The 144,179-nt window shown below is 43.4% G+C and overlaps 1 protein-coding gene across 1 annotated transcript; it reads left to right on the top strand.

Moving 5' to 3' along the window:
• Positions 1-45,512: 45,512 nt before the first annotated feature.
• LOC126252272 (uncharacterized) lies at positions 45,513-99,274 on the top strand. Its single transcript, XM_049953144.1, has 4 exons — positions 45,513-45,679; positions 83,450-83,795; positions 84,702-84,901; positions 98,938-99,274. The coding sequence occupies exons 1-4, from the start codon at positions 45,513-45,515 to the stop codon at positions 99,272-99,274; spliced, it is 1,050 nt and encodes a 349-aa protein (XP_049809101.1).
• The last annotated feature ends 44,905 nt before the right edge of the window (positions 99,275-144,179 follow it).

Raw genomic sequence — 144,179 nt, 5'->3', positions numbered from 1 at the left:
ACTACCTTCCTCCGATCCATTATGAAGTCCCAAGCGAGTATCTGCAATGCGTGGATGACTGCTAGGAAAGCTTGTACAGTGTAGTACTGTGTTTTTATTGGTATGGGTGACAGGAAGGCGTCGGTAGATAGCCTATCCCTCTCGAATAGCACCAACGGGTCCTCCGAGCAAACGTCGCCAAGTGACATGGATCATAAGCAGTGTAGTATGCAGTTGTTTCGTGAAACACTGCGAAGAGGTCTAGAATTTAATCCAAGACATCAGCGCGGAGACTGTTTATCAGAAACTTTACGCCACCAGCTGTCCTTTCCCTGCCGGCAAAATAATCGCAGTGAAATTTGTCCCTCACTAGGATTATAACTTACTTACCTCGGAGTCGAGAAACCGACAAGTACAATTTTAGCCAAGATGTGACTGACTTAATTTTTTGTGAGTTTCATCTATTTCTTACAGAAATGGGTTGCACAGGCATCATATAACCAGAAAAAGCAAGTTTTCTGTTTAAAATCTAATTTTTGTGTGATTATGAGGGTGTCCTACAAGTAGGACGTCTGTCATATAAGTAGTAAGTTTATCACGTGCACTATTACAATTATGTTATTTGTGGCACATACACAGTGAAATCTGTCATTTCAAACTTAACTTCAGTAGGCAGTATATCAAAGAAATATTGAAGCAGTCAGTTCGTATGATATGTTATGAAAAACTTTATATACAAACAAACATCGCACACCTTGTCGTGGTTTTTGTGTGGCAGAGCCTGCAGCGAGTCGGTTTGTCTTGGCCAGTCACCCCATGATTTGTTGTGTCATATCTGGACTATTGATGCTTCGTCTTTAATGGTCTCCCTTTAGACTTACGTACTTGTGCATTTGTTTCCAGGACGGAAGTTACAGTACAGCGACTAAATTCAGGGCGATTCAGTTTCTCATAGACTTCAAGCCTACATAATACACATGCACTTTGTTCCGTTGCATCAGTTCAGTTCGCTGTCTATTTGATGGACGCCCTGTAGAGGCTGATCAACTCCATTCATGTTTTCATTGTCACTTGGGATTGTTTCATAGCTACCCTTTCCTTCTCAGTCTGCGAAATTCATTTGACTATGTGTATTGGCTTTATAGGTGTAGAGTTAGAAGCTATTGTGACCACACTACTGTCATTCCATTTTGCATCTACTATATTGCTAGACTTCCCACTTCTGAAATCAATGGTTCACCAAGGGGTTTCTTTATCTTCTTACTGTCCAGTAGGGGTCATTTTCAGACTCGCTTTTTTAAATTGTCAAATGTAACTTGGATTCCTCTATCACGTAATTTGGGCAAGAAGTAATTGTCAAAAGACAGGTGATAACAGAATTTCCCCAAACTCTATAACACATCAGCATACTGAAGGACGACACCTGCTCATCTGCCCAAGTGTTTTAATTCTCTGGTAGACCAGTACTCGAACATTTGTAAGGATCCATCCATACAATGTATCCAGTCTTTGTAGCTCCTTTCAAAACTTCATAGGCGTACCATATTGGCCTTTTTCTAATGAGCTGTTTGCTCCTATGTTTACGGGAGTAAGGCACCATTGCTAGATCAACGCTACGTTTTTCTTCATGGGATGCAGTTTCCTGGATTCTTGTCAGATAACTTCCTCACCTCAGCGTACCTGTCTGACTTATTATTATACTGCCATTGCAACATAATTCTAAGCTGGACATTATGAATTTGAATCTGCAATGGAAAAGAGGCACAGGATCAAAACTATTATCGGCATCTGGTCTTTTTTCTTAGTACGTGATGCAACTCGGTACTCCAATATATCCACTAAGTAAAATTACTGCCGTAACCTATCTCATTTCCGTTGAATTCCCATCGCCCATTCTATCACTTTTTGCAACATATTGGTTTGTGAATATAACAATGATGTCAGTAATATTATATAAAAAAAAGGACCAAAATATATGTGATGGGCTCCTATTGGTGGGAAAATGTTATTGTCGAGAGCAGTCGTTAGCGCACCTTGTAAGATCTTGTAAGATCACGCTTCTCCCATTGATGCACGTTCTTCCTTTTTGTATCATCACTGAGTTGATGGTTTGAGACACAACATCGTTCTTACAGGAAGTCTGTAAAAACAAGTTTATACATGTTGGCCACTGATGAATCATAGTCTCAAGCTGGTGCACTGAAGGCCCGAAACTGGTAGCCATATAATAAATAACATCGGAAGCACTGCTGTATGTGTTCCATTTTATTACATTTTTGTCCCGTCTGCCGTCCCCTACCCCAACCATCTCTCCTCGTGCTCCCAGCCTTGCAGTTTGTTCACTTTCAATAACAAGTTCTATTTCCTCTTCCAGATTTCTGTTGACTTCCAGGTAAATTATCTAAATCTGAAATATTGTAATTGTTTGATCCTAATATCACAAACGTTAACGGAGTGCTGCTGCTGGTGGTGGTGGTGGTGGTGGGGGGGGGGGGTTAGAGAGGTTGTGGGAGTTTGGAGAAAGGCTGTTAGTTAAATCTGACTGCTACCATCCACAATGTCGTCATTGTATTAATCATTTTCAAGTATTCTGAGAGCGTGATCGAGACTGAAACCCCTATATAAAAGAAATAATAATAAATTACGATTAGTTGTAAATGAATACCCCTTTGTGAATGACACACTAAACTAAGTACAGCACTACGCACTGAGGTGAGAAAAATGCCATACCTAATAAAGTCGTGTCGGACCCCCTTTTTCCCGGTGTAGTGCAGCAACTCGACGTGACATGGACTCAACAAATCATCAGAAATCCCTGCAGGAATACTGACCCATTTTCTCTCTATAGCCGTCCACAATTACGAAAGTGTTGCCGATGAAGAATTTTGTGTAAGAACTGACCTCTGGATTATGTGCAATAATCGTTCGGTAGGACTGACGTCGGGTTTCTGGGTGGCCAAAGCATTCGCTCAATTGTCGGGAATGTCCTCCAAACCAATCGAGAACAATTGTGGACCAGTGACATGCACATTATCATCCATACAAATTCCGTCGTTATTTGGTAACAGGAAGGTAATGAATGGATGCATGGTCTCCGAGTAATCGAACATAACCATTTATGGTCAGTGGTCGGTTCAGTTGGACCAGAGGACCCAGTTCATTCCATGTAAACACAGCCCATACCATTATGGAGCCACCACCAGTTTGCACACTTTCTTCTTGACCGCTTGGATCCATGACGTCGTGAGTTCTACGCCACACTCGAATGCTGCCATCAGCTCTTACAAACTGAAATCGGGACTCATCTCGCCAGACCACGGTTTTACAGTCGTCTAGTGCCCAAAATATATGGTGACGAGCCCAGGAAGTCCACTGTAAGCGATGTCGTGCTGTTAGCAAAGGCGCACGCTCCGTAGTCTACTGCCATACCCCATTAACACCACATTCAGCCGCACCGTCCTAGTGGATACGTTCGTCGTATATCCCCCATTTACGTCTGCGGATATTTCACGTCGTGTTCTTGTCTGTTATCACAGACAACCCTAAGAAAACGCCACTGCCCTCGGTCGTTAAGTGTATACCGTCGGCCACTGCACTCTCCATGGTGAGAGATAATGACTGAAATTTGGTATCTCGGCACCCGCTGTCTAGGGATGCCGTCACGGTAGCTCAGCATGTTCAGTCGGAGGACTGGTTTCCCTCTGTAATAATAAAAAAAAAACTGAGTAAAAGGAGTCAACGATAAACTTGAACGGATGTCATGTAATCAAAACGTACTCAGTTCCGGGTTAGAAACTCACCACCAGTTAAATTTTTTTTAATAACGAGACATCTGGCATAAGAAGTCACTCTCGTACTGCCAACAGTGCCGTCAAAGAGGGCGGAGGAGTGGACAGAGGTTGAGGGCACTCTCTAGTCCGAGAGGTGGAAAAGTTCCCCTAAAGGCGGAAGAATCAGCGATGGTCAACGGCATAACGATGGAGAAGGCAATGGAATCCGCTGCATTAAAGACACATAACGTTTATCCACAGGACGTATGGCCTGTAACTGAAAAAGTGTCATGATGATCTCTCCATTGGCAAAAGATTCCGAAATGATTCCCCGCTCGGATCTTCGGGAGGGAATTACCACAGGGGAGGTTACCAAGAGCAAAGATGGAATAGCCAATGAAAGGATTACGTTCTGCGAGTCTGGGCGTGGAATGCCAGAAACTTGAACGTGGCAGGGATGCTAAAAAACCTGAAAAGGGAAACACAGAGGCTCAATCTATATATAGTACGGGTCAGTGAAGTGAAAAGGAAATCAGACAAGGTTTTCTGGTAAGATGAGGGTAGGATAATATCAACAGCAGTAGAAAATGGTATAATGAGAGTAGGATTTGTTACGAATAGGAAGGTAGGATAGAGAGTGTGTTACAGTGAACAGTTCAGTGATAGGGTTGTTCTTGTCAGGATCGACAGCAAACCAACACTGACAAAAATTGCTCTGGTATGAAGGGTGTACGCAAAGTGCGGGAATACTTTCAATTATTTATTGCACAAGAACCAAACATTGTACAGATATCATACATATGTCATTTTGAAGAGAAACCCTGAAAGCTTATTTCACGTATACCGCCACAGCGTAGTTTGGTAATTTGCCGATAGCCAGCGCTAGTCGCAAACACGGAGCTGCCCCATCAATGGATTGGCCGTGCTGCAGAAGGGGAGAGTTGTTTCACGAAATGACCTCCCTTATCATCAGATCTCATTCCATGTGACATTTTTCTTTGGGGACACTTTAAAAATCTGGTGTATGTACCGCCTCTACCACGTGATGTAGCACAGCTCGGGAGAGAATGCGGGAAGCGACTGCCACAGTCGACGATGCCATGCTGGGACGGGTATGGCAAGAAATAGATTACCATAATGCGGTCTGCCGGGTCAATCCTGGTTCGCATATCAAATGTTTGTAAAAAAAACTTTCACAGTGTCTTTTGCAATGCAATATGTATGACATCTGTACAATGTTTAGTTCTTGTGCAATAAATAATTTGAAGCTGTTCCCAGACTTTATGTGCAACCTCTATATAACGACATCGCAAGCTGAAGATCAAGAGGTGGAGAAAGTATATGAGGATATTGAGGGGATAATACAGTACATAATGGGAGATGAAAATCTAATAGTCATGGGGGGGCTGGAATGCAGTTGTAAGGGAATGAGTGGTGGAAAGGGTTACAGGAGGTAATGGGCTCGGGGCAAAGAATGAGACGGGAGAAAGACCAATTGGGTTCTCTAATAAATTTCAGCTAGTGATAGCGAATACTCGTTTCGAGAATCACAAGAGGAGGAGATATACTTGGAAAAGACATGGTGATACAGGAAGATTTCAGGTATATTACATCATGGCCAGATAGAGGTTCCGAAATCAGAGCCGGCCGGAGTGGCCGAGCGGTTCTAGGCGCTACAGTCTGGAACCGCGCGACCGCTACGGTCGCAGGTTCGAATCCTGCCTCGGGTATGGATGTGTGTGATGTCCTTAGGTTAGTTAGGTTAAAGTAGTTCTAAGTTCTTGGGGGCTGAAGACCTCAGAAGTTACGTCTCATAGTGCTCAGAGCCGAAATCAGATACTGGATTGTAAGGCGTACCAACGAGCAGATATATACTCACATGAAAATGTAATAGTGATGAAGAGTAGGCTGAAATTCAGGCCTTAAGAGGGCAACACATGTACTGTCAAAACGAGGTTCATTTATCCTAAATGTTTAAATATTTTTAACTCTTTTTAATAGACAAAAGCTGTTAAATACGCTAAGTTTAGTGAGTGTTTATTTTCCTTTCTTGACAATGTTCTTTTAACTAAGAAATTTTACATTGTCATTCGACCTATAACCCATTGGTTAGTAACGACATAATTCCGTCAGAAGTAGGCGGAGCCTCCATTATACAGGGTGTTACAAAAAGGTATGGACAAACTTTCAGGAAACATTCCTCACACACAAATAAAGAAGAGATGTTATGTGCACATGTGTCCGGAAACACTTAATTTCCATGTTAGAGCTCATTTTAGTTTCTTCCGCCTACGCTCAATGGAGCACATTATCATGATTTCATACGGGATACTCTATCTGTTCTTCTAGAACATGTGTCTTTACAAGTACGACACAACATGTGGTTCATGCACGATGGAGCTCCTGTACATTTCAGTCGAAGTGTTCGTACGCTTGTCAACAACAGATTCGGTGACAGATGGATTGGTAGAGGCGGACCAATTCCATGGCCTACACGCTCTCCTGACCTCAACCCTCTTGACTTTCATTTATGGGGGCATTTGAAAGCTCTTGTCTACGCAACCCCGGTACCAAATGTAGAGACTCTTCGTGCTCGTATTGTGGACGGCTGTGATACAATACGCCATTCTCCAGGGCTGCATCAGCGCATCAGGGATTCCATGCGACGGAGGGTGGATGCATGTATCCTCGCTGACGGAGGAAATTTTGAACATTTCCTGTAACAAAGTGTTTGAAGTCACGCTGGTACGTTCCGTTGCTGTGTGTTTCCGTACCATGATTAATGTGATTTGAAGAGAAGTAATAAAATGAGGTCTAACATGGAAAGTAAGCGTTTCCGGACACATGTCCACATAACATATTTTCTTTCTTTGTGTGTGAGGAATGTTTCCTAAAAGTTTGGTCGTACCTTTTTGTAACACCCTGTATACAGTAAGACGTGCACTGGTTTCCCCAGTAGTGATTCTCCAGCAGAAGGAGGTCCTTATTAATTGGTAATTCATCATTTTATAGCTTTATAACTTAATGTATTTTCTTTAATGTATGTACCCCTCTAATTAAAGCCTTTTATACGACTTGTAGGTCTGAAGATGACCAGAGTAGTGGTCGAAACTGGTCACCGTAATAAATAAATTGTGATCAAGACTGTTTTTGATAGTAAATATCTGTAACACTTTCATCACTGTTCTCTCCCACAATGTCTTCAAAAGTAATGAAATTCAAGAGATTAGTCAGGAAAAATCAATAAGCAAAGAAGTGGGATACAGACGTACTAAAGGATGACGAGACGCTCTTGACGTTTTGTAAGGCTGTAGATACAGCAATAAGGAATAGCTCAGTAGCCAGTACCGTTGAAGAAGAATGGACATCTTTAAAAGGGACAATCACAGAAATTGGAAAGAAAAACGTAGGTACAGGGAAAGTAACTGCGAAGAAACCATGGGTAACAGATGGAATGCTTCAGCTCATTGAAAGAAGAAGTCAAAAAATTTTCAGTGAAGTTCAGGAATACAGAAATACAAGTAGTTAAGGAACGAAATGAAAAGGAAATGCTGGGAAGCTACGGTGAAATGGCTGCAGGAAAGATGTGAAGAAATCGGAAATGAAATGATTGTCGGGAGGAGTGACTAAGCATACAGCAATGCCAAAATAACCTTCGGTGAAATTAAAAGCAAGGCTGGTAACCTTAAGAGTGCGACGGGAATTCCACTGTTAAATGCAGAGAAGAGAACGGATAGGTGGGAAGAGTACACTAAAGGCCTATATGAGGGAATGACTTGTCTAATGTGATAGAAGTAGAAACAGGACTAGCTTTAGAAGAGAGAGGGGATCCAGTATTAGAATCGAAATTTAAGAGAGCTTTGGAGGACTTAAGACCAAACAACGCAGAACGGATAAATAACATTCAGTCAGAATTCCTAGATCACTGGGGTGGTGTGTGTAATATATGAGTCTGGGGACATACCATCTGACTTTTGGAAAAATATCATCCACAATTCCGAAGACTGCAAGAGATGGTAAGTGTGAGAATTATCGCACAATCAGCTTAACTGCTCATGCATACAAGTTGCTGACAAGAATAATATACAGAAGAATGGGAAAGAAACTTCAGGACATGTTAGATGACGATCAGTTTGCTTTATGAAAGGTAAAGGCACCAGAGAGGCAATTCTGACGTTGCGGTTGATAATGGAAGCAAGACTAAAGAAGAATCGAGACACATTCATAGGATTTGTCGCCCTGGAAAAAGCATCAACAATGTAAATGGTGCAAGACGTTCGAAAATCTGAGAAAATTAGGGGTAATCTGTATGGAGACACGGGTAATATACAATAAGTAGAAGAGCCAAGAGGGAATAATAGGAGTGGACGACGAAGAACGAAGTACTCGGATTAGAAAGGGTGTAAGAAAGAGATGTAGTCTTTCGCCCCTACTGTTCAGTCTATACATTGAGGAGGCAATGATGGAAATAGAAGAAAGCTTCAAGAGTGAAATTATAATTCAAGACGAATGCATATCAAAGATACGATTCGCTGATGACATTCCTATTTTGAGTGAAAGTGAATAAGAACAACATGATCTGATCAATCGGATGAACAGTCTAATGATTACAGAATATGGATTGAGAATAAATCGAAGGAAGACGAAATTAATGAGAAGTAGCAAAAATGAGAACAGCGGATTTATTGATACGAAGTAGATGAAGTTAAACAGTTCTGCTACCTAGGCAGCAACATAACCAATGACTAACGGAACAAGGAGGGCACCAAGAAATAGATTATCACCGGAAGAAAGGGCATTCCTTGCCGAGAGAAGTCTCCTAGTATGAAACTTAGGCCTTAATTTGAGGAATAAATTGCTGAGAATGTACGTTTGGAGCACAGCATTGTGTGGTAGTGAAACATGGACTGCAGGAAAACCGGAACAGAAGCGATATAGTGCTATAGAGAAATGTTGTAGGTTAGGTGGACTGATAAGGTAAGGAATGAGGACACTTAGCACAGAATGGAAGATGAAAGGAATGTGTGAAAATCACTTAAAAGGAGAAGGGACAGGATGATAGGATATCTGTTAAGGCATCATAGAATAATTTCCATGGTACTAGAGGAAGCGATAGAGGGCAAAAACTGTACGGGCAGACAGAGATTGGAATACATCTAGCAAATAATTGAGGACGCAGACTGAAAGTGATACTCTGAGATGAAGAGGTTGGCCCAGGAGAGGAATTCGTGGCAGGCCGTATCAAACCAGTCATAAGACTGATGATATGAAAAAAAGCACTGTAAATCTCTTATCATTGAATTCTCTAACGCTTTCCGAAATGGAATGTCCCAAGCGTTTAGTTCCAACTACTCCACAATCAGAATCTGTTAATTCCAGTGGTGCGATTATAACCGCGTCGAAAGCTTTGTATATGAATCACCTGACTAAAAATGACGGTTCTACCAGTGAACAATTTTTTTATACCTTGTGTACGGGATACTACCACCGTATGATTATGTACATATCGCTATCCCATGACTTTTGACACTTGAGTGTATAACATTGAATACTGTGGATCTTTGTTGATGTTTTACCAGTTTTACACCAAAAAATAAAGAAACTGCCTTGTTTTTAATTTGGGTATATAAAACAGTTACAAATAAATGTAACGTATATCACAAAAACTTTCACGCACAAGGAAATAAAGTTCTGTAATTCTTCCAAGCACAAGAACAGTAACACAACTTTCCAGTCACAATAAAACTCTGTACAACAATAATCTGAAGGCTGACTCTAATCGAACTTATAACAATGGCTTACAGTAGGTACCAATTGCTAATCACATAATCATCTCATACAGTAGAGGTCTGAAGATAATGATGTGTATCGCGCTGCCTATAGAACATCAATTTTACGTGGCTTAATGCTGGAACACCGTCTTTGATCCGTGTGTAATATAAGGATTATATTAAAATGAGTATTTGCATAGGCAGAGCTGCAGTAATATTGACACAAACACCTATCTCTAAAAGCTGTTGGTTGCGGTGAGACGAAGTTATCGTCAATATTCACTCATAAAAGTAATTTCTCCATCAGGGCCCTCTTCAGTCGTATTTACGAACTAATTGCGTGCAATTGATACATTCACTAACACAATGTGCCGCTTTGTTTATTGGATATCTAGGGAGCTCATATTACTAGCAGGTACCTACGATTCCACCCCTACGTCAGTTAAAAGCTGGCTAGTTGAAAGACAGGCGCAAAAAGACAAAGGAAATAGTTGTTTTGTAGGATAAAAAAACATCATCTTTTGGCCGATATACGACAACTCAACAACAGTTTTAATGTACATTTAAATCCTCACAGGTCTTTTATGGATCGATATCCACCGGCAGCTGTTGGAATAGACTCGTTAGGGTACTCTCTGCAACTATACCAATCGCTTGGCGCGGTACGACCATCCGTTTCAAATAAGTTAATACAACAACAAATCTTGGACTAACCCTCGACCTGGAACTAATACGGAAACTTTACGTACTAACCATGCAAGAGAGAGCCCAGAGGAGACTAAACCTACTGAAAATGCTAATTGGTCGAACTTGGGGATTATACCTTTCCATTATTCTCCACACCTACAAAGTCCTGATTCGTCTCATCGCCTGAAATGAAAATATTAAGTGGACTTTCACTCATTCAGTTCTATTAGTCGCTCGAAATCTTCGAACACCATCCGCACCCATTTACATCCCACACATGGATCCTCTACCATCTCATCGATTTCTCATCCCTTCTTCCCCACACCGAACGCCTCTGCATGTCCTATAGCACTCGCAAACCAGATTCCAATGATCCCATTGTATCCCCTCTGAAATTCAAATCTGGTGTGCTGCCGAATCTTTATAAACACATCCCTCTTCCCCTACACATACACACACGCTCCATGTTCTAGCCCAATGCAACTTCAACCAACTTCCTTTCACGGACAATAGGTCCACCGTGATATTTATCCCTTCTACCAACTTTAATTTCTCTCCGTCCATCCCCCTCCATATCAGGAACGTGTTTTCTTTTCCCTCTCCATTCCTCCCCATCACTTGCCTCTTGATACAACCGTCCTACCCATGAACCGAAGTCTTCCTCGACCCCTGTCTTTCCACCTTCTGTCTTCCAACTATTCACTCCAACAACTACCTTCATTTCCATAGCTTCCTACCTAACAGGCGTTAATATTTTTCCACTCACAGACCTCAAGCCTATTCGTCCAGATTTTGAGTGGAAGCTTAATCTTTCTGCTGTGTGTTTTTTTAAATGTATATATTTTCGTTTTTTAGCTGCTAGGCATATGATATTTACATAAAACATTCTCGGTATTCTTGCCACGTCAATTCTGGATAAAATCTCGAGCTTTCGACGATTACCTCCATCGTCATCGTCAGGAGCTGACTGCTGCTGCTCTCATCTTTTACTTTCCCCTCTTTGGGGAAGTGTGAGTGGGAGTTTGTAGCCTTTCGGCTTTTACTCCCCTGTGTACTTGTGTGTGTGATTATGTCTGTACTTTTTGGTGTCTGTGAAATGTGATGATTGTTCTGTGTGTGTCTGGTACTTGCCTGAGGTTTGCCGAGATAATTATAGTTATTTGGGTAGGAGCAGGATTTGGGATTGGATATTGGGATTTTCTCTTCGACTTAGTCGTCGAAGATCGTCATGGGGCGATTGTGCTTATCGCGGGACATGTCATACCGACCTAGGGAGTGGATGAGGGCGTTTCCTGACCTGGAAGAACCTTCATAGAAGGCCCTTGCCAGGTCTTGAAAACGTTCTCTCAGCAGTGGGATTTCAGCAGCGGCGTGCAAATTGTCAATGGGGAATCCAAGAGGTAAACGCAGTGCCCTCCTGAGGGCGCGGTTCTGCAGCCTCTGGAGTTTATCCAGGTGCTGCTTCGCCGCGTATCCCCAGACACGACACGCGTATTCCATGACTGGCCGGATCACGGCCTGGTATGCGTTCACTCCTACTGAGCAGGGAAGGGAGCTGGATGAGTTGAGGATTGGGTACAGGATGGACATTCTGGCGCAGACCTTCCTGTGGACCTCGTCTATGTTGGGTTTCCACGTAAGACGAGAGTCCAAGGTTGCGCCAGGGGAGTTGGGTTCCGTTTAGGTGAAGGTGGAGGGGGGGGGGGGGGGCGTTGAGGAGGTTCGCGCCTTCCGAGCCTACGTGTAATCAGCATAGCCTGCGTCTTTTCGGAGTTGATGGTGATTCGCCAGCGACGGGCCCAAGTTTCTGTGTCATCTAAAACCCTTTGTAGCCTACCGATGACCAGGTCCTTGTTCGCATTTCTTGTGTAGAAGGCTGTATCGTCAGCGTACTGTGCAGTGTGCACCAGGGGGGGCCGTTGGTGTGTCCGCCCCAGGACCGATCCCTGTGGTACCCCAGCACGAATACGCCTTTTGGTGGAGGTGGCTGTTTCTACTTTGACAGAGAGTTTTATTCGAGAGATAGCTTTTGATCTGCTTAACTATGCTCCCGGGGAACCCTTGTGTGTACAACTTGTAGAGTAGCCCTCTATTCCATACTGAGTCAAAGGCTTTGGCTACTTCTAGTAGCACTATCCCGCAGTAGCCACTGTGGTTGAAGCCCTCTGTGGCTGCTTCAACCACTCTCGTGATCTGTTGTGGGGCAGAGTGGTTCTGCCGGAATCCGAATTGGAAATCCGGCAGAAGTTGCTCTCTGGTAATATGTTCCTGTATGGGTCTTAGCAGGAGGCGCTCATAGATCTTGCTGAGAGTTGGCAAGAGGCTAATCGGCCTGTAGTGCTTCGGGAATAGAGGGTCTTACCCTGGTTTGTGTGTCGCGACCACTTCCGCGTGTTTCCAGCAACCTGGGAACTCGCGGGAACGAGTAATCTCGTTGAAGACGTTCGCGAGGTGTTCGATCGCCGTGGGTGGGAGGTTTTTGACCAACTGATTGGCGACACTGTCATGTCCTGGCGCCTTTTTGGAGGGGAGAGACCTAATTACTTTTGCCACGTCTTCAGGGGCATAGACTGTGGGTTCGTCTTCTGGGTCCTCCTCAGCATTGAGGAAGACAGCCAGTTGACTACGGACCGCTCTTTGATGCTCATCATCCTGGGGTTCTGCCGCTTGGAACTGCTTCTCGAAAGTGTCGGCGAGGGTGTTGGCCTTTTCACGTTGGCTGTAGGCCAGACCCCGCTCGCCGTGCAGTGGCGGCATCCTAGCGCGTCTTTTTGTGAATTGTTTGGTTGCTTGCCAAAGTGTGTGATCGTCTACTTTGAGGGCTGTGAGGCGGTTTTGCCATTGCTGGTTTCTGTGCTCATTGAGCGCTACCTTCAACTCTCTCTGTAGACGATTGAGCAGCCTCCTTGTGGGCTGATTTCTGGTTATCTTCCACTCTTTTGCCACTCTGTTCTTATGTCGAATTTGAGCTAGCAAGTGTTCCGGGAGCGGTATTTGCGGCGGCGGGCCATCCCTTTGTGGAGGGGTGGCCTCTTCTGCTGCCTGCAAGATGGTACCTGTTAGGTCTTGTAGCGCTGGTTCTACTGTTTCGGCTGTAGGTGGCGGAGCGCGAGCGATATCAGAGGCGACAGTTTTTCGGTATCGCTCTCAGTTTGTACGTTTGTAAGACGTCTGGTACCGTGGGAGTGCTACCCATTCTCCCACGTCGACTAGAATCACTGGGTTGTGGTCGGAGGACATTCTGTTGATTGTCCTCGCGGTCACAAACCCCGTAATCCTCCTGGTGAGAGCTATATCCAACACGTCGGGCCTGCCTCCATTTTTTGGAAAATGTGTGGGCTCGACTGGACCCCATGTTTCGAAGTGGTGGTTACGCGCTAGTTGTTGCAATCTGGCGCCTGCTCTGGAGGTTACTCTAGAATTCCAATTAAGATGTTTGGCATTGAAGTCGCCCCCTATTATGAGTTTGCCTTCAATTTACCCTAGAGCAGCTATGTCTCCCTCATCTATCTGGTCTTGTGGGGGTCGGTAGATTGCAACGATTGTTGGGGGTCCGGTGGCAGTGGCTACTTCCACCGCCACTGCTTCGATTTTATTGGTAGCTGGTAAGAATACCTGGTGGTGGGGGATCCCTCTTTTTATGTATATGGCCATTCCTCCGCTTTGGGTTGGCCTGGCTTTGCGGTAGCTAACGTAGTTGGGAACTGTCGCTTTTATTCCCGGTTTTAGGTGGGTTTCCCCATCATGCATATGTCAATGGAGAACTCCTTCATGAGTGCTCTGAACTCGACCTCTTGATTAACAATGCCGTCTGCGTTAAAGACGCACATTGTCAGGCCTTGGATGTTTGATGGGGTTTTGAAACTACTGAGGAAGTCGCAGAGGGGAGCGACTGCTGGACTGCTGCCTGAAGGGCAAGGAGGATCTGTGTCTTCTGCTTCTGGGCTTCCCTGAGTTCCTTCATCATTTCCATGACGAGGTTCATGGTCTGCACCATAACGCCTAACAACGGATCAGTGGGGGGGGGGGGGGGGACTGTGTGTGGGGTCCCTAGAGCTTCCTCTGTCCTGGTGGACCTGGTTGTTGTTGTTGTGTGTTTTCCGGTGTTGTTCTTGTGACTGTGATTGGTGTTGTGGTGACAGGGCCACGCTTTCAAGGGTTCTCGGAGGAGAAAACATTTCTGCGTATGTTGCCCTAGGTGTGTCCATTCTTGGTTTTATCCAGGCCTTGTCTGTGTGTGTTATTGTATTTTGTTTTCTTGTGTGACTGGTTGGGTTTGTCGAGTTTTGTTTACGTGTGTGGGGGGTGACCTTTGCGCCCTTTGACTACTGCGAGTGTCTTTGGTGGACCTCACAACCTTGGTAACCCACTGTGTGGTTTTTGCCACACAGCGCGCACCTTACTTGTGGGTCCGTGTGTTTTAGTGTGCATGTCCTAGTGTCGTGGGCCTCAGCGCACTTCCTGCATCTCACTGGCATGGTGCAGTGTGCAGCGATGTGGTTTAGGCCCTGACACCTGAAGCACTGCACCGTCTTGTTTTTACGGCACAGCGGCTCCGTGGTGACAGGCACAGCCAGGACCGTCTTAATCTCCCTCTTGTTTTGTGGTATGTCAGGGAGTGTTACCTGGTACAGCGGCCACTTGCTGTCTATGCTGCCCATCTGCTTGACCACCTTGACGACGTACCCCTGGGCAGTCAAGTCTGTTTTGATTGCCTGCGGGGACAGTCGTCTTGGAAGGTCTCTAATAACTATGTTTTTGTTTCGTGTCTTTGTTGTGGGGAATGTGTAGTGAGGTATGTTTTTTGTGTTGAATAGTGTTTTGACTGTGTTGTAGTGTTCCCGTGTGTGTACTGTGACTTTTATTTTGTCTCCACCGGCGGGTTTTGCCTGAAAACTGCCTCTCCCGATTTCTGTCTTGAGCAAGTCGAAGAGCTCCTCGTAGTTTTGAGGAAACTCTGCGACAATCGGGGGGAGGTGGTGGGTGACGTGTTTTTGTGTGTCTGTTGTGTCGCGTTTTGTCTCCGGTTCATCAGCCACCGCCTGAAATCTGTTCGGGGTGGGTTCCACTCCCCGGGCCGCCGGTAGCCTCGGCTGGCGAAAGGTCTTTTTCGCCAGCACGAACCGTCCGAGTCCTGTCCGGTTACGCGGTTCCCTTCCAGGTCAGTCGATTCCTGATCCCCTCCCAGAGCGACAACAGGTGCTGTCGAGGGCGCAGGTTCCTCAGAGGGTGAGGGAGTGGTTGGAGCAGGGGTGGTGGTGTGGTTTTTGCTCTTTATGTGCCTCTCCTTTCGGTCCTTCCTTGAACGTCACTGCTTGGATGAGGTGGACTTGTGTGGGGGGGATTTTAGGTATTTGGATCGGGTGGAGGGCTGGGTCGAGGTGGTGGGTTTGGGGAGGATTGCGGTCGGCTGACGGGTCGTCTGCTTGCCTTTGTTCAGGGAAGCAATGTATTTGGAAAGGTTGTTGGTGGCGTTAGCAAGCAGGAGCGGACTTAGGAGAGGAAAAGGAGGGATGGGATTACAAGTACTGACGATGTATGAGGTTGTTGCTGTTCTGTGTAGGATGACATTATTTGCTGTGTTATTTGCCATGTCCGGAGCGGAGAGGGGGGGCGCTGCCAGGGGGGTGCCAGTTACAGCCTTCGTTGACACCGTTAGGTTTCCCGCCTGCATTGCTGGCCCTACTGTATTCGTGGACGCGGAGGTCTGGACGGCGGCGGCGGAAACCTTTTCTGCGGTTCCACGGCCGGCTTCCAGGTCCTGGCCCACAATTTCCCTACTCTTGGGGGGAAGCAGAGCCTGGCTCTGCGGCAGCTGGGGTGCTCGAGACGGCCGACGACGCGGCCCGCGGCAACAACATGACGCGCTTTTCGTCGACAGCGGTTGGCCGCTTCGACCCCAAAGCACCACTGGAGCTCGACATCCCGCAAAACGAAAAGAAACACAATTCTGCTGTCGGGCGTCGCAAAGCAATGAATCCTGCCCGCCGTTGCTTGCTGCAGACCAGTACGCGAGTTACCGCCAATGCTTTAATAAAAGCAGAGCCGAATAAACTCCTGTTTTGTCACCCGTTCAAGCGGGGGCCTATGGCTGACAGTAAGCGAGTAAGAGCAGCGATGCTCAACCCTTGACTGCCACTCAGCGAGTGGGAGCTGACTGTCTTCACTGCTGCTGTAGTGGCCTCCATATAGCCCGAAGACGGCTTCTGATTGGTCGGCTTATATTGGTCGGCGATTACGTACTGCTGTCGCAGACGGTGTCACTGTGTGCGCCGGTGGCGCCACCGCTTCCGTTTGAACGTAAACATTGGAAGGAACGTCTCTGCTGCTTCTCCGCATCAAGCGCTCGTTTCCGTGCACAGCTCAGATGGTATCCGCTATCGCGGTTAAAGTTCTTTTGGCTCATTCTTATTTCAACAGCTTCCTTAATAACAGAATCCCAGTACGTGGAGGCATGGGGCAGAATTTTAGTTTCATCGAACAATATTTTATGTTTGTTCGTGAGGCTTTGCTCCGCAATTGCCGATTTCTCCAGTTCTCTATTTTTAATATGGCGTTGGTGTTCTGCACAGCGGTCGGAAACGGTACGAATCGTCTGACCTATATAATTGCTTCCGCACTCACAGGGTATATTATAAACTCCAGGGATCCTGAGGCCGAGATTGTCCTTAACAGGGTGCATCATCTCCTTAATTTTCTTAGGACGAAAAATCGGTCTTATACCTCGTCTACGCAGAACTCTTCCTATTTTGCTGGAAATCGCGCCACAAAAAGAAAGAACCGCAATCGGTGTTTCATCCTGTGCGGTTGCACCATTTTCACGTTTCCTTCTTTTGGAGAACGCTGCCTTTATATCACGTGCACCATAGCCATTATTTCGGAACACGTTCTTCAGATGGTTAATCTCGGACCTTAAGTGGTCCTCGTCAGAAACAGTTTTGGCTCTGTATACCAAAGTGTTCAAAACGGCTCTCTTCTGAGCAGAATGATGGAAACTCTGAGCATTCAGGTATAAATCGGTATGCGTCGGCTTACGGTATACAGAGTGGCCAAGACGCCCGTCCGCCTGTCGTTGTACTAAAACGTCTAAGAAAGGCAGTCTACCTTCTTTCTCCATGTCGACAATGAACTGGATGTTCAAATGTATGCTGTTCATGTGTTCCATGAATTGTTCGAGAGCTTCTGCGCCGTGTGGCCAGATCATACATGTATCGTCAACGTAACGAATAAGGATGGACGGAGGGGAGCCGAATTTAATGCACGTTCTTCAAAATTCTCCATAAAAAAATAGCTAGTGATGGAGACAACGGAGAGACCATCGCCATACCGTCTGTCATTTCATAAAATTTTATTACCATACAAGAAGTAGGTGGTCGTCATCACGTGCCGGAACAAATTTATAGTTTCAGGAGGAAAAAGATCCGCCAGCATATTCAAAATGTCCTCCACAGGAACTTTTGTGAACAGTGATACCACATCCAGTCTGACTAAAATGTCATTTGGACCAACTCTAATCTCTTTGATTTTCTCAATGAACATCTGGGAGTTTTTGATGTGATGTTCACACCGGCCAACTATAGGAGTCATCTACTTTGTTAGGTATTTGGCCAGCTTATAAGTAGGAGAATCAATTGCACTGACAATAGGTCTCATGGGAACATTGTCCTTGTGGATCTTCGGTAGTCCGTACAACCTAGGAAAAACTTCGTTCCCATATAATATTTAATTTACGAAAGGAAAACAGTATTCATCTTTTTTCGTAGACGACTATAAAATTTATCCTATTTATTGCTTTTAAAACCATGTATAAAGTTTTTCCTTAATAACATTTTTTTCTCATCTTTGTTTTATTTATAAGAAACGTCTTTGTTAAAGAGTGGAATATCGACTGCTGACAGCCCACTCCCTCGTCAATAAGGCGCTAGCAGAACGAAATAAGAATAAAAAACTCGTGCCTGTTGTGATTTATTGACTACCTGCTCTCCACAGACATCCTTACAAATTGAATAAACTAGAGAGAAATACAAATAATACGCGACCTGTGACGTGTATCTGGAGAAAAGTAAAAAGGTAGTGTCTGCTGTATTTCCTAAAGCAAGCATTTTGTCTAGAATAGATGGGTACATAGCTGACGAATCAACAGGCTGTACATAAATCACAGGGCCGTAAGGGTTCAGTCAGGTGTAACTGGCAACAGATGCGTCAGCTCCTGGCGGTGTCGCCAGAAGCCGTTCGGGAGTATGCAGGACCGGGAGCGCCCCGTCAGCACCTTGTTACTGCGGCGCTCGTGGCGGCTGGCGGCTAGCGGCTGGAGGCGCCCACTCGGCCTCGTGGCGCCGCGGCGCCGCGCGTGGGCGTGACGCCACCGCCGCCGCCGCCGCCCCCGCCGCCGCGATCTGCTGACGCGTGCGGCACTCCTCCGCCCCCGCGGCCGCCTCCACGAGGCGTCACCGGCGCGAGCGGGCGCGCGGCGACGGCCCAGTCGATGGCGCTCTGCTTATGTATGTCGATCCTACTCCCGGGGGGCGCGGGGCGGTGAGTCAACACTTGTCTGACTGTAGGAGGCGGGAGGCGGAGATGGGGCGGCGGAGAAAGGCCGGGTTGAAGCGAGCATCGTGTGCGCTTCTGTCGAAAATCGAGATCGCCAAACCTCCCGCTGCGGCAAGCCTTTCATTGCTGATACGCCCGTGCCGTATGAAGATCCATAACAGGATCATTATGTTTTTTTCACGTCATCTATCACATTAAAAGTGCATGAGAGAAGCGCAAGTGTCTGTTCTAGGGTGAAAAGAACTTTTCTCTTATTTTCGCTGATCACTGTGTACACCAGGTCCTAAAAAAGTACACTTACTTTTTACGAAGTTCTATAATCGATTATAAAACACCTACGTCACTAGAGGGGTTAAATCGTCTTGCAACGAAAACGACTATTTCCTTTCTTTTCGTAAGCCGGAGTGGTCGAGCGGTTCTAGGTGCTACAGTCTGGAACCGCGAGACCGCTACGGTCGCAGGTTCGAATCCTGCCTCGGGCATGGATGTGTGTGATGTCCTTAGGTTAGTTAGGTTTAAGTAGTTTTAAGTTCTAGGGGACAGATGACCACAGAAGTTAAGTCCCATAGTGCTCAGAGCCATTTGAACCATTTTTGAACCTTTCTTTTCCTTTTTTCCGTCTGTCCTTCAGTTACCCAGATTATAGATAAGGAAAGGGTGATATCGTAGGCCCGAGCTGATAGGACAGTATCTAGCAATATCTTATCAGAAAACGAGTTGGCGAAACCGCCCACTACGTCAAGCTCGTCACTGCTGAAGCATCCCGTGTCATATCACAGATCCGCAAGTGGAGGATAATGTTTGTTTCAAAATCTTGAACACGGTAGCAGTCAACAACTGTCGAATTATACTTATAATGGAAATCATAAAGCCAAGCAGTCGCACGTCAATGTGTTATTCAAACCTTTACCTACATTTCGACAGATAAAATCCTGTCTTCCTTAGAAGTAGTAATAACAGTTAATAAGTAGGATATATTACAACCAGTACACGGAATCCATACACTGAAAAGCTAAGAAACTGTCTAATATCGTGTTGGGCACCGACGAGTACGCAGAAGTGCCGCAACACGACATGGCATGTACTCGACCAATGACTGAAGTATTGCTGGATGGAACTGACACCATCAATCGTGCAGGGCTGTCGATAAATCCATAAGACTACGAGGGGGCGGAGATTTCTTCTGAACATCAAGTTGCAAGGCACTCCAGATATGCTCAATAATAGGGAGTTTGGTGGCCAGCGAAAGCGTTTAAACTCAGAAGAGTGTTCCTGGAGCCACTATGGATTCTGGACGAATAGGTTGTCGCATTGTTGTGCTGGAATTGCCCAAGTCCGTCAGAAAGCACAATGGACATGAATGATGCAAGTTATCAGACAGGATCCTTAGAAGCTTACGTAACTGGCACCTGCCAGAGTCGTATCTGGATGTATAGAGGTTCCATACCACTCCAGCTGCACACGCCCCAAACCGTTACAGAGTCTCCACGAGCTTGAACAGTCCCCTGCTGACGTGCAGGGTCCATGGATTCATGAGGTTGTCTCCATACCCGTAAACGTCGATCCGCTCGATACAATTAGAAACGAGATTGATCCGGCCAGGCAACATCTTTCCAGTCATCGAAAGTCCAATGTCGGTTTTGACTGGCCCAGGCGAGGCATAAAGCCTTGTGTCTTGGATTCGTCAAGGGTAGACGAGTGGGCCTTTGGCTCCGAAAGCCCTTATCGATCATGTTTCGTGGAATGGTTCGCACGCTGAAGCGTTTTGATGGCCCGGCCCTAAAATCTGTAGTAATTAGCGGGAGAGTTGCACTTCTTTCAGGTTGAACGATTCTCTTCAGTCGCGCCCGGGTTCCCGGGTTCGATTCCCGGTGGGGTCAGGGATTTTCTCTGCCTCGTGATGACTGGGTGTTGTGTGATGTCCTTAGGTTAGTTAGGTTTAAGTAGTTCTAAGTTGTAGGGGACTGATGACCATAGATGTTAAGTCCCATAGTGCTCAGAGCCATTTGAACCATTTGATTCTCTTCAGTCGTCGTTTGTCCCGTTCTTACAGGATCTTATTACTACCGCCGTAATGTCGGAGATTCCTGATATTCACGGTACACTCGTGAAATGGTTGTACGATGAAAATCCCCATTTTATCGCTGCCTCGGAGATGTAGTGTCCCATTGCTCGGCCTGCCGGAGTGGCCATGCGGTTCTAGGCGCTACAGTCTGGAGCCGAACGACCACTACGGTCATAGGTTCGAATGCTCCCTGAGGCATGGATGTGTGTGATGTCCTTAGGGTAGTTAGGTTTAATTAGTTCTAAGTTCTAGGCGACTGATGACCTCAGAAGTTAAGACGCATAGCGCTCAGAGCCATTTTTTTGAACCCATTGCTCGTGCGCCGACTATAACACCACATTCAAAGTCACTTAAATCTCGATGTAGTAGTAGCAACCGATCTAACAACTGCGCCAGACACTTGTTGCCTTATATAGGCTTTGCCGGCCGCAGCGCCGTATTCTGCCAGTTTGCACATCTCTGTATTTGAATACATATGCTGAAACGCGTATGTATTCATTACCAGCGATGGTGAGGCGTGACAGAATCTCTGACCAGAGAGTTGTTTATCGTTGCTAGTCTGCGCTTGACTGCGCGAGAGTTCAGTTGCGAGTTGTACTCAGTCGGAAGTTGGAGTCGGCGGGCGTCGACATGGGTCTCTGGTCAAGGTTCGGGACGAGGTATATTGTTAAATAAGGTAATGAAGCAGCATTGCGCACATCTGATAATGTAATGTATGTTAATTGTAATTAATTTGTTCAAGAAATGCCCCAATAATAATTTTGTTTTCAAAGCAATCGTTTAAAAAAAAAAAAGAATCATTCCAATTGAAACAATATTTCCTATGCTTTTCCTCCCTGAATCAATTTATCAGATTAATTATTGCACAGGGCCTAAGGTCAGCGATGCTGCCCTATTATTGTGGGTTTAAGGATTAATCTTCATTTCTCAATTTTTGTGTCGAGTTTACATTTGGGTCATTATTACTCTACAATTTTTGTGGGGACCAAACATTTGGCTTGTTTTCATTATCATAGACTTTTCTTTTATTTCTGCTGGGAGGTTACGTTTAGCACGATGTCCATTAACATTTAAATATATTCATTAAAATTTGCGGGAGGTTACGATGACTATACCAGTTTCTTTGGCGCTTAAGTGTAGAACAGCAAAGAGAAACATCACAATTACATACAGTAGAAATACAAAACAAACTTTGTCACATATTGCGTAAAAAGAGAAATGAAGTCATATTGCTTAAACAACAATAAAATGATGCATATAAATGCTATGACATAACCATTTATCTTAGTCAACAGTAAAAATAATCCAGGTAAAATCTAAGGGAGAAGTGCATCATAGACAGACAAACAGACAACTAACAGGACAGGAGGAACAAGTCGGCAAGGAACTTAGCACAGATGGTGCCCACATAAGAAGCGGTGCCAACCACAAAACACATCTGATATGTTAATGAAATTACATTAAAAACATTATAGGAACGGTAACAACAAAAATTACGAAAAAAGCAAGTAAATCCTTTTAAATAGAAAACAAAACTACGGCCCACGTTCAAGTAGTATAATGATAGATGGCGCCTTTGGGAAAAGTAACAGTTCGAAACAGCACGGAAACCCGATAGAGCTGCCACGTCAGTTTAAGAACAGGCCGAAAGCCAGCAAAAAAGTTTATATTTTTAAGCTATTATTGAGCATTAACAATAAAGTTTCCGTAACTGAAATCATGCTTAAGAATTTGAAATTCCTCCAGCGAGTCCAATCTTCTCTTCCTTGTGGAAAATAGCTGTGTCCTCCAGTTTAGTAGGGGGGTGTTCACATCTACATCTACATCTACATCTATACTCCGCGAGCCACCTTACGGTGTGTGGCGGAGGGTACTTATTGTACCACTATCTGATCCCCCCTTCCCTGTTCCATTCACGAATTGTGCGTGGGAAGAACGACTGCTTGTAAGTCTCCGTATTTGCTCTAATTTCTCGGATCTTTTCGTTGTGATCATTACGCGAGATATATGTGGGCGGTAGTAATATGTTGCCCATCTCTTCCCGGAATGTGCTCTCTCGTAATTTCGATAATAAACCTCTCCGTATTGCGTAACGCCTTCCTTGAAGTGTCCGCCACTGGAGCTTGTTCAGCATCTCCGTAACGCTCTCGCGCTGACTAAATGTCCCCATGACGAATCGCGCTGCTTTTCGCTGGATCATGTCTATCTCTTCTATTAATCCAACCTGGTAAGGGTCCCATACTGATGAGCAATACTCAAGAATCGGACGAACAAGCGTTTTGTAAGCTACTTCTTTTTTTAGAATTCTTCCTATGAATCTCAACCTGGCGCCTGCTTTTCCCACTATTTGTTTTATGTGATCATTCCACTTCAGATCGCTCCGGATAGTAACTCCTAAGTATTTTACGGTCGGTACCGCTTCCAATGATTTACCACCTATGGCATAATCGTACTGGAATGTATGAAATGCTTGTCGTAAATAGAACCATGAACGTTACCACTTCCTTTACCCATTAAATGTTCTTTGAATCGAGCTTCCTCTGACCTCTCATATTAAAACAGGTAAAATGGTTACTCTTCATTTTATAGACGCCAGAATGAGAATACGCTTTAAGGCGTGGATTAAATTTTTCCCAAAACAGTTGTCGAAAAGGAAACAACGGTATATATCTTAATAAGAAGGCGGCTTATCTTATACCAAATCTTTCCTAGAAACGGTATGGAAAATAAATTCCCTTCTTTCGAGTTTGTAATCTCCTAAAGTTGAATATTTTTCACGGTTTAATATCCAATATGCGGTCTGCTAACGACGGTTCTTAGTCGTAATTGCTGGCTGTCATTTTAATAAGATTTATTTCTTCCAGAAAACTCTCCGGGGAAAACGTAGTAACCAAAGCACCATATTAGAATGGAAAAAGGCCGATTTGTGTGCTTGGGGATGAGCAGTATCAACCGGGATGATGTTACGTGAAAAACAAAATGCTTACGAAGGATTATGAAGTAAATTTTATCATTTTTTATACCCAAAGTAAGGTCAAAGATATTCAACTAATTATTTTCGTTCTACACTTCTCGAATGAACACTATTTTCTCATGAAGCTGATTGAAGGTGTAAAACATTTTATCGAATTCTTCATAAGTATCTTAGAATAAAGAATTAAATTTTCAATCAGCATAGAGGCTAATGCTACTTTTTAGCTCAGGATTACTCTTGAAGAAATCTTCTTTGAGGGAGGTTGATGAAAATGTCAGCTAAAGCGGCATTTACGGGCTATCCATGGCCAATCCAAAATGCTGCATCTATAAGTTGTTGTTAAACATAAAGTAATTGTGCTTAAGCGCAATTCGAAGTAACGATATAAGTTCAGTAATTTCAGGAACTGTTAGCGTTTTGCGAAGAAGCAAATTATTTTCAACAATCTGCAAAGTAGTATCAACCGAGACATTGGCATAGAAGCTAGCTTCACCTACAGAAAAACACACTATAGTTTTCAATTTGTTAATCAAACCTACCGAGTTTTTAATGGATAAACTCTTTTCAAACACATATTCTAGGATTTTTATGTAGAAACGTGGCTAACTTACGTGAAGCACCGCCAGTACTGTCGACAATTGGACGGATTGGGTGTCCATCTTCATGAACCTCAGATTGGTTCCTCATAACAGGTGGTTGGGATTCATATTTACGTTTTGTTATGGAACTCACCGACAGTTTTTTTAGTATTTTGTAAACCGTTTTTAATTTCTTTTGTAAACTGTCAGTCGTGTCCGCGTCAGTGTCTACTATGTTATTTTCCTCTAAAAGTCCGTTACTTCTAGCCCTATATTCACTCTTACGAGTAACTGTTACAGTCCTTTCTTTATTTGATTTATTTACTAAAGCATTGTTGTTCTTAAGTTTGCGATTTATACTGCTAGTTACCGCCTCCTCTACAGTGAGCGCGCTCTCGTTGGACGAACATTCATTTCCCAGCATACTGTAGCTCTAATGCACAATTGTAACCTGTTGAGATTTCTCTATTTTTTCAAAACCAATTTTAGGACCTACAATAAAGTTTCCAATAGCACTGTTATCAGTAATTGTAGGCTCCACATGTTTGTGACCTTTACATAAAATATATTTTTGCTCCTGCGTACAGTTAATATCAGTCTTATTTACCACCGTCATTTGTGCTCTGGCTGATTACTAGCAATAGTTATTATATGGATAATTTTACTGTTGGCAAGCCCCATGACTTCGTTTCTCTTTTCACACAGTATGTGACACGTAAATTTGCTTTACGTTTCTACTGTACGTAATTTTGATGTCTCTTTTTTCTACCCATATGACTTCCATTTGCTGGCTATTTGTAGCCGTTATTATTTCTTCTGAGGAAGACAGGTTTATAGCTGTCGAAACCTAGGTAAAGGTTTGAATACACGTTTGATTTGAAACTAGTTGGCTATAAGATTCCGATTGTGTGCATTTTTGTTTCACTTTGAGTTACCGCATTAAAAGTGCTTGAGAGAAGAGCAAGAGTCTGTTCGAAAAGAACATTTCTCGTCTTGGCACTCATCTCTGTGTTAACTTACCTTTTACTCTGTGTTAACTTACCTTTTACGTAGTCTCATTTTCGATTATGAAGCACCTTATCACAAGTGGGTTAACTCAGAACAGGTTCTCGTGGTCGTGCGGTAGCGTTCTCGCTTCCCACGCCCGGGTTCCCGGGTTCGATTCCCGGCGGGGTCAGGGATTTTCTCTGCCTCGTGATGGCTGGGTGCTGTGTGCTGTTCTTAGGTTAGTTAGGTTTAAGTAGTTCTAAGTTGTAGGGGACTGATGACCATAGATGTTAAGTCCCATAGTGCTCAGAGCCATTTTTTCAGAACAGGTTCCAGTTGCAATTTTCCTATCTGACGCCTCCCAGGAGTGAAAAAAAAATTGAATTTCAAAATTTCATATACTTACTGATCGAATTAATAATTTAAAATGCTGCCACAATTTGCTCATTAAGAGGTATAGTACATGTTATTATAGTTATTACACTTAGATTATCATGATTAATGGCGTAAACGACATATAGTTGAAAACGAAATGAAATGATCGAATGGCATTGTTGGTCAGGACGTCCAAGTCGGATTCGGCCGCCAAGTGCTAGTCTTACTTCAGTCGACGCCTCCTTGGACGACTTGCGCGCTGATGATGAGGATGAAATGATGATAGGCATAACACAACACCCAGTCCCCGAGCGGAGAAAATCTCCAACCCGGCTGGGAATCGAACCCGGGCCAAGTGCATCGGAGGCAAGCACGTTACCACCCAGCTAGGCAGGCGTACGACAAATAGTTGAAAGTACACGATACAAAGGAAAAAAATGAGTCAAATGAAAACCTTAAACTAGTAACAACAAATCGAAATTTCGCGCCGTTATCCTTTAAGTTGGTAAGCGTGCTACAAACAGTGTGCAGAATTGCCTGTAGGTGACAGCATAGTGCAGATGCACACATACCGTCGCAGTATCAGTATAAAGATGGCTGTCCCACTTGCGACTTGCACCAGGGAAGAACAGCGTTCTGTTATTCGGTTTTTGCGTAGAGAAGGTGTGAAACCTATTGAAGTCCATAGACGAATGAAGGTTCAGTACGGTGATGCATGTTTGTCACAGCAGCAAGTCTACGAATGGAGTAGGAAGTTCGCCAATGGTGTGATTTCAGTGGAAGATGATCCTCGTCCAGGTCAGGCACAACGAGTTGTGACTCCACAGAACATTGCAGCAGTTGAAGCCATAGTGAAGGAAAACAGCCGAGTGACACTGAATGACACTGCATCATGTTTACAGATTAGTCATGGGTCAGCACACCACATTGTGCATGATGTGCTCCAGTTTCACAAAGTGTCAGCAAGATGGGTGCCACGGCAGCTGACTCCTGAAATGAGAGAATGACGTGTTGCTGCTTGTGAATAACTTCTTCGGAGCTTTGAACGAGAAGGTGAAGGCTTCCTTGCAAGAATCGTTAATGGAAACTAAAACTCGGTTGACTTCCACCAACCGGAAACGAAGAGAGCAAGCAAGGAATGGCGCCATTCCTCGTCACCAAAACCAAAGAAGTTTCGAACAGAACCATCGGCAGGGAAGGTTATGCTGACTCTCTTTTGGGACAAAAAGGGCGTCACTTTGGAGCATTACATGCCTAGAGGGACCACTGTCACCAGTGCATCATGTGCAAATCTCCTAAAAAATTATCTGCGGCCTGCAATCAAATCAAAGCTGTCAGCAGGTGTCCTTTTGCAACGTGACAATGCAAGGTCCCACACTTCCCGCACAACAGACCGGCATTTTAAGTGTCTTCTTCATCCACCATACTCACCAGACCTTGCCCCAAGTGATTTCCATATGTTTGGACCACTCAAAGACGCAATGGCAGGAAAGAAGTTCCGTTCTGATGAAGAGGTACGCCACGCGGTGTACGAGTGGTTGCGCAGACTACCAAAAGAACTTTGGTCTAAAGGAATTTATGCACTTTGTAAGAGCTGGAGGACTTGCATTGAGCGTGGGGGAGATTATGTTGAAAAGTGATACAGCCTTGTACCACTTCCGCACAATAAATACTATTTAAAAAAAAATATTTAAAGTTTTCGTTTGACTCAACGTCGTAAATTTTCAGAAATAATTTTTTTTATTCTAAATTTTGCCGACGAAATTCCTCAGTCCATAAAACATTAAAAGAGGAAAGTAAAACAATCTTATGGGGGTTTTCTGTATAAACAGACTGAAAAAGTCAAAACATACTGTTTATATAAGTAGTAATAGTATTTTTACTTTTACAAACAAATAAGGTATTTGTAAAAGATTTTGGGGCAACGGTCTTGCCGCGGTGGATACACCGGTTTCCGTAAGATCACCGAAGTTAAGCGCTGGCGGGCGTGGCCGGCACTTGGATGGGTGACCATCCAGGCCGCCATGCGTTGTTGCTATTTTTCGGGGAGCACTCAGCCTCGTGATGCCGACTGAGGAGCTACTCGACCGAATAGTAGCGGATCCGGTCAAAGAAAACCATCATCACGGCCGGGAGAGCGGTGTGCTGACCACACGCCCCTCCTATCCGCATCCTCGGCTGCAGATGACACGGCTGTCGGATGGTTTCGATGGGCCACTTGTGGCTTGAAGGTGGAGTGCTATAGTGCTTAAGGAATCTGGAATGCAGCAAAAAACTACAATGCTCTGCATGTTTTCTTACCTATTGAAATCAAGTAACAAACACATTGGTACAAACAATTTCACTCTAGAATTATAAATATTTGGAAATATTTAGGTAGAAAGGAGTGAATAGAACTTTGTAAGTTGGACGGGCTCATAATTCAGACATTCGAGAAGAGTTTTGATTTGGTAGCTTTTGCGCACACACTTTTTACACGTACGTGACTTTTTATTCCGCTTTTGTTTTTTGCAAGAAACATGAATTAGACAATGCTTTCTGTTTCCACGTTGACCAGCACCGGTACCGAGTGCCTGCAAGGGAGATTGGCTGCTCTCTGCTGTTTGTAGAGGTCAGCAAGCTCATCTGCTGCTCTGAGGATAAAGTCTCGCAGTGAAATATTCTTAGTGGTAATAAACTTAAAAATCTTTGTGAATATTCATTATGGCAAGGTCAAGAATGTTCTAGAAGACATGTACAGGCCATCGGTGGATGCCAACTCAGACACTGAAGAGTCTAGTCATTTGGTCAACTGCATCGACTCCAGCCTTAGTTTCATTGTAAAACTTCAATTTGTAGAGGTTTGTTCTCAGTACTTTCATTGACATGACATCCAGCATGTTACTCACAAGGGAACCTCCCCATCGCACCCCCCTTAGATTTAGTTATAAGTTGGCCAGTGGATAGGCCTTGAAAAACTGAACACAGATCAATCGAGAAAACAGGAAGAAGTTGTGTGGAACTATGAAAAAATAAGCAAAATATACAAACTGAGTAGTCCATGGGCAAGATATGCAACATAAAGGAGAATATGAGCGCAGGAGCGCCGTGGTCCCGTGGTTAACGTGAGCAGCTGCGAAATGAGAGGTCCTTGGTTCAAGTCCTCCTTTGAGTGAAAAGTTTAATTTTTTATTTTCAGACAATTATTATCTGTCCGTTTATTTCTTTATTTTCGCGGACTATATTTGCTGGATTCATATTGCCCACGGAATACATCTCACGTATTTAATGCACTCTCGTCCAAAGTAGCGAACAGTCAACTGCCAGCCAGGGAGCCTCGTTAGCAGGAATACTCTCTCTTCCGTGCGCTGTAGTCGACTGACATCGTGTGTTTCGATGTTTGTTTAGGTGTAGCGTCCCCATACTACAGTGCAGTTACCTCGCATCGGACGGACGGACGGACAGATAATAATTGTCTGAAAATAAAAAAAATTAAACTTTTCACTCGAGGGAGGACTTGAACCAAGGACCTCTCGTTTCGCAGCTGCTCACGCTAACCACGGGACCACGGCTCTTCTGCGCTCACATTATCCTTGATGTTGCCTATCTTGCGCATGGACTACTCAGTTTGTATATTTTGCTTATTTTTTCATAGATCCACACAACTTCTTCCTGTTTTCTCGATTGATCTGTGTTCAGTTTTTCAAGGCTTATCCACTGTGCCAGCTTATAACTAACTCTGAAGGGGGTGCGATGGGGAGGTTCCCTTGTCAGGATAAGGGCGTTTTTTCCGCGTGGTATACTGTGAGAAGCTGTCGCCCGACTTGTACAAGTATTTTCCATTCCACGCTGTCATCTCCGCACCGAAGGAGGGACCTCTGAGCGATCTCTAAAGAGTGCCAACTAAATCTGTTCCTTCTTGTTTAAGTTCATCCGCCAGTCGTGATGTTACGACTGTGGCTGAGAAATGGCTGTGCCAACTCCATAACGACATGGTGACCAAGGCCCTTGCTTGGACCGTGAATGTTAAGTCTGCCACAGTAATGGAATCCATTCAGGATGTAGCGCTTATCAGCATCACACAAAAGCCAGTATTTTATCCCATACTTGTAAGGTTTATTTGGTACGTGTTGCATTAATGGGCACCCGCACTAACAATACACAGCTGCTCGTCGACAGTAATATTCTCGCCTGGCTTGTAGCAGGTAATGCAGTTGTCAGTAAATGGCTTCCATATTTCTAAAGAAAGGCAAAACATATCAACTTCATTGCGTTGTCTTCTTGATGAAACAAAGTCAAACATAAGGTGACTGCATGTTTTTGAAGATCAGTTCCCTGACGTTCTGTTTTGGAAGAAAGGCGAATGTTATTTTAGTCCTAAACTGTCGTAATATACTCCAGCATCTCGTATATAACATTGAGGCACGCCCAAAAACTATTTACAATCATAAAACCGGTGATATTGATATCACATTGCGTTAAACTGAGTAGGAGTGTAAAATGACCCACATTACACTTCAGGTGTAACAGGTAAATATTTCATATTTCTAGGTGGGCTAGGGGGATGGAATTTTGGTGAGTTGCACAACCAGGTAAATGATTAAAATTCACTTGATAGTTCGGACCTGCGATGATTATGGAGGGTGGTAGCGTCCTCAAGAACATCTCGTGGTTCAAAAATGACCCACTTGGTACTCCTAGTGTTCCTGACTAACGATATATATGACAGGTTGTCGAATGCGCACTTCTGTTGTCGACAGTTGTTTACCATAGTTACAACTCTGATGTAGATTATAAACCGTAAATAAAATTACTATCAGAAGCTTTTGGGCGTACGGTGCATATTTGTACATTTGATCTTAGTAGATTTCTCTTGGATGGAAATGCCCCTTTCTGTTTAATCTACTTTTACTGTTCTAGTCCAGTTCATTCCCGGCTTGCTTCACCCGTCACGCGTTATTTTGCTTCCAGGGTAGCCGAGTTGCTTAGCTTCATCTACTTCGTGTCACCAATTTTGATATTAAATTTGTCACTAATTTCATTTCTGCTAGTGCTCACTATTTTCGCCGTCCTTTCATTTATTCTCAGTCCATATTCTGTATTCATTAGACGAGGTTGGCCACGGCGTGCAAAACTTCAGCACAATGTGCTGCAGGTATGCTGTTCTAGTCTCGGCCTATCTTTACACTATTCAGTAATTTTCGACTTCGTTAGGTCCCTCTTGGCTACGGTGCGACATTTCATTTATCAGTGCGATGCGGTACTGTTTCTCCCGCCATTTGGTGCGGCGTTTTCCGGTCGGAACGTCTTACTTCAGAATGGCAGGATCGTGGTGCCAACACTATTTGTCCGTTACTATTTGTAGTTCCAGGATCAAGTTGCTGTTGGACTGCGACATACACCCACATAGACGCAGTATATCAAACTGTCGTCAGAAGGCTTTAAAATTGAACAGGAATCACATTTACTTTTTGTGGTGAGCGTACTGTAAGTTCACACACCATCAGATAATTTGACTTGTCGCTCTAACGAAGTAGGCGAGTGTCAGCAATATGTCTCGTGGTCTTATCGTGGCGTGTTTATCTTTTGCCGTTAGGTCAGACGATAGAAATGCCACTTGCACGCTTAGAGTAGCAGATTGACGGTGACAAACTTTAAACAGAACTTGATTAATTTTCACACACATTTATTAAAGTAATAACAAGCATAAAAATTACTTAACTTGGTTCTGGATGCTATTTACAATTGACAATCTGAAGTTCCTTTGGTATTGGTACGTTAATCTTATTCTCACATATATCTCTGATACTTGACAAAAGTGTCTATACATTTATCTTCATGGCTATGTACAGGAATGTGGTAATCTTATTGGGTGCAGACTGAAACTTGACTATAGACTGGTACAGACAAATGTAGAACTCGTACAGTGTGTTGCAGACAAATGCAGACTGGCTAATCGGAGGTCTGAACACTCGTTATAATACCTCGCGCGTTCATGTATCACTGCTCGAGTGTGATCCGCGAGGAGAAAAGGTTCTACGTTAGCAGCAATCTCATTGGCTGCGTTACATATTAATACGCGGATCGGAGGAAGCAGAATTTGGTCTGTCTCTTAAGGCAGCGCCATCTCGTAGTGCGGAGACGGACGAGCGCTGCGCCTGCGCTGTTGTGCTTAGCGGGGCGCGCTCTAGTGGGAAAGTTGTGTACGCGCTGACTACGCGGAACTATGTACACGCTTTTCTAAGAGGCAGTAGGGAATACTGAAAAAAAAAATTAGAAGATCCGGAATCAATTGCACACGTCGCACTTTTAGCGGACTTGGCTGAACGCTCGAACACCCGTAGTAAGACGTTGAAAGATCAAAAGCATACCGTAACCGAGCCTGATCTAATGAGTACAGAATATGGACTGAGAATAAATCGAAAGGAGGCGAAAATAGTGAACAGTAGCAGAAATTAGATTAGCGAAAAAATTCATAAAAAACATGGATACATTTAAAAGAAAATCGCATTGTGGAGAGGAGAACTTCTGATAAGGAGCCTGTACATTTTTTTCTAAATCTGAGGAACGTGGCACTACAGGGAATGCAGTGTTGCTGAAGATAATGCATTAACAGCGATGGTTTCAGTTTTGACGGTGACGCCATGAAAAATCCATTGTATGTCGCGGCTTTTGTGAAATAGTAGCACTATTTTTGTTAGGTAATTTTGAAATCTTGTAGAAACTCATGTCACCGATCAGTACGTTGCAGGTAAGTATGGACCTGTTTGTCTTAGCATGTAGGATAACGATTCAATGACCTGCGAAGTTTGCGAAATTACGACTTGCTACATGGGTAGCATTTTCGTAGTTACCCATAATAAAATTTTATTTTATAATGTCCTTGAACATAGGCTCTAATTTTTTAAACTGTAATTATTAAATAAACTGAGCATCAGCCAGCCGGGAGGGGGTTATTTTCACATCGTGTAACAGATAAGCTATGCATAAGCATTGAACGAATTTGCATCTTTAACCATATAATGTTTAAGAATTTGTTTTTCGTTCTCCTTTTTTTTTTAACCCACTTGTAAATGGTTGGCGTGAAGCCGTGATTACTACAATTTGGATGTGTAAAGCTAATCTAAAACGAGTCGCTCCACATTACTGAGATTAATCTTACAAATGTTCCCTGGAACATGAAATTAACTAACTGATTAGCTAATGAGAAACGAGAAATGCCTGTTACTCCAAGACATATTTCGGTTAGTGATCACTACATAATTCTCACGTGCGTTCCTGATCACTCTTCCTGATACGCCGGCCGCGGTGGTCTCGCGGTTCTAGGCGCGCAGTCCGGAACCGTGGGACTGCTACGGTCGCAGGTTCGAATCCTGCCTCGGGCATGGATGTGTGTGATGTCCTTAGGTTAGTTAGGTTTAAGTAGTTCTAAGTTCTAGGGAACTGATAACCACAGCAGTTGAGTCCCATAGTGCTCAGAGCCATTTGAACCATTTCTTCCTGATACGCTAGTCCTGCCGCACTGGCTTAGCCTATCTAAGATTCTGCTTGTCACAGTTATGTTGCACATCTTCTCATTTATGGAACAGACATTTAATTTCTTCAAAACGTCTTTATCTTTGATTTGATTCAGTTTCAGTATCTCTAAACTCTATCTCCTAAATCTTTCTCAGCAGTGTCATCTCGCGGGTTTCCATACTGGACTGACTTTTTTCTGTCAGATTCCAGTTATTTATTTATTTATTTATTTAACCTGATCAGATTAGGGCCATCAGGCCCTCTCTTACATCGAACCAGTGTTCCACACATGCAGCATTTCACACATCAAAGTTACATCATGACAATTGTTTAAATAAGAAAATTAGATTACTTTAGTCACAATATGAATTAAGAGTAATGACTAAGACCTAATAAAGTAAGTAATGGCAGTATTTTTACAAGAGAAGAGTTATTGTATAGATACATCAGGTACTGTCATTGTCTTGTAGAATTTAATTCCCGTGTCTTTGTTTGTTACATCTCTAAACGTAAGTTAGTGTCTTCAGTGTAGCAGGTTTTCTGCTAATACTTATGGGTTTATCTATATCACACAGTCCTAGTATCTGACAGCTGGTTGAACGTTTGTCTTGACCCAAAGTTCTTCAGAAGACCTTTGATTGACGACTGTCTGTTCTAATGTGCAGCAGATCATTTCCACTTCAGTCCTGGCGTCAGTAGTTCGTATGTAGCTTGTACTGCACAAGCCCCTCAGACATTACCAACTGCATTCATGTCGTAAGGCAGCTCTCAGAGGAACGCTCAGCAGTGGCTGTCCAGAGTCCAGCTAATTGCGGACATCGACCTCGCTGTTGTCAGCGACCGATACCACTCACAGCTCCGCCGGCGTTGGCTGCAGTGGTTAATTCCTCTTCACCTCTGCAGAGCCCCACCGCACTCGCCGCTATAACAGAGCCTCCCGATCGACAAGGCTATTCCAGCTCAGAGGTACTGGAATTGCCATTTAAACGGCTCAGTGGTGAATCTGTGGTTGTGATTCCACTGAGAAGCGCTAAACATCCAACGTTGCGTCTACTGCTTATTGCTGAAACGGCAAGGACGAGACAGTGGTTAATATCCACTGTCAGGACACAAATACCTGACCAACCTTCTCTTGTTTTCCTCTCGAAGGGTCGCACGTCCTGTCTCACTACGTGAAACTGTTAACTGGTTAGGTAGCGACCATCATGCAAGCTTTCCAGTCCATCAGTCAGTCGGGACTGAACAAGATCCGGGAAACATCCGACTCATGGAGCCCAACCATCTTCATCTCATCAACGCAATGCTCAAGGTAAATGAAATGCAGTGGTATGGAACTTTGTGAATGTTCTCTTCTTGTCGCCGAACCTAGGACTCCCCGAAACGAGTACGCTGTCCATTTCACAGTGGACACAACTCAGAACCAGCAAATATTTTATCCCCCATTTCAGTGCATCTAAGCATATCCTTGAATTTAAAGGGAGGGCATACGTTGCATGGAAAGAAGACTGTGAAGAAAGATGGTGCGTACGAGATCACCAGTCATACAGGCGAAAACTGAGACGTGTGAAATTGTGCAGTAATAATTACAGTTCCAGTAAACATGGTCCGCAAACAAGCTGTTTGTCATATAATTACGAATGTACAGTTATGAGCCACCACTGACACCAGTATGAAATATTTTCCTAGTTACTAAAAATGAACCGGAGAAACGCGAGCAAGATTCGAACAGGGACGGTTCCGTTAAATTTAATTATGTACTTAATAATAACAATAATAATTTGCGTGCCGCAGTGACCTGGTGAAAGTCTTTCTATTTTACGCCACTTCGGCTTCTTTCGTGTCCCTAACCTACCCCAGTAATCTAAATTGGGAAAGGGGATCAACCGTTTAATGTGAAATCTGGACCACATATTGTTTCTGGAGACCCCTCACATCGTTTCGGTGTGAAGGCTAGGTTAAATAGAAGACTGAAAAATCCACATTCCGACCGACATACGATCCTGCGACCTCTCTGTTTCCAGGCAGACGCTTTACCGTTAATTTTAACTTAATTTCATTACATGTGTTCTATGTCGCAATAATTACTATTTTCCGTTTTCGACGACAAGTGACATCCGGTATCGAGCAGTTTTCCATAGGTTTCATATTATACTTGTCGCAGACGTAGACACAACAATAAATTCATTTCACTGAAAGTTCTTGTGTATCCCTCTTTTATTTCCAATTTCCTAACGAAAATTTTTATTTTTTTTCAAGGATGTATACCATGATAATAATAAATCATTCATCAGATACTGATAATTTGCACGATCGTAATAAATACGTTCTTGCAATTACGGGGTAAAGGAAAAAAAAGTACCAGCAGGGAGGTTCGATCCAGTGACCTCATGCATGAAAAACAAGCTCTTACCCGCATTTTTTTATGTTTGAGATAACATTCCGTAATTTGAAAATTTTTGAGGTCCCACCGATATTTTAACGTTTCTTAAGAGGAACAATAGGGAATCAGATTTACAGTGAAATGTGCATTATAAGGGAAGGAAGGAGAGAGAAGAAATCAGGGCTATATATCTGTTCATCGGCGGCGGCCGAGAACGTGGCGGGAAGGGGGCAGGAGTCGTAACTGAGGCCTGGCCACAGTTCCTTCGGACCTTTCCAAAGTCGGATGCATAGAATGTGAGTTGCATGTGGTAGTTAGGGTGGAGTGCTGGGGAGGGGGGGGGGGGAGGGAATGGCTTCCTTTTATTTATTTAATCTCAACGTGGAGGACAGGATAATGTTTCATGGTGATAGCGTATGTGACTGCCCTGTTCGGCGGTTAAGACGCAGTCGTCTTTGTGAGGTCCTACAAAGATGGAGACGAGATTGCAGATGCAGCGAGAAGAACGGGAGGCTGTCATAGGGGAGGGGGAGGGAGTGAGAACGAGCCTCATTACACTCTAACTGGGCACATAAATACTCCATGCAAAGAGCTGTCGATCAGGATCTGGTAATAGGGTCGTCGCTCCAACGCAGGATGGGTAGTCAGTAACCTATGCAAAAAGATGAGGCCCGATACGTCACTGTTGCGATAGGGATAGCTGAGCGTCCAACCTTATATCTAAAATATGGCGTTGGCTTTGCCTACCAGAAAGTATATGTCCTCAGGGAAAGTTCACCCATAGTTGGAGTAATGTGGGGAAAGCAGCGAGCATCTTGCGACTGAGCTCGCAGACATGATGGGCTGCTGGGCATTTGAGGCGGTAGGTGTCCTTGTGGTGTTGACAGGCGGCACACAACGGGGTGTCAGCTAATACAGTTGCATATAACTTATGTTGTGCCGCGATTTCACGGTTGGTAACCAAGTACCATGCTGCCTCAACATAGGTGGGGAGCCAAATTTGGTTGATATATCACCATACATTCGACCAACAGATCGTAGGATGCTTCTGATCACAACGCTGCATGACACTTGACGTATTAGGGTGAGATACATGTCTTTCGCCGTATGAGGATGCATGGTCAGGAGTATGGGGTCCAAAATAACCGTAGTCATATGTGAAATGGGTTATGAATGTGACCAATCGGCATTGGTGGTAGGATGGATCCCGGCATGAGGACGTCCACCTAGCTGCGTGTGATAGACACTACTGGTCCAGTCCTCTGTTTCCTCATCATTCGTATATACAAAGCATTTGGCTCAGTATTGTATGATGAGTAGACCAAGTCCTCCCCAAAATTCGAGGAGGGTAAGCATTTTATTCACGAACTTAAAGATTGTTCCCACAATCAGGTAATACGCGAAGGTCGCTGGCAGACGAGGTCCAGTTACGTGCGGTAAGGATAGGACGTGTGTAACATGCACCATTGTCGAAACAACATGGTGAAGTGGATTGTTGCAGATATGGCGCAAATACTTTGCCAAGCGTGCTGAATATTAGTGGCCGTCATACGGAATGTATTGGAGGTGAAGACAATGCCAGATATTTGAAGGTCTGCACATGGAATGATGCTGGTTTGGTATCAGCGAGGCCTAATAACACCGCTGCAGATTTATTCATCGTTGCGCTGTATATCTCGATTTCTTCAAGTATCTGTCGTTTTACGCTACCGAGCGAACCAACTGTTGTTTCCCGCTGCCGAACGAATCAAGAGGCGCAGAATGTTGGCGTGTGCTAGACAATGGAAGGCGTGTTGTTGTAGAGTGATTCCAGTGAACGTAGATTTGATGTTCCCAATGAGGCGTTCCAGCATGAATGTTTATAGAAGGGGCCAGAGGGGACACCCTTGTCAGATAGAACACCATATCGGAAATAGACTCGTTAAGCGCCGTTGACAAGTATTTGAGAGCTGGTGCTGCCACATATGACAAGTATGACGTGGACAATTGAAAACTGTGATGCACTTTGTCGTATGCACTATCGAAGTCAATTGCAGCTATATGTGCTTGGAGCTATCACGTCGTGGCCAATGGTATCACACATGACATTCACCAGGTCCTGTTTTCACAGTCACCTGACCACCTGGGACCGTTTCTCCAGGTTAAAGTATGCCGGCAAGAAGAAGAGGATGGCGTGCCGCCAAAATGATGGCAAAAATTTTGCTGTCTGCGTTGATGAGTGTACGTGAACGGTATTCGGTGATCGCTGCACCACGGCGTGGCTTATATATAGTAATGATTATGCTCGTGACGTAGTTGAGAGGGACAACATGGCATGGCATGAAAAGTTAATGAAAATGCTGGTCCATATCTGGGTCATTAACGTCGGGAAGGAACGCTTCAATTCTGTAGGCAACCCATCCATACAGGGGAATTTCTTAATGACAGTCTTATCAATGACAGCCTCCACTTCATCCCTCGTGATCCATTCAGTTAACTGGGTATTCTCTCTATTGGGGATAATGCGGGTGATGTAAGACGAGATCTGTCTCATTGGCAGTTCCAGCGCGTAAATGTTCTGGTAGTGATCGGCGAAAGCGGTACTATTTCAGATAGTCGGATGAGACTTTGTGCCTGTGGCGTGACGAGTTTGGCTATGGGCTGTTCTCGTTATCGTCGTCATCGTCGGACGTCGGTTGCGATATGACCTATGATAGGTATCTGGTCGTCCAGTCAACCCTGTAAACACATTTTCACGAAAACTCCCGATAGACAACGACGAGCCATCGTTACAACTCGCGTCTTAATCCGCTTTTGATACCTCTCTAGACCACCAAAAGCGATGTGTATGTAGACAGCTCGTACATGGGTGATTTCATGAATATCAAAGTATGTGACACTTATGGCCATATTTTTGATTGAATTTACCCCCCCCCCCCCAAAGGACTGTAAACCCTAGTACACTCTAATACAAAAAATTCAAAAATGGTTCAAATGGCTCTGAGCACTATGGGACTCAACTGCTGAGGTCATTAGTCCCCTAGAACTTAGAACTAGTTAAACCTAACTAACCTAAGGACATCACACACATCCATGCCCGAGGCAGGATTCGAACCTGCGACCGTAGCGGTCTCGCGGTTCCAGACTGCAGCGCCAGAACCGCGCGGCCACTTCGGCCGGCTTACAAAAAATTACTCAGAACGAAGCAGCTATGCAGATTGGTCACAAACTGATATTCAGCATAGACAGAAAATACCGAACTGTAAACTTCTGAAGCCAATTGATGAATGTCTGATGCTGCTGAACAGTTTCACGAGACAGCTGGAAAGAGTAGTTAACAATGACCATTTGGATACCAGGGCATAAATTACTAGCGAATTTCATTCCATGTACTCAGTTGTAAAGTAAATATGCCTCCCAAACCAAGCACATGAACAAAATACATATACAGATAAAAGATGACGTGAAGTTGGACTTAATGGTTCAAATGGCTCTGAGCACTATGGGACGTAACAGCTATGGTCATCAGTCCCCTAGAACTTAGAACTACTTAAACCTAACTAACCTAAGGACAGCACACAACACCCAGTCATCACGAGGCAGAGAAAATCCCTGACCCCACCGGGAATCGAACCCGGGAACCCGGGCGTGGGAAGCGAGAACGCTACTGCACGACCACGAGATGCGGACATGAAGTTGTACTTAAAGAAGCCAGCTGGAGTATTGGCGAATCGCTCGACATTTGAATAGGAGCGATGCCGCTCTACGATGATGTTGGTAGGAATGGTTGAACCACGGCCGAAATCAGTGTCAAGAAGGAAACGATAGACCTAGAGAGATGGCAAAATGTAAGGACAGATTAATCGTGAGAGAGCCACTCAGAACTCCAGATTCACCATTGTCATCGATCCGACGTGCAAATGATGGAATATCATTGACTGGAGGAGACCTGTCTACAGTGGTGAGCCTCGCTTCGAACTGATCTCTGATGACCAGCGAAGACATGTCTACAGACGCCCCGGACGGCCCAGCCTCAGCAGAGCCAACCATACGGACCGAAAACCAAGACTGATGGTCTGGGTTGGGGTTTCGTTTCATTCGCAGCACCATTACAACACAGTGGTACATTGACGATATGCTGTGACCCGATCTGTTCCCCTATAAATCAGATACTAGATGATGAACCCGTAATTACCTAGGCATTCAATTTTCCACTTTTTTATTAGAAACGAAACATTATACGTACTCCTGCTGTAGACTCGGTGTAGGATAATTCCGGAGAGTTTCTGTATGGTGGGCGCAGCTGTTTCACGTGTTTACAACGCGATTTTGTGAACGTCTGTACAGCAGAGCTTTCTCATAGCTCTAAACACGGCTATTGTTTACGCCCACAGCTGTTTGCCCTTTGCAGTTGAAAGCTGTGAAAAGCGCTACCAGCTGTCAGGGATTTAGTAGTAAAGAATAAATTTATTAAAACTTCATCAATGACCCGAAGTTTTTTCTCGCAGCTCGGTGTTTATGGCGTCATATCTCGTGAACTAAGTCTCTTACAATGATTATTCATGTAGGTACATTGAGCGGCAGATACGTATGATATTGTCTACGAAATATGTTGCGAATAGAGAGAGTAGCAAAGAAGTAATAAATTTAAACGATATGAATGATGCGGCACACACACACACACACACACACACACACACACACACACACACACACACCTCCATTTTTATAATACGCATGTATTCCCAAAATGGGGCGAAGCTCTTTCAACGCAGCCTAGGCAGTGAATACTAAGGTTGAATGAAATCTGAGATCTTCCATGTTTACTAACCTAATGAATACAAGTAACTCTACACATTTTGGGAATGGGTTTGTAGTAACTGATTGTATTTAGTTCGAATACTAACGTCGATCCGAAAAACTCTACAGCAACACACATTGCTGAGCCAAAACATCGTGACAACATGCTCAATAGCATTTTGGCCCAAGTTTGGAACGTAATAGGGAATTCCGCTTGCACGGATATGACCACGTTAAGTTTTGGATGTAACTGGCACCAGATATCTATGCACAGGTCGTGCAGTTCCCTTAAATTATGGCTCAGTGATGCGTGGATGCGGAGCTGCTAATGCCTCGTAGCATCATCCCAGGTATGTTGTATAGACTTCACAGAAGGCGAATTTGGCAGCAACGACATAAACAAGTATTTAATGTCATATTCTTCAAGATACTGTATCACTATTATGGACTTACGAGAAGCTTCTGATGCTGCGAGAAGATGCCATCACTATCTGGGAAGAAGGCATAGAGACATACATGTGGTCCGCTATAACGTTCACGTAGACCCCAGCTGTAATGGTGATCTAGTGAATTCACTATCATGGTAGTGAAACCACTGTATCACGATATTTGGATCTTTAAGACAGATTCCTATGCTACCGGGAAACGCCGTCGCCCTCAGGGAAGACATCAGACATGAAGAGAAGTGGTCCATAATAACGTTTACATAGTCCACACCGGATGTACCTTTGTGGTGTGCGTACTGTAAGACCTTCGGTACACACACCATCAGATTATTTGACCTGTCGCTCTAACGAAGTAGGCGAGTATCAGCAATATGTCTCGTGGTCTTATCGTGGCGTGTTTATCTTCTGCCGTTAGGTCAGACGATAGAAATGCCAGTAGCACGCTTAGAGTAGCAGATTGACGGTGACCAACTTTAAACAGAACTTGATTAATTTTCTCACACATTTATCAAAATAATAAAAAATATAGACATTACGTAACTTGATTCTGGATGCTGTTTACAATTGACAATCTGAAGTTCCTTTGGTCTTGGTACGTTAATCTTATTCTCACATATCTCTGATACTTGACAAAGTGTCTATTCATTTATCTACATGGCTATGTACGGGAATATGGTAATCTTATTAGGCGCAGACTGAAACTTGACTACAGACTAATGCAGACTAATGCAGACTGGTGCAGACAAATGCAGACTGACTAATCGGAGGTATGTACGCTCGTTATAATACCTCGAGCGTTCAGGTATCACTGCGCGAGTGTGATCCGCGAGGAGAAAAGGTTCTACGTTAGCAGCAATCTCATTGGCTGCGTTACATATTAATACGCGGAACGGCGGAAGCAGAATTTGGTCCGTCTCTATGACAGCGCCATCTCGTAGTGCGGAGACGGACGAGCGCTGCGCCTGCGCTGTTGTGCTTAGCGGGGCGCGCTGTAGTGGGAAAGTTGTGTACGCGCTGACTACGCGGAACTATGTACACAACAACCTTCTATTACTAGCATATACTCTGTGAAATCACAGGTGAATATCTTCCTCCACCTTCCTACTTCTACGGCGCGGTGTATGTTTTGAGCAGTTATGCGCTGGAATGAGGGCGTCAACTTGTTATAACAGGAGACATGATTCATTCGACCAGGCTACACGTTTTCATTTATACACAGTTTAGTCTCGATGACAAAGTGTCCACCTGTGCCTACTCCAGTCGTAATTGGCGATGTCGTCGGATCTAGATATAACGACAGAGTGGTCGTCAACTGCAGAGCACCATGTTCAAGAGTGAGACCTGAACCGTGTGCCCTGAAACACTCGTGCCAGAATCAGCATTGTAGTTGTGGTCAAATCTATCAGAGACTGCCGCCTATCATGCTTTACAGAGTGGCCACGTTTCTAACCTCCACCTACGGTGATGAGGTATCGACGTCCAACGCCTTACCTTCAGCAGCTGTTGCCAACATTATTCATTGTCAGTAGCTGCTCACACTGGCAGTCGATCACCGACTAGGTTCACCGCTTCGAAAATGTTCGTCTTCAGGCACCAGGCCATACCAATCTAGCCTACTCGATAGCCGCTTACGTCTGTGGATTTCTTCACGTTTGACCTGTGTCGTGCGATAGCGATCTGCCCATATGCAAATGGCGGCAGAAACGCATACACAAAAGGACAGTGCATCGGCGGAGCTGTCAAATGTCAAGTGATTCATGTGAAATCGACGTGATTATGGCCGCGAGAAGCGAGTTAACAGAGCTTGAACGCCGAATGGTAGTTGGAACTAGGCGTATCGGACATTCTATTTTCGAAATCGTTAGGGAATTCAATAATTCGAGATCCACAGTGTCAAGAGAGTGCCGAGCATAAAAATTCCAGGCATTACCTCTCAGCACGGAACAACGCAGTGGCCGACGGCCTTCACTCGACGACTGCAGAGCAGCAGCGTCAGCGTAGTCAGTGCTTACAGACAAGCACCTCTGCGTGAAATAACCACAGAAAACAGTGTGAGACGTACGATGAATGCATCCGTTAGGACAGTGGGCGAAATTTGGCATTAATGTGCTATGGCAGCAGACGGCCGACACAAGTGCCTTGGCTAACAGCTCGACCTCGTCTGTAGCGCCTCTTCTGGGCTAGTGACCCTGACCATGTCAGTTGGACTATGGGCGACTTTAAAACAGTAGCCTGGTCGGATGAGTCCCGATTTTGTCTGGAACCGCACGACCGATACGGTCGCACGTTCGTACCTTGCCTCGGGCATGGATGTGTGTGATGTCCTTAGGTTAGTTAGGTTTAAGTTGTTTTACGTTCTAGGGGACTGATGACCTCAGATGTTTAGCCCCATAGTGCTCAGAGCCATTTCAACCATTTGAGTCCCGATTTCAGTTTGTAAGAGCTAATGGTAGGGTTCGAGTGTGGCGCAGACCTCACAAAGCTACAGACTCAACAAGGCTGAAAGCTGGTGGTGACTCCATAATGCTGTCAGCTGTGTTTGCATGGAATGGACTGGGTCCTCTAGTCCAGCAGAAGCGACCATTAATGGTTATGTTCGGCTACCTGGAGACCATTTGCAGATATTCGTGGACTTAATGTTATGGATGACAATGTGCCATGACACCAGGCCACAACTGTTGGCGATTTGTCTGAAGAACATTGTGGAAAATTCGAGCGATTTGGTCACCCAGATCGCTCGATATGAATCCCATTGACGTTTTGTGAAACCCAATAAAAATGTCAGTTCGTGCACAACATCCTGCACCGGCAACACTTTCGCAATTATGGACGGCTATAGAGCCAGCACGGCTCAGTAGCTCTACACGTCCGTGCCACGTCGAGCTAATTCACTGCTCCGGGCAAAAGGAGGCCCGTGACGATATTAGGAGGTGTACAGTTTCCTTGCCGAATTACGTTTCCACTACGCCATCAGGCGGAAATGGTGGGCAGCGCTCATAACATTTTGATACATCAGAGTCTGGGTATGTAACTCACGCTTTGCATCACGAGTAGATTTCTGTGGACAGGGGCAAAACTCTGAGGAATGTGCTCAGCGTCTTCAACGAGCCCATGTCCGTGACCTGTGGATTCCCCCCCCCCCCCCCTACATAAAGAGTGTCTTAAAACTGTTGGTGTCATCTCCGAATACTTTGAGTTGCTGTAATCTCAACGAAGATCATGTGCACAGTTGTGACTGAGCTTAACATGCTGAAACGGATAACGAAAAATGCTTTTGCTGGTGTCTCGTCCCCATCTGAACAAGAGACACAATTGTGCAATGAACCAGCGAGTGAACTGGCTGCACCACAGAGGCCACTTAGAGACTGTCACATGTAGCAGCAACGTACAACTGGCGCCAAGATGAACCTATGGGCTCTTGGGCTCTGTGCGTAAGTTGATATCCACCCTAGTATGAACAGGGCTCAGTTAACAGGGTAGATTACTCCAAGTTTTGGGTGTTCACATTGATGACAACTTGAAGAAGCATATTACTGAACTCCTCAAACAAATAAATTCAGCTTATTTCGCTCTTCGTATAATCGCTATTCTTGGTATAAACTGGTCAGCCACCTAACGTACTTTGCATATTTCCACTCAATAATGTCTTATGGAATAGTTTTCTGGGGTAACTCACCACTTACAAATAAAGTATTGATTGCACAAGAGAGAGCAGTGAGAATAATTAGTGGTGCTCACCCAAGTACGTCATATAGGCACCTATTCAAGGAGTTCGGTATTTTAACTGCACCATCAGAGTACATATATTCGCTAATGAAATTCGTTACAAATAACCCATCTCAATTCGCGAAGAACAGTGATGTTCATACCTACAACACTAGAGGGAAAAATGACCTTTCCTATCCGTTACTGAAGCTGTCAATTGCTCAAAAAGGAGTACATTACTCAGCAACAAAAATCTTTAATCATTTGCCCAACAACATAAAGTGTCTGCCAGGTAGCAGACTCCATAGACGAGTTTCTGTTTCAGAAATGGTAAAAAAAAAGTGCCTCTAAACGTAGTTGCATGTGTAGAACTAAACATTTCAATAATATTAATATTAGCACTATTCATGTGTGTATATCTTGTAATCTGACTTTTTCCACATCATATCGATAAAATAATCGCGAAAATTATCTACGTAACATAACTAAAACTAAACTAAAACTAAACTGTAATCATTCACTTGAAATCTGATGCATATTTTGACACACACTGTACTATACACGTTTTCTCCTCCACTGATAGTGTTCTCAGATGCACTGGAATTCATCTGCCATTCCCATTTTTAATTATTCCTTGTCAATTACAGTTTCCAATTTTGAACTTGCTTTTAAAAGCTTGCCTTTTCTGAGCAAAAATTCGTCACTGTTTCTCTTGATCTGTAGGTCTGTCGGTAATGGGCAGTAGGATTTCCTAGCTATGACTGTATAAGGCGACAGATACGACAGAAGTGCAGACTACGCGAGAAGTAATTTCTGTTGACAGGTGGACGATCACATCCGCCGTTCGAGACCTGCATTGCAGGGTGTACTGTGACGGTAGACCAGTGGCAGACTAGTGTGGGGTCAGCTAGACTGACGGTCCATCCGGCTGGTCCTCATATAGTGGGTCAGGACCGTCGAGTGGCGAATATGAGCCGCGCAGCACTGGGCCCCGAGGGCCCTCGTGTGGCTCGATACGGCTGCGTCGGCGGTCAGTGCGGGCGCCGGGCGCCACCCCTACTGCTGCTGCTGCCGGTGGTGGTGGTGGTGGTGGTGGTGGTGGGGGTCTCTCTTGGCGTACTGTGGTCTGTCCAGTCGTTGGTGTGACCGGACATTTTCTGCAGTAACAGATGCCCTTGTACAGTCATACTGAATGGGGCGTTATCCCCGCAAAATGGGGAGAGAATTGTACCTGTGATTCCAACTTAGCCGGGCTGAGATTAATTTGAACAATCCCAATGATGTATAACCTGAGTGGCCAAAAGTCATGTGGAGGTAATGAATGTGATATCGTAGGCTGCCTAAGTCTGTGCACTCCATTTACATATTGACGTCCCACATCATAATTGGTTGGTTGGTTGGTTTGGGGAAGGAGACCAGACAGCGAGGTCATCGGTCTCATCGGATTAGGGAAGGACGGGGAACGAAGTCGGCCTTGCCCTTTGAAAGGAACCATCCCGGCATTTGCCAGGAGCGATTTAGGGAAATCACGGAAAACCTAAATCAGGATGGCCGGACGCGGGATTGAACAGTCGTCCTCCCGAATGCGAGTCCAGTGTCTAACCACTGCGCCACCTCGCTCGGTACATCATAATCGACGGCGATCTGACCCCCTCCGCGTGACGTCCCTTCGTCAAAAATTTCTAATCTTAGGTCCTGGATTGCACATATTGTAGATGCGGGTCATATCTTGTTGACCTCGGTTACCTTAATTACTTCATAATCAGCGGTACGGTGTCGAACCTACTGTCATCTCACATTTGTATTCAGTTAACTCACGATCTCCTGCCACGTTCAGTAAACACCTGTGTGTAACAGGCTGCTGAAATATCCTGTCTAGAGTCGATACTCAATACTCTGATTATATCGAGCAATCGCTTTAACAACTAGGTCATCTCAGTCGACCTCCAGGCCCTATCAGGTATTCAATTCCAAATATGATTGCTGGATCTGCTACCGGAGATTCTCGCATGGGGTACGTGGAGGACAGTGACTTCCCCTGACAAAAGGAATACACACTAGCTGACAAACGAAGTCATGCACCTAGAAGACATGGTCGGATCGAATGAAACGTCGTACGTGTACACACCACCGGCTGGTATGTAAATGACAGGTAGGACGGCCGCCGCGGTGGCCGTGCGGTTCTGGGCACTTCAGTCCGGAACCGCGTGACTGCTACGGTCGCAGGTTCGAATCCTGCCTCGGGCATGGATGTGTGTGGTGTCCTTAGGTTGGTTAGGTTTAAGTAGTTCTAAGTTCTAGGGGACTGATGACCTCAGATGTTGAGTCCCATAGTGCTCAGAGCCATTTGAACCATTTTTTTTTTGACGGCCGCCAGAATGCATTTGTGTTTTTCGTGGTTACCGTTGTTACCAGGCTTCTTAATTTTGAAAAGTGACGTGAAAGCGTCAGATCTTCAGTGATCACTGTCAAGGACATGGAGATATTACGTACTCTTGTAAGCTCCAACGGCACCTGGCACAGTTTAAGTGACCTCTTCGTAGGTCTCTTAGGCAGCTGATGAAATCGTGCAATATTCCAGATCGGTGGGCATTCTGATTGCACCGTCACCGGGTGCTGGGCAGCATGCGAATGTGAGAACAGGCTTACTCCTCGTCAGTGTTTAAAGTAACCAAGACTGACCACCACAAAGGGGGCTCGGTAAATTATGCACCGAGCGCACTGCAATCCCGCCACATCAGCGCCTGCCATATGTCAAAAAGTAATGGTCTCCCTGCAACATCCTGTAGCGTCTCGCACCATTGGTACGAGACTAGAGAGTTACCGTCTCATGCATAGTCTTGGGTTAATACCACAGTTCACATGACAGCGCCTGGAGCGATGCCGCGTCCGGGAAGCATGGAGAATGGTGGATGGCGTCGCTTTGTGTTCAGCTGTGAATTGAAATTTGGCATGACCGCGATGACAATCGTCGACGATTATTGCTGCGATATACAGATATGCTGTTCTTCCTATGTTTCGTAGGGGAACAGTGGTCTTACTCGACTCATCATTGTGTGGAGACACATCGGCTATGACTTAAGGTCGCAGCTGACAGTACGACCGTATGTCACGAATATCTTCCGTTCCATAACACCCCAGATATATAGCCCCTAATGACATCCCTTTCGACAGCAAAAGATATAAAAACTAGTTATCCTGACCTTGACAGTAGCTACTGGCAACAAAATATTAACACTATTGAAAGTTTGACCAACAGAAATGCTAGGGAACTAACAACATCTATTCCACCGAAAGAACTAAATGAAAGACTATCAGATGATCAATTAATCTACAAAGCATGAAACTCTACATAAAGAATTTAAAATATATGCTTTACGAAGGTTATAGCCCATACGAGATAAAGTGATCAGAGCAGATATTTATCCAAGAAAAGAGCTGTATCTGCTTCGAGGTGTAAGTTCGCTGCGACTACAATGAAAAACTTCAATGGAGATGTTAATTCGCTCTCTTGTAGACGTCGCGATAGAAGCACGCTTATTGACCGATATTAGATTCTTTCTGACCTATCTGGAATTTTAAAGTTTTTCGAGTATCGTCTTGACGTATTAGTCAATGTTCTGAAGAAAGGTGGTACAACATTTACCGTTTAGCCAGACAACGGAACAGATATTATATGCGAGGGGAAAGTAACTCGTGTCATAATTAATTAATTCTGGGAATTAGTCTTCGTGATCTGTGATTGACACGAACATTGAAGCACACAAAAGTGTACCAGACGCCGACTTAAACTCTACAAATAGACATGAGTAGGAAACATATACAAGCAATCATGAAGAGTTCAAAGGTACGCCGTCTTCTCGGAAGCTGTAGTCAATGTCAGAATTCCTGATGTAAATCGTAGCTTCAATTCCCTGAATGACAGATCAGTGTGCTTTCCAGTGCAGTGGTTAGATAATTCAGAAGTTCAATAAACTCAGTTATATCTTTAATACTTCATGTCGTCTACATCATTTAATTGAACTTTATTGTGTAACTGAATAATCATTTTCTTGATAGAACGCCAAAGCTACAGCTGATTGAGTGATATTATTTACACTGAACAGTAATTGACGTTATTTAGAGAATACATTATCTCTGGATTTACGGCGTAGGAGTCGTTGAATTAGGACCGTAGCGACGCATTAACGACGCTATAACACTTCACAAATCAACGTCCTCGCAAGACTGTAATGTGGCATCGGCTTGAATGGTGGAACTTATAATACGAGGTATCATATTATCTACGTTTGAACATTCAGTTGCAAACCAGGCATAAAAAGTAGTATTATCAAGTTTTGCCTAAACTTATAAGCCCGTCGCAATATGTGGTTTATTGTTTCAGATAAAAGGAGTTGTTACGGTAGCGAGTGGTGCAGTCGCTGTGTGTAGCAGTAAAGAAGACAGATATCCTTGGAACACCATTCTTCAATTGTGAGGGCCGCTTATACGTTTCGGCGTGTTGCTCCATCGACACGCGGATATCTGTTAAAAGGAGATAGTATCTGAAACTAACCAAACAAAGCGACGAGTTTGTTTTAACAGTTACAGATCGGAGTTGTCGCGATCGACGGACGCCAACCTTTGTCAGCCAGACTTGAACACCCATTTCCATCGAGCCGACACACACACTTGCCACAGCTCTCATGCCTTACATCTCATGCGACAATTTCACTGAGCCGTGTTTCAACAGGACGATGCCCGTCTTCACTTGGCGTTTGTACCATTAAATTGTCTGAGGAACTGCTGTGGCTAGCAAGATCCCCAAATCGGTCCCCAGCAGAACATTTACAACAGATGTCAGACAGATTTCCTCAGGAGAAGGTAGAACGACTTCATGACGCCGTATGCATCCAAACCTAAGGAGGTGCAGCGTCATGGTGATAAGTAGAATCATACTGCCATATTCTTTATAAATTTGACTCCATATAATGACTTCAGTAACATGATATATCCTCTCAGCCTCAAAAGCTTAATTTCGTTCCCTGCTCCCCTTCTGGGTTCTTCATTTTCTTTGTCAAGCAGTGTATATTAAATTAATTAAAGGTAATGAAATGAAATCAATGTTATGACACATTCATCATATTCCTGGCTCGGCATTTCTCAGCAGCCATTCCATCTACATGTACAGTCTTTATCAATACTCCACAACACTACCGAGTGTATCACAGGGTACTTGAAGCATGATTATATTACCCCCCCCCTCCCCACCACCCTCCCCTGGTCCCACTCAAATTGCCTGTTCCAGTGGCGAATGGCACCTGGAAAGAACGACAGTCGGTAATCCTCATTATTAGCTCTAATTTCTCGAGTCTAGTCGTGGTAATCATTTCGTCAGACGTGTATGGGAAGAAGCAGCATGTTGCCCGATTAGTCTTGGAAACATACTCTCTCTGAATTTCAACAGTAAACCTCTACGTGATGCACAGTGTCTCTCTTGAATCATCTGCTATTGGAGTTTGTTGAGCATCTCTGTAAGTCGGTCCACGGCTCGTGGTCGTGCGGTAGCGTTCTCGCTTCCCGCGCCCGGGTCCCCGGGTTCGTTTCCCGGCGGGGTCAGGGATTTTCTCTGCCTCGTGGTGACTGGGTGTTGTGTGATGTCCTTAGGTTAGTTAGGTTTAAGTAGTTCTAAGTTCTAGGGGACTGATGACCATAGATGTTAAGTCCCATAGTGCTCAGAGTCATCTCTGTAAGTCTCTCAAGCAGTATAATCAATCTGATGACGAATCGAGCCGCTTTTCGCCCAATCTGGTCCATTTGTTTTATTAATCCCCAGACTGATAAACAGTACTCTACTATCGATCAAATGTTTCGTAAGGCACTCCGTCCGTTGTTGCTACGCGTCTTTAAGATTATTCCTCTGACTCTCAGCCTGGTATCTGCTTTTCCTACAGTTAATTTCATGTGAATATTCCACTTTACGTAGCTCTGGATGGTTACTCCTCCATATTTTTCAGTACATACTGTTTGTAGTGATTTGATGCCAATGGTGTAGTCGTACAGCAGTGATTTAGTTTCCGATGTTATCCACTATGTCATTTATACACTCTAAGACAAAGGGGAAAAAACGATGCACCACCTAGAAATTAACCGAATGGGACATAAATAGGCAGATGCGCTGTACGTGTTTACACAAACTAATGATTACTGTTTCAACAGTTCGGTCATTTATTCAGCATAAATAGCTTCAAAAACTAAGCAAATCAAAAACGCGTTGGTTCACCTCTGGCCCTTATGCAAGAAATTACTCAGCTTGTCGTTGATTGATAGATGTTCTCCTGAGAGGTATCGTGCCAAATTGTCCAATTGGCGTGTTATATTGCCAAAATCCCTAGCTTGTTGGAGGGCCCTGCCGATACTGCTCCAAATATGCTCAGTTGGGTAGAGATCCGGTGACCTTGGTGGTCAAGGTACGGTTTGGCAAGCACGGAGACATGCAGTAGAAGCTCTCAGCGTGTGCGATTGGGCATTGTCATGCTGATAAGTAGGCCTAGGATGGCTTGACATGTAGAGAATAAGATGGGGCGTAGAATATCGTCGACGTACTGCTGTGCTGTAAGGGTGCTGCTGATGACAGAGAGATCCTGCTATCAAATGTAATGGCACCACAGACTGAAGGCCGCCGTTGACGGGTCGCACGGTGGGCGAAGGTCAGGTTGGTATCCCTCTGCTGTCCATGGCGTTTCCAGACACGTCTCAGATAATAATCGGGGCTTACTTTGAAGTGGGACTCATCACTGAAGACAGTTCCACTCCAGTCCACTAGAAGCCAGGCCAAAGACGTGTCTGGAAATGGGGCGGACCGTAGTTTGTGTGTCTTGGGTGTCCATGCTGTAACCAGTAACGGTCATATAATATTTCCTTGTGGTATTGTCGAAATTACCCTTACATCCATCGATTTTATTCTGTTAAGAGGAAAATGCTGAGTCAAGCTTGCAAGGAAGTCTGTAATCCAATGATAAATCTTGTTCGATACTTGATAACCTCGCATTTTGTTCATTTGCTAAATTGTATCAGATGCTTCCTGAAGTGAAGGAACGCGACATCAAACGATGTTTACAGGCTCTCGATCTCATGGACGACAGATCGACCTGAGTTTCACAAGATCGCTGTTTGCGGAAAGTTGAATTTTATAGAAGTGATTACAGTTCTCAAAAAATGGTTCAAATGGCTCTGAGCACTATGGGACTTAACATCTGAGGTCATCAGCACCCTAGAACTTAGAACTACTTAAACCCACCTAACCTAAGGGCGTCACACACATCCATGTCCCAGGCAGGATTTGAACCTGCGACCGTAGCGGTCGCGCGGTTCCGAACTAAAGCGCCTAGAACCTCTCGTCCACAACGGCCGGCGATGACAGATCTCCAACATGCCATAACACGTAAGCAAAAATTACGTTCCACAATTCTATAACAATGGACGTCAGCAATATAGGAATGTAATTATTTGCGTATCTCCTACCATGTTTACTTGAAAACGCAAATCCTTTTCACTTTTCTCCGGGCACTAGAAATCCTTCGTTGCTCCAGCGACCTACGGTGGGCTACTGGTAGAGGGAGGCAAGTTCTTCCGCATACGCTCTGCACAATCTCATTGTTTTCTCATCCGATTCGCTTTACGAATTTTATTAACTATGCCTGGTATGCAGCGCAATATGCAGAACAACGGCTTGGACCATTTCTGGCTCCATCCCAGTTCTGTCTAAATAAAACTAGTGGTTACTGCGAAGTGCCTGACTGTATCAATGTTTTCTTTGTCCGGTGTGCCTGGCGCAATAAAAATGCCTGTTGTTATCATTCAACAGACACTTCGCACTTTGTGACGGCTACAGGAAATAAAAATGGTTCAAATGGCTCTGAGAACTATGGGACTTAACATCTGAGGTCATCAGTCCCCTAGAACTTAGAACTACTGAACCTAACTAACCTAAGGACATCAAACACATCCATGTCCGAGGCAGGATTCGAACATGAGACCGTAGCGGTCACGCGGTTCCAGACTGAACAGACTGAAGTGCCTAGAACCACTCGGCCACACCGGCCGGCTACAGGGAATAAACAAAGAACTGTTTCACTGATAGTCAAATGTACAACATTCAAACATTATTATAGGGAATGGCCTACAGGAACTGTTATAAAATCTAGTACTGCAAGACACATTTCATTTTAACAGATTGCAAGTCCTCACTGAAGAAGTCACCTGTGACATCAAACACCGTCATGATTTTATTTTCTCTGCTACCCACTTTTATCAGAATTACATGTGCAAGAACTGAACCGTCGATATGAAGTTATTCAAAAAAATGTTTGTATAGTTTAAGCCAGGTCTTCACCCAAACAAACAAGCTAACAAGCAGAGAAAACGAGGGTTCTGTCTTGTGTACCCGGTAGGCTTCTTGCAGGTCTTTCAACTGGACGCCACTGCAGCTTCTTACGTGTCCCTAACCTTCCCCAGTTACGTAATCGAAAATGGAGACCTGCAGTTTAACGTGGAATCCGAACCACATGTCTTTCGTGGCCACTCCAACATCTGTGAGAAGTGAATGCTCGGTTTAAAATCATAGTGAAAAAGTTGCGGTCTGAATGGGATTTGATCCCGCGCTGTCTCTCTGGATCACGAAGCGCGTGCTTTGCCACTAGACTACACTTATTTTAGAAAACAAAAGGTTATGACCATTAGACCTCACTCGCGTAGCGGAAACGCTAGCTATGTTACCTCTTGAAATGATGCTACACGTCGGTAATTAGCGTTCTGTTACAAATTTCCCCTTAGTGGTAATGAGAAGCCAGGGAAGAATACGAGCCGACATACAAGGAAAATTCTGAGCCAGTGCTAAGGAGAGATGGAGATGCAATTCCGTGCAAAGTCCACGGTCTCAACGCATGTCACGCTTCCATACAAACGGAAACACTTAAATTCTTCTTTTCCTGCGCCATTTTGCATACTCCATCAAGAACAGTGTACTCGCCATGCAAAATAATGCTCACTGAAAAACAAAGTTTCTAAATTCTGGTTCTAACAAGATGGAGTTGTATCCTGTATGCCGAATATTAGCTCCAAAAACTAAATCCTAATAACACAGCGTACATAGGTAATGTTTGCTACCTCGTGTTCTCTTCCATTCCCTCTAGTGTAAACGATTCTACCCATATACAAGCGAATGGTAGTGAATTTTCTGCAAATGCTCATTCGCACGTGTTCGCTTCATTTGTTCCATTGTAAACCAGGCTTTAGGTGCTAAAAATTCGCGTCTGTACACTCCGGAAAATTCCGCTATATGCCACTGCGTGAGTGATTCGTCGCGTTGACAAAGAGAAAGCCGAAATACTGTATTCGCTCTTCCAAAACTGTTTCACGGCGGAAAATCGTAATTGGCCTTTCTTTCAAGTCATCGCACAAACAACGAAGTGCCAGGTATTGAGATAAGTGACCGCAGAATAGAAATCATACACTATCACTTAATAGTGGAATGATAATAACATACATTTCTCTTGCACCAGGCACACCGGACAAAGAAAAAATTGATACAGTAGGCACTTCGCAGTAATCACTAGTTTTATTTAATCAGAACTGGAATGGAGTCAGAAATGGTCCAGGCCCCTTTTACGCATAATGCGCTGCATACCAGGCATACTTGAACAAAGTCGTAAAGCGTGGCGAAGAAAACTGGTAATGCACAAATGACTGTAGCGTAAGAATACCGTTCCGCTGATAAACCTGAAATGAGAGAGAGGCCTCGGAAATTGTGTTACCTGACAATTTCATGAAAAAAGTTTTCCACTCTCGATAAAATTCTTTATCGAAAGGTTGAATCGCGCTAGTAGTTCCAAACGCAATCCTCATTACATCTACAGATTTTTCGTCGTCATCCACAAAAGCAGAATCGTCGTTATGTCCAACAAAAGAAATGAATTAGTTTCTGCAGCTGGTAGGAATAAGTTTCGAACGAAATGCTGAATTTTTTCAAGTTTTTGGTACGTCGATTACACGATTGTTGCAACTATACAGTCCATTGTTTTATCCTAAATTGCCTTACGGTTCTTGAAGACAGACATACAGCTGCGTAAACAGTAAACCACTCATAATTATCACCGGTATTATCGTATATGACTGTGTCACTGCATTCATTGATTGAGCAACCGACTCCATCTTTTCTTCACCCCGAAATGATGAAGTGGGTGTGCTCACAGTTCTTTCACGAAACCTGACTGATCAGCGTTATAAGCAGCAATTGAGCGGAAACAGAATGTTTCGTCCTTACGTCAGCTATGAATTTCTCTATAGCATTTTCTATCACTGGCAGCTGCTCTACGTGACGTAAACTTGGCAATTTTGCGATTTCCTATTCTGTACGATTTCTTGAACCTGCGCATCCAGGTCGACGAAGCCTGGAAATAAGAAATGTTCATGTGAGATGCAGTTCGGAGAGCCAAGTCTCATAGATCTCCATCGGTAACGGTGCATAGCCTCTCACGAGCAGTTCTAAATCTTACGAAAAGTTTTTCATTCAGATGGTTTCGAGTTTCCGTTTGGCACATATTTCTTATGTCATGTAATTCATTCTTCCATTTGTACTGTTCACAACGAATTTACGAAACGAAAACGCGTAACTTCAAGCGTTTTTACCCTCCTTCATTTAACCAAGTTTTCACTGCCTTTCCGTTGTCGCTGAAAGCTATTGCAGTACGTGCTTCTTTTAGGCTTGGAAGGTATTCTTCTTCAGAAATGTCACAGGCATGTCTGACGTCGTCCGAAACACATTTCATGGGATCGTCAGAGTTATTTCGTATTTCTTCTAACGTATCCACAATTTCAAACGCAATGTCGATATCGTTCGAATGAATGTCAAGGAAATCAACTAACAAATGACACATATGTACGTCCTCAGGAGAAGTAGGTGATTTCGGCTGGAAACCATGTTCCTGATATTTCATCATTGCTAAATTGAGAACGTTAATCGGATTCCACTGTACTGTGAAACTGGAAGAAAAAAAAGGTACTATTAGCGGGCATGCCTTACCAAAGCACAATAAATATTAGTTCAGCTATATCTGTACTGTCAATACTTACCAATACTGCAAAAAGCAACTGATAATTTGTAATAGATGTTACTTGAGTGGCTAATTCAAGAGAACAGTAACTGTGTACTATAGTGTCAGAGAAAATAACAACGAACGGTGCGGTAACCTGAAACGTCCTTTTCAAATTACGATCGGGTTGTGTTGTGTTTCCTGTTAACAAATTTATCGCCGACCTCGGCTGTGTGTGTACATGTGTGTGTGTGTATGTGTGTGTGTGTGTGTGTGTGTGTGTGTGTGTGTGTGTGTGCACGCGCGCGCGCGCGCGCGTTTGTGCGTGTGTTGCTGCACATGCGCAGTTGCTTCAGCGTCAGTGGGGGTGTATAATTCTACCTCCGCCTCGCTAGGAATTTGGCAATTTTCAGCTTTTTTTTAATACTTGCAATGCCTCTAGCACCTAAAATATTGACAGCACATTTCTTTCGTTGTCTTGTTCCCGTATAAAAGATCTCAGGGTAGGTTTTGACATGTCTTACTGGACAATTCCATTCAGAGTAATTGATGTTGACTATTTAGAAACTCTAAAATTTGTATCCTGTCTTGCTAAGCAAAAATTTGTCCCTATATTTTTAACATAACTTGTAACACCAGTGCTCATTGGCAATATCACAGCCATGTCATCACTGATGCCCACCGCTGAGTTGACTGTTTCGAAAAGTTCAGATGTGTTTGATGCTAAGAGATCTAAGACGCTACCCTCAGAAGTTGGTTGTCTATCTCATCGAAGTAATTTTCGGACAAGCCATTCAGAATAAACTCACACAAATCGTGTTTCCGACTCCAGTTTTGATGGAGTGGCTCAACATGCTATAGTTTTCAAACCGAAGTCTCTTCTTTTTACAATCGCGTGGTCAGGAAACGTATGATATTCGGCAAATGCCGTCTATTGCGCTCCACGACTGCAGACCCTGTTGCTGGTGATCTACACAAGCATCTGACTGCCATGCTTGAACTGCCTTTAATGCTTATCTTGATCCAGACTATTTCACATTCGTAATCAGTAACAACCTCACTATATTTTATTGCATTATTACTTTTAGTAGATGGCATTAATTCCTGGACCTATCGTAGATGTTCCTGCTGTTTAAACATTCATATTAATGGTATCTATTTCTAATCTGTGAAGGCGGACGAACTCCGTGAGTAATGTGGTTGGTCTACCTTCTATTCCGGCAGGAAATTCATCACTGACCCCAAAGACCGGTCACTCTAACATAATAGACTCCCATGTGCATGCCACACGTCGGCCACCCGAGAAACGTTTCCTTCGCAAGGCGCATTCCTGACATATTGAAGAGGATCCCATAATTCTCCACACCACGGAGGAGGTAGAGAAATTCGTAACCAATATCATAGATTGATCAGCAAATTTGGTTCCTTAGTTCTCTCACTGACGTGGTACAGGGGCAGCGCCTTTTGCTGGTAACCTATAATGTCATGGGTCATGTGTTAGAACACAGACACTGTCTAAATTTTAGCTCAGATGGCAGTCTGAAGCCTACTCATATTACAATATTAGGGTTAGTGTCTTCAAGGAGCACACAGAACGTCTTCGGTCCCGGATTGGATCCCAGCCACTGCTTAAGTCTTGAATAAAATTAATCACCAGTGGCGTGTGACGACTTTTGACATAAGGCCGCGTCCTAATTGAGCGACAGAAGGAGCCGAAAGCGTGCGACATCTGAATGTATGACATTCCAGTTACAAGCAGCAGCCTCGGGCGACGTGCTTGCATGTCCTGCATGCGAGCCACATACTCCAGCTAGAACAGCAGACCGACTGTTTTTAAAAAATGGCGCCCATAAACCGTACGATATTGGTGCTCGAGTTGTTGTTGTTGTGGATTTTGTTGTTGTTATCTTCAGTCCAGAGACTAGTTTGATGCAGCTCTCCATGCCACCCTATCCTGTGCAAGGTTCTTCATCTCTGAGTAACTACTGCAACCTACATCCTTCTGAATCTGCTTAGTGTATTCATCCCTTGGTCTCCCTCTACGATTTTCACCCTCCACTCGTCCCTCCAATACTAAATTGGTGATCCCTTGGTGCTTCAGAACGTGTCATGCCAACCGACTATGGGAACGAAATTACTTTTAATTAGGAAAATAAAGAAATGGAGCGCTCTTCTCGAAATTTACATAGAGAGTAGCCTTCATTGAGAATTTCATCACTTACATCTTCAACTATGACGACCACCAACCGAACTCCTCGAATATACGACGATTAGCTCAGATACATATCATCAGTGAATTAAAGAAGATTTTGTCGTATGTAAACACGAAGCGTATGCAGCCGATAAGTGAATAATGAATACTTTCTGCTACTTGAAGATGCCCATGAGCCAGAGCCAGCATCTTTGATATCTATAGTAACATTGATCGTGGATACGAACCCAGACAATGCTTAAATTTTATCTGAGATGGCACAGTGACTCAACTACTCTTTACAATGCACCTCTAAATACATATCTGTGGCACTGAGCCAATTTATCTTTAAGTGCCAATATATCAAGCATATTAAATTCCTGGTAAAACACGGTGAACAACTAAGAAATGTTTCCGATATTTTATTATTAGGAAGATGATTCATGAGCAGTCAAGATTAATAATATCAAGTAAAGTATTTCCAACTTTCTAAATAGTCTACGTCTATAATGGAAAAAGTATTTAAAAAATTCGTCCAATATTTTGTGAAATGATTTGTCTGAAAGTAAGAAAACATTATATATTTGATGCACATCATTTGCTGAACATGTGTGGAGCATCATATATTTGATGCACATCATTTGCTGAACATGTGTGGAGCATCATTCAAAGACTTGTCAAATGTGTCTCTAATCTGTTTTATATCTTGCATTTAGACAAATAATTTCACAAAATGTTTCACTATTTTATCAATTTTTTAATTTTTTCTTTTCAAGTTATGTTCAGAAAGCATGAACTTAGTGACATCCCATTTGCATTCCTAGTGACTTCTGTTCTCAAAATGTCCTAAATTCATTACTTGATTCGAAAGAATCCTTCCTGGTAGTTAAATATCATACTTTGAAAAGATGAAATTTTCAGACTTCATTTATATAGCTAGCAGCAGCTGCTCATGACATATTTTAATTTTTCTTCAAATCACTAATTTGAAGCAATTTTTATTTTTAAAATTAGATCTCACACTCTTCAGTTTGCAACTCCATGTTTTCATTTCTCACTCTTCGTTTGGCTATGAAAATTCGGAAGAAAGCCCACTGTGTAATTTATAGGAAGTCTTAGTTCATCTGTTTAAACATTCGACGAAAGGATTTAGAGTGTTAACCGTGTGGCAAGATACTTGTCTATTTGTGTCGTATCATCTGCAAACAACCTAGGTTCGATATAGTGAACCTTTTGTGAAATATGAGTATTGTTACAACCAAATGGTTAGAAATGTGCTTCTATCGATTTGGGCATTCTGCACACATTTCGTCTGCCACATTTTGTTGTGGTCATCAGTCCTGAGACTGGTTTGATGCAGCTCTCCGTGCTCCTCTATCCTGTGCAAGCTTCTTCATCTCCCAGTACGTACTGCAGCTTACATCCTTCTGAATCTGCTTGGTGTATTCATCTCTTGATGTCCCTCTACGATTTTTACCCTCCACGCTGCCCTCCAATACGAAATAGGTGATCTCTTAATGCCTCAGAACATGCCCTCCATAACTAGTAAGCAGATGTAGGTATTGTTCTGCTCCAAACTTTAAATACGATTACAATATATTGGCTACATATCATATGCAGAAATGTATGATCTAAAATGAACCAAATCCCAAGTTTACATAATATGTGTGTACCGCTGCAAACTTTTAAAATTTCGTGCTATGTGTTACTTAATTTTAATTCATCACAGAACTATGACAAATAGAGAAAGGAAACTCACACTGTTACTGATCAAATATACAAAGCTGTGAGAAGCAAAGCAATCAAATTTTTCTTACTAAAACGTTTTCTTAAAATCGGACGATAAGTATTCCATAGTAGCTGGCATGCCGACTCTAGCGTTTCAGTCAGAAGTGCCATATTTGACGCTGTTGCTGTTACATTTGCTGCAGCGAAAAGATGAAAACATGTTTGAATAAAAAAGTTAGCAGTTATATCGGACGACAAGCAGCGACCTGGGCGTCGCTAACCTAGGACACTTCTATAGCCACACATGCAATCGTGTTTTGCAGCCTGAATTGTCACACACTGTCGGTCGCTTCTATTGTTCACATAGGACGTAGTGTAAGAAGTCATCTTTGTTCTGCCAACGGCCCAACAAAAGTGACATGAGCTGTGATTTACAGCCGGTTGTAGTCAGTGCATTCAGTAACCGCCACCAGTGTCTCCTTCACATCTCAGACGAGACCTCCTGGCAAACATACCAAGTGCATACCGGTCTCCTTCTCTGATATACGAGCTATTCCTGTGATGGACCCCATTATCTGCTTGATGTTGGAGCTCCCAATCTCCAGCATGCCCAAGCTGTACACCTATCGGAACTTGGCTGAAAAATCGGCCTTTGGCCCAACAGCCGAGTCGTCTGTGCTGCCTCAGATTGGTTACCAACACTGGGTAGGACTTCGTAAATGTTGTGGGAAACCAAGCAGCCGGATTTCATTTATGGCATCTGCTTAAACACGCGAGAACCCACCATTCTGCTCCACTCAGCATCGAGCCAAGAAATACCAATCACATGAACAACAGTGAACACAGTGACATTAGCGATTTTTGAGGATTCCAACGACACCAAAAATGTCTCAACTTCCGCCACTTATGCCCCAATGTCGTTGCAAAGCAAAGTTCTTATCCATTCCATATTGCGTAAAAAAATTCAAAAAGTATATAAAGTAGTCAGGTTTAACTGAGAAAAACCAAAAAATCTTTGTCTAGAGATAAAATTACTCGTCTGCTGTATTATTGAAGCTTAACGGCACACACCGAGCTGGATAGCACAGTTGTTATCACACTGGACTCTCATTCGGGAAGACGACGTTTCAAACCAGCGTCAGGCCCTCCTTATATGGTTTTTCCGTGATTGCCCTGAATCGCTTAAGGCAAATGCTGGTATGTTTCCTTTGAAAGAGCACGGCCGCTTTCCTTCTCCGTCCTTCCCTATTCCGACCTTGTGCTCCATTTCTAATGACCTCGTTGTTGATGGGGCGTTAAACACTAATCTCCTCCTCCCACCTCCTGTAGGGGACCCAAAAAATAAACTGGAAGAATAATAAATAGCACTAAAATCCGCACTACAAAGTCTCACTCTATACTATAAATCGCAAATCTGCAAAATCTTGAAATAAGAATAAATATTTCTGCTGAGAACAGGTACATAGCTCGTTACAAGTACTTAAGCACTTGAAGGTCTGTTCATTAAAACTCCAATACACGAAAAAGTATGGGAACACTTAAAAAATGCAATCCAACACAAGTCAAACAATAGAAATACGAAATTGGTTTTCAATTCTTGTCAGCGACTTGTGACGAAATCGCTAAACTCTTTGTAGAAACAGAATTGGCTACTGCTGGCGGATACTAACACCTGGGAGACTGCACTAATACGATACGCATTCACTGATTTCGCCCCCATCAATCCAGTAGCCTCCAATGTCTGGAAAGTTCTTGAAAATCATACGGTTCACTGCCATCAAAGGACATAGTTCTATATATGAGGAGAAGAATCGATATCGGTAGCCTCATACATCCCCCTTGAGCACATTTGTTCATCCCTCAGAACAAACACAAATATTAGCATGGGTACATTTGCATCAGCATTAGACTCTCAAAGCATAGGAAAAGGTTAGGAAGTGAGATCAGAGTTTAACTTCCCGTCGACATCGAGGTTATGAGAGGAGGCACTAGCATTGAATGTTTCAAAGAGGGGGAAGGAAGTCGACTGTGCCCTTCTGAAAGGACTAGCCTAGCATGTGCTTGGAGCACTTTACGAAAACAATGGAGGACCTATGTTTGGATGGTCGGACGGGGATTTGAGCTGTACTCATACCTAATGTGAATCCAGTCAGCAACCACAGCGTCAGCCTGCTCGATCAAAGCATGGATATAGTTCTGTCAGGTGAGTGGTAGTACAGGTTGTCACACTTCAGTGGTAGGAGATGTATGGCCATTCCTAAGTGGCACAGTTGACATTGTCAAACTCCTTCATTGTGTGTGTAACCTAGGGGGGTTCTGGCCCACTTTTCATTGTTGCCAGATGTATCCAAGATGGCGGTGATGATGTCATCGATTATGGCGGCGTGTAGACTTGGCAACAGCACATGACATCATCCATGTGCGGCGATGACGTCATTCAAGATGGCTGATTTTGGTGGGAAGTTTGAATTTTGGCAGGAAGATAGGTCAATTAGGCTACCACCACTATAATGATGCACTCCCCCAGAAAATGGCGGGAAGTTCATATTCCATTGAGATAATACAGTCTATACTAACCTAAGAAAATGGCAGGAAGGTAGTTCAATTGGGGTACATCCAAGAACCTAAGTCGTCCGAACGCTACCTCCTCTTTATAGGGATTGCCAGGAAGTCTGAATTTTGGAGGGAAGATAGATCAATTGGGCTATCTCTACTAACCTAAGAAAATGGTGGGAAAGAAACGGCAGTTAGGGCACCTCTACTAACATAAGTCACCCACCGCCACCTCGTCCTAGGAAATGGCTGGGAGAGGACTCAGCCTGTGCCAGACATAAGTTTTTATTTTGCATGTACCAGTCTTTATTTAAACAATATGAGGCACTAGCACCATCCAGTATAGTTGACATGGGGTCCTGAGTCCAACTGGCCTAGTACACAATACGGCTACCAGAGGTCACTTTCCTCCATTCTGTGACGTATTCCAGAGGGGGACACTGCGGGAAACGGTGTGGTTGACATGGGGTCCACGGTCCTTCTGACCTAGTACACAGTACTGCCACCAGAGGGAGCTATCGTCCATTCCATGATGTAATCCAAGATGGTGGGGTGAATATGGCAGGAAACAGTGTGTGCACCATGAGGTCTGGAGTCCAGCTGGTCTAGTACACAGTACCCAGAGGGTGCTGTCATCCCTTACATGACGTAATCCAAGATGGCGGTCTGTTGCTGGACAGAAAAGGGCTCATAACAGGAAATTCAAGGGTATATTATTTCTTTATAACATAATCTATTTCTCGGGATTGGATTTCTCTTACTCATCTTTCTCTGCTGTTTGGAAACATGTAGGTCTTGTAAGAAGTAACTACATAGAGCAAACATGTTGCATAACCTAATGTTTGGCACTGTACTACAGGTGTCTTAACCTAATGTTTGGCGCTTTGTCAGCACTTAAACTGTTGTTCTGTTAAGTGCTTTTCCATGTCACCCCCATTTTCTTAAACTATTCAACCACCTTTGAAACCAAATTAAGTAATTAGTTATGTCCTCCCACCATTTTCTGGCACACTTTTCGAATTTCACATACTTTTTACAACATTTCTGGTGCATTCTTTTTTGTCACCCACCCTGTTAAACTTTTGTACTGTGTTTTACATAAAAATTATACAAATTAACCTAGTGTTCTGCACTTAGGCTGCTGTTCAGCTCCATGTCAATCGCTCACGCACATCCTCTCCTTAATTATTGTACCACTAATACCATGTTGATATAAAAAATTCTATGCAAACTAATTAAATGGACATTTTTCACATGTATGGGTTTGTTTCCTTTAATTCACGGCATCCTATTGCTCAGTGAAATCAATCGAATACATTTTATACAAAAGATTGCTAGTAAAAAACACATCATGCCAATTGATGCCTGATGCCACTGATGCCCCTGCTGAGGTCACTGCCAGCACTGCTGCCCCCAGCCGCGACACCCAGGCTGCGCTTGTCACATCATTGCTCTGGCGTCCATGGACTGCCCTCCCTCAGGCTAGTGGGTTAGGGCTACAGCAACCAGGCTGCTCGCAGCGGCCCGAGTCTGCAGCATCTCCTCCTCCACCATCACGTCCTTGCTGATCACGTGAGGTACAGCACACACCCGCATCCACCTTGCCACAGAACTCCAAGGCGCACTCACACTGATACCATATGCGAAGTGCCTCCGGGCAGCACGTGTGTTTACTGTTGCTGACACTATACCTATGGTTACTGACAACACAGATCACGCTATAGAAATTTGTTCCAGAATAGCACCGGCTGCTTTCTCCCTAGTGATCCTAACGGAGCATACAATCTGTGTCCAACCATGCTTACCTACCCCACTGAGACTGGAGTATTTTCTCATCATCTCAAAACGGCTAGCAGAATAACATAGATTCCATTTTCAAATACCGTCGGGACTAAATTGTCCCTCATTGCTTCGATGGTCCGGATTCAATGTTTTCATTTCAATCACTCATCATAACACTGCCGATTCCAACTCTAAGACAATTTACATTAATTCTCATACAACAAATCTTACAGAAAACGAAACTACAACAGTATACTTGTTGGAATAGTGTATCTATGAATAAGTGGAAATTCTAGTATTTCCGTCATTATACTTGAGTTTTATAACGTAAATCTTTAAAAATAATCGAATAAGTGGATGTTCTAGCATCTCCTTCATTATCCTTGCGTTTAAACAGATAACTCCTTAAAAATAATCTTAGGTAAACATGTGGGCTACACATTTCATTGTACAACTCATCTTCCATCCATTGATGGCCACATCAACCCTGTACCTCACACTGAATGCTAATTATTGGTAGTTGCCGGGCTTATTTAGGTTTCAAGCACTTCAATTTACTACAAACACTTCAATATACACGAAAGGAAGTACCAGAATGTGTCTAAACACAAAGTTTGACCAGTGTTGGAGCGTACTTCATTGCTTTACACTTGTGTCTTGTGTTAGTCTACAGTTGTAAGAAAGTGCCACCGGATGTTAAATAAAAATACATAACTGTAACTGAAGTACATTATACAATGGATACATACAAGTGTGATCCATCACTACCTCTATGCTGTTGTAATTCTTACAATTTGTCGTTGTTTATTTTTGTATGTATAGAAATTTTCATAAATTTGCAATATATTACGAGCATTTAGTTTATTCAGTATCGAATGCTTCAGATAAAAATTTCTGTGCAAACCATAACGTAAGAATCCAGGTAATAAAAACTGATTCTGATGCAACGCAACAGGCACCTTTGTTCACTACATATAATTACTTTAAGTTATCGATGTTTTGCTTGTATCTGGTTGACCAGCTTTCTTCATGTGCTTTAAGTTTCGCGTTTATTTCTTTAGAAATTGCCTTCGCCTTGACTAAGATACACTGGATGCCATAACTTCTTCTTCTCTGCAGTGACATACGGGTTGATGGGGATAGCTTATATGAACTAATCCTTAATCCTGCAAAGCTTGAACTGAAAGCATTGGTCAGCTTAATTTTGACACTGTTTTTAGAATAGATTTTTGAAGAAATTGATTTATTTCAATTCTGAGTACAAGGTCAGAACGCCTCAATTCCAACAGTTACTTTTGCTAAAATGACATTTCCGTTACTAACAATTAATTAAAAGTTCGGTAAATGCACACAGCTAACTCTCGTAATACCATACCTAGACAAAACCCAATTTCAGTTTCGTAATCCTCTGACTCAGACCAATGGAATAGTCTGGTACACATAATGATAACGTCTTTAATGATCTGTATTTTTGTATGTTTCTTGCTGTTCCACCTCTTGTTCAATCCCATTCTGTCAATAAATTATAAGCAACGCATGCATGGGTACAAAAGCGACACATTGAATGCAATGGAGTATCTGCTCAATTAGCTATCTACAAATATCAAAACCTCGTCAATCTTAATTTGACGAATAAGACTCCTATTTCTGAAGAAGAGTTGTTTTGAAGCCATGTGGATGACGTCAAAAAAGTTAGACTAAAAGCAGCAGTCTCAGTTCAAGGTGGCGGTTGTGGTGAAAGTTCTGGCACGCATCGACGAATGCTGAAAGCAGGCGCTTTGATAAGTAAAGGTACACATTTTTCAAGATGACGCTTTATTGCTGTTGCCTAATGTGAAGGTGGCACACTGATGGAGTCAAATAGCTGTGGCCATCACTCTCTACATACTAATAACCGAACATTGCCCAAAGTCTTTTTTATTATTTATAAAGGGAAGATCACCTGTAACATTAAAATGCATCCGTGGATCTGCAGCTACGGATAACCGACGACCACAAAAAAAAAAGATACCCACAGTGGCTGTAGGTAATGGATTAGCCGTAAGCTGTTAATTGTGATCCGTATTAATGCCATTTCAAATAAACTATAGTCAGATCTTAATACTTTCAATTAAATTTAATTTACTGTAACGTATTAACAATCCTTTTGAAGGCATGGGCATATTTATCATTAAGTCGGGTCTAAAATTCTGTTTCAGAGAGTGGTATTGTTTATCAAATACTGTTCAATTTCTGTGACGTCATTTATACCATTCAAACTATGGGAATTCGCAAGTCTCGTGGATTCAAGTAAAGCGGCCATTACCACCACCGTCAAACGCACGCGGCTTTGAAATTACCTCAGTTCGCGTGCGATTCGCTCATCTCGTCTCTGCTAGCTCGCTGGCAGACATACGGCGAAACTGTGCCTTCTGGCAGCTGTCAGTCTCCGCAGGTTCCCTTCCTACGTCGGTTTGCTTATGTCTGCAACAGCACGCCTACTCCCGACTGTACAAACTCGCGTCTCCGCACAGCTCGTGAGATCTCGTCACGTCACAAGTTGAGGCACGTGTGGAGGTATTTGCGTGTGTGGGAAACGTGATGGTGTTGCCATCTTCTCTCACTAACGACCAACACAGGAAAATACCGTGCGACGATTCCCATCAGTTTGTTCAACAAATTGCGGTCTGTGTCTTTAAGAAGACTACGGACCAGCCCAAGCGTACTGAATTACGTCAGCACGATTCGGGGAATACTCCACGAAAGTGAGGGTCCTCGTATTGTCCTCCAAACCATATCACACCAGATTTGCTTGTCATGATCACGGTCCTTACCTTAAGTGGATTTTTACTTATGAATTCTCTTTACGGCTGGCATACTAATACAATATTAAGAACAATAGCGCTCTGAACGTGAGCAACTGCTCGTGTGAAAGAAGTGTAGACATATTTAGTGCAACTGCTCATCGCTCTAGTGATGGACACGTATGTTATCGTACTCTTTCCGTGACTCTTCGGAGCAAAATATCCAGTGTCAAATGTCTTCGGTCCAGAGACTGTTTTGATGCAGGTCCCTATGCTACTCTATCGTCCTTTCAAGACACTGTCCATTCGGTTCAACTACTCTTCCAGGTCCTTTGATGTCTCCGACATAATTACAATGTCATAGGCAAACCTCAAAGCTTTTATTTCTTCTGCATTGATTTTAATTCGTACTCCAATTTTTTTGTTTTGTTTTCGTTACTGCCTGCTCAATATACGGATTGAATAACATCGGGGATAGGCTACATACCTGACTCATTCCCTTCCCACCCACTACTTCCCTTTCATGCATCTCGACTCTTATAACTGCCATCTGGTTTCTTTACAAATTGTAAACACCAGGAAATGAAGACCACAGAAGAGATTTTAGCCAATGACCTGTCTGCATTAGACAATTACTTCAAAATCTGGAGACTCCAACCCAGTCTGAGTAAAACAGAAGTGTGTTGCTTCCATCTAAATAACCAGTTGGCGAACGTAAAACTGGAGGTAAGTTTCAGAGGCAGAATTCTTCGTCACAACTGGAACCCAAAATATCTTGGTGTCATCCTGTATCGTACACTATGCTTCAAACAACACCTTCTTAACTTAGCTCAAAAGCTGAGAACTCGAAACAACATCCTCCATAAGCTATGCGGAACTACCTGGGGATCTTCAGCAACCACCCTGCGAACTTCAGCTCTGGGCTTGGTATACTCAGGTGCTGAGTATTGTGCACCTGTTTGGATGAATAGTCATCATGCAAGGCTTGTTGATACCCAGCTGAATACGACAATGCGCATAATATCCGGCACAATCAGATCTACTCCAGTTTATTGGCTTCCACTGTTAACCGGTATAATGCCTCCTGATCTACGCAGATGTACTGCCCTTATGAGAGAATTCGACAAGATCTCCAGGAATTCTAACCAACCCGTGCATAGGGACCTGCCACTTTTAAATTGCAAGAGACTGAAATCACGTCATCCAACTCTGTGCGATGCTGCTGACATGATTGCTAAGAATTTCAAACCTCTTGAAGAATGGAAAGGTCGGTGGGAAGCAGTGACAGATGTGCACCTGCATAACATCTTCTCAGGTGCTAAACTTCCAAGTGGATTCGACTTACCACGCAAGACCTGGTCTACTCTCAACAGAATCCGTACCAGTCATGGGCGATGCAGGGATGCTCTCTTAAAGTGGAAGAAGCTGCCTGATCCAGCTTGTGACTGCAGCGCTCCATACCAGACTGTTCACCACATTGTCAGTGAATGCAGGATTGGAGCCTATCACGGCGCCAAAGGGGACTTCCTGCTAGCAACTCCAGATGCAGTGCGCTGGATTGAAGGACTGGATATTCAGTTGTAAAGACAAACTTAAGTTTCTTGTGTGTCAATATGTACATATGTATATGTAATTTCATGATATGTCTGTATTAGCCATACGCTAAATAAATAATAATGTAAACAGCCTTTCGCTGCCTGTATTTTACCACTGCCACCTTCAGAATTTTAAAAAGAACTTTCTTGTTAACATTGTCAAAAGCCTTCTCCAAGTGACAATTGCTAGAAACGTAGATTTCCCTTTCTTTAATCCATCTTCTAAGATAAGTCGTAGGGTCACTATGGCCTCACGTGTTCCAATATTTCTACGGAACCAAACTGCTCTTTCCGGAGGTCGGCTTCAACCAGTTTTTCCATTCGTCTTTAAGAATTCGTGTCAGTATTTTGGAGCCAGGACTTATTGAACTGATACTTCGGTTATTTTAACAACTGTTAGCACCTGCATTTTTCGGGATTGGAAATATTATATTGTTCTTGAACTCTGAGGATATTTCACCTCTCTCGTACATCTTACTCACCGGATGGTAGAGTTTTGTCAGTGCTGCCTCTCCCAAGGCTATCAGTAGCTCTAATGGAATGTTGTCGACTCCCGGGGCGTTGTTTCGACTTATATCTTTCAGTGCTCTGTCAAATTCTTCACGCAGTATCTATCTCCCATTTCATCTTCGTCTATGTCCTTTCCCATTTCCATAATATTGTCCTCAAGTACATGGCCCTTGTCTAGACCCTCTATGTACTCCTTGCACATTTCTGCTTTCCCGTCTTCTCTAAGAACTGGTTTTCCATCTGAGCGCTTGATATTAATAAAAGTGGTTGTATTTTTTCCAAAGGTCTCTTTAATTTTTCTGTAGGCAGTATCTAACTTACCCCTAGTGATATATGCCTCTACATCCTTACATTTGTCCTGCAGCCATCCATGTTTAGCAATTTTTCACTCCCCGTCGATGTCGTTTTTTGAGATGTTTGTATTCCTTTTCGCCTGCTTCATTTATTGCCTTTTTATATTTTCTCCTTTCATCGATTAAATTCAATATCTCTCCTGTGACCCATGGATGTCTACTAGCCCTCGTTTTTTACCAACTTTATTCTCTGCTGCCTTCATTATTTCGTCTCTCAAAGCTACCGATTCTTCTTCTAATTTATCTCCTTCCCCCGTTGTTATCAATCGCTCCCTAATGATCTATCTCAAACTTTCTATTACCTCTTGTTCTTTCAGTTTATCCAGGACCCATCTCCTTAGATTCCTACCTTTTCGCAGTTTCTTCAATTTTAGTCTGCAGTTCATACGCAATATATTGTGGTCAGAGTCCAAATCTGCGCCTGGAAATGTCTTACGACTTAAAACCTGTTTCCTAAATCTCTGTCTTACCATCATATAATCTATCTGATACCTTCCGGTATCTCCAGGCCTCTTCAATGTATACAACCTTCATTCATGATTCTTAAACGAAGTGTTAGTTATGATGAAGTTATGCTCTATGCAAAATTCTACCAGGCGACATCCTCTTTCATTACTTACCCCCAATCCATATTCACCTACTAGTTTTCCTTCTCTTCCTTTTCCTACTATCGAACTCCAGTCCGCCGTCATTATCTGAACTATTTTCTTTGTGGTAAGAGTGGGTTCCGTGCCTATCTTGGCTACAATAATGTGTTCACCACGCTGTTTGTAGTAGCTTAACCCGCACTCCTATTTTTTTATTCATTATTAACCCTACTCCTGCATTACCCCTATTTGATTTTGTATTCATCAGATCAGAAGTATTGTTCCTCCTACCACCGAACCTCGCTAATTTCCACGATATAAAAAAAAAAAAAGGTTCAAATGGCTCTGAGCACTATGGGACTTGTCTTCTGAGGTTATCAGTCCCCTAGAACTTAGAACTACTTACACCTAACTAACCTAAGGACATCACAAATATCCATGTCCGAGGCAGGATTCGAACCTACGACAGAAGCAGCAGCGCGGTTCCGGGCTGAAGCGCCTAGAACCTTTCGGCCACAACGGCCTGCTCAAAGCAGTGCAATCTATAATGCTATATACATTGCCCCTGCAGGTCACACTCGCGACAGATGAGTCCCAGTACGCCTAGAGCCGCTCGGCCACCCCGGCCGGCCCCCACAATATCTATCTTAAAACTATCCATTGCCGTTTTTAAATATTCTAACCTACCGGCACGATTAAGAGATCTAATATTCCACGCTCCGATCCATAGAACGGCAGTTTTCTTTCCCCTGATAACGACGTCCTCCTGATTAGTCCCCGCCCGGAGATCCTAGTGGGGGATTATTTTACCTTCGGAATATTTTACCCCAGAAGACGCCATCATCATTTAACGACACATTAAAGCTGCATGGCCTCGGGAACAATTACGGCTGTAGTTTCCCCTCGCTTTCAGCCGTTATCAGTACCAGCTCTGCAAGGCTGTTTTGGTTAGCGTTACAAGGGAAGATCTGTAAGTTATCGAGACTGTTGCCCCTGCAATTACTGAAAAGGCTGCTGCCCCTCTTCAGGAACCACACATTTGTCTGGCCTCTCGATAGATACCCCTCCGTTGTGGTTGCACCTACGGTACGGCCATCTGTATTGGTGAGGCATGCAAGGCTAACTCGTGAGCGGCTTTCGTTTTAGTTACACGTTTGACAATCAGGAACAACGGAAGAAACTGTGCTGAGTCTTAGTACGACGAGGACTAATTTTAGACATAACATGATTCACACCCATACATAAAAAGTGGTAATAGTGGTACAGAAATAAGAATTCGGGTTTCGTCTCATTTTTCTCAGAAATTATTATCATCGGCGTCTTAGAGACAAGCTTAACGTCCATTTCCTTGAGCCGTTGGGATCAAGGTGACAGAAACTCAGAAAAGTAAATACCGCAAATGGTTTGTTGCCCATCATCCACTCTACTAAATTCAAAACTACACTCCTGGAAATGGAAAAAAGAACACATTGACACCGGTGTGTCAGACCCACCATACTTGCTCCGGACACTGCGAGAGGGCTGTGCAAGCAATGATCACACGCACGGCACAGCGGACACACCAGGAACCGCGGTGTTGGCCGTCGAATGGCGCTAGCTGCGCAGCATTTCTGCACCGCCGCCGTCAGTGTCAGCCAGTTTGCCGTGGCATACGGAGCTCCATCGCAGTCTTTAACACTGGTAGCATGCCGCGACAGCGTGGACGTGAACAGTATGTGCAGTTGACGGACTTCGAGCGAGGGCGTATAGTGGGCATGCGGGAGGCTGGGTGGACGTACCGCCGAATTGCTCAACACGTGGGGCGTGAGGTCTCCACAGTACATCGATGTTGTCGCCAGTGGTCGGCGGAAGGTACACGCGCCCGTCGACCTGGGACCGGACCGCAGCGACGCACGGATGCACGCCAAGACCGTAGGATCCTACGCAGTGCCGTAGGGGACCGCACCGCCACTTCCCAGCAAATTAGGGACACTGTTGCTCCTGGGGTATCGGCGAGGACCATTCGCAACCGTCTACATGAAGCTGGGCTACGGTCCCGCACACCGTTAGGCCGTCTTCCGCTCACGCCCCAACATCGTGCAGCCCGCCTCCAGTGGTGTCGCGACAGGCGTGAATGGAGGGACGAATGGAGACGTGTCGTCTTCAGCGATGAGAGTCGCTTCTGCCTTGGTGCCAATGATGGTCGTATGCGTGTTTGGCGCCGTGCAGGTGAGCGCCACAATCAGGACTGCATACGACCGAGGCACACAGGGCCAACACCCGGCATCATGGTGTGGGGAGCGATCTCCTACACTGGCCGTACACCACTGGTGATCGTCGAGGGGACACTGAATAGTGCACGGTACATCCAAACCGTCATCGAACCCATCGTTCTACCATTCCTAGACCGGCAAGGGAACTTGCTGTTCCAACAGGACAATGCACGTCCGCATGTATCCCGTGCCACCCAACGTGCTCTAGAAGGTGTAAGTCAACTACCCTGGCCAGCAAGATCTCCGGATCTGTCCCCCATTGTGCATGTTTGGGACTGGATGAAGTGTCGTCTCACGCGATCTGCACGTCCAGCACGAACGCTGGTCCAACTGAGGCGCCAGGTGGAAATGGCATGGCAAGCCGTTCCACAGGACTACATCCAGCATCTCTACGATCGTCTCCATGGGAGAATAGCAGCCTGCATTGCTGCGAAAGGTGGATATACACTGTACTAGTGCCGACATTGTGCATGCTCTGTTGCCTGTGTCTATGTGCCTGTGGTTCTGTCAGTGTGATCATGTGATGTATCTGACCCCAGGAATGTGTCAATAAAGTTTCCCCTTCCTGGGACAATGAATTCACGGTGTTCTTATTTCAATTTCCAGGAGTGTATGTCGGCACGATTCTTTCATACTGACGGCATCTCAAGAAATTTTGTTATCTCCATTCACTAAACTATGATAATAGGTATACAGGGTGTTCCTGTAAGCGCAAAAATTTAACAGGACAGAGATAATCTGCCACTGGACAATTTGAGGTAGGTAATTGGGGTCGGAGAAGCCAGCTTAAGGATATATGGAAGTAAACTTCCCAACCGTTTTGTCTAGCAATTCAGTTTCGCAACTTATTTATAACATGCGCCCAATTTTACACGTACTGTGGTGTTTATTTACATGTACATTCTTTATTTCCTGCAAAGGAACGAGATGGAGGAGCCTGATTACTTGGAAGTCGTGATGCAGGTTTTCTTTGTTTTACTTGTCCATAAGGTGGCTATGTTGTATCGTATGTACTTTGTCCCATGACAGAATGTGCTATTAACGACAGACCAATTCATTACTCGGTGCTATTCGGAGACGTACAGTACAATACGATGGAGCAGTACCTGTAAAGTTTTGCAGAACTTACTGACATGGACGAAGTGTGTGGGGAAGTACGTTGAAATGCTCTCGCTGCTGATAGGCTGTACAGGGAACGATTTCGTGACAGGCGTCATCTGTGAAAAAGCGTGTTCATTTCTTTCGATCGACGAATGCAGGAGACTGGTTCATTTGAAAGAAGAAATGAGGGGTCTGGCAACATGAGGACCATGCGCACACCCGAATTTGAATGGGAGGTCATGGAACGTGTTGAAGCGGACCCCATTAAAGAAAATGTACACTGTGAGGGCAATGTCAGAATTCCCAGACTATTCAATAGGGGTCGACAAGAGGTTCTCGAACTTACACCACCTATAGGTCGAACAGCCCGTTTTTGAGTCAAAAATACCCTTTTTGAATCAGAAGAATTACCCTAAAAAATAGTACCATACGACATAAGCGTACGAAAATATGCGAAGTAGACTACTTTTCGTGTTGAACTGTCACTTATTTCAGATAGTGTTCTCATGGTAAATAAAGCAGCATTTTGTTTCAGAACAACATCCTGAACATAGGCTTTCTACAACAGCTTACTATCTATCCAAACGCCTAGGAACTTGAACTGTTCCGTCTCGCTTATAATATGCCCATTCTTCTTGAATTGTGAGTTAGAAACTGTAAAAACTGAGTCTTACTGTGATTTAGCATCGAATTATTTTCCACAAGCCACGAACTTATTTCATGAACTACATTATTTATTACTGTTTCAATATTACATACAAGATCCTTCACTACCTAGCTGGTGTCATCAGCAAACAGAAATACTTTTGAATCACCTTTAATACTAGAAGCCATATCATTTATATAAATAAGAAACAGCAGTGGCCCCAGCACCGACCCTCGGGAAACGCCCCACTTAACAGTGCCCCATTGGGACTGAACATCACTACCACTCTCAATATTGCGGAGAATTACCTTCTGCTTTCTGTTCTTAAAGTAAGAGGAGAACCAATTGTAAGCTACTCCCCTTACTCCATAATGGTCCAACATCTGCAGCAATATTTTGTGGTCAACACAGTCAAAAGCCTTCGTTAAATCAAATAAAACACCTAGCATTCTCAACCTTTTATTTAATCCGTCCAAACCCTCAGAGAGAAAAGAGAATATAGCATTTTCAGTTGTTAAACCATCTCTAAAACCAGACTCTACATTTGACAGCAAATTATGTCAATTTGAATGCTCCAGTAACCTTGTATATAGGTCTAAAATTGTCAACATTATCCCTGTCTCCCTTTTTATAAGTGGATTCACTACCAAGTACTTTAATCGGTCAGGAAACCGACCACTCCTAAAGGAAAAGTTACAGATATGGCTAAGTACTAGGCTAACATACATAGAACAATACTTCAGTATTCTGCTAGATACCCCATCATATCCATGAGAGTTCTTGGACTTTAGTGATTTAATTATTAACGCAATCTCCCTCTTGTCAGTATCATGGAGGAGCATTTCAGGTAACAGTCTAGGAACACTTTTTTCTAAGAACGCTATATGATTCCCTGTTGGGACTAGGTTTATATTTAGTGCACCTGCTATATTCGGAAAGTGATTATTGAATACTGTACATATACGTGACTTCTTAGTAACACGGACATTCCCACTACCCACTGATTCTATATCCTCGACCTGTCTCTGCAGACCAGCCATTTCCTTTACGACTGACCAAATGGTTTTTAATTTTATCCTGAGACTTAGCTATTCTATCTGCATACCACATACTTTTTGCCTTCCTAATAACATTTTAAGCACCTTAAAATACTGTTTGTAATGGGCTGCTGCATTTAGATTTTGACTGTTTCTAACGTTTTGATATAATTGCCACTTTGTTCTACAAGATATTCTTATCCCTCTAGTCAGCCACCCAGGATGCCTGTTTGTGCTAGTACCCTGTTTTGAACGTTCTAACTGAAAGAAACCTTCAAAGAGCACGAGAAAAGTCTTGAGGAAAGCATTATATTTACCGTCTACTGTATCAGCACTATAAACATCTTACCACTCTTGTTCCTTGATAAGGTTTACAAAGGTCTCTACAGCCACTGGATCGGCTTTCCTAAACAGTTGATAACTATATGTAACATGTGTTGCAGCACAAAAACCTTTTAGAGTTAAAATTTGTGCATCATGATCTGAAAGGCCATTCACCTTTTTGCTGACAGAATGCGCTTCCAGTAACGAGGATTGAACAAAAATGTTGTCTATGGTTGTTCTACTGTTCCCTTGCACTCTCGTCGGAAAGAATACGGTTTGCACGTCGTTCTATTCCTGACGTTGTAATGTATATATATATTAGCGACCCATGGAGGCTGTAAACAACACATAAAACTAACATTGTTCTGCAGTATATTAGGTAATGTATACACTAATACAGGCGGTGAACAAAAATACGGAAACACCAAAAACAGAAGAATTTACTCTGGCTGATAAGGTGTACGAAAACTGTTGATATTTAGAACAGCTTCCAGTATTCCTGTACGGTTTTCAACGGAATCCCATACAATTTTTTTTTTCTTCAGGGAAATAGTTGCAAATTCATGTAACGATTATGGACATGGATAGTGGTCACATTCTATCACATTTCATGTTGAACAACTTTAGCACTCATTGCTACTTATTTCACTATGATTATACGGAGGGTGGACAAAAATACTGAAGCAGCAAGAAACATTAGCACACCCAATACGGTGTAAGAAAACCGTTGGCATTCAAATGAGATTCCAGTCGTCTCAGATAAATGCAGGCCCTGTACGGTTTTCATCATCATCATTATCATCATCGTCTTCAAGGATTCAGCCTTTAGGCCTCTTCCACCTCAGAACTGTTATACCTGTAATAGGTTGAAGATTTAGTTCTTATCAAATATCGGTGTTTCTTTCATAGTACAACAATGAATATCGCGCTACAAAGTGGTAGAACTTCGTCTCTGATAATTCGATTCGTCGTAATAAATCAGCTGTTAGGGTTCAACATTCGCTGCTATACAACAGCTACTCTGTAGAGTTTAATTAATGTTTCTTTCCGCACGTTATGTTTTAATGTACGTTAGCCAGTTCCACAGATATGTCTTAATCTGTCCAATTTTTGCTCTACATCATTTGACTTGGAATATTTAAAACTGCACCCTAAATATTTCAACTCTCTTACTTCTTCAGTTTTTGTCTATGTATAATAATTTTGGCTCTTATGGGCTCCAGTCCTTGAGATCCCATCATTACTGTTTTATCTATCAATATTATCATTCCGTATTTGGCGGCAGTTTCACTCTATTTGTGTACTGAAATTTCAAACTTTTCCACAGATTCTCCTGTTATAATCTGACTGTCAACAAAAACATAGTCTTAAAATTAAAATTATCATTTATAATGTGTCAACCACTTACGAATGATATCCTCAATGTAAGCATAAAAAAGATCGGGGACAGTGGACAGACTTGTCTCAGTTCTTAATTTATATCTGCAGTTTCTTTCATATTCCTCACAGTACAGATTCTTATTATTTTTGTGTGCTGACTGACTTGCCATAATCAGATGTACTGGAACTCCCAATTTCTTAAATGATTCCCTTACAAGTTTCCGCATTATCTTCTCAAACTTCTTTTAATAATCAATAAAAACATAAAAGTTGGCAGCCCGAACTCCATTCTTTCCTCTGTTACTTGGGCTATAGTCGAAAGAGAATCAGGTCATGATCTTCCCTTTCTAACGCCATGTTGTGCCTCTAATGTACGTGCCTCCAGTATCCATACTAATCTCTTGTTTATAATTTTAGCACACAGATCACAGCTGCAATTTATTGAATTTATTCCTCAGTAATTTGCACATTGAGATTTACTGCCTTTCTTGTAAATAGGGCATATCAAAGTTTCATTCCATTCGTCCAGCACATGTCCACTCAGCCAGCAAACATTCATAAAATTAAAGAATTCATGCGTAAGTTGATCAGATGCATATTTAATCATCTCCATGTTTATATTGTGAGTGACAGGCACTTTCTTTTGTTTCTTTGATCACAAGGTCGTGCGGTAGCGTTCTCGCTTCCTACGCCCGGGTCCCCGGGTTCGATTCCCGGCGGGGTCAGGGATTTTCTCTGCCTCGTGATGGCTGGGTGTTGTGTGCTGTCCTTAGGTTAGTTAGGTTTAAGTAGTTCTAAGTTCTAGGGGACTGATGACCATAGATGTTAAGTCCCATAGTGCTCAGAGCCATTTGAACCATTTTGATCACAACTTTTTCTTCAACTGTTTTCAAATCTACATAGTTTCTGCTTTTGGTGTTTATATTTCAGATTCTTCTTCATTATCAGTCCATAAACATTTTAAGTACTTTAACCATTCCTTTTCGGATATTACATTTAACTGTAGAGTATCTTACTTATTCAAGTGCTTCGTAATGTTGTATGTATTGTTTTGTCTTTCACGAACTTCAGTGTTCTATTTCTCTCACACATTCATCGCAATTTTCGCGTTTAATTTTTCGTATTTCTTTCTTTAACAAAGAAGACTTATTTATTACTTTACTCATGTTGAGTTAACAGCGACGATCTGTAGTGTTTACTTAGAAGAAGAATTTCTTAGTCGAAATCCTCACAAAAAGCTATGTTATAGATTACCGGTTTCGGTAAAACTAAGTAATCATCTTCAGACCTATAATAAAATTAGAAGTCGTGCTACAAAGTGCTATACAAACAATGTAACGTTAACCCATAGAAGAACCAAATGACAATGTACCTTCATAGACGTTCTTATAAACATCTTACACCATCTACACACACAATCTTTCCATTGAATTTCTAGGTAAATAAAGCATTAGATGAGCGATGGGTTGGTTCATCAAAATTAAAATTCCTATGTGCATCACGATTCGCCGAAACATCACTCCCAAAACACGTCATTTGGCAGCATACGTCCGTATGCACAGTCTGTGATGCGGACTGTAATTGTTTTTTCGTTGCTATCCTACGTACTATTCATGGGCCTGGTACAGGTTATTGCACTGCCTAAATTTTTGGTGCACTAAGTATGAATGTTACACTATACTAGTGTAATTTTCAGATTGGTCGGTTAGCTTTAGATATAAGGCTTAACACGGCTGTATTTTGATTTTGATAGTTTACTGAACTTTATCAGCGTACAGTCTTACTTCAGTTTCTTATAAGAAGATTTAAAAGATTTTTCTTTTTCTTTTGTAACTATACTTGTCAATAAAGGTACTTGCAGTGTCAAAATGAGATAATGCAAGTATTGTAAATGTGGTGTATCAAGTTTGTTAGCAATATTCAAATATGCTTTATAAACATTTTAGAGAAGATTTTTATATATGCATATTTGGAATCAAGGTTGTTTTCAAATTAAATTACAAACAGGATCTATGTACTGCAGCGACACATGTTGTGCTTGTGTCAGTTCGTCTCATGAACTCGCTCTTGGCAGTTAATCCCGTAGCGCCCTGGTAGATATGACGTTTCATATTACGTGAGCGATGTTTTGGCGAATTGTGATATACCTGTACACAGTGATACACATTGTAAGTTTTTAATTTTTTACATTCTTTTATTCTCATTATTAGTTACTGATATGGTTTTTAGACAACTTTCCTTTTTGTCTTTTTTTCACTTGCTAACTTGGTCACTACAAATTATTACTCCCTTTTTAGAGTATTTCCGTTTCCTCATTCCTAAGGCTTCAGCGCATGCGTCCATTATAATTTTTTTAATAGTGGTCTATTTTGCATTTGTAGTTTCTTACTGGTTTGATTTGACATTACTCATTTAATCTCTTTTGGTACAGTAGTTTCATACTGTACGCTTGAAGTACGTGCATCTTAAGGGTTTTTAGATCCGACTTAGTGTTTATGCATGGTTTCTTGATATACAGGGTGAGTTACCTAACATTACCGCTGGATATACGAGGGCCGTTCAGAAAGTAACCTCCGGTTGATTTAAAAAAATACACCAAGTTAAATAAAAATATTTTAATATATACATCTTACAACTACATCTTTGCACTATTTTTCTACATAGTCTCCATAGCGATTGAGGCACTTATCGTATCTCTTCACAAGCTTTGAAATTCCTTCTGCATAAAAATCACCCGCTTGTGCCTGGAGCCAGCCTGTGACCGCATCTTTGAGCTCTTCGTCGTCATCAAACCGCTGTGACCCGAGCCATTTCTTCAAATGCATGAAGAGGTGATAATCACTTGGCGCCAGGTCTGGGCTGTAAGGTGGATGGTTGATAACGTCCCACTTGAAGGACTCAAGAAGGGCCGTTGTTCTGCGAGCAGAGTGAGGACGGGCGTTATCGTGCAAAAAAACGATACCGGAAGTCAGCATACCACGGCGTTTGTTCTGTATAGCCCGTCGTAACTTTTTTATTGTTTCACAGTACACGTCTTGATTAATGGTCGTACCACGTTCCATGAATTCAACCAACAACACCCCTTTGGCATCCCAAAACACCGTTGCCATCAGTTTTCTGGCAGAAAAATCTTGCGAGGCTTTTCTTGGTTTGGTAGGCGAATTTGAATGTGCCCACATCTTTGATTGTTCTTTTGTCTCAGGGTTCACGTACTTAATCCAGGTTTCGTCACCGGTCACGATTCTGTTTAACAATGGTTCTCCTTCGTCCTCATAACGTGACAGAAAGTCTAATGCAGAGGCCATTCTTTGAGTTTTGTGGTGGTCGGTAAGAATTTTGGGCACCCATCGTGCACAGAACTTACGGTAACCCAATCTTGCTGTCACTATCTCGTACAAGAGAGTCTTAGAAATCTGTGGAAAACCAGTAGACAACTCCGACATTGAGAAACGTCGATTTTCACGAACTTTTGCATCAACTGTCTGAACGAGTACGTCAGTCACCAATGATGGTCTACCACTCCTCTCTTCATCATGAACGTTATCTCGTCAACTTTTATTTATTCACGGACAACTCCTTCACTCATAACTCTTGGTCCGTACACGGCACAAAGCTCACGATGAATAGCTGCTGCAGAATATCCTTTGGCTGTAAAAAACCTTATGACAGCACGCACTTCACATTTGGCGGGGTTTTCTATTGCAGCACACATTTCAAACTGCCACAAAAACTAAACTAGCGCAGGTACAACGTTCACTCGACCACGACTTGATGCCGACTGACCTGTTGAGTGCGTGAACGCACAGATGGCGTCGCTACTCCCCCCACAACCCGCACTGTGACCAATCGGAGGTTACTTTCTGAACCGCCCTCGTATTTCGTAAACCACATCAAATACTGACGAATCGATTCCACAAGCCGAACGTGAGGATAGGGGCTAGTGTAATTGGTTAATACAAACCATAAAAAAATGCACGGAAGTATGTTCTTTAACACAAACCTACGTTTTTTTAAAGGGAACCCCATTAGTTTTGTTAGCACATCTGAACATATAAACAAATACATAATCAGTGCCGTTTGTTGCATTGTAAAATGATAATTACATCCGGAGATATTGTAACCTAAAGTTGACGCTTGAGTACCACTCCTCCGCTGCTCGATCGTGCGTATCGGAGAGCACCGAATTACGTAGGGATCCAAAGGGAATGGTGATGGACCTTAGGTACAGAAGAGACTGGAACAGCACACACCTTCTCTCCAATGCAGGCCATAAAGCAGCTGCATTATTAAGAGATGGGAACTGTGGTGACCAGGGGACATCTACATACTCACAAAACCAGTCCTGGATAACGCAAGTTTTCGTACGGGGAACATGTCTTCTTGCAATACGCATCGCCATTGAGAACAAACGTTGTATTATGGGATGGACCTGGTCATCCAAAATAATCACATAGACCTTGGCAGTAATGCGACCTTGCAGAGTAACCATAGGGTGCAAGAAATACCAGGATATGGCTGGCGAGGTCATCACCAGACCCGCTCCATGTTTCGCTCTCGGCGGAAACGAATGAGAAATAAGACTCATCCCACCTGATGACTCTCTTCCATTGCTCCGAAGGCCATGTTTTGTTGTTTAGGGGTGACGTTTTCCTGTCACTGGCATTTGCGACACTGATGAGTGATTTTGGAATTGCAGCTCGTCCTGTAATTCCTGCTTATGGTGGTCCCTTTGTATTGTTTTGGTGCTGACTGGGTTCGCGAGTGCAACACTCAGTTCTGCAGTGACTTTTTCAGCTGCCGTCCTCTTATTTTTCGTCACAATCCTCTTCAGAGATCATCTGTTACGATCAGTCAACATGCACGATCATCAAATAGTGCTTTTCTGATTTCTCTGGATCCGCTATAAATCTTAAACTGGGGCCTCTTGATATTCGAGGGTTGTCCAGAAAGTAAGTTCCGATCGCTCGCGAAATGGACACCACAGTAAGTTCCGATCCCTCGCGAAATGGACACCACAGTGAAAACCCAATGAAGCTTTGCACAGATGTGTTGGGTAGTGTCTCTAGTATGACCGTAGATCGCATCAAGACGCTCTTTTCAGTTGTGAGCGCACTGTGAGCGAGTGAAGGTGCCAAGAACAACGATGTCACCAGCCAAGTAGGAGGCCCCGCTGAGAGGCTTCGCCTTAATGAACGCAGCCCACCTAACACTGCTACCACACACTTCCTGCTTCATGGCTATTCTCAGTCGCACTCTGCAGGGGCAGTGAAGACGCTCCTGCAGCCTTTCCGATGGGAAGTGTTCGATTACCCACAACACAGCCCTAATTGACTCGTCCTGAGTATCATCTCTGCTTACATGGAACGATAGATACGAAGGCAACACTTGGGCACAGGCTACGCGGTATAGACCAGCGTAGAGAATTATCGGAAAGCAGAGTCGGCTGCCATCTATGACGATGGTGTTGGAACTTGGTATGACGCTTCGAAAATGTCTAAGTCGTAGCGGCGGCTATGTAGAGGTATCTGGAAAGTGTAGCTAACTCTTTCAAATAAAATGTTTCTGATTTTCGCTGTGGTTTCCATTTAGCGGCCGATCGGAACTAACTTTCTGGACAACCCTCATATCAAACACTTCGCTATCTTGGTTATGGAAGAATCAACCTTCGGAGCACCAGTAATTCGCCCACGTTCGAAATCACCTAGCTCCAACAAAATGCACTCACAACTAAACAGGACACTTTTTTGAGCACGATTGACGCTTGCAACGTATTGACGACATTCCACAGGTGCCGTTCGTGGTCAAATACAACAGCGTACATTGCAATCGTGGCTAGCATCTGCATTTATGTTGAAGCATACATTTCTCGGGGTATTTTCACATATTTCTCCTCAACCTGTGTATTTGTCATATGGGTATTTTAGATTAGATATGTAAGATCAACCTCAGCATGTCTTTTACTTGTTTTCATAGTTATGAACATATCTGAAGTTTGAACGAAACCTACAATAACTGTAAAGACAAATGGAACAAGATACTGCAACAGAAATATAAGAATAACTGCATTGTATAACAGCGTGGTTGCATTCCCATTCTTAACAACTGTTCCCGTTGTCTGCTGTGGCGCGTGCCCCCGGATTCCAACCGCGTGCTGATGTAGTCGACGCCGTAGAACTGCTACTGCCACAGCCCTCGCGGCAGAGTAGAGACACGATTCGATATATCGTCAGTCCCCGTAGATTAACGGGAGGAAAAAAAAAACCTGAAAAACTTCCGAAAAGGCGTTCCTCGCGTAGTCGTATCTCAATTACAAGCCCGTCGCGATTCCACTTATGCGAACTCGTATAATTGATGCTTTTCATTATTAATATTGTATTGCTCATTGCCTGGATTTGCAGTAGTTATTAATTCTTCTCTCGTTCGCATAGCACACACCACTGATTGCGAGGAAATATTTTAGTTAACATTTTTTTTTTTACGCTGTTGTCTCGTTGCTATGGAATTATTGTGCTGGTATGGCCGGTATTACACTGTCAAATTTCTTTGTCCAATATCTTTGTCAAAGATATTTGATAGTGTAATAGGGACTTTGTCAAATGTCGTCAAATATTTGATCAAATCTAGGGCCGCGCTGTATATTTGATCAAAGAAACCGCTTGTCTTCTGTTCACTGCAATGTGACATGTTACCACATGGAGCGCTAGCATCGCTGCAGCGTTCTGTCGCCTGTAGTGTTTTTATAAAGCCGCGTACACACTGAGACTGAAACATGTTTTCAAAACATGTTTCCGGTAGCTTGATGTGGACACCATTTGGAAACATGTTTCGAAACATGTTTCGAAACACAGAAACATCTATCCGTAGCAGTGTCGCTACAGATCAAAGGAAACAATGTTTCCGGCTAGCTACCACTTGTCACCGCTGCACGGCGCTAGCGTATGTGTGTGTGTGTCGTCAACTTTTTAGCGGTGTTCTGTTTACGGTCGTTTTCGTTTTCGCTTTGTTTTTGTAGAATAATGGAGTGGTCAAGGCAACAAATTGTCGATTTAATTGCAATGTACCAGGGGGAGGATTGTTTATGGAACGTCCGGAGCAAGGATTACAAAAATACCGTTAAAAAACACGATGCACTTGCAAAAATTGCAGCAGCTTTTGGCACGGACAAGGGAAGTGTTGAGAAGAAAATACGATCGCTCGTGGTTGGGTACAGGCGCGAGAAAAGAAAATTTATTGCCAGCAGACCATCTGGTAGTGGTGCAGACACTGCGTATGACTCGAACTGGTTCGGCTATCGGCTACTGCAGTTCTTGGACGATGTACATGAGGCAAAGGAGACAACAGATACTGTGGAAAATGAGGTACGAAAATTATGCTTGTTTGTCTTTATTTGTATTTTATAGTACACGGTCACATTCACCCATAGTTATTTTGCCTCGGTACACTTCTTTGTGGGCTTAAAAAATAATTAGCGAATTCATCTCGAATTTGTTTATTCGTGGAAGCAGCTTTCCTTGGTATGTTCTGTGCTGAAATGAAAACTGATGCAGTGTCATCTCGTCTCCATGTGCCTGGAATCATTTCATCTGTTTGTAAATCGTAGGAATCGAAGCTTCCATGTGGGGTGTACTGGTTCCTTGCCGCAGCATTCCGCCTTAAAAAATTGTGGAGACATACAGCTGTAAGTGTGACAGTTCTTGCCTTTTCCGGTTGTAGCAACATAGGTTTTCTAAACACACGAAAAACTGAAGCCATAATGCCGAAAGTGTTCTCAACAACCATTCTGGCCCTTGAAAGTCTGTAATTAAAAACTCTCTCTTTTGAACCTTTAACCTGTTTTCCCGGCTAGGGTTTCATAATGTTTTCCTGTAAGGGAAAAGCATCGTCTGCTACAAAAACATATGGTAGGGCCTTGGTGCCACCTGGTAAGCATTCGGCATGTGGCAAGTTAAGTTTCTTTTTGTTAATTAACTCATTTATGCTCGCGTTTTTGAACACACCACCATCTGATATTCTGCCTTGGCAGCCGATATCTGCGTACAAAAAGTTGTAGCTGGCATCGACGACAGCAAGCAACACAATGCTGAATGAACCTTTATAATTATAATATTCACTTCCACTACCAACAGGGCACTGTAGCACGATATGTTTTCCGTCAATTGCTCCGACACAATGGGGGAACTGAAGAATCTGTGAGAATAAACATGCTGTTTCACTCCAGTCGTTTTCAGTCGCAGGTATCTGAAAGAAAGAAATTTGATTTTCAGGTTTTGGTACATTCGCCAGAGGGCACAAATGAGGATGAAGAGGTTGCAGCTGGACCTTCCAGTCCTCCACCACCAAAAATCAGAAGGATGATGGGCGAGAAAAAAGACATGCAGCAACCCTTCAAGATTGCGTCTCAATTGCTAGCTAAAGTGCTGCAAAAACAAGAAGACAAGGACGATGAATGCAGTGCGTATGGACAGTATGTGGCCTCAGTTTTAAGGAAATTGCCCGAGTTACAACGAGCAAAAACAATGGCTTTGCTTAATAATGTACTAATGAAACAACATGTAGCGTATTTAGAAAGTGAGCAGTCGAAAAGGGGTATGAATGCAGCAGGGCCATCATCATCAAGTAACAATTCCCCTGTTACATTTACAAGCTATGTAGACAGTGACAACGCAGTTGCAGAAGTTGTGTTTGACGATTTATGTAACGTAATTGAGAAATAATAACACTTCAAAAATGTGCTTATTTAACGATGTTTTTCATTTACTTACCTTTACATAATCCTTCAGTACTTCCACCAGAGCTCCACATACTTCGGGTACTATTTTAGATATTGCTTGTTTCGAAATGCGAAATAAATACGCAAGGCTCTGAAATGAATCTCCTGTTGCCAGGAAACGAAGAGTAACTGCAAGCCTTTGGTTGACTGAAATAGCTTTCCTGAAATTGAAACAAATGGTGATATCATATTTGCCAGATATTCAAAATCGGTAGGTGAGATCCGAGTGAAGTTGCGGAAGCCAGAGCCGTCTTCCATACTCAGCTCACTTAGCAGGTTATTTCCGCCAGTCCTTGTATAGAATGTTTTTCTCCACCAACGACGAGGACGCCTTTCATTTTGTTTGTGTAAACCTTCTAGCATTAATAATGCAGCTCCACATATCATTATTGTTTCTTCGACACCAGACATAACGCAGCAGCAGACGATACGAACACAAGGGGCACTGCAGACGGCGTGAACACACGAGAAATGTTTGCCGCCAGTGTGGACGGAAACAGAGACCAGAAACAAAGTCGGAAACAATTGCGAAACATCGCAGAAAACAATGTTTCCGGCAGAAACATGTTTCCAGTGGCAGTGTGTACGCGGCTTAAACATTGCCGGTAAATACAATTGGTGTGTGCCGACAACTACAAAATTAATAGAGATGTCTGAAGCTGATGAGGCGCTTTACAACGTGAGGCACCCTGAATACAAAAATAGATTAAGAAGATTGGAGACCTAACCTGACCTAACCTAACCTAACATAACCCTCTCCTGTAGCAAGGAATCGGAGTGTTATAGTGAGCCTGTCTTCTGAAGATGTAGCAGTTCTTAAGTGAATATTGTGCTTTGTGATATGAGGATACACTTCATTGAGCACATACAGAAATGTATGCTCATCCATTCTTAAGTAATTGATGTACGACTTGACGTCTTCCACTGTAAGCTTACGTAACAAGTTTTGTTGAATGCTTTTATCGTGTCGTCGTAAAACCCACGGCTTCACACAGATTAGATTAGTTTTTCGTTCCATAGATCCGTGCTGAGGAGATCCTCGTGGATGTGGAACATGTCGATTTTTTTTAAGCTGAAATAACAATACTAATAGTATGAATAAATACAATACATCATTTGTTTCTATTAAAAATTTCGCCAATGGAGTAGAAGGAGTTGGCCAGTAGTAAGTCTTTCAGGCTCCTTTTAAACTGATCTTTATTTCTAACAAATTTTTTTGTTTCCTGGCAAATTATTGAAGATGAGTGTTCCTGAGTAGTGGACCCCTTTTTGAACTAAAGTAAGTGCTTTTAAGTCCTTGTGCAGATCATTTTTGTTACTGGTATTGTATGTATGAACTGAGTTGTTTGTTGGAAAAAGAGATATATTATTTACGACAAATTTTATTAAGAAGTAAATATACTGAGAGGCAGTAGTGAGTATACCCAGTTCTTTGAAGAGGTTTCTGCAGGAGGTCCGTGAATTTACTCCACAAATAATACGTATTACACGCTTTTGGACCTTGATAACTTTTGTTTGACTTCAAGATTTACCCCAAAATATTATCCCATATGGCATTATGGAATGAAAGTATGCAAGCTTTTTCATTTTTATGTTGCCTATGTCTGCTAACACTCGAATTGCAAATACAGATTTGTTAAGGCCTTTCTGCAGTTCTGTGGTATGCTCCTCCCAACTGAATTTATTATCAAGTTGTAATCGCAGGACTTTTAAGACTGTCAACCTCGTATGTATGGTTCCATTTTTTCCCTCCACTTCTTTTCCGCATGTGCACACAATGCAATTGGAGTACGTAGAACTGCTGCGGTTAATAACAAGTTGTTGTCAGCCATCTTGAACTTTGACGAAAAATTTGATGACAGTGTAATACACCTTGTAGCGCTACGTCAAAGATCTTTGTCAAATATATTGGACGGAATATTGGATCACAACTTTGATCAAATCTTTGACAAAGAAATTTGATAGTGTAATACCGGCCTATGCAGCGAGATCCAGAGATACTTTTTGATTCAGTCTTGTAAGATTGTGTCGTAATACGAAAATATTTTGAAGTTCACATCTCAACTAATGACGTGAATATCTGCACTTCAATGAAATAGTGTTTCATGAGTAGTCGTTGATTTAGTCATTTATCAAACTATTTAATGATGTAGTCCACACCGGGTATTTAACTGGTAACGAACAGTTTATTGTTATTTTATCACTAAACACTTATAACTTCCGCACCACACGCACACGGAATAGTGTAGTTAAGTCAGTCCGATTGTGTTATAGTTTCTTGGCAATTACCACAACTCAACACTTTAGCGTAATTGTTTTATCTTTATAATGTCGTGTCCTTGGGTCCTACTCAAGACTAATTGCGTGCATTCTTTCATAGAATGTTCACTTCTCCTTAAGGTATTAGATTTCAATTAACCCGTAGTGCACGGTTAAATGAGTCTATCTGTTCCTGTCTCAGTTCATAAAATCAGTTTCTTAAGCCGTGAATCCCGTCACGCAACAAACACTTCTAAACTCGAAAACAATCTCGTCACGATTCGCAATCTCAATAATTCAGTTCAGAACTGCTCTCGTATGTCTGTACTGGATGAGTTCTAGCAAGCGACTTCTTCTGTGGAAGAGCATTGTAGGAGCATTGAATTTCTTCGATGCGCTTACAACTCTCTTCCACATAAAAGTTATCTCTGATGATATTACTTTGGACTTTTGAGATATTAATTTCACATTTGTCACATGGATATTTGTCCATTGCTGAAATTCGATGTTTCTACTTTCTCTTTCGCTAACAAATATGGTCAGTGGTGTACAATGTAGTTGTTGACAAAACTCTTTCGTGTTAGCTCATCGGCAAAGATGTCGTAACTGCCAAGATAACTCTCCCTACTTCATGTTCCTTCTTAATTGACTTTAAGGTGGTCGTTGGGGCGTTACACTGTCAACAATCACCACCACACTCGTTGTTAAACACTGAAGTTGTTTCGAGTAACCTCGGCTGCAATAACTCCTGCAATATGAAATGTGTTTTAGACCCTGAAATCGTGTGATTGGGCAGCATGAAATACATTTACTAATTTAAACATGCAGGCTTTTGCTCTATCGTCAGCGAATACATAAATATTTTTACTTTCCCTTTTCAGCCGGTCCTGACAAAGATGAATTTTGTTTATTTCATTAATCGGTGGTCATCTGATTAGCAGGCGGAATATGTCTTTGTCACTACGCAACGAGAACCAATAAATCGCTGAGAGCTTGGAACAGGATCGTCATAAATCGTTATTACCTCCCAAATTTCTGCGAGTTTCGGATATAAAGCAGCGGGCGCTACAATTACAACTCAGGTCTGAGTTCGGGACGTGGGGCGGACGCAGCAGGTAATTTGGTGTTGACGTGTGCCGATAAAAGCCCTAATTACTTCCCCGTGGCGTCAAACTGGACGTCAATGATTGCCGCGCGCTGCTGAAAGTTTTACGAGCTCGCTACAACAGCTTTGGACATGAAACGGAATTATCTGCCGTCGACAAAAAATTGTTACTGCGAACAGTTTTGGTTCCGATGGCGAATTCATGCAGCCGACAGTACGGTTTTCATGACCCTTGCGCTCGCTAGGAATCCCCGAGGCTGCAGTATGATTGTTTTACATCCGTGCAACATTCATGCCTTTGGTTTAATGAAGCGTGCCCACGGCATTAGTTAATTAAGCGAATCGCAGACTCGTGAATGAAGCTGAAATGACTGTAGAACAAGCGAACACGCCAGATAAATGTCCCGATATAACAATTGTGCACTTATTACCCTAAGGTGTACAGCGTTACGCACAAATAACGGTAGGAGCAACGCTCTGCGAAACATCTAAAGGAACATAATGGATAATTTTATTTTAAAGTACAAAATCACGATTGCAAGATCTGTTGGCGTGTGCCATCAGAAAATCGCATAGCGCTAAACTGGAAAATGCTGTGATCCGTTGGAGATTATCAGGTACCGCTGCAATCAAACGAAGCAAAACTTTCGTGGTTTACGCACTGTTAAGGAATGTAAGGAAGAAACTGAAAAAGGTAATTAGTGCTGGAGAAGCTAGTACTGCTGAAGAAAGGCAGAGGTAGAAGTAATGTGAATATCTCCAACTTCTACATGAGTAAGTAAAATACAAGAATGCACAGGATCTCAGCTGGTACTGTTCCGTGCGTCAGTGTAACGAAGCGGACGAATACTCTGTAACACAGCATACACTATAGAATGTAGGATAAAAAAGATTTATTAAGTAACAGTGGTGTTAACAAAACCACTTGTAATGACTGCAACAAACCGCATATTTGTCAGAAAGGCACGGTTATAACAACTAGGCTGATTTAACTCTAACGCAGCTAGATTCCACCTGGGCGAAACATGAGTTGAAAGGAGGACACAGATGCCAGGTACACACAGAAGTACTACGTATAGCCAACAAAGAAAGAAAACTAAGTCTGTTAGAAGCAGTTGATTCAGACAGACATTTAGTTCACAATCTCAGCTGGTTCGAAGTGATCAGTGACACCTGAGTACATCATGCAAATTATCAGCCGCACACCGGCAAACACTCACAATGACACATACTGTTACACAAAATTAAAGCACAGTACAACTTCATTTCCCTACCTTGCTTTCCCACAAGCTTCAAAAATATAACTTTTAATACTTTAATATTGCGCATTTTCACTGTGTACTGTGTTTACTATTTATCATTGCAATAAACATGTAATTTACAACGTAAAACATGAAACTTCCTGGCAGATTAAAACTGTGTGCCGGGCCGAGACTCGAACTCGGGACTGCCTTTCGTGGGCAAGTGCTCTACCAAGAGGTACCGGCAGAATTGAAGGGGTGAGGAGGGAGCAGGGGAGTCATGAGTCATATTTGGGTAGCTGAGCGGAAGAGCACATGCCCGCGAAAGGCAAAAGTCCCTAGTTCGAGTATCGGCCCGGCATACAGTTTTAATCTGCCAGTAAGTTTCATATCAGCGCACACTCCGCTGCAGAGTGAAATTCTTGTTTTGTAAACGTAAAATATGATTATTGCACAGTATAACTTACTATTGCTCAATTAGATAGTTATTAGCCAACGTCACGACCTCGCAATGGTATCATAATCATATAACCTGTAATACTGTAATTTTAATTACGGTGTATTTTACTGGTCATTACCTAAAATTTAATTTGCCATGTTAAAAAATATGCTTGTTGCACAACATAGATGAAGAGTGCTCAGTTTAAATTTCCCAGCCAACGTCAAGCCCTCACGCCGCGCGGGATTAGCAGTGCGGTCCAGGGCACTGCAGTGATGGACTGTGCAGCTTGTCCCGGCGCATGTTCGAGTCCTCCCTCGGGCATGGGTGTGTGTGTTTGTCCTTAGGATAATTTAGGTTAAGTAGTGTGTAAGCTTAGGGACTGATGACCTTAGCAACTAAGTCCCATAAGATTTCACACACATTTGAAGATTTCGTCAAGCCCTCACAGACTTTAGCATTATAACTATTTGACCTTTAATATTGTGTATTGCTTAAGGTTGTCCATTGTGTAAAGTGTAAGCTCAACGTTCGGAAAGGAGTGAGCCGTGGCGGCTTTAATTTTGGAGGCAATGGCACTCAGCTGGCGCCACTAACTACTTGGGCGGCCGATATCGGTCCTGATCATATGTCGGATGCGAGGGTCTTTGGTCGAGGCGTGTGTGGTTGGATTTTGGCGGGTCTTGGTACCGACAGTTAGCTGGAATTTGTTGGCTTTGGGGGACTCCTGCTCTCCGGTACGGGCCTCGAGAGGCCGTGAGTGGTTAAATTGGCCGGAGGCAAATTTTGTAGGCTGGATTAAGGATTGATAGCGGCCAGCTGCAGGAAAAGCAGCGGATGCCGCTTTCAACCTGGTCAGCAAGTTCCGGGCAAATTCTGCAAGCTTAAATTTTACGGCACATCGTAGACGGCCTGTACGGATTGGAGGCAATAACACCCCTGCTTGGGATCCTGGAAGTCACGGCTTCTTCACACCTGAGTGGAGTTAAATGTTGTTTTTTATTGTTACTGGATATTGTAATGCCACCTCTGTGTTAATGTTGAATTAGACCTGTCATATTAACGCTACTCGCAGTGGTTGTGTGGGTGGTCATCGGTCAGTGTATCTGATAACGGTTTGCTGTTCGAGGCCATTTTCCTTGCAAGTGTACGAGGATTCTCTGTTGTAAACTGAATTGATGAAACTGAATTTGCAACATAGTCTGTGTCGAAGGCAAGGGACCTTTTGTAGATGAGTATGTCCTAGTAACTGGACTTGCAAGTGTTGGTATATCACCTTGTTAATTTTCAAGTAATGTTATGAGTGTTAAGCTCGTAACTTGTAATTGTGGTCATTTATGGAGTAAGTTAATATTGCCTACATCCTAGACACTCCCGTTTGTAGCCTTTCTTGAGCAGACTACTCTTCCCTTCTGATTCGTGTTGGAAGGGTAGTTGTGGTAGCGGACGACACCTTCCTGTTTCCTGGGGCCACAACAGAGATGTATTTTCTATCTGCTGCGCCGACACCCGTCATCGCACAACGTCTAAGTTGGTCCACAATCAGGCGCCTCCAGCAGTCGCCTCGTGTTGGCTAAAGTTAAGCAAATCTGATCGTTTGATACGTGCCACGGCGAAGCGTCGCCATTTAATTCCGGAACTCTTGACCTATTCAGTATTGTGACTTCGGCCAGCACATAAGCTTGAAAGCGTGTTCTGCATTTCCAGAGTTCTTTGCCGCTATATTTGCTCTTTAACCACTTGTTTAAACCTTGCACCCTTAATGCCGGTTCTGGAGCGTATTAAGTTCTAAAGCCCTTTACTTATGAGTATGAACTGTCGAGTTCTTCGTTTTTTTATCCAGTCATTAACTAACTCCATTCATTGTGAAACTTGCCTGATGGTTGCCTGTTGGCTATGATAGCCGCCTGCTGTAAATGCCACTTTTTCTTGTATTTTTGGAGCCTACATATTTCTTTAAGGGTCATTGTTAATATGTCTGCTGTCGTGTACCAGCTAGGAGCCACATTTAAATTGAATGCTTTTCCATCTAATTTTCTGCTTTGGGGGGATTTTATATTTGTTTAAGGATCATTGTCAATGTTTCTGCTGGGGTGTACCAGCTGCAGCTCACATTTAAATCATATGCCTTTCCGGAGTTCTTTGTATTTTGAAGGGGGGGTTGTATTTTATTACTTAAGGGATTTTATTAAGGTTATAAATTGTTAATAGCTTTCCACCAGCCATACTTTGTCTAGCATTTACTGTTTTAGCAAAGCCAGGGAATTGTTAGTGCATTTAGTGGCACTAATTTGTAATTTATCTTATTGGTAAACACAGTTTGTTTGAACCAGTGTGCAGTCACGTCTGGTTGGTGTGACTTCTTACCTGCGTTTTCTCGCTCGTGTATATTCTTTTTTATTCCTTCTATACGGAATGAGTTTTTCGATGAAAAAATCGATTTTTGGGTAAATGCATTTTCGAAAAATTTAGACACTCTCGTTTAATACCATGTATAAAATATTTGGATGACGTGAATAGAACTATTTTAACTAATTTTTTTAAATAATTTCGACACACGGTGTTCCGCACCTTGTATATGAGACGCGAAATATACCTGATATAGACAGCCTTGCCAGAGATATAATTGAGCACAAGAGAGTTAGCTTTTCTGTCGGCTATATTGCTAGACAGTCGACAATAGATTCTGCACCATTTATATTGTTTCCTTTGTGAGTACATCCATGTCATTGTTGTGAAAGTCGTATGTGGAGAAGTCATTGAGTTTTCTTTCCTTCAACATGCCAAGACCTAGTCTGAAGGTATTTAGAAAGCGTGTACATTGGCGCAAGAAAGTAAAGTGTACTAAAAATTCGTCTGATTCATCTTCATCAGTATCTGATGTCCCAGTAGCGACTAACCTCAACTCTGGTAGTGATACATTGAGTGATGCTGCTGCCACTACACCGGAAAGTGCTTCAAGAAGAAAACTAGCTGGAATTGAAGAAAAATACAAGACACTAAATTCTGGGACTACAAAATATGAGGTAATTAACGCCTCTTTATTATCAGGAGTTTTGGAGAACAATGTGTGCTGCAAACAATGTGGAAAATGTGGTGTTTCATTGAAAACAAACTTACATGTTGGACTTGCTTGTGAATTAGAGTTGATGTGCAGATATTGCAAACACAGTGTTACTTTCTTCAATTCCTCACATCTTACTGCAAATACAGGTAAACTATACGATACAAACATTAGACTGGTTTATGGATTACGGTGTATAGGAAAGGGCAGGGCTGCAGGTGCCAAGTTGTGTGGTGTGATGAACCTCCCTCCTCCACCTTCAAAATTTAACAAACACATAATTGCAATAGGCTCTGCTGTAGAAGATGTGGCACAGGAAAACATGAAAGATGCTGTTGAGGAAGCAGTTGTTGAAAATAATAATAGCAGAGGCTTGTCCATAGCTTTTGATGGAAACTGGCAGAAAAGAGGCCACACATCTCTGAAAGGTGTAGTAACAGCTACAAGTGTGGACACTGGTAAGGTAGTTGATGTGGCAATACTTTCCAAGCATTGCAGATGCAAGGAGAAAATGAAAACAAAACATGAAGAGGAGTGCATGGCAAATTACTATGGGTCAAGTGATGGTATGGAAGTTGCTGGTATAAGAAGTATTTATCAACGCTCAGTAAAATGGTACAACGTTAGATACGTAAATTATCTTGGAGATGGTGACTCAAAGGCTTTCAAAGAAATTGAGGAACTGAGACCCTATGGTAACGATGAGAAAATTTCCAAACTGGAGCGTGTTGGCCATGTTCAGAAAAGGATGGGATCAAGACTTCGACGGCTCAAGGCTAGCATGAAAGGCAAGAAATTGAGCGATGGAAAAACTTTAGATGGGAAAAATAGACTGACAGATGCTACAATAGATCATATTCAGAAGTGATATGGTCTAGCAATAAGACAGAATACAGCAGATGCCGAATTAATGAGAAGAGCAGTCTGGGGTCTGTTTTTTCATACAGCTCCAAACAATGAGAATCCCCAACATGGGCTATGTCCAAAAGGAGACGATAGTTGGTGCAAGTACAACAGAGACAAGGTAACTAAGAAACAATACAATCACCCTCATCACCTGCCACCTGCCATAATGGATGAAATAAAACCAATATTCCGAGACCTCGCAGATATTAGTCTACTAAAGAAATGTCTTCATGGCCGGACTCAAAATCCAAATGAGTGTGTGAACCATGTGATATGGAATAGACTACCTAAAACTGTGTTTGTCGGTATAAACACACTTTGGCGTTTATGATGTTGTTTCATCATTCAATCAGGGCAATATAACAAAGTGCAAAGTTCTGCAGAAGTTGGGGATCTGTGTAGGACTACGAACTGCCGCAGCTGTGCTTTGTTTGGACAAGGAACGGCTCAGGTCTTCAGATAATGCCATAAAAGTATATTCAAAGATGGCTAGACAGCATAGCAGAGCCATCAAGAGGAAGCTGTTGGACGATTCTGATGATACAAGCTATGGAGCAGGCTTGTACTGAAGTAAAAACTTGGAAGCTAATTTCCCATAACTTTAGTTTTTTTTTGTGTATAAGGTACATTTTCTCAGGGCCTATTTATAGTAGAAAGATGAAATCTTCTGCAGTTGTTCCTTAAGACCTTCTAATATATCTGAATTAAAAGATATGTGGAATTATTTTGTATTAATGGCTGTAAATTGTAAAATACTTGTTAAAATGTATAACTTTTTTAACATTTCCAAAAAATAAAATATATGAAAAACTATACATTATTTTTTCAAAATTAATAATTCAGCATAAAAGCAGAACATATCTCTGTGTTTTGTGAAAAAATCAAGAGTATCGTCCAAATAACAAACGAGAAAATGTTCCTAACTTTTAGCTCAATTTAACATTGTAAGCATAGGGCGTTCCGTATACCCCTAATGGTATAGATTGTAAAGATTCTATTGACTTGATCCTGTACAATTTTTTTAAATTATTGAGCGCCTTCTTATTCTTTTGACCAGGTATAAATTTGTAATTACAGTACTTGTTGTTAAGCAATAAAGTTTATTTCATGAAACAACGAATCTCGAAATATGTGGGCTCAACTTCTATGTGCTTCCTTTAAAATTATGCCAATCCTTGTTGTGAGGTATCAACAAGTTTGTTGCATAACACTCTAGGCAAGTGGAATGCATCTTTGCTTATAATATTTCATTACCTAAGAAGTAGTGAGCCTTTCAGACGCCAGTCGGGTGTTTCTTGAAGGCGGCCCAGTAAGCCGTAAACTAATTTGAAATAAACAAAAATAAGTAGAAAAAAGACACCGTACATATTATTCAACCTTAACGTGGAATTGTTCTACCAAGTAGTAACGGAAGAATCTATAAACAACTGATATACAATTATCAACAAGATTTCTCCTCGTAACCTCATCTCAAAAAATGTTCAAATGTGTGTGAAATCTTATGGGACTTAACTGATAAGGTCATTAGGCCCTAAGCTTACACACTACTAAACCTAAATTATCATAAGGACAAACACACATACACCGATGCCCGACGGAGGACTCGACCCTCCGCCGGGACCAGCCGCACAGCCCATGACTGCAGCGCCTTAGAACGCTCGTCTAATCGCACGCGGCTAACCTCACTTGTTTGTAATAAACAGTCTCAAAGCATGTGGTTGTCTCGTGTCTGCTTAACTTGTCATTTCCCTTGTTTGTTTTACGCGAAGTAAAACATAAGTGCTTCAAAGTAACATGTAGATGGAAATGATTGGAAAAGTAGTTCCAACCGTGCCGAAGACGCTTCGATTGGTAAGCGGAAGCCAATCAAAACGAGAGTGTTTCGACATTGGCAAAGAAAGGGTCAACTACACAGTGCTAACATTGTCGATTAAAGATTTGTTCGATTCTAATATTAAAAAACACAAGTTGAAACTTAAATCGCTTATTTTTAACAGCTTTTTTCATGCAGGCCGGAGCTATGACTCACGAAATACACAAGCAATTGGTTTCACCTTCTTGTAGCTTGTGAGTCGGCGTTTTTCTACTGTATTAAGTAATATTTCTTAGATATATTTTAATTTTGATTTTTGGCGCAAGGTTTTATAACGACGTTTGTGTCTGGAACATTGACTTTTATTTCAGAGTGCCACCATTCTGTTAAAAACCTGTGTTTTTTATGTCTCTACTTACTACACTCCTGGAAATGGAAAAAAGAACACATTGACACCGGTGTGTCAGACCCACCATACTTGCTCCGGACACTGCGAGAGGGCTGTACAAGCAATGATCACACGCACGGCACAGCGGACACACCAGGAACTGCGGTGTTGGCCGTCGAATGGCGCTAGCTGCGCAGCATTTGTGCACCGCCGCCGTCAGTGTCAGCCAGTTTGCCGTGGCATACGGAGCTCCATCGCAGTCTTTAACACTGGTAGCATGCCGCGACAGCGTGGACGTGAACCGTATGTGCAGTTGACGGACTTTGAGCGAGGGCGTATAGTGGGCATGCGGGAGGCCGGGTGGACGTACCGCCGAATTGCTCAACACGTGGGGCGTGAGGTCTCCACAGTACATCGATGTTGTCGCCAGTGGTCGGCGGAAGGTGCACGTGCCCGTCGACCTGGGACCGGACCGCAGCGACGCACGGATGCACGCCAAGACCGTAGGATCCTACGCAGTGCCGTAGGGGACCGCACCGCCACTTCCCAGCAAATTAGGGACACTGTTGCTCCTGGGGTATCGGCGAGGACCATTCGCAACCGTCTCCATGAAGCTGGGCTACGGTCCCGCACACCGTTAGGCCGTCTTCCGCTCACGCCCCAACATCGTGCAGCCCGCCTCCAGTGGTGTCGCGACAGGCGTGAATGGAGGGACGAATGGAGACGTGTCGTCTTCAGCGATGAGAGTCGCTTCTGCCTTGGTGCCAATGATGGTCGTATGCGTGTTTGGCGCCGTGCAGGTGAGCGCCACAATCAGGACTGCATACGACCGAGGCACACAGGGCCAACACCCGGCATCATGTTGTGGGGAGCGATCTCCTATACTGGCCGTACACCACTGGTGATCGTCGAGGGGACACTGAATAGTGCACGGTACATCCAAACCGTCATCGAACCCATCGTTCTACCATTCCTAGATCGGCAAGGGAACTTGCTGTTCCAACAGGACAATGCACGTCCGCATGTATCCCGTGCCACCCAACGTGCTCTAGAAGGTGTAAGTCAACTACCCTGGCCAGCAAGATCTCCGGATCTGTCCCCCATTGAGCATGTTTGGGACTGGATGAAGCGTCGTCTCACGCGGTCTGCACGTCCAGCACGAACGCTGGTCCAACTGAGGTGCCAGGTGGAAATGGCATGGCAAGCCGTTCCACAGGACTACATCCAGCATCTCTACGATCGTCTCCATGGGAGAATAGCAGCCTGCATTGCTGCGAAAGGTGGATATACACTGTACTAGTGCCGACATTGTGCATGCTCTGTTGCCTGTCTCTATGTGCCTGTGGTTCTGTCAGTGTGATCATGTGATGTATCTGACCCCAGGAATGTGTCAATAAAGTTTCCCCTTCCTGGGACAAAGAATTCACGGTGTTCTTATTTCAATTTCCAGGAGTGTATATTAGACAATATCGTCAGCTTCAAAGTAGTATTTGAAAATTTTTTTTAGGTGGAAAATTGTGGCATACGTTCCCCCTCCCATGCACACTCCGAGAAGTCCATGTTGTAGTATCCTTTAGGTGCAAATTTCTTTACTTAAAAATACATAATACAGTCTCAATGCTGTACAACAAATATCTAAATTCAGTTTTGTATTTTGCTGTCATTTTATTGAAAAAGTCATTAATATCGGTTCAGTAACCGAGCGTCACTCTTGTCTCGCATGTTAATAGAAAGACTGCAAATACTGGTACCACAAAAATGGGGGGCAAATGCAGAAGAAGTCCGACTGCCACAAGGAATTAGATCGCTCTTTTGGCAAGAAAGAGTTGTGTAATATGTTGTTACATGTTGATCATGTTACCGACATACCTGTTGCATACATTAAAAATATTCAAAAATATTCGTTGCTAAACAAAAAGCATGAATAAAGTAAACAGTGGTGGAACAATTTTTATGTTTATGAATTATGATCATTTTGCACAACAGTAATCCCTACAGGAACCAATATAGATCCCGCAGAGATCTTGTGAAACCCATTCCTATTTGTCCATAACATACAGTGCGTCTTACAACGGTGCCCAGGTTGCTGATGCGTTCCTTGATTTCGTTATTCTATACAGTTCCACTCAGACGTTTGGTGAACAAATCACGAGCTGCCGAGTACACGACTAGCCTTGTGACCCTATTCAGGTCTCCCTAACAGTGAGAGCTTCGACATCGTCAGATGAACAAATTAGGGTGTACCGGAAAGGTGTGTTGGAAGGCTAAAGTTGTTGCACTGCTTCCAGTTTTCAGTAACATATCATATGTTACACTACTTTCCGTTAAAATTGCTACACGACGAAGATGAAGTGCTACAGACGCCAAATTTAACCGACAGGAAGAAGATGCTGTGATGTGCAAATGAATAGCTTTTCAGAGCGCCGGTTAACATCCAAATTTGCTGGAAATGTGATGATAAGTCAGCCGTTTGTACCAACATGACAAAAATATTTTTCCTTACTGTGCACATCAGCATTCGTGCGCGACAGAGAGATGTTATTGTACCCTTCGTGCTGGACATGTGGGTGGGTTACGCGAGTGTACAGAGTCAGCCGGCCGCGGCCACGAGTGGGCGACGCCAGCGCCTCGTGGCGGCGTCCGCCGCTAGGACGCGGGCGGCGAAGGTCGGCGGCGTCTCACGAGGAGGCGGCGGTTATTGCCGACTGCCATCACATTACAGTCGTAAGATCATTAGACACCTAATTGGCAATTTCACTAATTACCGCCGAGCACCGTCGGCAGAGGGCTGCCGGCTGCCGGCTGCCGGCTGCCGGCACACATTAAGTCCCTCTCACGCTGCCTCCTGCTAATGGAGTCTCTCGAAATTAATGCAAAGTGAGGTGTGAAAATCTATGGATCGCCGTCCCTCTGGCGGCTACCTCTCAAAGTGCCGCTTCTTGTCGTCTCGCTTACGTCGCTGTCGTTCGAAAGTAGCAGCGCAAATTTCACTGCGTGTATGAGCAAGTTTGGTAGATCTCTACAGGGCGGGCAGAAGTTATAATTGACAGTAGTTGGAAATCAATTTTCTGTATCGAAAGTGTGTCCATTAGGATCGTGCTGATCACGTTTGAAACAATCACAGTGCGTTTGGAGCGCGTTTCTCTTGCTGACAGCGGCGACTGCGAATATGGGGACTATGGATGCCTGGAACACCTACGTAGCTCTGTATTCTGAGCGTTACAGTTAATAACATAGAAAAATACCAGGAATTACCCAGAGACACTACAAGAAACACTCAGGGGGGCTGAGAAACGGGAACTATTAAACAAATACCCAGATCAAATTTCCAACATTGAACAAAATGTCTATAAAAATGAGACAATATCGACATCGAGTTAGACGAGGGCGAGACGAGTGGCTTAGCTCAGATGAAGACTCCATCACAACGCATTCCTCCGACATGAGCACCAACGACGGGACATATGAACTATAACATATACAACACATATACGAAACGAAACGATAAAATATTAGCACCCAGCAAAATTTGAAGAAAAAAGCATAATCTGAAAGTGGGATAGTTCGTGGCAGGTTATTGTACCAGACCCCACGTAAAACATGTAAATGACTAAATTAACATAGTAAAACTACACTGAAGAGCCAAAGGAACTGGTGGACGTGCCTAGTATCGTGTAGGGCCCCCGCGAGCACGCAGAAGTGCCGAAACAGGACATGACATGCACTCGACTAATATCTGAAGTACTGCTGAAGTGAGCACACACCACGAAAATTGCAGGGCTGTTCATAAATCCATAAGAGTACGAGGGGGTGGAGATCTCTTCTGAAGAGCATGTTGCAAGGCATCCCAGATATGCTCAATAATGTTCATGTCTGGGCAGCTTGGTGGCCAGCGGAAGTGTTTAAACTCAGAAGAGTGTTCCTGGAGCCACTCTGTAGCAACGCTGAACGTGTGGGGTGTCGTATTGCCCTGCTCGAATTGCCGAATTCCGTCGGAATGCACAATGGACATGAATGGATGCAGGTGATCAAACAGGATGGTTACTTACGTGCCACCTGTTAGAGTCTTATCTAGATGTATCATCGGTTCCATATCACTCCAACTGCACACGTCCCATACCATTACAAAGCCTCCACCAGCTTGAACACTCCTCTGCTGAACGCAGGGTCCATGGATTCATGAGATTGTCTCCACACGGGTACAGGTCCATCCGCTCTATACAGTTCGAAACGAAACTCATCCGACCACGCAACATGTTTCCAATTATCAACAGTTCAATGTCGGTGTTGACGGAACGAGGTGAGGGGTAACACTTTGTGTCGTGCATTCGTCAAGGGTTCACGACTGGGCCTTCGTCTCCGAAAGCCCATGTCAATGTTTCGTTGAAAGGTTCGCACTCTGACACTTGTTGATGGCTTAGCACTGAAATCTGCAGCTATTTGCGGAAGGGTTGTATTTCTGTCATGTTCAACGGTTCATTTCAGTTGTCGTTTGTCTCGTTCTTACAGGATCTTTTTCCGGCCGCAGCAGTAGATTCAGTGTAGTAAATCATGGCCGATTACTGAACGCGCTCCACGTTAAACCTGTAATTACATTGCAGTCAAATAGAGAAACTACAACATGTAAACTAGCTAGTCAAGACATGTACGGTATAAAAGCACTAATAAAAGATACTTAGATATTAGAACAATTACGAGAGAGATGAATTACATTCGAGACGTGAATTATCTCGTGAAATAAACTAGCAATGGGACGCGCTGCTCAGGGACTTCGGGCTTGAGGATACATTCAAAGACCACTTCCCGTAACGGCGCTGATTTCATACTTTTATTTTTATTCTTTTTAAACATTAATACACTCCTGGAAATTGAAATAAGAACACCGTGAATTCATTGTCCCAAGAAGGGGAAACTTTATTGACACATTCCTGGGGTCAGATACATCACATGATCACACTGACAGAACCACAGGCACATAGACACAGGCAACAGAGCATGCACAATGTCGGCACTAGTACAGTGTATATCCACCTTTCGCAGCAATGCAGGCTGCTATTCTCCCATGGAGACGATCGTAGGGATGCTGGATGTAGTCCTGTGGAACGGCTTGCCATGCCATTTCCACCTGGCGCCTCAGTTGGACCAGCGTTCGTGCTGGACGTGCAGACCGCGTGAGACGACGCTTCATCCAGTCCCAAACATGCTCAATGGGGGACAGATCCGGAGATCTTGCTGGCCAGGGTAGTTGACTTACACCTTCTAGAGCACGTTGGGTGGCACGGGATACATGCGGACGTGCATTGTCCTGTTGGAACAGAAAGTTCCCTTGCCGGTCTAGGAATGGTAGAACGATGTGTTCGATGACGGTTTGGATGTACCGTGCACTATTCAGTGTCCCCTCGACGATCACCAGTGGTGTACGGCCAGTGTAGGAGATCGCTCCCCACACCATGATGCCGGGTGTTGGCCCTGTGTGCCTCGGTCGTATGCAGTCCTGATTGTGGCGCTCACCTGCACGGCGCCAAACACGCATACGACCATCATTGGCACCAAGGCAGAAGCGACTCTCATCGCTGAAGACGACACGTCTCCATTCGTCCCTCCATTCACGCCTGTCGCGACACCACTGGAGGCGGGCTGCACGATGTTGGGACGTGAGCGGAAGACGGCCTAACGGTGTGCGGGACCGTAGCCCAGCTTCATGGAGACGGTTGCGAATGGTCCTCGCCGATACCCCAGGAGCAACAGTGTCCCTAATTTGCTGGGAAGTGGCGGTGCGGTCCCCTACGGCACTGCGTAGGATCCTACGGTCTTGGCGTGCATCCGTGCGTCGCTGCGGTCCGGTCCCAGGTCGACGGGCACGTGCACCTTCCGCCGACCACTGGCGACAACATCGATGTACTGTGGAGACCTCACGCCCCACGTGTTGAGCAATTCGGCGGTATGTCCACCCGGCCTCCCGCATGCCCACTATACGCCCTCGCTCAAAGTCCGTCAACTGCACATACGGTTCACGTCCACGCTGTCGCGGCATGCTACCAGTGTTAAAGACTGCGATGGAGCTCCGTATGCCACGGCAAACTGGCTGACACTGACGGCGGCGGTGCACAAATGCTGCGCAGCTAGCGCCATTCGGCGGCCAACACCGCGGTTCGTGGTGTGTCCGCTGTGCCGTGCGTGTGATCATTGCTTGTACAGCCCTCTCGCAGTGTCCGGAGCAAGTATGGTGGGTGTGACACACCGGTGTCAATGTGTTCTTTTTTCCATTTCCAGGAGTGTATATTCTTTAAATTTTCCATTTTTTAATGTCATGTGCTGTAGATTTCAAGAAGTAATCACGCCTATAACTTAAAAAAAAAAGACAAATGTCCTCTACAGAGCCCCACCTCCACGTGGTGCTGCATGGAGAACGGTGCCCGCAGTCTCAGATGCGTAGACGATGGGGACAACGCTTACCGCATAAGTAGACTGAGTGGAGCACCACGGCCTGCCCAAAATTTATCAAATTACAGACACTAGTCATCAAAGTGCGACCTTAAAAAGAAAGTCAGTGCTGTTTCCGGATCCTGAAGGAAAACTTACTGAACTACTGAATTTCCTCCACCACAATTACTTGACTCTCCAGTACCCACTGTAACAAACAGTTAATCAGATGAGCGGAGAGGCGTCACATCTCTTGACCCAAGCAACAAAAATTCATGTTCTGCCATTAATGTTATACCTTCGCGGTTCCATGGGCACTACAAACGCTTTCTTATCAAACATTCCGATCGAGGCGGCGCAGTGGTTAGCACACTGGTCTCACATTCGGGAGGATGCCGGATCAAATCCTTGTCCGTCCGACCACCCAGCTTTAGGTTTTCAGCGGATTTCCCGAAATCGCTGCTGGCTAATCACGGGATGTTTGCTTCGATAACAACACGGCCTATTTTATTCGCCATCCTTTCGTAAAATGTGGTTGAGTTCCGTTTCTAATGAGCGGACTGTCGACTAGACGTTGAACTCTAATCCTCTTTCTTCACTGTCGATACGAAATGGGTAGAGGGCAGATCGGAACTGGAGACCAGGATGTTGAGCAAGGGCGTAAGCCTTCCACACTGCAATGCGCACTCAACTACCGAAAAAGACAGCACTACAGGAAGTCGTTGAATTTGTATGCTCGAGAACGATTGGAATGATATAATATTTAATAGCTTTACAAGGTGTGTAAAGCTGTTATCCGGCTGTGCTAGTGCGTGCATATTTCGTCACCGCACCGAGTTCTGCTATGTATTGCGTTAGCACAAATGTACTTTACCCACTGTGCCCTGTTGCACAAAAGAGCCGTTCAATACGCCCCATAGAGTAGCAGCAACAGCATCTACATCTACATGACTACTCTGCAATTCACATTTAAGTGCTTGGCAGAGGGTTCGTCGAACCACAATCATACTATCTCTCTACCATTCCACTCCCGAACAGCGCGCGGGAAAAACGAACACCTAAACCTTTCTGTTCGAGCTCTGATTTCTCTTATTTAATTTTGATGATTCCTACCTATGTCGGTTGGGCTCAACAAAATATTTTCTCATTCGGAAGAGAAAGTTGGTGACTGAAATTTCGTAAATAGATCTCGCCGCGACGAAAAAACGTCTTTGCTATAATGACTTCCATCCCAATTCGTGTATCATATCTGCCACACTCTCTCCCCTACTACGTGATAATACAAAACGAGCTACCCTTTCTTGCACCCTTTCGATGTCCTCCGCCAATCCCACCTGATAAGGATCCCACACCGCGCAGCAATATTCTAACAGAGGACGAACGAGTGTAGTGTAAGCTGTCTCTTTAGTGGACTTGTTGCATCTTCTAAGTTTCCTGCCAAAGAAACGCAACCTTTGGCTCGCCTTCCCACAATATTATCTATATGGTCTTTCCAACTGAAGTTGTTCGTAATTTTAACACCCAGGTACTTAGTTGAATTGACAGCCTTGAGAATTGTACTATTTATCGAGTAATCGAATTCCAACGGATTTCTTTTGGAACTCATGTGGATCACCTCACACTTTTCGTTATTTAGCGTCAACTGCTACCTGCCACACCATACAGCAATCTTTTCTAAATCGCTTTGCAACTGATACTGGTCTTCGGATGACCTTACTAGACGGTAAATTACAGCATCATCTGCGAACAACCTAAGAGAACTGCTCAGATTGTCACCCAGGTCATTTATAAAGATCAGGAACAGCAGACATCCCAGGACGCTTCCCTGGGGAACACCTGATATCACTTCTGTTTTACTCGATGATTTGCCGTCTATTACTACGAACTGCGACCTTCCTGACAGGAAATCACGAATCCAGTAGCACAACTGAGACGATACCCCATAGGCCCGCAGCTTGATTAGAAGTCGCTTGTGAGGAACGGTGTCAAAAGCTTTCCGAAAATCTAGAAATACGGAATCAACTTGAGATCCCCTGTCGATAGCGGCCATTAATTCGTGCGAATAAAGAGCTAGCTGCTTTGCACAAGAACGATGTTTTCTGAAACCATGCTGATTACGTATCAATAGGTGATTCATAAAGTTTGAATACAGTATATGCTCCAAAACCCTACTGCAAACCGACGTCAATGATATAGGTCTGTAGTTAGATGGATTACTCCTACTACCCTTCTTAAACACTGGTGCGACCTGCGCAATTTTCCAATCTGTAGGTACAGATCTATCGGTGAGAGAGTGGTTATATATGAGTGCTAAGTAGGGAGCTATTGTATCAGCGTAATCTGAAAGGAACCTAATCGGTACACAATCTGGGCCTGAAGTCTTGACCGTATCAAGCGATTTGAGTTGCTTCGCAACCCCTAAGGTATCTACTTCTAAGAAACTCATGCTAGCCGCTGTTCGTGTTTCAAATTCTGGAATATTCCATTCATCTTCCCTGGTGAAGGAATTTTGGAAAACTGCGTTCAATAACTCCGCTTTAGCGGCACAGTCGTCGGTAACAGTACCATCTGCACTGCCCAGCAAAGGTATTGACTGCGTCTTGCCGCTTGTGTACTTTACATACGACCAGAATTTCTTCGGATTTTCTACCAAATTTCGAGACAATGTTTCGATGTGGAACATATTAAAGGCATCTCGCATTGAAGTACGTGCCAAATTTCGCACGTCTGTAAATTTTAGCCAATCTTCGGGATTTCGCGTTCTTCTGAACTTCGCATGCTTTTTCCGTTGCCTCTGCATCAGAGTTCGGACCTGTTTTGTGTACCACGGAGGATCAGTTCCATCTCTTACCAATTTATGAGGTATGAATCTCTCAATTGCTGTTGCTACTATATCTTTGAATTTGAGCCACAGAATTAGGGATTATTGAATCCTCAAAGTCACCACTGGATCCCAACGCGGGATAAATAAGGCAGGGGCGTGATAGGAATAAATTTTGCTACGATAACCATTTCCCATTCACAACACCCTTTTCATTTACTTTCATGAAGCACAAGTTGAATCCTATACTAATAATTTACGTGAAAATAGTTACGCCACGGACTGATACTTGAGAGGGACACACAATGCCGAACGAGCAAGATAATGGATATGCATCTTACCAATGTGGTGTATCACTACTCTCAGACCTATTAATGGCGGAGTCTGCGAGTATGGTGCTCGCGGTGGTGCAGGACCAACTGCCTTTCCCGATCTCTCGTTTCTCTCGACAGGATGGCGAGACCTGTGTATGTGTCTGTCACTTACGAAGCGGCACATGCCTCCACGCTTCCTAAGCGCTTAATATTAACTGCAGATTATAAGCATAATAAATCCCACCTGGACGGCCAGGGTGGCCGAGCGGTTCTAGGCACTGCAGTCTGGAAGCGCGCGACCGCTACGGTCGCAGGTTCGAATCCTGCCTCGGGCATGTAAGTGTGTGATGTCCTTAGGTTAGTTACGTTTAGGTAGAAGTTCTAGGGGCTGATGAACTTAGAAGTTAAGTCCCATAGTGCTCAGAGCCATTTGAACCAATCCCACCCGGTGACTTGATTGAACATAGGTACTCTTTGCCTATGCGTATTGTATCTAATACACACAGGTGACATGAAATCCTAATATCTTGTCGGACTTACTTTTGCCCGGCGCGGCGCAGCGCAGCAGCTAGACTAGGCATGGTTTCAACAAGTCGTTTGAAGTGCCATAGAGAAATATTGAGCATGCCGCCTATATATACGCCCATATTTGCGAACGTGTTGCCGACACAACCTTTTGAACACGAACTGTTTAGTTTGCCCCATAAATATTGGATGGTTTCATGTCGGGTGTTCTGGGTGCCCAAACCATTCACTGCAACTGCCCAGAATTTTTATCGAACCAGTCTCAAACAACTGGGGCCTGGTGATAAGGTGCATTGTCATCCATAAAAGTTCCATCGGTATTAGGGAACATTAAGTCTATAAATGGCTGCAAATGGTCTCCAAGTAGCCGAATATAACCATTTACAGTCATTGATCAGCTCAGTTTGACCAGAGAACCTAGTCCACTTCATGTAAACACAGTCCACAGCCACCGCCAGCTTGCACAGAGCCTTCTTTACACTTGGGTGTGGGGTCTAAGCCATCAGCTTTTACCAACCGTAATGTTTTACCTTTGCTTAGGGCCCAACCGATAAGGTCACAAATCCAGAAGAGATGCTGCATTGGATGTCGCGCTTTTAGCAAAGGCACTCGCGTCCGTCGTCTGCTTCCGTAGCCCATTAACGCCAAACTCCACCTCACTTTCCTAAATGATACTTCAGTCTACGTCAACACTGATTTCTGTACTTATTTGACGCAGTGTTTCTTGTCTGTTATCAATGACAACTATCTGCAAACTCAGCTGCCCTCGATCGTTCTCCGCGGTGGGAAGTAATGTCTGAAATCTCTTACTATCGGGACACTCCTGACACTGTGGATCCCGGAATATTGAATTCCTCACTATTTTCTAAATGGAATGCCCCTTACGTCTATCTCAACCATTCCTACATTCAAAGCCTGTTAATTCCCGTGGTGCGACCATAATCAAGTCGGACAACTTTCCATATGAATCAACTGTTTACAAATGACAGCTCCGCCCATATACTGCGTTTTCATATCTTGTCTACGGGATGTTACCGACATTTGCACATGTACATCTAGCTATCCCATAACTTTTGTCACCTCGCTGTAATTAGTCTTGATAGTAGCCAGTATATACACAATTCAAACTCACGGATGTGATTCATCAATTTATCATTCCAGCTGCTTCCAGGTTCTTGGGCAGGAAAGATAGCACGGCCCGTTGCCTGCGGTTGTGGCGGGCACCTCTGAACATCACCCTCTTTCACAGTGCCGTTCGGTCGCCGGAATTCTCCTAGACGCCTGCCTTCTGCAGATTTACAAAGCACTACTATCCCTGCATCCATGTCCACCTTGGCGGGCCATTTACTACCGGCCTATCCTCTCGAAAATTGGCACATCCTCACGACACCCGGCATTAAACTGTCTGCCTCCTATTTTCTTGCCCCTTTCCATTGGTCTGCCAGCCGCTGTGGCCGAGCGGTTCTAGGTGCTTCAGTCCGGTCTGCGGTGCTGCTAAGGTCGCAGGTTCGAATCCTGCCCCGGGCATGGATGTGTGTGATGTCCTTAGGGTAGTCAGGTTTAAGTAGATCTAAGTCAAGGGGACTGATGACCTCAGACGTTAAGTCCCATAGTGCTTAGAGCTATTTGAACCATTGGTCCGTCCCGCCATCCAGATTCACTGAAAATAATCAGTCGTGATCGCAAATCAAGTCTCATTTCTGGTGACCAGTTTCAGTCTTAGTGGCCCATCTTCAGATCCCTGGTTGAAACTTCCGCTGACCCCCGTAGACATTGATCAGAGCTGGGAGGCATATTACGAGCAACTGAGATGACTGTTGCCTCCTGACCTTTACAGCAGCTTTTGGCTTCGTGGGTCACCAATGGTGTCACCTACTGGACTGAACATAGCCTACAAAGACCGTCATTTCCAACCACTACCCTTTTTTTCTTTGAAACACATACAGATCGCTGTGGTTCTTAATATGCTTTCAGAAATTATGCACCAGGTTTACTTTTTCCCGAGATTTCCCTCAGCTGCTTATAGCAAACGTTGGGATGGACCTTGGAAAGTACAGAAATGATTTCCTCCCCAGCCTTCCCAAATCCAAACTTGTGCTCCACCTCTAGCAACCATTTTCTTTCCTTTGTTCTCGTACCTACAGTCTTAAACCGCCACCCTCCTGCAACGCTACAGGGTGAGTATACTGGCACTACATATGCGTGCATGCGACCCGCAAGGCCTTCAAATACCACTCGCAAGATTTTCATATTCTGTCGCTTGCTTTTTGCAAACTTCTAGCCCTACAAAAAAAATTAACAGGGCTTTTTTGTCGTAAATTTAATGTAGTTCAATTTTGTTCTGGGATAAGTTTGACTAGGAGCAGTAGCTTTCGAATTATTCAAATAAAACGTACAAAAGTGACCTTCAAATGCGCTTTTCCTGAATAGTACGAAAACCGTAGCCTCCAGCGGAAACGTATAACAGTATAAAAAGTAACTCATTGTTTTTTTGTATGACTAATAGTTTGTGCGAGTAAGCGAGAGAATATGAAAATCTTGTGTGTTGTTTTTTGTACGCGTTGTGTGGTTGCATAGTACCTGAAACGCCCGCTAAATCACGCGGGGCTAGTAGGTAATTAGGGTTGTGGAAAGGGCCAAGGGAGTTGCGGTCGGTTTCATTTCACAGTTGTAATTTGTTATCGTTTAGTTCACAAATAAAGTCTTGAAAGAATTAAATTTGCTCCGCGGCTGAAGACCTCCAAATAGATGCTTTAGAATAAGTTCAATTTTGAAAAGACATGACACACAGTTAAATTTACGAATAAGATAAATCGTATACATATATGAGATCAGCATGCGCAGCGGCTGAAGGCCGCCGTTAAATCTTCAAAATACCAAATATACTATGACGATTACTGAAGGCAGAAGGCCACAATGTTTTAAGATGCTAACAGGGCTGATGGCCCGCTAGGTAGACAGAAAGAGATAAACAAACGCAATAAGGTGGCTGAAGGCTGCAAGGTTAAACCCTGCAAATAAACGAAATATATATTGCAAGCGTCGTTAAAATAATACATTAAGTTCAAAAGTTTCCTTTTTGCAACATCAACGGCGGAAGGCTCACAATAACTTGTAAAATTACAATAACGTTTCAAGAGCAGAAGGCGATAATGTTTGGACTTGAAGGAAACTCTGAGAACATGTTTCCAGGGCTGAAGGCCCACAACTAACCATGCCACATTAAAAATATAAAATACAGTTAAATTACAGCGTTAAGACTGCCAAAATGATAATTAAGGGGCTCCGGAACGCCCTATACTTGCAATGTTAAAATAACGCTTATAAATTACATCTTTCCTCACAAAGTATTTGAGGTAGGAAGTTGAACTTTTTACAGATTATTTATTGGAATATGGGCTACAACTTAACACTGGGCTTTTACAAAATTTTAGTTCAGTTATTAAAGATGATTTTTTTTCAATTGTAATGAAAATTCACAACATTTTTTTGCAATTTTTTATTTATATATTCAAAAATATACAGTTTTTTGGAAAAAGGCTGTGTTAAATTATGCAGAAGGTACTGTGTAACATTTACTGAAAGTTTGAAACAAATATGTTTGGAAGATCCTTAGAAAACATGTAATTAGTATGAGAAAATAAAAGTTTTGGGAATCGAGCGACAAAGATTGGATTAACTTTTTAGTGCATTCCAGGTCCATAGGATGGATTATCTTCATCCTCTGCAAACTCCTCCTCCAGCTTCCTCTTGTTCCTCCTCCTGTTTACTCTTGCTTGTATTTCTAGACTCTTTACAGCCCTGTCTGCAGCCCGAAGGCGTTCCTTGTCTAAAGCAAGCATCGCTCGTACCATGTTAGAACCTATCTTCATTCCCATATTTCTAAATACCTTGCACCTTACAATATTGCCATCATTGAAAGTCGCAACAGCATCATACACACCAAAGTGAAGTGTTTCTATTCCAACAAATACAGTCTTGGGGATTCTCGACCATATAACACTATTTACACTTTCATTGGGGTTTTGAGTTATTCCGTGAATACACTTTTTCAACAGTTAAGGTGCTGCTAAGTCTCCGAAAATAGGTTTTATCACCTCCATTATTGCATGGGGCAGACTATGCTTATGAGTGTACACTTCACCAGTTAGCAATCCTTTGTTACATTTACACCAACTGTCTTCTTCTTTGGGACACAAGCTATGTTGGGGATTTTCATCGTCTTTATTGTTTACAGTAATAACACATACCTTTGGCTTTCCAACATTTCTCCTTTTCTTAAAAGCCTTCAGAGGATTTCTAATAACTTTACTTTTACTCATTATTATACTTCAACAAAACAGAGACTCAAGAAACAGAATTAATTACGAATATTTTCGAGATAACGACAGAGTAAATAAACATGAAACAATCGACAATCACACCAGCGATATATATTGAACCATCACAGGTTAGCCACAACACATACTTTATCTCACATCACTAAAATGTACGTGATGAACACGGACGTTAATAATAACACCATTTGACAGCAGCTTAACAGCGCCACAGTGGGTCACGCCCATGTAGAACACATTTCAAAAAAAATTTAAAAATAGTTGTAGTCTTCGGAATTGAATAAATTATATATCTATTAAAAGGTAATAGTCTGCAGATTCAGAAAACGCAAAAAAGTAAAAATTGAACTTTTCATGATTTTGAGCCTTTCCGGAGCCCCTTAACAGAACGGCACTCTGGAGTGTCCAGTGGATCGGTCTGCCCTCCTTCACTTAGGCAGGACATGTGGTGAGTCCATCTACACTTAATTCGTGCGAACCCATCCAAGGGACAGTCACAGACCCACCGACCAACCGCTTTCTTGCCACAAGGGACTACACGAGAACTCAAGGCCCCAAAAAACTTACAAGTATTAGTATCCCCAAACAAACGCGTATGTGAACTGACCTGCCAAAACTACACACCACGATGGTCAGCTACAACAGGTGAGGAAAAGACATCGCCTAAAAACTACGTTAGCGGCCAGGGCAGGTAAGCAGAACACTAACGGCCACAAGGCAGAAAATTCCGCTGGTGCACTTGGCTGTGGATAAATTCATTTAATCAATTCCACCTGACGGCGGCTATCTCGAACACTTCACTCGTTGTTGCTCACAGGAAAACTTCCACAATAGCAACGCCGGAACCAACAACGTAATGCTCAAAACCACTCCTGGGTCGGCGAGCGACGATGCTCCTACCGATCGGTCAGCTCCAGACAGACTCCGACACTGCGCAGAGACCGCCAGCGGCCCAGTCGATACGCCGCACGGAGATGTCCTCGGACCAACCGACGGATCAAAAATCCACCAAAAGTCAGGCCCGGCTTAAGTGATTCGTGGCGGCAATGGTCGGGCAGACCTGACTGCTGCTCCAACTCGACTGCAGTAGTGCCGCATTGCAACTCCCCGACTGACAGGTCCGGACTGCGCTCCAGACACGTTCCAACTGACTGGCAGACCCGAACTCGCGGCCAGAACTCTCTTACGAGAGACCACGACCGGAAAGTAATACCAGTCGAGCAAATATATTGCGAGAGGGGATACATCGATAGGCGCTGCTAGCGCCGGTCACTGTCAGGCAAACCAGCAACTCAGTGACAGTAGTAATTCATATTAATGTAGTGAGGGGAGCACGCTAGAAACAGGGTGTAAAATATATGATGGCGGGAACACGAGCCACGCACGGCTCAGTACCCAATGGTAGGAGCAGTTGACTAAATCTGCATATTTTGGCACACACTTCCTATTGTCAAGACACGCAGAGACTACCGCTAGTTTCTTAATGTCAAGCTGAATGTTCAAGGCTTCAGCAAAATGGTAACGAGGTGGTACAACGTAGCTAGCAGATTAGCCTGGCGTTCACAAAAGTGGATCGAACGAAGTGCGACTTTGTTGAAAAATAAAGTGCGAGGCTTAAACCGGTCTACCAATTACTTCCTTACAGGTTGCCCTGGCCTCTAAAAAAAGTAGATCAAACGATATGCCAACTATGTTGAAAAATAAAGTGTGTATGTTAAATCGATCTACTAATTACTGAAACTGCAAGTTTGTTTGTTAATTAATAAACAGGAGACTGTGCTTATTGCGTCGTTCATGTAGCTGGACCTAGTGATAAGCATAAACCATACGTCATCACCCCGTGGTACTAAATCTCTGCAGATATTTTTCAGTCTGTAGGAAGTCGTAAGGGATACGTACATTACAACTGGTCGTTACTTGCCTCTGGAGACTGTGAAATTTATGTTCACCCTTTCTTGTGTCACCTAAGCGAACGGACGCTTAAAACTATTGCTCTGTGTCTTGCTGTCTTGCTCTCGCTGGTGTCCTCCCTTGAAGCCGTCGTCATGGTTTATTGGATTCGTTTGACATGAAAAGCCTACCAGAGTGGCCGAGCGGTTCTAGGTGCTACAGTCTGGAACCGCGTGACCGCTACGGTCGCAGGTTCGAATCCTGCCTCGGGTATAGATGTGTGTGATGTCCTAAGGTTAGTTAGGTTTAACTAGTTCTAAGTTCTAGGGGATTGATGACCTCAGAAGTTAAGTCCCACAGTGCTCAAAGCCATTTGAACCATTTTTTGACATGAAAACAGTTTACCTACGTTATTATAGGTGGGAATGTAGATGGCTATTCCACCTTAAATAATTAAATAATTTTCAGGATCATGTGTGCAAGCAGACTGAAGCGATAAATGAAAATTTGTTCCAAGGGAAATATTAAGGAGGAATACGAAGCGGGGTGAGTCGTGAATGTGAATTTGGACTGATGAGAGATGCTCATTAGTGTAGTCTGTGCAGTTATCCCGAGCCACTGTGCCAGTGTGGCGTAGTGGTTAGCGCATCTACCTAGGGAGCAGGAGTCCAAGTTTGAATCTCGGCCTTGGTACAAATTTCCATTCGTCGCTTCAGTGTGCACAATACATCAGAGATGAAAGTTCCTGTCTGATTAAAACTGTGTGCCGGACCGAGACTTGAACTCGGGACCTTTGCCTTTAGCGGGCAAGTGCTCTACCAACTGAGCTACCCAAGCACGACTCACGGCCCGTCCTCACAGTTGTCAGTACCTCGTCTTCTACCTTCTGTAAGGTTCGCAGGAGAGCTTCTGTAAAGTTTGGAAGGTAGGAGTCGAGGTACTGGCAGAAGTGAAGTTGCGAGGACGGGGCGTGAGTCGTGCTTGGGTAGCTCAGTTGGCAGAGCACTTGCCCGCCAAAGGCAAAGGGGCCGAGTTCCAGTCTCGGTCTTGCACACAGTTTTAATCTGCCAGGAAGTTTCATATCAGCGCACACTCCGCTGTAGAGTGGAAATCTCATTCTGAAAACATCACACATGTTTGACATTTGAAAAGGTCTCTGGAACTATGTAATTTGATTTGGAATTCCGGTATCCCTTTACAAGACATTTATTAACAAACACCGTAAAATAATTCAGAATGAATCCGTTGTATACAGTAAGATTTAAAAAGTATGAAAAATTCAGGGCATTTTTTGCGACACAAAGAATAGAGCTGGATGGAATTATAACGCCGACTGAAGAGACTGGGGTGCAACATATTTGTATAGCTTCGGAGATATGCATATGTTCCTGGCAGAATAATAAATGACAAAATTTTCCTGATATGAATAGTTCACTGCTTAGCAGTTCTGTAGTAGAAAACCTTCATGACACTTAGGCTTCCTGTAGCACTTACTATACACAAGTTGGCTTTTAATGATTAATTCTCCACAAAGAAAATATCTGTCGTCGCGTCTAAATGTTGGTAGATCTCTGTCGTTCAGAGTCGTGTGTTGGATTCATTTTTACGACTTACCCACATCCCTGGCGTACCTCACTACCACATGGTATGATCAGTCCCGCTGCCTGTGTGCCGAAACTGAGAAACGTTTCTCACTCGTCGGTATTGCACTCTAGATCGCTATTCAAGAAAGTGAGTCGTTCCTGTTAACTACGGAGTCTTATCACAAAAGCTAATAAATTTTGGTAATAATTAGAGGAACATCACCATTGGTAGTCACAATAATCTGTAGTAATTCTGGTTTAATATCGTAAAGGGAAAAACAATACCAAAATGACATAGTCATTGCTCTTTGCACTTCTATGTAACTCACGAGCCTTTCATCTGGTTTGACGTCCTCCTCTATTTCTTCCTAACTTGTGCCTTCGTTTTATCTCTACCTAGCTACTACACACAACTTGTTTCAAATGTGTTGAATTTTATAACCTGTGTACACATCTTCAATTTTACTCTCTACAAGCTAATGAACTGTTCCACTAAACTGTCACTTCATGTGGATAAGTGTCTTTCATATACACTGACGGAAAAAATATCGCAACACCACAGAACAATTAATGTAAATTAATCAAATTTCGAAAATAAATTTTTCCAGGTAACAAATTTAAGTGATTAACATTGCAAGGTCGCAGGTTAATGTGAGTGCTAGGTAAGCCACTGCAAACTGAAATACTGGTACAGTTATAATCGGTGTACCAGCCAGAACGTTGAATGCAAGCATACACACGTGCATGCATTGTCTTGCACAGGTGCAGGTTGTTAGTTTATGGAATGGACTTCCATGACTGTTGCACATAGTCGGGCAATACAGGTACAGTTAAGGCAGTTCGTGGATGGTACTGGAGTTCTCGTCCGACATGTGCTCGATTAGTGACAGATCTGGTGATCAAGCAAGCAAGGCAACACATCGACACTCCGCAGAGCACATTGGGTTACAGCAGCGGTATGCGGGCAAGCGTTATCCTGTTGGAAAACACACCACGGAATGCTGTTCAAGATTAGTAGCATAACAGGTCGAATCAACAGACTGAAGTGCAAATTCGCAGTCAGGGTGCGTGAGATAGCCACGACAGTACCCGTGAAGTCGTAAGAAATCCAGCACCAGAACGTAACTCCAGGTATACGAGGTGCGGCTAGAAAAAAAAACCGGACTGATGCTGGAAAAAACATTTATTTACAATTATTTACAGTTTCATGTTATCTCCTTCAATGTACTCTCCTCCTCGGTCTCTACACCGCTCCATACGAATTTTCCACTGTTCATAGCAATGTTGCAGATCATTTTCGGTAAGTCCATACATTACTTCCGTCGCTTTTTCTTTTACTGCTTCAACAGTCTCAAATCTAGTTCCTTTCAAAGCTGACTTGACTTTAGGGAAAAGAAAAAAGTCACAGGGGGCCAAATCAGGTGAGTAGGGTGGATGATCTAAGATGGGAATGTTGTGTTTTGCCAAAAACGTCTTCACTGACAACGCACTGTGAGCTGGGGCATTGTCTTGGTGAAGAATCCATGACTTTTTTCTCCACAAATTGTTCCGTTTTCTCCGTACTCGCTCACGTAGGGTAGCCCCGACGCTAATGTAGTAATGCTGATTCACTGTTTGCCCCTCTGGTACCCAAACAATGTGCACAATCCCTTTGATGTCAAAAAAAACAATCATCATTGCCTTGAATTTAGATTTTGACATTCGTGCTTTTTTTTGTCGTGGAGAACAAGGAGTTTTCCAATGCATCGATTGGCGTTTAGTTTCGGGATCGTAAGTAAAAAACCACTTTCAATGTTTTCCAGGATGTCAGAACAAATCATTCTTCGGCGTTCCTTCTGTTCAATTGTGAGACACTTTGGAACCATTTTTGAACACACTTTGTTCATGTTGAAACTTTCATGAAGAATCTGCCTAACACTTTCCTTGTCAACTCCTGTTAACTCAGACACTGCTCTGATTGTTAAACGGCGATCTTGTCGAACAAGTTTACCGATTTTTTCAATGTTTGCATCAGTTTTTGCTGACAATGGTCTGCCAGTGCGAGTGTCATCACTGGTGTCTTCGCGGCCATCTTTAAATCGTTTAAACCACTCAAACACTTGTGTTCGCGATAAACAATCATCGCCGTACACTTGTTGTAACATTACAAACGTTTCACTTGCAGATTTTCCTAGTTTGAAACAAAATTTGATGTTAACACGCTGTTCTTTCTGTACACTCAACATTTTCCGACGCACAGACAAAACGTCAACTACTTAAAACAGACGCCACGGGCAGACTGAGTGCAGGAGGCAGATGAAACTCGAGCAGTTGGCGGAGCGAGCGTCACGTGACAGGCCACGCGACTTTCAGCCTTATTGCATTCGTTTTATTGTTTCACCAGTACTAGTCCGGTTTTTTTCTAGCCACACCTCGTATATTCGATGTGTCTAATACGCACACGGGTTTGTTACAACCCATCAATTGGCCTCCTTCTAACCAATACACGCCCATCACTGGTACCGAGACAGAAATAGATTTCCTCAGAAAACACAACACACCTCCACCCTGCTCTCCAGCGAGCTGTCTCTTGACACCACTGAAGTCGCAAATGGTAGTGGTTTGGGGTCAGTGAATAGCACGCTACAGGGCGTCCTTGAAGTAATCGATTTGTAACAGTTCGTTGTGTCACTATGGTGCCTGCTGCTGCTTAGATTGCTGTTTCAGGTGTAGTATGATGCAACAGAGCCGTACGCAGAAAGATTTTCTCTCTCGGTAGCGCCACGTGGCTGTCCAGAGCTGGTCTTTTTCGACCTTACATTCTCGTTGTCACGGTTGCCAGCTGTCATGTACAGTGGCTAAATTTCTACCAAGGCTTTCTGCAGTATCGCAGAAGGAACATCCAGCCACTCGTAGCCCTATTCTTTTTCCATCAGTGTATTCGTAGGAGATAAGAATTGCGTTCTTGGCAAAGGTTCCAGATTCGAGTCTCGATCCGGAACAGAGTTTTAAACTGACAGGAAGTTTCAAACGAACGCATATTGTGCTACAGAATGAAAATTTATTCTTGCTTCATATACTTATTTGCTCAACTATTCTTCTGAGGACTTCTTCATTTCTTATTTTATTTAACCGCTTAATATTTTTCTGCACCGGATCACTTTTCAATTTTTCTTGTATTTTCTGCATCAGATTTCGTACGATCCACGTTTAAGATAAATACAGTACTGTGCTCCAGATGTATATTTGCAGGAACTACTTCATAATTTCCATATTGATAACTGTATTGTAAACTGTAGGTCTGCTTGTAACTCGGTGGTTAAGTCAGTTCAAAGTTCAGAGGAGGACAATGGCATACGATTTGAAATGGGACAATACCTAGTAAACCAGCGTGGTGATTAAAACAATCTCCAGATTTGTGGTGTGTATCAATACTACGCCATGTGCATCATAGCAATGGAATTGCAAATTTCTGTGAGACTCTGGTAGCAGTCATGCGGGTTCCGGCGGAACCAATGGAGCACGCTCGCTGTGCCATACCTCTAACAGCTCAGTACCATGAGCACCCTCCACTGCCGCGATATACGATGGCTGGCAGCAGGGACTTTGACCACTCGCGCTTGGAGCCGCTTCGCCACGTGATGCTAAACACACACCACCTGGTCGCGAATCTGTCTTCATTAATCGTGCTTTAAAATGGCTCTGAGCACTATGGGACTTAACATCTATGGTCATCAGTCATCGTGCTTTAGTGCAGGGAGATTTTTCGTGGACATTATGATAGTTGGAATGTTTCTTGTTGCGTCATTTGTAATGAGTCTTCATACATTTGGAGAAATACATGTTAAGTAAGTCTTTTGTTTACCGAAATTAGCTTGATCCCTAACCATTTCTACTCCTGTACAGCTTTCCTATGATGACAATCATCGTACCAATCGGCAGCCCACATCTCCTCACCACTGTGTATGAAGAAGTACACAACAAGTTTGGTGACTGCTTTATTTAATATAAATGCAGCTAATGTTGTTAATGTATGTCTTGTTACAAACTGTGGAATTATACTATATTTTTCACATGTCTAAATATTGCGTAGTTTGTAATTGTAATATGGTCTGAAAACATCTGTATGTAAGGTAACGTGATGACACAGTGAAGGATATATCAGTAAACCACTCATTCCTTAGAGAATAGAACGCCCATGTATAAAATTGCTTGAATCTTCTAATTACTTTACAAATGGGAAAAATTATTACATATTTGAGGTTAAGCCTGTAGGTGAGTAAAAGTTTGAAATTATGTTTCAAGTTCCATCGCTAAGTGCTGTCATTACCAAAAACTAGATGAGTATAGTATGGGTAATTTTCGCATCGTTTTAAGCAAAACCCAAGGTTTTCACGCATGTCATTGTTTTTGACATCATGTCGCCGCGGCTATATGTCAGACAATGATATAATTTTGCAGGTACATTCAGTGGTGTAATTGGACATTGGCTGCAAAATATACTGGGAATAGAGTTCGCAGTTATGACTGAGGCATTTATCCTGCAAGAACAGCGAAAATGTAATAAGCGATACATCATTTCATCATTTTATTGAGTATCATGGAGATCGTAAAGATTTGAAATTATGTGCAAATTTTGTTAAGTAACTCAAATAATGTAAATGTGTATCGTAAGTACTTGTGTGCGGTGATTTATGCTACTTCAATCTTCTGATTCTAATGTTTGCCTTATTGTGTGCCGACCGCGGTGGCCGAGAGGTCCTAGGCACTTCAGTGCGGAACCGCGCGACTGCTACGGTCTCAGGTTCGAATCCTGCCTCGGGCGTGGTTAGGTTTAAGTAGTTCTAAGTTCTAGGGGACTGATGACCTCCGATGTTAAGTCCCATAGTGCTCATAGCCATTTTCTTATTGTGTAAAGCTTTAATGAAAGATCTCTCTCTCTCTCTCTCTCTCGCTCTCTCTCTCTTTCTCTCTCTGGTGTGGCGGCTAGTTGCCAGGTGCAAGTCTTTTTATACACACATCAAAAAAGTTTTGCATAACCTCAGTTCTGAGGGTTCTGGAACCTGTACTAAAAAATTGGAGTACAGATCAATATAAACATCTTTCTGACCATTTTATTGCTCATGAAAACCACACATTGCATGTTGTACCACTATACAGCGAGACCATCAGAGGTGGTGGTCCAGATTGCTGTATGCACCGGTACCTCTAATACCCAGTAGCACGCCCTGTTCTATTTAAAAATGTCGCATACTATCCACAAGTTCAACAAGGCACTGTGGGTCCCGATTATCCCCTATCTTCAACAGCGATTCGGTGTAGATCCCTCAGAGTAGTTGGTGGTTCAAGTCGTGCATAAACAGCATTTTTTCAATCTAACCCAGGCACGTTCGATAGGGCACATGTCTGGAGAACATACTGGCCATTGTAGCCAAAAGATGTTATCCTGAAGGAAGTCATTCACAAGATGAACACAACGGGGGCACGAATTGTTGTCCATGAAGACGAATGCCTCGCCAGTGTGCTGCCGATACGGTTGTACTATCGGTTGGAAGATGGCATCCACGTATCGTGGAGCCGTTACGGCGCCTTCCCTGGCCATCATCGGCGTACGTCAGGCCCACATAATGCCACCCCAAAACAACAGGTTACTTCCAGCTCGCTGACCTAGCTGGAAAGTGTGTCTAATGCGTTTAGCCTGACCGGGTTGAATCCAAACACGTCTCCGACGGTTGTCTGGTTGAAGGCATATGCGACTCTCATCGGTGAAGAGAATGTGATGCCAATCCTGAGCGGTCCATTCGGCATGTTGTTGGACCCATCGTGGTTGCGAAGATGGACCTCGCCATGGCCGTCTGGAGTGAAGTTATGCATCATGCAGCCTATTGCGCACAGTTTGAGTCGTAATACGACGTTCTATGGCTGCACGAAAAGCATTATTCAACATGGTGGTGTTGCAGGGCTCCTCCGAGCCATAACCCGTAGGTAGCGGTCATCCACTGCAGTAGTAGCCCTGGGCGGCCTGAGCGAGGCATGTCATCGACAGTTCTTCTCTCTCTCTGTATCTCCTCCATGTCCGAACAACATCTCATTGGTTCACTCCGAGACGCCACGACACTTCAATTGTTGAGAGCCCTTCCTGGCGCAGAGTAAGAGTGCGGACGCGATCGAACCGCGGTACGACTGCCTAGGCGTGGTTAAACTACAAGCAACACGAGCAGTGTACCTCCTTCCTGGTGGAATGACTGGAAGTGATCGGCTGTTGGATCCTCTCCGTCTAATAGGCGATGCTCATGCATGTTTGTTTAAATCTTTGGGCGGGTTTAGTGACATCTTTGAACAGTCAAAGGGACTGTGTCTACGATACATTATCCAGAGTCAACGTCTATCTTCCGGAGTTCTAGGAACCGGGGTGATGCAAAACTTGTTTTGATGTTTGTATGATGCCACTTAGGTGACTTGTGCGGTGATGAAGAGATGGTGGTGAGAAAGACCTCACAACACCCGAGAGGCGAAATACTCCTACCTGGCCGGGAGTCGCTTCAGTCTGGAACCCCGTGACCGCTACGGTCGAAGGTTCGAATTCTGCCTCGGGCATGGATGTGTGTGATGTCCTTAGGTTAGTTAGGTTTAAGTAGTTCTAAGTTCTGGTGGACTGATGACCTCAGATGTTAAGTCCCATAGTGCTCAGAGCCATTTTTCGTAAGCCACACGTTGATAAGCCACGCATGAGATGATGTAAACAACGCTGGACAGCGAATGATTTACAACGAGTGAAATGAGAAGACACGCTACACTCTCTGGCAGCCCCTAGGGAAAGTTCGAGTTCACTAAATGCCGGGAGAACGTTACCCACCATTATGTTTCATGTCAACAGTAAATTGCATAGCGAGTGATGTAGGGATATAAAATTAAATTAAAATTAAAACTAAACTGCTCCCGAACAGGCCATGAAGGCGCAACGGTACTGACCGGTAGCCATGTCATCCTCAGCCAATAGGTGTCACTAGATGCGGATATGGAGGGCATGTGGTCAGCACACCGCTCTCCCGGCCGTATTTCAGTTTACGAGACCGGAGCCGCTACATCTGAATAAAGTAGCTTCTCATATTGCCTTACAAGGGCTCTGTGCACTTGCGCTTGCAGACAGCGCCCGGCAGACATGATGGTCACCCATCCAAGTGCTAGCCCAGCCTGACAGCGCTTAACTTGGGGGATCTGACGGGAACCAGTGTTACCACCATGGCAAGGCCGTTGGTGATGTAGGCATATAGGGATGTTTTTTAAGTTAGGGTGTGGTCTCCTTGTGCGCTTAGGAAAACGATAAATGCGGAAGCCAGTTAATATATTTTACGACATTGTGTACTGCATAGAATAGATCATTTCAGAAAAGATGATTGTATCAGCATCGCGATACTCCCGGCATAAAACATTATATGTAAGGCAGTGGTTTCCTAAAATGGACTAGCCTCTCAAGAGCCGCGGTGCAAACCCAATGAAACACCTTCCGGATGAGAGCGTCGACTTCTTTCCAGGCCGTAGCTTCCAGCATCACTTCCTTCTCTCGTTTCGGTTCTTGAGGAGTGATGGGCTGCCATTCCTCCACAGACATTCGGACACGTCACTGAAAGTGTCCCCAGCAGAGTTCAAGCGGTCATACCGAGAGAGGCTTTATACATCCCATATTACCGTTCACTAACAGATGTCCGGACACTTTTGATCAGATAATGCGTATCAGTTGCCCTTATATTTTTGAGTACTGTGAAAGGAGAAATTTTGGAAAGCAAGTGTGGAATGAGATGGAAAACTAAGGAATAAACAGAGGAGCACAGCTCTAGCAGGGGGTAGCGAGTGGTCGGTGTTTTCCAGAGCGTGCGAGGCGGCCAGCGACGCCGCTGCAAAAATGGCGCACCGAGCCCCGGGCAGCCGAATAATAATGAGAAAGAAACCGTAGGCTCGCTATTCCAATTCGCCGCTGGAGAGACGAGGCTGGGAAACAAAAAGAAACGGAGCGTGGCGTTGTGCCGTCTCGCTGCGGGCACAGCAACGCTCGCCGCACAAATGTAATCGAAGCACTGGCGTTGTATCTCCGAGTCGCGCGAGGCCAGCAGTGGCGCCCCGACACTCGATTCCTCTTCCCTTTCCAGCGCCATTTTTCATATTGGCCTCCGAGCAGTAGCCATTCAACTACGACTGCTACGTGGGTGCACGAGAAGTGCGTGAGCAAGTAAATTTAGCGAGCAACGGCTGTGCATGCATCATGTCTTTCACACAACGTCACCCCAGGCAAACTTCAAAATAATGTTCGCGGGCTGACAATACAAACATTCAAAGAGTCAGGAAACACGATCCAACAAGGGTTGCATTGTAAGATACGAAGCCAAAGGTATGGAGGTATTACTCTGACAGTGGAATACGAGACCTTATTGTTTGCTGTATGTTCCATTAATTTATTACATGTGACTCGAACCGCTAATGCGGTTGCAGTGGGAACTAATTTAATGTGTTACGGGTGCTAAATTTCTTGTCTGCTCCGTTTCGTTGTACGTCTTTCACTCTTTATAATGCTTGTACCCAGCATATAAAGTAGTCCAGAATATCCAGGACGCCCTCTCCGTTTAGAAAGGCTGGGGAAGGAGGTGCCTTTTTGCTGGGTGCCAGTACCAGGAACATGGGTATTGCGGGGAAGGAAAGGACGGCTGTGGCAGCAGCGTGTCGGAATCATCAATTAGATCAGTTTGCCATTCTCCTGCATGCTGTCGCCTCGCTGTTGAGGTTAAGTAATTCGTCGACGGGAGGAAGAGTGGCTAAGCCAACAACCCGGCCGTTTCACCGGTCATGGGCGTTCAACACGGAAGACAATTCTACTCCAGTCAATGAGATTCCAGGCTGAAGACGTGTCTGGAGACTCTCTGGACAGCGGTAGATACCAACCCGAATGTCGACCGTCATTCGGCCCGACAACCACGAATGATAGTCTTGGGTGGTATTTCTTATTAGGGTAAGAGCCCTTTGGTTTTCATTCGCGGCACCCCAATAATACAACGGTAGATTGACGATATTCTACGCCCCGTTTTGTTGCCCTTCTGGGCAATCCATTCTGGTCATACATTTCAGCTAGTTAATCCCATGCTTGCCATCACGTGGCCAGACATTCAACTGCTTGTCTTCATGTTTGTGAAATACTACATTGACTAGAAACGTCGCCGGATATCTCTCCAACTGAGAATGTTTGGCGCATTATGGGCAGGGACCTCCAAACAGCTCGGGATTTTGATGATATAAAGCGCCAGTTGGACATAATTTGGTACTACACTCCTGGAAATGGAAAAAACAACACATTGACACCGGTGTGTCAGACCCACCATACTTGCTCCGGACACTGCAAGAGGGCTGTACAAGCAATGATCACACGCACGGCACAGCGGACACACCAGGAACCGCGGTGTTGGCCGTCGAATAGCGCTAGCTGCGCAGCATTTATGCACCGCCGCCGTCAGTGTCAGCCAGTTTGCCGTGGCATACGGAGCTCCATCGCAGTCTTTAACACTGGTAGCATGCCACGACAGCGTGGACGTGAACCGTATGTGCAGTTGACGGACTTTGAGCGAGGGCGTATAGTGGGCATGCGGGAGGCCGGGTGGACGTACCGCCGAATTGCTCAACACGTGGGGCGTGAGGTCTCCACAGTACATCGATGTTGTCGCCAGTGGTCGGCGGAAGGTGCACGTGCCCGTCGACCTGGGACCGGACCGCAGCGACGCACGGATGCACGCCAAGACCGTAGGATCCTACGCAGTGCCGTAGGGGACCGCACCGCCACTTCCCAGCAAATTAGGGACACTGTTGCTCCTGGGGTATCGGCGAGGACCATTCGCAACCGTCTCCATGAAGCTGGGCTACGGTCCCGCACACCATTAGGCCGTCTTCCGCTCACGCCCCAACATCGTGCAGCCCGCCTCCAGTGGTGTCGCGACAGGCGTGAATGGAGGGACGAATGGAGACGTGTCGTCTTCAGCGATGAGAGTCGCTTCTGCCTTGGTGCCAATGATGGTCGTATGCGTGTTTGGCGCCGTGCAGGTGAGCGCCACAATCAGGACTGCATACGACCGAGGCACACAGGGCCAACACCCGGCATCATGGTGTGGGGAGCGATCTCCTACACTGGCCGTACACCACTGGTGATCGTCGAGGGGACACTGAATAGTGCACGGTACATCCAAACCGTCATCGAACCCATCGTTCTACCATTCCTAGACCGGCAAGGGAACTTGCTGTTCCAACAGGACAATGCACGTCCGCATGTATCCCGTGCCACCCAACGTGCTCTAGAAGGTGTAAGTCAACTACCCTGGCCAGCAAGATCTCCGGATCTGTCCCCCATTGAGCATGTTTGGGACTGGATGAAGCGTCGTCTCACGCGGTCTGCACGTCCAGCACGAACGCTGGTCCAACTGAGGCGCCAGGTGGAAATGGCATGGCAAGCCGTTCCACAGGACTACATCCAGCATCTCTACGATCGTCTCCATGAGAGAATAGCAGCCTGCATTGCTGCGAAAGGTGGATATACACTGTACTAGTGCCGACATTGTGCATGCTCTGTTGCCTGTGTCTATGTGCCTGTGGTTCTGTCAGTGTGATCATGTGATGTATCTGACCCCAGGAATGTGTCAATAAAGATTCCCCTTCCTGGGACAATGAATTCACGGTGTTCTTATTTCAATTTCCAGGAGTGTATATCGTTCAGGAGGACGTCGAACAAATGTATTACTCAATGACAAGCCGAATAACAGCTTCCATAATGGCCACAGGTGGACCAAATGTTTACTGATTTGCTCAATTTGTGAAGCTCTTTCTATTGAATGAATTACCTAATTTTTCTGAAACTTTAATCATTTGTTTGCACGTACATGCACATCACATGCACCGATTTCCACCCCATTCGGATAATTCCCTCATGATGCATCGTTTTTATTTTTTTGTTATAGTGCACTTTCGATATTATACAGAACTTCATAGCATATTTTATTAAAGATACGTCTGGGTCAGAGCTGTATTTGTAAAACGTGATCTATTCTCTATCATCAGATGAGTAAACTTCCTTAAAAAAAAAAAAGACACTCCTTCTACAGACCAGAAGTGGCCCATCGGGACCATCCGACCGCCGTGTCATCCTCAGCGGAGGATGCGAATAGAAGGGGCGTGGGGTCAGCACACCACTTTCCCGGTCGTTATGATGGTATTCTTGATCGAAGCCGCTACTATGCGGCCGAGTAGCTCAACTGCCATCACGAGGCTGAGTGCACCACGAAAAATGGCAACATCACATGGCGGCCTGGATGGTCACCCACCAAAGTGCCCACCACACCCGACAGCGCCTAACTTCGGCGATTTCACGGGAACCGGTGTATTCACTGCGGCAAGCCCGTTGCCTTCTTATGAAAACAGTTGTTTAAATTAATTTAAGGACAACATCATAAGTCTTTAGTGAACAGGTGACACAATTATGGATTTAGCCACACGAATAGGTCGCCCATGAAATTTATTATCTTATTATGATTGTTATAGATCCTCAGCTCATTGCAGTGTAAATTAGTTCCTGAATTTCACTGGTTTAGACATTCAAAATATGGACTTCTTACGTGAATCCTGACATAAAATTTGAGACTGATTGTTTCGTGTCTATGGAATCAATAAACCATCAGTAGACTTTTTCTTATAAATATTTGTTATATATAAAAAATAGAATTAACAGAATGTCAGTTTAGGTTAGGATCAAAGAGTCTGTTGCTGCTTGCCACTGTCGACTTTGCTTTGATAACCGATATTAGCCTATGAAAATTCCACTAAACCATCTGTTTTTTTAAAGAATCTAACTCCTACGTGTAAAACAATTTCGAAATCTGATTACTTTACGAATGAGTTACTGTGATAAACATATGACTTTAGGAAGAAAGAGTTTAGGAAAACTTCAAATTATGCTTAAAGTTCGTTGGATGTCGTCGCTAAGTGTGTCGTGTCCTGCCCACTCTTCTACTATAGGGTGCCTAGGAAGCTGTTTTCTCGGATAGCTAGACAACATTAAAGCAAATCTTATAATGGAGTTTCTTACAGTAAACTGGAGTTTATTACAGTAAACTTTCACAAACAGGTGTCGCAAACAATTAGCGAGATGCAGTCCGCCCCTGGTAGCTGAGTGGTCAGCGTGACAGAATATCAATTCTAAGGTCCCGGGTTCGATTCCCGGCTGGGTCGGAGATTTTCTCCGCCCAGGGTCTGGGTGTTGTGTTGTCCTACTTATCATCATTTCGCCCCCATCGACGAGCAAGTCGCCGAAGTGGCGTTAAACCAAAAGACTTGCACCCGGCGAACGGTCTACCAGACGGGATGCCCTAGTCACACGACATTTGTATTTAGCTACATGCAAATAATGAATGTCCTTCGGTATATACAATGTCAATGCAAGCAAAACGTAAGTCACAAGTAAAGAGTTAGGATGACGGCTCATCTTCCAGTGCGTTTTCTAGTGTGGCTTTTCTAGTGCGGGGGAGGCTAGCTGTAGCGGTGCTTATATTCTCTTCGTATAGGTGCCGCTCCTGTCGTGGTATCGTCCTAGTTAGCCTTATATTGGTTGACGTCGTCTCAGTGCCTTCTTTGCTGCAATGTTTCTGGCTGACGTGGCGGCGTTTAATGTTACACCGGAACAAAGTGCTCTCATTATGAAACACTGAATGAATATAATCTGGGTAACTTGCGTTACATTTTAACCAAAAACTAGTTTTTCATTGTCTCTGTCGTTATGACGTAATATCTCTTAAACTCTGTGTCGTACAGCTACATAATTTTGCAGGTACATTCAATGGTATATGTGGATATTGTCTGCAAACTGTGTTGCGAATAGAGTTAGTAGTAAAAACGTAATAAATTACAACGTCAATAGTATTGTCATTCTTAACAAAGCTCGCCTAAATAAATTTTCTAATATATAACTGCACGAAACCACGGGGTCTGTTTACCGAAAAAGTCATTTAAGCAGTGGTGAAAAAAGGTTGGTCATAATGTAGCTTGGTACTGTTTTTATGATTCTGCTTTACGTCTCGTTCAAGCGGTATGTCAGTTTTCTCGTTCCTTCTCATCGAATCATGCATTAAACCTTAGCCTTAGGCTTCAAAAATATCACATCGGTGCTCGAAGATGGAAAATGTAGTTATTGAAGATGAAATGTGGAATAAGATGTTAACATGGAAAAGATCCTACAGCTGTACCCTATTATATTACTTCACGCAGGAGACCTTGTTGCACTGAACTACGAGACCTACAGTTCATGTGCTCTTCCATCGCACCTGTTTAGAATAGCTGTTTGTTGTTTCAACACCATCAAACAGTGGACATTTCAATGAACATGTAGAAGACTATTATTATTGGAGATATTACTTGTATAATCCAACTTTATAAATATTTAATGAATGCCCTTTAAAATTTTCTATTCACAACAAAAATTTATAGCCTTAAAATCAAACTCACTATTAAAAATTGCACAAATAATTATTTATTTTTTATTTATCTATTTTCCAGTTATCTCAAATACATTGCCTGACAAGATAAGCACAGTACCCACGTGGGGACAGCAACTTATCACTATCACGCTACATCCCGTCTGGCTTTAATGCATGTACTGATTCGTTTGAGAAGATTTACATTAAGCCTTTACATTCTCTCCTGACGCAAGCTGGTTCACAGAAGTTGTAAATGATCCTAGTATGCTGGCTATTGGCACTGGGACGAAGTTGACCTCTGAACTGGTTCCATACACGTTCTATCAGGGGCTGACTGGGGAACTCGCTGGAAGTGGATGTACATCAACATCGCCTATGGAGCAAAACAAAATGGTACCAAGATAGTGTAGTATGAAGGATAAGGCTTGCCGGCCGCGGTGGCCGTGCGGTTCTACGCGCTGCAGTCCGGAACCGCGCAACTGCTACGGTCGCAGGTTCGAATCCTGCCTCGGGCATGGATGTGTGTGATGTCCTTAGGTTAGTTAGGTTTAAGTAGTTCTAAGTTCTAGGGGACTGATGACCTAAGATGTCCCATAGTGCTCAGAGCCATTAGAAAGGATAAGGCTTGAGGACACGGGATGGCTGTGACGCACCGTTAAGCACTCATAGTTCACTCAGTCACCACCAGCTTTAACCTGAGGTGTCATATCCAATGACTCGCCACAAAATGACCCTAGGACTAACATTACTGTACCTATCCAGAACAAGAATACCGGATGGCAGGTGCAGATGAGAAGGAGATAGTTGCCACGTGCATGGTGTACAATTAGGTAATCCTCCGTTGTGGTGGTCAGATGTGGTCGACCAGAACCTTGACAACCAATAGTCCTGCCCTCACGCCCAGTTCACATCGGGACACTGAGGCATCTGAATTCCCCACAAATCTTGATACTGGAGGATTCGACCACGTGACCAAATCGAGACTCACATTGAGGTCCCTTTGTAGCTCTGTCAGGTGCCTACTACGCTGTCTCACACGAGTATGAGTCTTCATCATGTCCTTCACATTGACCAGTCAAAATTTTATGCTGTTCACGCCGCTTGTATAACATATCAGACCGATTAACAAGGCGAAACACGAACGCAACTATCTACTCTGGTGGTCGTTCTTCCTGTCATGCATAACTGCAGCTCTAATCGTTAACGAATAGTGTAAACTTACATTCGCTACCAACCATATCTTCTGGGTGCTTAATTTCTCTGGTCAGGCAGCGTATGTGTGCCTGAAGTATAGTCTACCATCTCGTTTTTACATACCAAAGTGTGGTGTACATAGCTCAGTGAGACGCACCGTCCTTAGTTTCCGATATTGCGACAACAGGTAGGCCGAGAACAATATATGATTTAATTGTGAATGTTTGAGTGTGATGTGTCTAGTAAAATGATTTTTTCCTGTTTATTTCATTTCGCATGAGGACGATCCTGGCAAATGATCCAGTGGGCCACGCGGGATTAGCCGAGCGGTCTAAGGCGCTGCAGTCATGGACTGTACGGCTGGTCCCGGCGGAGGTTCGAGTCCTCCCTCGGGCATGGGTGTGTGTGTTTGTCCTTAGGATGATTTAGGTTAAGTGGTGTGTAAGCTTAGGGAATAATGACCTTAGCAGTTAAGACGGATAAGATTTCACACACATTTGAACATTTTTTTGAACATTTCATCCAGTGGTACTGCACCGGTGCAGTAATCGGCGATGCGGTCACTAATCACAACAGCACCGACGGTCTGCGACGACAGGAATATTGTCTTATCATTGTCAGCATCCTTTGTGCGCAGTATTATAAAACAGTCGTTTGAAAGGAATTTATGTAAATGTACCAGTCCATAAAAAGTTTTGAGCTTGTAATGAATGACCATTGTTTTTTTAGTCCAACGGCTTTCTAAATAGAAAGTATAATTTTAGATGGGTGATGACTACGTCTATTAAGTAGCATATTGACTGTACCAACGAGCGAGACATAAGTTATTCCCATTCCTCTAACTTCAGAATATCATTAGGTCTATGATCGATATATATGACTTCCTGATCTACCTTTTTGCTGATCACTGAATGCTAGTTTGAAGTTACCAGCGAACAAATTAGTGTTGGAAACAAGATGCACGTTGACGAACATGCTGGACCCTCAGAAATTTGAGAATAACTGTATGAATTAGGCTTCTGATCCGTCAGAAAAAGTGAAAACCTGATTTCCTTAATGTGACTAACTTTGGGCAATACAGCGAAGTAGTTTCATTTCATTGCTTGAGTCTAAACAGGATTTTGGTGGTAATTCAATATAATTCAATAGTAATCTCAGAACAATACGGTTATGTGAAATTTAGTTCCGACAATAGAATCTGTGAAGGCTACTTATTACCAGTTTCAGGTTAGAGGCGTGTTTGACAGTACAGTGGACCTAGGAGTTTTAAAGACCAACAAATCTTATACTCTCAACGCGAATATTAACTGACGTTTAAGAGGAAACCAGCTTACAGTGAAATACACTCCCGGAAATGGAAAAAAGATCACATTGACACCGGTGTGTCAGACCCACCATACTTGCTCCGGACACTGCGAGAGGGCTGTACAAGCAATGATCACACGCACGGCACAGCGGACACACCAGGAACCGCGGTGTTGGCCGTCGAATGGCGCTAGCTGCGCAGCATTTGTGCACCGCCGCCGTCAGTGTCAGCCAGTTTGCCGTGGCATACGGAGGAGCTCCATCGCAGTCTTTAACACTGGTAGCATGCCGCGACAGCGTGGACGTGAACCGTATGTGCAGTTGACGGACTTTGGGCGAGGGCGTATAGTGGGCATGCGGGAGGCCGGGTGGACGTACCGCCGAATTGCTCAACACGTGGGGCGTGAGGTCTCCACAGTACATCGATGTTGTCGCCAGTGGTCGGCGGAAGGTGCACGTGCCCGTCGACCTGGGACCGGACCGCAGCGACGCACGGATGCACGCCAAGACCGTAGGATCCTACGCAGTGCCGTAGGGGACCGCACCGCCACTTCCCAGAAAGTTAGGGACACTGTTGCTCCTGGGGTATCGGCGAGGACCAATCGCAACCGTCTCCATGAAGCTGGGCTACGGTCCCGCACACCGTTAGGCCGTCTTCCGCTCACGCCCCAACATCGTGCAGCCCGCCTCCAGTGGTGTCGCGACAGGCGTGAATGGAGGGACGAATGGAGACGTGTCGTCTTCAGCGATGAGAGTCACTTCTGCCTTGGTGCCAATGATGGTCGTATGCGTGTTTGGCGCCGTGCAGGTGAGCGCCACAATCAGGACTGCATACGACCGAGGCACACAGGGCCAACACCCGGCATCATGGTGTGGGGAGCGATCTCCTACACTGGCCGTACACCACTGGTGATCGTCGAGGGGACACTGAGTAGTGCACGGTACATCCAAACCGTCATCGAACCCATCGTTCTACCTTTCCTAGACCGGCAAGGGAACTTGCTGTTCCAACAGGACAATGCACGTCCGCATGTATCCCGTGCCACCCAACGTGCTCTAGAAGGTGTAAGTCAACTACCCTGGCCAGCAAGATCTCCGGATCTGTCCCCCATTGAGCATGTTTGGGACTGGATGAAGCGTCGTCTCACGCGGTCTGCACGTCCAGCACGAACGCTGGTCCAACTGAGGCGCCAGGTGGAAATGGCATGGCAAGCCGTTCCACAGGACTACATCCAGCATCTCTACGATCGTCTCCATGGGAGAATAGCAGCCTGCATTGCTGCGAAAGGTGGATATACACTGTACTAGTGCCGACATTGTGCATGCTCTGTTGCCTGTGTCTATGTGCCTGTGGATCTGTCAGTGTGATCATGTGATGTATCTGACCCCAGGAATGTGTCAATAAAGTTTCCCCTTCCTGGGACAATGAATTCACGGTGTTAGGCAGACTGAACTATCCACCCTGTATATGAGCACAAATTGGAATTAATTTTCCATTAAAACAAACATACACAAATTACGAAGAAATTTTCGTATGAGGTATTGTTCCGGCTATTAACGATGCTCATGGAAAAATTCCTATAGCAGTTTGTGTTAGAGCTGCACCATTTTTAGACTGAAGTCAGCTGATAGCTATACCCTGCTTAAAGCAAATGGTTCAAATGGCTCTAAGCACTATGGGACTTAACATCTGAGGTTGTCAGTCCCCTAGACTTAGAACTACTTAAACGTAACTAACCTAAGGACATCACACACATCCATACCCGAGGCAGGATTCGAATCTGCGACCGTAATAGGAGCGCGTTCCGGACTGAAGCGCCTAGAACCGCTCAGCCACAGCGGCCGGCTCCCGCTTAAAGGAAGTCCCTCTAACTAAGTGCTCAGCTTCAGAGGACGTCATGTTTCTAATTAGAGAAGGAATTAGCATATTTCAACAAAATATAAGAGGTATAAAGTTAGTGAACTGCTTATAGATGTTGACTCTGAAACTGTTGGTATATCGGAGCACCAATTAAATAATTTGACAGTTCAGATGCTTCCTTTACCACGATGCAGATTAGCTAGCTGTTTTTCGAGGAATTCCTTGCAGGGTGGGCGAGTGGCTATGTATGCAAAAAACAGTATTCCATTTGAGTCCATAGGCGCATCACGGCACTGCAATGAACAGATATTACAATGTTGTGCAGAGACAGTTGACTTTAGTGAAACTAAACTTCAAATTGTTGTTGTTTGTAGGTCACCTAACTCTGAGTTCAGAGCATTTCTGCACCAGATAGAGAGGGTTCTTGATTCACTTTACAGGAACTGCCAGAAATTGCTTATATGTGGTGACTTTAATATAAATTTTGCATATGATGGGGTAAGGAAAAGGATATTGGTAGATCTTCTAAATTCATATGATCTAATGCAGACTGTGTTTTTCGCAACCAGGGTGCAGGGAAATAGTAGCACAGCCATAGACAATATTTTTATTCATTCTTCATTATTTTGTAGATGGGTTTTCTGTTAGTAGAAGGGTGAATGGCCTTTCAGACCACGATGCACAAATTTTAACACTAAAAGGCTTTTGTACTGAAACAAATGTCATATAATTACTAACTACGTAGGAAAGTTAATCCAACAGCAATAGAGACTCTCTTAAACCTCGGCAAGGAACAAGAGTGGCAGGATGTTTATATTGCCGATATCATAGATGACAAATATAGTGCTTTCCTAAACACGTTTCTCATGCTCTTTGAGAGCTGCTTTCCATTAGAACGTCCTAAACGGGTACTAGCAGTAAAAGGCAGCCCGGGTGCCTGACTAGTGGAATAAGGATATCATGTAGGACAAAGTGGGAACTATATAAAACTGTTACAAGTAGTCACAATCAAGCCACAGCAGCCCATTACAAACAGAACTGTAAGGTGCTTAAAAATATTATTAAGAAAGCAAAGATTATGTGGTAGCTAATTCACAGGACAAAATTAAAACCATATTGTCAGTTATGAAGGAAGTGTTTGGTCAGCAGCACAAGGACGACGATATAAAGTTAGTTCGTAGTAAAAATATTTCTGTTACTGATGAATCAGATATATGTACCGTATTTAACAATCATTTTCAGAGCATTGCTGGTGAATTAATAAAAATTTAGTTTCTACAGCGAATAATATAATTCTTTTGACAAATGCCTTTACGAGATTGATGTCTGAAATACTCATCTGTTATACAAAAAAGGGGGAGATTGAGTCAATAATTAAATCACTGAAGACTAAAAGACTCTCATGGATATGATGGAGTGCCTAGCAGAGTATGAAAGTACTGTGCTGCTCATGTCAGCCCTGCATGAGGCATATTTGTACGTTTTCCTTTAGGAATGGTCAATTTCCTGAATGATTAATGTACTCAGTAATAAAGTCACTTTATAAAAAGGAAGAAACGGATAATGTAGACAATTTTAGACCTATTGCTGTGCCATCAGTGTTTGCTAAAGTTATTGAAAAGGCTATGTATTTAAGAATAATTGATCATATTAAATCACAGAATTTGCTATCAGATGTACAGTTCGGCTTTAGTAGTCGTTTTACAACTGAAAATGCTATATTCTCTTTTCTCTGTGAGGTACTGAATGGGTTAAACAGAAGCTTTCGAAAGGTAGGCATATTTTTTTGATTTAACTAATGCGTTTGATTGGGATGATCACAAAATATTGCTCCAGAAGTTCTACTATTGCGTAATATGGGGAATAGCTCACAATTTGTCCACCTCTCACTTTAGCAACAGGGAGCAAAAGGTCATTATTCACAGTGTTGAGAATGGCTGTAATGTGGTATCTGAGTGGAGTACAATAAAATGTAAGGTGCCCCAGGGCTCAGTGTTGGGGCCTCTCCTGTTCCTTATTTATGTAAATGATATGCCCACTAGTATTATGGGTAATTCTAAATTATTTCTGTTTGCTGATGACACTAGCTCGGTAGTAAACGATGTTGTGCGCAACATTGGCTCGGTTTCAGATAGTGCAGTTCATGACATAAGTTCATGGCTTGTACAAAATAAACTAATGCTAAATCACAGTAAGACTCAGTTTTTACAGTTTCTAACACGCAATTTAACAAAACCTGATGTTTTACTTTCACAGAATGGGCATATGATTAATGAAACTGAACAGTTCAAATTTGTAGGTGTTCGGATAGTAAACTATCGTGGAAAGCCCACGATCAGGATCTTGTTTAAAGATTTAATGCTGCCATTTTTACTGTTTGAACGGTATCTAAAGTGAGTGATCGTTCGACACGAAAAGCAATGTACTTTCATTATTTTCATTTGCTTGTGTCGTATGGTATTATATTTTTGGGTAGCTCTTCCCATTCTAAAAGGATATTCTTAGCTCAGAAACGGGCGGTTTGGGCAGTAAGTTCACGAACCTCTTGTTGACCCCTGTTCACGAGTCTGGGTATTTTGACATTGGCGTTTCAATATATATATATTCCTTACTATCATTTCTTGTTAACAATATTAGCTTATTACCAAGTCTAACCAGCTTTCACTCAGTTAATACCCGGCAGATATCAAACGTGCATTTGGATCGGACTTCCTTAAATCTTGTGCAGAAGGGTGTGCAGTTTACTGCTGCATCAATTTTCAATAAGGTACCATAGAATTCTAAAACCATAGTAATAATCCACGCGCTTTCAAATCAAAACTGAAGAGTTTCGTCATGTGTCACTCCTATTATCTCGAGGAGTTCCTTGAAAAATAAAGCTAATTCTTGTTGTACTGTTAATTGCGTTTACTTAAACTTATGGCTTGACTTTTTTCGGGTTCAATAACATTTTATTGTTTCTGTCTCTTTACGTTGTAATTTCATGTACTGACACGTTCCATGAACTTGGAGATTTGCTCCTCAATTTGGTCCTATGGAACTTGACGTGTAAATAATTGAATAAAAACACGCTCATTTGTACCAGCGAAAGATACCACTTGAAGAACATTAATTTATAATACTTCTGGAGAAAGAATACAGCTCGCATGATATCCAGACTACACCGGCATGGCCCTGTGGTAATTGAAGACAGACATTCGAGTATCCATGATATATTAAGCGACGTAGTAGGCAGTTGGTGGACCATGAGACAGCTGTTAGTACCGGGACGATACCTCAAAACTCTTCAGAGCACAACGTGTTGATCGAGACGTCCCTTTCAGCCAAGTATCATAAGAGGCTAGGAGCGAGGCAGAAGGAATGCCAATAGAAAAATGTTGGCATGGGAATTTTCCATTCCGGCATTAGTCTGATGGTCAGTGACAACTTTGTCACATAAATTAATATTTTATGCGTATGCGTGTACGTGGCCTGAGATGAATTATACAGAGGGAGACATTGTTAGTTGTATGTGTCAGTTTTTCCTACAGATGGCAGTAGAAGAGTGGCCACAGGTCGGGCAATCAGTAACGGTAGTAGTATGCCTTAATGGAATGTCCAATTTTCCAGTTTGCGGTAAATCGTATAGTGACTATGTCGAAAGAATACTGTAAAGGAACTACACCCACTGCTTGCTTTGGCATTAGTACACAAACCCTTCTGCATCATCCGGCCATGTGTATATAATTTCTGGTAAAAGAAACTACAACACCCGAATGAAAGTACGGAAGCGTAATTCATCACCAAAATACGAATAAATAAGCACAAGGGAATCATAAAATGGGACCGGGAGGCAACTAAATTTTATTCTGTTACTATATCTGTAATTATTACTATGGTAAGGCATGTACAGAAGACACAGACATTGCGAAACACAAATTAGCTTTAACACGGAAGAATTAAGACTTATAGAAGACAAGTTGTGGTCCATAGCGCTAAATAAATCAAACAGCGCGTACTCTTCTACAGTAAAAACTTCGTAACACACTTTCGGGGGACTCTGGCATATTTGGCAGTGGTCAGCTACGTTAAAACTATCCAGCTTTATAGCCTTGTTTAAGTTTGAAAGTCAAGTAACTACGTCTTTATGTCCTCTCAAAATGTCAGTAGCATTAAGAGACGAAAGGCTACGCCATGAAATATACCTGAGACTGCGGCCGTGTATCGTGAGCGTCTACTTTGTATAACAACATAACTTTTTCTTGCCATTAACAATTTCTGACATAAACTGTGTCTTTCAAATTTCCTCAGTTACGGGATTGCGTTCTTTGGTACTGGACCGCTCAGCTGGAGCGTAAGTTCGTAGTGGGTGGGTTACAGCATTGGCTGCTCCAGTCTTCTCTGACCTACATAAATGATCTTCCAAGTCTTTAGACGGCAACTGAAACGCTGCAGTGTTAGCCTATGAACAGCCATAGAATGTAAGTTCAGATGACAGCTGAACATTCCTACAAGCGTTTCACGGCGAACAGTTTAAATCTTAATCGTACAAATGCACAATTTCAGACAAGCAGTAGAAACCACTTAGCACGAGAAGTAGTCATTAAAGGTCATACATTACTTGATCAGCGTATAAATTTTTTTTATGATCCAGCTGAGTAGTTACAATGGAATCAACACATGGCTGTATAATCAAGAATCAAAATGCAGCATATTATACTCCTACAAGGATCTCCGGTTGTGATGACATAAAGACAAGAATTTTTATTCGTTCTGCGTATATACACCAACTGTTGTCTTATGAAATTATATTTTGTGAACATGCACCTAAAGTAAATAAACTGTTAGTTCTGCAGAAGAGAGTAGTAAGAATACTGTATATAGTAAATAATCGTACATCTTGCAAAAATATTTTTAAGAAACCTGGAAATTTTACTTAGTTCACAACAGGTTTACTGATTAATGATGTTCGTTTATAGATAATAAAAATCAGTTTTAACCGAACTGTGATCTACACAATGACAATATAAGACCAAAACTAATTTTCATGTAGACTTTGCCTATCTGACAAAGATTCAGAATGGTGGTAAGAAATTCAACGACCTACTGTCTAACATAAAGTAAGAAACTGGCAACCCCTACAATTTCAAAAGAAAATTGAGAATATACCTCATCAGCCACTCCTGCAAATTATCTGAACATCTGTAGTCATGGAATGAAAAGTTCTGTGAGCTGTTGTGCTAGCAGGACTGTTGGTAGCTCTTAGGAAATAACGACTGATTCCTTCCTTCGAGTCCTCGCGGTTTTTACAACCACCTTCCGTCGGGCAGGTCGGTCCCTGTCCGTCGTAATGCGAAGTATTTCTGGCCTTGTTTTAGCGGCAGTTGTTCCCTCGCGTTTCCGCTTCACAATCACATTACCGTATGACGACCTGCGCAGCTTTACATTGTATAAAGTCCCTCTGTTATCACTTTGCGCGTAATTCTTGTATGGGAGAGGTCGGTGTTGGAGAGGTTGATTATAAACTTCCCCTTGTCATGCACTCTATTAGACTTAGTGCCTCGCTGGTCTACATTTCTCTTATTTGGTTAACAGAATGTTTTTCAGACTAGTGCTCTATGATTCTGACGGTTTATTTGTGATCTTTAGACTCAAGCTAATATCCAAAGACCTAATGTCGTACAACGTGAAAGCTGTGTGAAATTTATTACTTCGGAACCATTAAGTGTACGAGTACGTGAATTTTTCACTCTTATCCTTCATGATAACACTTTTTAAAACATATACCTTTCAATAGCGTTTATCAGTCATCCTTCATGATATTTCCTTCTTTTTCTTTACGTAAAAACCTTGACAAACCTTTGAGAATCTCTTTCATTTGTTGCCCACTCACAGATGAAAGACACTCACAGCTCAATAATCAGCGATACAGCGTCCTCTGTCCACACTTCCCGTCAGAGCGTTTATTCCCAATAGCTTATAGCTGGTACAAAGAATTTCTTTGCATGCAGCGCTTCGGAACTCAGGATTGGCTCTGAGCACTATGGGACTCAACTGCTGTGGTCATTAGTCCCCTAGAACTTAGAACTACTTAAACCTAACTAACCTAAGGACATCACACACATCCATGCCCGAGGCAGGATTCGAACCTGCGACCGTAGCAGTCGCACGGTTCCGGACTGCGCGCCTAGAACCGCGAGACCACCGCGGCCGGCAACTCAGGATTGATTCCTACCGAGGAGCTCAGGCCGTTTTTTTACAATATGTACATATACCAGAGATTACCAGAAGAATAATTATTTTGTTTCATATACAAACTGCGAGAACTCCAAGGACTATACAGATACTACTTTTGTTTCACAAGTCAATGCCAACGTTTGTGATCTTTTTCTTTGTAATGGGCTGAAACCGAATTTACGGTATCCCCTTTGAAACTACCACCCAATCTAGGCTGATCAGAAAGTAGCTTCGTCTCCGTCCGAACAGGCCTTGGAAGACCCAACGAAACCGACCGGCCGCCGTGTCATCCTCAGTCCACAGGCGTTACTGAATGCGGATATGGAGGGGCTTTTGGTCAGTACATAGCTCCCCCGACCGTATGTCATTTTACGAGACGGGAGCCGTTAATTCTCAATCAAGTAGCTCCTCAGGTTGCCTTACAATGGCTGAGTGGACCCCACGTGCCAATAGCGCTCGACAGACCGGATCGTCACCCATCCAAGTACTAACGCAGCCTGACAGCGCTTAACTTCGGTGATCAGAAGGGAACAGGTGTTACCACTGCGGCATGGCCGTTGGAAACCAGAAAATAAATAGAAAAATATATTCTACTCGCCGCCGTCTCTTTGCCCTCCATCTTAAGATGTTGTCTCCTCTCAGTCTACGCTCTTCCACTAGTTTTTGGAAGTAAATATCGTAGAAGATCTAGTTGAGACACTAGTGCGCTAAAAACGTTACTCCAGACTGATCACTTATTCCCTATCTTTAAAGAGCTGTATTCTTTCAGCATATGAAGTTCCATGGGAAGACTATCTTCGTCCATTTAACCATTTAATGTGAGGTTCACTTTACCCTCCCAAAATAAAAGTTTGCTTTTCCACCAAACTGGACAATTTTGCTGGCAAAACTGTTTCATTAAAAAAATTTCAAAACAGTGACTCACCGCTTAAGCATCAGAAACTACCTTCAGATCAAACCCATAGCCAAGTTGCCACACGATCCCGGCATATATCAATAAATGACATCTACATTGAGGTGACAAAGGTCATGAAATAGCTTTATGCACATGCACAAGCACATGCACATATAGATGGCGATGCGTAGAGTACACCAGGTATAAAAGGGCAATGCATTGGCGGAGCTGTTATTTCAACTCAAATGATTCATGTGATTTCCGACGAGTGTATGGCCGCACAACGGGAACTAACGGACTCTGATCGCGGATTATTATCCATTTCTGAATCGTTATAGATCGAATATTCCAAGATCCACAGTGTCAATAGTGTGCCGAGAATACCAGATTTCAGCTATTGTCTCTCACCACGGGCAACGTGAAGACCGACGGCCTTCACTAAACTCCCGGCAGCAGCTGCGTTTGCTTAGAGTTGGTTAATTCTATCATACAAGCATACAAGCAACACTGTGTGAAATAATAACGGAAATGTATCCGTGAAGACAGTGTGGCGAAAAATGGCGTTAATGGGGTACGACAGACGACTAAAACAAGTGCCTTTGCTAACAGCGTAACATCGCCTGCACCTCGTCTCATGGGCTCATAACCAATCGATTGGACCCTAGACCGTGTCTTGATCAGATTAGCTACGATTAATTGGTAGGAGCTGACAATAGAGTTAGTGTGGCGCAGACCACACCAACCCGTGGACCAGATTGTCAACAAGGCACTGTGCAAGCTGGTGGTGGCTCTATAATGGTGTGATTTGTACTGAAGTGGAAGGACTAAATCCTCTGGTCCAATTGAACCTATCATTGACCGGAAATAGATATTTAGGCTACTCAGACACCATTTACACCCGTTCATGCGCTTCATGTTCCCTAAAAATGATGGATTTTTTGTGAATGACAATGCCACATATCACTGGGCTACATCTGCTCGCGACTGGTTTGAAGAACATTCTGGGCAATTCAAGAAAATGATTTAGTCTCCCAGATCGACCGACATGAATGTTATAGAACATTTAAAGGACATCACAGGGCCGTTCTTGCACGATTTGGTGAACGTCTATAGAGCAACATGGCTCAGTATTTCTGTAGAGGACTATCAACAACTTCAGTCTATACCACCCCGAGCTGCAGCACTATGCTGGGCGAAAGGGCGTCCGACGATTTATTAGGAGGTATAGCATGAACTTTGTTACCTCAGTGCACTACCACTTCTACAATACAGGGAGAGTGAAAGAACAAAATAACCAATTACATATGCGGTTTTAGCCCTTCAGTGACAATAGCTTTGACTTTAGCGGATAGCTATTGCAGCTCTATCTTGTGACCAGAATCTCGGCTTTCGTTGATAACACCTAGCCACGCATTTCCACCTTTCTGCGTCTCTCTCGCGTTTGTTTTCACTCCAACTCCCTTTTCTCTTTCTTATCTACATACACACTTACCTAAAACCTTATCGCCCCAAGGAAAGTTAATTTTTTCCCACACACGCTTGACGTTATTGAATGCTGGGGCCTTCTAGACTGTTATGAAAAGAGAAGTCGCAAACTTCAAAATGTCACGATCGGTTATTTAGACTATATTTCCATCGTAGGTTCTTACGCACTACACTTCAAAGAACCCCGTCCTTGTACATAGTTGCTTGAGGTGTAGTGAGTAAGATCCGAAGATGGGAACGAAGTTCACGAAGACCGGTAATCTGTATAAGTGCTCTACAAAAGCATTCGTGGCATTTGGAAGTATATTTTGTCTATTTCTTGAGGGTATTTTTGTTTTGTCGTTGCAACAACAAAAATGCGTGAGTTTTCATTAGAAGCGTTTCGCTTTATAGAGGTAAAGCATCATCAGTGGTCTGTAATTAATTTATTTACATTTTTATTTGCTTTTAGACCGAAAAACAATTCGTTAAGAATAAGTTGATTTGTACTTAGGCTGATTTTTCGACTGATTTCTCACTTACTTCGGGAAATGCCGTCTGCTAGCTATTGGTTATTTTTCTATGTTAGACACTGACAATTTTTGTCAACTTTTTAGATGTTCTGCAGCACTATACATTTCCTATGTTTTTCACAATACACTTCTATGTACACCACTGCATTCTGTTTGATTTTGTACTTCAAGTATGTGTTGTTGTTTGTGTTATGTCGTGTTCCCAACATAACCTTTCCAGTGCTTTGTCTTTGACCTACAACATTTCCTTTTTAAAAAAATTAGATTATTCTATGTATGTAATTATATTTAAATATGTTTCATCGTATTTGTATACTATGGAAGAGTAGAGAAGAAATAGTGATGGAAGGAATTTTTTACATTAGGGGAGAGGAAACAATAATTAGTGGACGTATGTATATAGCAGTGTGATCGACTCTGACTTAGAGGAGAAGATGAGAACCCAGAATTAAAATGAAATTGTGAGAGATTGGGGGGGGGGGGCGGGGGGAGGTGATTCAGAATGGAAAAGCCTCTTTCCTTTTTCATGTAATTTCATCAGTTATTCTATATATACTCTGGTTTCTAATATTTGTCTGGTCATTGAGCAACTCTTAATTTTGTGTTAATACTTTTTGTGTATGGAGATTTTCCTGGAAATGAAGAAGGTAGATGTTCTGTATTTATTGATTTTTATGACATTCAAATCGTATTCAATATTGATTGGTTTGAGGTGTACTTCTTTTAGATGACGCGCAAATGTTGAATTATTTGTACGAGTTTTAAATGCTCTGATGTGTCGAATTTCCTGCGAGTCATTCCAATGTATATCTTCTTACAATCTCTCCAACTGAGCTGATAGATACCATGTTGTTGGTATCTATCTGGTTTTGTTTTCAGTCTTGTGATGTGCTTTGAATGGCATTGTTTGTTTTGTAAGCAATGTTTATGCCTTGTTGTTTGAATACGTTACCTATTTCATGAGTGTATTGGTTTTGGTAGGTCATTGGATGCCATTTTTTTTTTGTTGTAGTGCTGGTTGTATGAGTTAGCGTGCATTGTTAGATTTTTTCATTGTTTTCTCTATTCACTCAAAAATTTAAGTGTGTTTTCTTGTTCTTCTTCTACTGTGAAATTTATGTTTTTGCATACAGTATTTATGTCTTTCTGTAGTTGCTGTATTCTGTTTTAACGTTCATAAACCATACATACTATATCCATGTATCAGTGTCTATAGATGATGTTGTACCTTTTCTTTGTTATTAGGTCTTGAAATATTAATTTTTTCTATGTGATTCTTGTAAATGTTGACTATTGATACTGGAATAGATGCACCCATTGTTAAACCTTCTTCTTGTATGTAGTATTCTTGCTTGAATTCAAAATAATTTTATTGTGTTATTAACTGTAATTATTTTATTGTTTCATCTGTGTGATCATGAAGTAGCTGGTTGGTGTTTTCAGGTTTTCTTCAATAATTTTTATAGGTTCTTTAACAGGGATGCAACTGTACATACGTTCTACATCAAAGGACAGCAATGTTGTTGTGTCAGGGACTTGAGTGTCTATTATATATTCCACCAGTTGAGAGATATTTCTGATTGTTCTATGATTTTCTAGTTTATAATACTGGTTGAGCTGTGACTGCATTTTTTTTGCTAGTAGGTATGTAGAAGCAGCTCTGAAATTTAGTATTGGTTGGACTGGATAATTTTCTTTATTGACCTTTCGCTGACATCTCATGCTGGGGGCTTGAGGCTTTTTTTTTGTACAAATCTCTGTGTCTTTCTGTCTGTAAATGTTTTTGAGTGTGTTTTTAACATGTGTTTGAACTTTGTTAGTTGGGTTTGATTTTATCTTTCTTATGTATTCTTTGCTTAGGAATTCTTTCGTTTTTTTCTATGCATTCATTTGTTTTCATGAGGACAACACTATTACCTTTGTCAGATTTTGTTATAATGACATTTTATGCTTGTAGTTTTTCTTTAGATTTTTAAGCTGTGTTTCATAACAATTATTTCGGAATTTATTATTTTCTTTTTCAATATGTGTTGCTACGGTTTTAATTTCTTCTCTTATGAGGTCCCTCGCTAGCTCTGTGTTTACACTACTGTTTTAATTTTTATTCTTCTATAGTGATAATACATTCAGATTCAATAATAAGTCATTGTATCTATTCAGAATGAGATTTTCACTCTGCAGCGGAGTGTGCGCTGATATGAAACTTCCTGGCAGATTAAAACTGTGTGCCCGATCGAGACTCGAAATCGGGACCTTTGCCTTTCGCGGGCAAGTGCTCTACCAACTGAGCTACCGAAGCACGACTCACGCCCGGTACTCACAGCTTTACTTCTGCCAGTACCTCTTCTCCTACCTTCCAAACTTTACAGAAGCTCTCCTGCGAAGGAGACAAGCAACAAACAAGCACCAAAAATTTTGAACACGAAATAAGGAAAAATAAAGAGGGTATGTCAGTTTAAATACTTGGGGGAAATCATAAAAGAAAACGGTCGAAAAATGCTGCAAATGAAGTTCACTGTCATAAGATGGCAACTGCATTCAGATTAACAAAAATTACTTTCAAAATTCAGTAAACTTAGACATAACAGCACTGTGATCAAACCTGAAAGACTTTATGCAGAAGAAACATTAATTTTAAATTGTTGTTGTTGTTGTGGTCTTCAGTCCTGAGACTGGTTTGATGCAGCTCTCCATGCTACTCTATCTTGTGCAAGCTTCTTCATCTCCCAGTACCTACTGCAACCTACATCCGTCTGAATCTGCTTAGTGTATTCATCTCTTGGTCTCCCTCTACGAATTTTAAGCTCCACGCTGCCCTCCAATGCTAAATTTGTGATCCCTTGTTGCCTCAAAACGTGTCCTACCAACCGATCCCTTCTTCTAGTCAAGTTGTGCGACAAACTTCTCTTCTCCCCAATCCT

This window comes from Schistocerca nitens, chromosome 4 (genome assembly GCF_023898315.1).
Source record: "Schistocerca nitens isolate TAMUIC-IGC-003100 chromosome 4, iqSchNite1.1, whole genome shotgun sequence".
Classification (NCBI taxonomy): domain Eukaryota; kingdom Metazoa; phylum Arthropoda; class Insecta; order Orthoptera; family Acrididae; genus Schistocerca; species Schistocerca nitens.
Note: the sequence above shows the minus strand (reverse complement) of the source record. Positions and strands in the feature narration are given on the sequence as shown.

Bases quoted from the DNA above. Each gene is read 5' to 3' on its own strand.
- LOC126252272 (XM_049953144.1), top strand. From the start codon at position 45,513: ATGAGCCGCGCAGCACTGGGCCCCGAGGGCCCTCGTGTGGCTCGATAC. The intron at 45,680-83,449 runs GTTGGTGTGACC...TTGTTTTTGTAG, and splicing joins GTACTGTGGTCTGTCCAGTC to AATAATGGAGTGGTCAAGGC. The intron at 84,902-98,937 runs GTATGTGGCCTC...TGTGCACATCAG, and splicing joins GAATGCAGTGCGTATGGACA to CATTCGTGCGCGACAGAGAG.